A 137,931-nucleotide genomic window follows, 5' to 3' on the forward strand; every position below is an offset into this window, starting at 1 on the left:
GCTCCTCCCAGCCCAGGGCGCATTGCAAAGAGGGAAGGATAATCTCAACAGGAAAGAAACTGGAGAGCTCTTTCTGGCTCCCCTGAAAGGGAAAGTCACGAAATGGACGTCGGGACTGAGAGAGGAGGGTGGGCCTTCCCACCAGCCCCAGACCCGTCCCCAGACCCCCAGCCTATCTATGCAAGCCGCACCAGTCTTGCACTGGAACAAGCCCCTGCTACAGAGCACGGGATACCACTGCTGATGACCATGTCCTCTAGGCCACAGGAGACGGGGAACCCAGGTCCCCAGAGAACATGCCACTGCCCTTGGAAAGGCTCACACCTGTGGACAGAGACAAGAGATCAGAAATCTCTTGGTAACAGAAGCTGTGTGACCCAGGACTATGAAGGCCACTGATACTCTGAGGGCCCGGAGCACGGATCTTTTAAACCCACAGGCAAACCAAACCTGCTGCTGCCCCCTCCTTAGGGGAACACACCCATCAGTTTGGACATTTCACTCTGCCTGGACCAGACCAATGCTGAAAGGTGCTCACACAACAAATTAGCAAAACCCTGTTGGAACCTTCCAGAGGGATCAGCTGGAAATGCAGAAGGGAAGGGCGGGGGTGGCTGGGTCAGAAGCAGACACCTGCAAAGGGAGCACCAACAGTGAGACCCTGACGAGCAGAGTTCCCAGCTGCTGACAGGCCGGGAGCGCTAAGTCGAGCATTTCTCGTGATGCCAAACAAGGAACCTTCTGTGAGGAACAGAGAGCTCTTTTACAGGACTAGTTGTAAGGGGCAGGAAGCTCAGAATTTATTTTTGTTGGTTTGGTTTTTTGAGACAGGGTTTCTCTGTGTGGCTGTGACTGTCCTGGAATCACTCTGTAGACCAGGCTGGCCTCAAACTCACAGAGATCCACCTGCCTCTGCCTCCCCGAGTGCTGGGATTACAGGCCTGCACCACCGCGCCCGGCTCATTTGTCACATTTACTAACTTAAGCTTAGATATTGTAGACAGATCCATGTACGGGGCAATCTATCATTTCTCAGAGACTTCAAGCCTGTCTCCCTTCACAGTACTCCAGAGAAGGAGGCTCAGTTCCCAGTTAGATGTAGCCTAATAGACTGTGAACACAAATGGAGACAACACAACCTCTAGGTGTTGACTGGGCCCGCTTGTTGGCCTTCCTCAGTAGGTGGGAAGGTGTCCAGGAAGCCCACAACTACAAGGTCTGGGAGGGTACCCCAGTGAAAGGGCGTCCCGAGACACCGGCCCAGGCACCACCCAGCTGAGAGGAGGCCTCCTCGGCTCCCAGGGGAGGGTTATCCAGCTGCTGAGGAGCTGATGAGGTGCTTCCGAGCCTGAGCCCAGCTCCTTCTTCTTCGATTCTTCTCTTCTGGGTTTCCTGGTGTCTTCTGATGAGAGTCACACCAGGTAAATCTCTTAAAAGTGATTTATTGGAGGGATGAATCCAGAACAGGAGGAACGAATCAGGAGTGGAGCCTCTGCTCCCAGGTGCCCAGGTGCGGACAGCAGAGCCCTGGGCAAACACAGCCTTTATTCAGGGTTTTTTTTTAGGGGCCAGAGCTTTCTAGGGCAGAGATTTCCCGTGCGAGGATTGGTGGGATTTCAAGTCCTGAGCTTGGGAGAAGCTTGGGCATTGATGGGGTTTTGTTCAGCCTTTTCACATAAAATTAGCATAAATCTGGGAGGGATCCCACTGAAGAGATGGCTGTTGTGACTGAGGCTGAAACTGCCAGTTTGACAGTTAGAGAAGTGTGGGGGAGGGGCCTATTCACTCATGCCTCGAGGGGTTTACACAGACTTTAAACAAAACAACTTTCCTCAAACTAAGGGGTCAGATTTCCAGTTCTGGTCCCCTGCCTCAGAGGAAGGGCTACTTTATACATTGTTGCCACAGTGATGGCCCCAGAATTCCCTCCCACTGAGTTCTCTGTCTCCCCCCCTACAAACACACACACACACACACACACACACACACACACGCACACGCACGCGCACGCGCACGCGCACGCACACACGAACACATGCAGTCCTATCTGAGGCCTCCGGAGCTGCTGCTTTCTCTGTGGCTTCAGCTTCTCAGTTTCTCCACGGTCTGATCTCAGGTCCCCAGTGTTAGGAAACGCGCACGGCGGGTTCACAAATCACACCACGAGATCGGTTCCACATGGGAGGTTTACTAGGGGAAGGGGTCGCAGAGAGACGAGGTAGAAGAAAGAAAGAGAGAGCAAGAGAGGGAGAGAAAGCAAGAGAGAAAGAGAGAGAGGAGGGAGGGCTCCAGTTCTCTTATAGGGTGACCCAGAGCATGCGCAGGTAGTTCCAGGTGGTCAGCAGGTGGTCTAGGTGTCTTCACAGATGCCTGATAACCGGTTTGTCAGGTCCCTTGGGGCTGGCCGTAGAGGTGCCTGCTTACTGATCCCAACACCCAGGCTGTAGAGATTTAGCCTCAGCCGCCCTGCAGCCCGGAGCTGTAGAGAGGCCAGCAGCACAGCCTGAAGACCCGAGTGCTGCTTTCAGGGACCCACAGGGCGTGGCACCCAGGGAAGCAAGATGTAGGAGGGCCCAGAGACTGAAAGGGTCGGAATAACTCTGTAACCTGTCTGTCCTCTAAAGCCTCTTAGTACTGAAAGGGTTAGACTAACTCTGTAACCTGTATGTCTTCTAAAGCCTGTAGTTTTGAGTTTTAGGTTCAGGTTAAGCCAAAGCCTCTTACTACTGAAAGGGTTAGACTAACTCTGTAAAACCTGCATGTCTTCTAAAGCCTGTAGTTTGGAGTTTTAGGTCCAGGTTAAGCTAAAGCCTCTTAGTACTGAAAGGGTTAGACTAACTTTGTAACCTGCATGTCTTCTAAAGCCTGTAGTTTTGAGTTTTAGGTTCAGGTTAAGCTAAAGCCTCTTAGTACCTTTCCAGAGAATGGAGAAATGTGACCCTATCTATGAGGACAGATAGAAAAAAAAAAGGGGGGAGCAAGCAATGACCTTCACTCAGCAAAAAGAAGGACCAGACCCTTGTTTTCGAGATAGTGTTTCTTAGCAACCAACCCAGACTTCTTCTGAGTAGCTTCTGATCGCCAACCAAGAGCCCGCAGCCCTAATCTTCAAGGATGAGCTAACCACCCCACCTTCAAATGCAGCTGCATCCACACTTGGCAGGACTGGCCAAGCTTGAGCACCTAAGACTAACCAATTATCTTACTTTATAGCTTCCTCATCCAATCCTAAATTGCCAAGACTGCAACTTCAAATCCCCCGCAGTTTTTCTTTTAAAAACCTAAAGGCCTTTGTCTCCCGGTGCCACTCTTTGCTGACCGGCAGGGGTGACCCCATTGCGCAATGGTTAATAAACCTCTTGCTTTTGCAACGAGTCCCGTGGTCTGTGGGGGGTTCTGGGAAGGGCACGATCTTAAACTCCTGAACTCTGAGACCCCAGGTCTTACAAGACAAAACTTGAAGCAGCCCTGCCTGGCTGCTGGAGCTCCTCAGTAGGGGCCCCGGATGATTTCCTGCACAGGATGCAGTTTACACACTGTGCAAAGTAAACAAAGGACGTCTGGCAGGGAAGGAAGGCTTTTCCTGCCGTGAGCCGTGATCTTACAGAACCTGAGGGGTGAGGAGGGATGAGCCGGCAGAGCCAACTTCCACTGCTTTTGTAGTCTACTATCATTTAGCTTAACCAAGATGTGACAGGAACTGAGCAAGCCTCTCCACTTCCCTGGGCCTCAGTTTCCCTATCTATAAAATGGGTAAACAGTGAAGCCCCCCCCCACTTTGAATTTTCTCTGCCGGGAGGATTCTATCCCACCCAGGCACTACTCCATCCTGGAATGGACCTACGGGGACCACCCTGATCCCCGCCAGTGGCCCTGTCCTTGCCTCTGCTCCCCGCCCTCCACCAGGCACCTGTAGGTGGCGATCCTCATGTCCAGCCCCAGCTTGGAGTTCATCAGCTCCCAGTCCTCCTTGAGCAGGCAGGCCATGTCCTGCTTGGCCTTCTGCAGGGCGGCCTCCAGCCCCGCTGGCTTACAGCGGGCACCTCTGAGGACAGCCTCTCCCTGTTCTCTGCCTCAGCCACAGCTTGTGGGGAGAGAGGACAGGGTCTGAAGAGGTGCACCACTGGGGAGCCCTACAGCAGGCAGTGACCTTGGTCACACTGTCGCCTGCCGTTCAAAAGGGCCGCCTTTAGCCGTGTGGTAGTACATGCCTTTAATACTCGGGAGGCCAAGGACGGGGTTACAGGTGGACATCACCATGCCTAGGCCTCTCTCCCTTCCTTTAGTGCCACTTTATTACAAAGCTCACTTGATTTCACGTGTGAATCAGCAGAGGGGAAAACGTCGGCACTGTAATCACCCTGATAGCAATTAGTGGCGTTGCTGTGTGTCTGCACGCCAGTGTTCCTTTACAAGGCGCTTTCTCAGACGCTCTTATCCGCCTTCAGGCTACCTGCGGGCTTGTCAGAGCAAGTGCTGTTATTCCTCTCTGCAGATGAAGAGAGGGCTGCGCCTTGTCTAGTTATCCACTGGGAAGGGCCCAGCACAGATTCCAGAAGCTGCTGTGCGGGCTCTCAGCCTGTGGCCCATGGTATCCAGCACACTGACGAACGAGCCCGCTTGCCACAGCTTTTAATAAGACACTAGCTGGTGGTCTCTCCCCACTTCCTCCCTGAAAACTGCCAAACGCAAATGAGCCGTGCTACAGAGGGCCCATTCCCATATGCCTTCCTCCTCTGTGAGAGGTAATACATTGCCTGTGAGACATTTTGCATCGTGGATGAGAACAGCTACCCCAAAGGAGAGGGTGAAAACTGAGTCAAGAATGTATGCAAAGCCAGTACGGTAGCATCAGGAATCGGGAATTACAATCTTTTTCTTTTTGTGTGGGGGGGAGGAACCTTCTTCACTTTATGCACAAAAAATAAAGATCAGATGGCCCAACGGCACTCTCTAAGAGCGAGAGGCAGAGCTGTAAATCCGGCAGTGGTAACACAGGAGACATGTCTAACCCTGCAGGGCCCCGTGCAGAGGCCACTACAGGAAGAGCGGACAGACCTGGACGTTCAGGAGGAAGATTTCTGTTCAGTAACAGACATCAAGCAGAGAAAGCGGGCAGAAGAGACCAGGAGGAAATCAACACGTGGCAACATGAGAAACCGAAGGGCTACGGGTGAATGGAATGATGAAGCAAAGCTGTAGGTCCCAAGAAAAAAGACGGGATCTCAGTAGAAAAACCAGGCAGACTTAAAAGGAAAAGAAGAAGACAGAGAAGAAGAAGAAGGAGAAGGAGAAGGAGAAGAAGAAGAAGAAGAGGAAGAAGAAGGGAAAATACAAATGGCTAATGTAAGAGTACAAGCAGCCAGACTGCGTCATTGGGCAACCAGTTTTATGCCAGTGGACACCCATCAGATCCACAGAACTGGAGAACGACCACAGAATGTGCTGAAACCACACAGGAGTCTTGGCACAGTGGCAGTCCAAGCCATTCCAAAGGTGGCAGCCTCCCTGGAAGACAGGAAGGGAGCAGACCCCAGCTTTGTGGCAGCAGGGGCCCGCCTCCTTGGCGGCTCCACCTGGCAGGCGAGCATCTGGATGGCGTGACTCAACTCAGCCAGCTCCTCATGATGGGAGATCAGGGCAGAGCAAGGTGGATGTCAGAGCAGAGCAAGGTGGATGTCAGAGCAGAGCAAGGTGGATGTCAGAGCAGAGCAAGGTGGATGTCAGAGCAGAGCAAAGTGGATGTCAGAGCAGAGCAAGGTGGATGTCAGAGCAGAGCAAGGTGGATGTCAGAGCAGAGCAAGGTGGATGTCAGAGCAGAGCAAAGTGGATGTCAAAGCAGAGCATAGTGGATGTCAGAGCAGAGCATGGTGAATGTCAGAGCAGAGCATGATGGGATGTCAGAGTAGAGCATGGTGGATGTCAGAGCTGAGCATGGTGGATGTCAGAGCAGAGCATGGTGGATGTCAGGGCTGAGCTTGGCGGATGTCAAGGCAGTGAGTAGAGAAATCCACATGAGTATGTCTACGCAACAATTCAGGACCAGAACTGCCCAGATTTGCAGAAGCCCTCCGTGCAAACATAACCCAGCAGCCAGAGCTAGAGCCCCAGATCACTCAGCTGTGTTTGCTCACCACCCACTAGTGGTCAGTCTCCACCTTGTGCCCTGCTGGGTGAACAGGGAATACGTTAGTCTTCTGAACCACTGCAAAAGAGGACCATGGCTCACTTGTTTTATAAAGGAGCCCTAATATGAAAAAAATTCCCTCTGATCACAGAGGAGAGATGGAATCTTAGCAGAATAAGGAAGGTGATACTGTCCCCAGAACCCTGGTGCCAGGACAGGGCTGTTGGTGTTTCGTTTGTTTGTTTGTTTTTAAATCTATTTTATCGGGGTCTTATGCCTCTACCTCCCTTCCAACCCTTATTCCACCCTCATCCCTTCTAATTCCCCAGGAAGGAGAGAAAGAAGGTTAGAAGGGAAAGGGGCAGTAGACCTCCTGCTGCTTGGGGGACAGGATTCCTTGGGCAAGTCCAATCAATCTTGGTCATCTTCAGAATATTCAGCAGTCCGGCAATCCAGGAACAGCAAATGCAGCAGCAGGAGGAGCAGCAGCCTCCACGGGCCCTCTTGAGGCTCTCCCATTTATACCCTCTCCAGAGTCCCCAGAATTAGACTGTCTGCAGCTGTCAAGGACCACGCCCCCACTACTGCATGAATTATGATTTATGTTGACAAAATCTTAAGTGTCGTGTTTGCATTTTGAATATGATAAACCAAATATTAAATACAAAAGATCTGATGCTGGCTTGGTGAGAGTCAGCAAAGAAGAGAGCCAGAGTAAGAAAAGTAAATAGACTTTATCTCAAAGAGGAAAATAGAGGGAAATCTTTGGAAACTTAAAAGAAAAAATGTGGACTGCAAAAAGAGTAAGAGAAGCATAAGCTCAGCTGCCTGGTCTCCCTCCCCCACTCCAGCCTGCTCCCATCCCAATGGGGTGAGGAGACTCAAGCTTCCCCCCCCCAAAAAAAAAGGTAGGGAAATACCCTCAATCTACCCCCAGAAGCAGCAGAGCAAAAGTGGAGTGTGCCCATCAGGCAGTTACAAGCAGGGGCAGAGTCCAGCGGACACAGAAGAGGAGACCGCCACGCAAGAGACAGAACTAGGCAGATTCCCACACTCGGCAGGCTGGGAAAACAAGCCCGGCTTCTACGGAGGAGGAGATGCCATGCCGGAGACAGAATCCAGCATGTGCCGTGGGGTGCACAAGCGAAGGCCAAGGAAGAGACACTGTGCAAAGTCTGGAAGCCAAGCAACTGCCAACTTAAGCAGACGCAAAGAATCTGGAGCCCTGGAGGCTCCACGGAGCTGGGCGGAGTCCATCCCTGCATGGTGAGCTGACTGGAACTGTTCCCCACGGACATCAGAGCAAGAGAGACACCCAAACCCCAGGAAGAGTGTACACAGAGCACCGCCCTGGGTGAGACATGGGGACTGAGGCAACAGACCCCAGCACTCAGCCCCCAGAAACAGCAAGAGCTGAAGGTTCTCGGCCTCCACCAGGGAGACCTACAGCTCTCGGGAAGTTCAAGATCAGAACCAGGAAGACGGAATGACTGAGAACTTGCCACTTCTGTGTCATGGCATTGTGTATGTATGCTTATACACTTAATTTTTAATCTTTTATTTCCACTGTCAGATCTTTATAAGCCTTTAACTCCTCTTTTTTCCTTTTTAACTTTTGTTCCATGAATATGAATGCTTTGGTGCTTGAAGTGCTCAGGTGGTAGGTTGTGGCTTGTGTCCTGTTGGATGAACCATCTGTCCACATATCCTCCAAACCTAATATTTATACTAGGGGAAAATGTAGGAGCACCCACTCTCATAACGTAAAACAAATGTCAATGCAAAAACACACAGCTCTCACCTCAAAGAGAATGAGAGGTCGTTTATCCCGGAACCAAATCTGAGTGACCCTGCCATGAAAATAGAGCATGTCAGCAGGCCGGCAGGCATGACGCTGGAGCGGCTGCTGAGCACTAACATACTGACCCACAGACAAGAGACTGAAAGATGCCCCTGAGGCCCAGAACTACCCTGAGAGGTCCTGAGGAAAGCAGGCTAGGGGGGTCATAGCCGATGGCAAGTGGAGCCTCTTAAGGGATGAGGACAAGGCCAAGCTGTGACCCAAAGGATGTGGAGAACAACTGATGGGGTCAACGCAGGGGCTGGGGTGTGGGATCTTCCTGAGGCCAGCTTCCGGGCTACCCCCTTGACCAGGACTGTCCTGTCTGGGACCCTAAGGGACAGAGAGAGGGGCACTGGAACAGGATAGAGTCCGTGGCCCTCTTCCTGCCTCCCAGAGCTCCCTAGCTACGCTGCACCTTCACTCAACAGACCCAACACCCACCCGCACCCGCACCCACACTGCAACCCTTTCCTTCACCACCCCACCCCACACCCTCCCACAGCCTTGGGGAGGTGAGCGCAGGGAAGCTGTCTGGGTCACCAACGACCTTTGAAAAGGTGCAACAGCATTACTTCAATGTTCCCACTAGAGGACGCCCTCCTCCGGAGCCAGGTCTCCCAAGCCAGTTCCCAAGGACACCTTCAGGGGAACCCTGTTCCTACAAGAGGGCTCCCCAGGTTGAGGAACGTGGAAGGTGGCTTTTCTAGCTAGCCCCAGTGGTAGCCCTGCATGTGCCCAGCTCACGGGAGCAGCCTGGGCAGTAAGAAGCCCGTCACACCAGGCTCCAAACAGCTCAGGCTTCCTTCCTCCGGCCTACGACACTCTCAAAGTCCCCTTCCAAGCCACCCTGGGACTCTCTCACTGGCCTCTGAGGCTCCTCCCACCTGCTTTCCTGGTTTCCTTTGGAAAACGGCGGAGAGCCAAGTGGGCTGCTCTGCTCCTCCTCTGCTTAGGGTTGGAGATGTTGTCCTCCTTTGCCCTTCCTCTCTCTCCTCAGCCCCAGAGGAACCTGAGCAACACGTAGGATGCATTCGTGACTGGGAAGTAAGTGGTGATGGCTCTACAGTGTGCATATGGCATCACGTAAATGGTCTGGTTCCCAGCTCCTGCCCTGACCCAGCTGCTGCCCTGACCCAGCTGCTGCTCTGTCCCAGCTGCTGCCCTGTCCCAGCTCCTGTCCCAGCTCCGCCCTGACCCAGCTGCTGCCTTGTCCCAGCTCCTGTCCCAGCTCCTGTCCCAGCTCCTGCCCCAGCTCCTCTCCCAGCTCCTGCCCTGTCCCAGCTGCTGCCCTGTCCCAGCTCCTCTTCCAGCTCCTGTCCCAGCTCCTGTCCCAGCTTCTGTCCTGTCCCAGCTCCTGTCCCAGCTCCTGTCCTGTCCCCAGCTCCTGTCCTGTCCCAGCTCCTGCCCCAGCTCCTGCCCTGTCCCAGCTGTTGCCCTGTCCCAGCTCCTGTCCCAGCTCCTGTCCCAGCTCCTGTCCTGTCCCCAGCTCCTGTTCTGTCCCAGCTCCTGCCCTGCCCCAGCTCCTGTCCTGTCCCAGCTCCTCTCCCAGCTCCTGTCCCAGCTCCTCTCCCAGCTCCTGTCCTCTCCCAGCTCCTCTCCCAGCTTCTGTCCCAGCTCCTGTCCCAGCTCCTGACCCAGCTCCTGCCCTGTCCCAGCTGCTGCCCTGCCCCAGCTCCTGTCCCAGCTCCTGTCCTGTCCCAGCTCCTGTCCTGTGCCCAGCTCCTGTCCTGTGCCCAGCTCCTGCCCCAGCTCCTGTCCCAGCTCCTGTCCCAGCTCCTGTCCTGTCCCAGCTCCCGTTTTGCCTTTCAAACCTCAGCACCACGTGACATGTAAGTGCATCAACTTTGTCACATGACCTCTGGTCACCTTCTGCCATGTTGTGTATGTATTACCATGTACTCATCTGCGGCCAACCTATCTCCTGCAACCGGTCTCCTCCAAATTCCCTCTGCAGAAACGATGCCGCTGTGGACGACCTTGCCCTTGTGAGAGCTCTGTTCTCAGGTCCAGGGTTAGATCCTGTCAGGAGTGGGAGCGCTGGGTGTGTCAATCCACATTACATCGTTACATTACTGCAACAAAATGTCTGAGGCTAGGCAGGAAGGAAAGAAAGCAGAGTTTCCAGCTCAGGATTCCAAAGGCAGGAAGTCCAAACAGCCTGAGGCGCCTCTCCACAGGAGAACAGCGCCAGGGAAGGAACGCGCAGTAGTTTGCTGGCTGATCTAGGCTGAGTGGCCGTCACTCTGCGATGGCCACCTCTGCCCGTCCAGTGTGGAGGTGACAGGAGACACAGCCATTCTCAGCCTTTTACCCGGGCAGCGGCTGGGAATTTCAAGCGTGGAGCCTCCTGCTTGCACAACAAACACTCTCAGGCCGGGGAGCCATCTCCCAGCCCCAGTTTGTCTAGGAACTCCAGGGTGCTCCAGCACGACCTCGAAAGCGGGTGCTATGGTCTGAGTGGGAAGCGGCCCCCACATGCTGGTGTTTGGCAGGTTCAGCTCCCGGCTGGTAACGTCATTGCCGACACGGGCAGTGGTGGGCCGCAGGGACACTGGACATAACCTGGCCTGTTCTGTCCTGGTCTCGGTCCTGCCTGGACAGCTGTGCGTGAACAAGCAGAGCCCTGAGCTCCCGCTGCTGTGGGTGTGACTGGCACCTACACCACACCTCCGCCCCCAGAGCAGTGGTCAAAACAAATCCCTCCCTCCTTGGGCCGTCTCTGTGAGGCGCTGATTGACAGGAAAAGTAACTATGAGCACCCCTTAGTTAGCATGGACCCCAGGCTCACCCTTCCCATGTGACCCCCTCCGAGCCCCGCCCAGCGCGGCTCCTCACCTGTCACACACCTGGGCTTTTCTGAGATGCTCTTCTTCCATCCTTCCAAGCCTCCAAGCTGCTGAGTCAGGTGCATCCACCACACAGGCCTGGAGGATCTGCCTTGTCAGGGGCCGTTTAACTGGGGCTTGCCTGCACACTGGCCTGGTGACCGCCCGGCTCCTGGGGAAGCAAATCCCTCTCTGTCCTATGAGGGGCAGAGTGCTTTTCCAATGTGTGGCTGTCGAACCTGTCAGGGCCCACTGACCTCCCTGTGGGTTCTCACAGAAGGCAAAACTAGAGATGCCAAGGATGAAAGAAGAGAGGTCATAAAGGCCTGGAACAGAGCGCTCTGGCAAGGTGCACCTGTGTGCCAGCTTATCAGAGCCACCAACCATTTCACAGTCGAAGAAGGAAAGCTTACACAGATTAACAACCCTTTCATAACCGTGGCCAGCTCAGAACTTGTATCTGCATTTCCTGACTTCCCAGCAACAGCTTTCCCCAAAAAAAATATCGCTTCCACAACCAGCCAAAGAAATATGGCTTCTACAACCAGCCAGGCACCGAAGCAGACAGGCCGCAGCCCAGACAGCTCTTGGTCCCACAGGCCCATGTTGAACAATTTGTGTTAAGGAAATGAAAGGTGTGTTTGTCCTTCAAGCAGGGGTGTACTAACTAATGTTTGTCACAGTGGGTTTCTCAAAATTCAGTTAAGAAAGGACAGAAAACAAAAGCAAAGGCCCATGGGTACCGAGACAGAAGATAAGAACAAACAGCAAAGCCCAGGTATGCTGAGGAAGAAGCCAGGCCTTCGGGCAGATTACAACCAGAAAAACACAAGAGGAAAGCCAGGCAAAAGCCACCTGCCAGGAACAACAACAGGACTCAGGCGCTGGCGGAACAAGGCCAGCAGGCCACCCAGGAAGCCGGGACAGGTCAGTCCCAGGGAGACCCAGGCATCAAGCAGCAGCCCAGGGCAGGCACAGAGCACAAGCCTTATAACCGAGCCGTGGTCTCAGCCAGAGCATTTATAAGGCCTTGGTCAAGGCCAGAACCAACCAGAGCCAGAACCCTGGTGGGCCCTTTGTCGGTTCCCTGTCTATGTCTATTTTCAGGAGCAACCTGGTCCCCATTCTTTGTTCTTCAGCCTTTACACGTGTGAGCTTTAATTTAGGTTTTTTGAGGTAGCGATGGTCGCCTCATAAAACCACTGCTGTTTCTGACAAGCCGAGGTGTGGTACTTGGCATCTCACTGGCCCATGACACTGTCCCTTTACAAGGCCTTGCTGGTTGCCTGCAACCAAGATACAGTCACCCTGTAAGCATGGAGTTGGGATGGGGCGGCCCTTCCCATGGCGTGGGCTGGGACCCTTTAACCCTGTGCCGGCACAGCAGGTGCCAGCGGCCATTCCAATACTACACATAGGGACCCAGAGCAGCCTGGGCCTTGTGCAGAGCTGCTAAGAGGCTCTGGGTTGCCAACAGTCCCTTGAACATTGGGAGTCTGTGCCACAAGGCCAGACAGGAGTGAGCATCATTCCTCAAGCTGAGGAGGTGTATGTGGCTACACAGAGTCCCGAAGGACTCTGATTCCAGCCCCAGGACTGTGACAGATGAGCAAGCCAACAGTGACAACAGTGGTGCAGTGACTGGGCAGTGAGGAAGAAGAGCTTCAGGAAAGCCGTATACTCCTCCTTCAAGGATCCGTGTGACCCCTGAGCCAAGCCATTCCTGAGGCACTTCTTCTGGGGGGAGGTGGGAGATCTGGCTCTCTCTCCGGTTCTGGCAGCTGTGAACCGGCAGAGGCTTTAGCATGGCGAAAGCGGTCAGCCCCACCCTCCCTCAAGCAGCTGCCCCCAGCCTCAAGGCCAACACCAGGGTGGGTCTCTCACACCAGAAGTCCCTGTCCCACCACCCACACCTCGGCCCCATACTGTGGAGACCCGAGTGTAGGGAGCAGAGGAGCTCCTCTGCACCCCTGGAAGGCGTGATCCTGCTTCCTGACAAGTTCCCCACAACAGACAGGCTCCCCTTCATTCCAAAAGCTCCCCGAGGGGTGTGCCTGGCCCACACCCCACACTCCCCAACAAGGAGTGGAGGGCAAAAGGTGAGGTGCTGATAGGACGCGTGGAGGGTTATTTTTAGCTCAGGCTACGGCTTACTCAGGAAATTGTTCCATCAAAAGAGCCATTCTCAAAGGCCATCAAGAGAGGTGTGCCTGGGAGGGTTTATGAGCTCAGGCACCCAGGTTAGGGAACCCTCATGACCTAACCGTCACGTGACCTAAACTTAAGGACAAGGCCAAATTGAGAAGAAAGCATGGCTTTAAGGACAGCCCCCTGTGCCAGCCTGACCCCACTCAGTGAGTCCTCCGGGGGAGGGGATGGACCCTATTTGGGACCCCGTAGACCCCACAGCTTTCTCCTCTTTCACATGGGTGTAGCCACACCAAGATGGCCACTGAGCTTGCCACCTGCACCTTGCCAGACCCCAGTTTCTGAGACTAGCTGTGGAAGAGCACTCCTCCCGTCCACAGCTTCTCCCCCACCCGCTGCTCAAAAGCTGGTCACCACAACAGGAGGAGCTGTGTTAAAGGGCCGCAGCGTTAGGAAGGTTCAGAACCCCGGCCCCGGAGTCTATGCTGAGCATCCCAACCTGCCTTCCCCTACATGCCAGCTGCGCCCCCTGCACTGGGGAGACCCAAAGTACAAGCCAAGCCCTGCTCCCACTCCAGAGACCCACCCTGCCCTGGCCAGGTGCTGGGAAAGAAGGCGCTGGGAAAGGCAGTCTGCACAATGAAGACAGGACCTTATCTACCTGCAGATTAGAGAGAGAGAGGCGAGGAGGAGGTGGTAGGGACACGCTCCCTCATAGGTAGGGACAGGCCTGCCCATAGCCAGGTCCTCTCTCCAGGGTCCATAGGCCAGGGAGGCCCCTTCCAGAAAAGGGTTCTGAGAGCATGCTCCAAAAAATCCCCTTGTCCATCTCCACTAGAGGCCAAAGGAGGGGCGGAGCCCAGGAGGAAGCTCTTAAGAGCTTTGAAGATGAAACAGGCCTGTGGCCAAGGATTGTTGACACGGCCACACTAGGAGGCAAGCTGGAGCTTAAGAGGCCAGGCGCTGCCAAGCCAATAAAACACAGCTATTGTCTTCTCTTGGCCCCCTTTAATGCCAGGTGCTACAGACATATAAAAGGGCCTTCAGTGACGGAGGGGACACGGCCTCTGCTCCAAACGCTACCAACTTCTCTCTGCACGTGTCCTTTGGTTCGTCCACCATGACCTGTGGCTTTCCAACTGGAAACTTCAGCTGCGCCTCAGCCTGCGGGCCCCGGCCCGGCCACTGCTGCATCTCCGCAGCTCCATACAGGGGCATCTCCTGCTACCGCGGACTCTCCGGGGGCTTCGGCAGCCACAGCGTCTGCGGGGCCTACCGCGCCGGCTCCTGCGGACGCAGCTTCGGGTACCGCTCAGGGGGCATCTGCGGGCCCAGCCCCCCCTGCATCACCAGCGTCTCCGTCAACGAGAGCCTGCTCACGCCCCTCAACCTGGAGATCGACCCCAATGCTCAGTGCGTGAAGCATGAGGAGAAGGAGCAGATCAAGTGCCTCAACAGCAGGTTCGCGGCCTTCATCGACAAGGTGGGTGTCCTGGGTGAGCCCTTCCGGAGCCCACCATGTGCACGGCCAAGGCTGCAAGGCTGGGCACTGAGGGGAACCAGACATGCCCACAGAACCCCCAAGACCAAAGGGCACAGACAGAGAGACTTTCAGACCTTTCAGTCTGGTGTGGGGGAACAAACTGAAAGCACCCTCAGAACGGAACCTGGGCCCGGCCTCTCCGGTGTGCTCCCGGGGGGGAAGGTGGGTGTCCTCCCCATGACAAGGGCAGAAAGAGTAACTGGGAAGACTCCCTCGAAGCTTACCTCACGGCGCCGTTTTAACACGTGGCAGCTGGGCCACTGTGCTCTGCGCCAGCTACTGCACTGGAGAGTGGCTGTAGCCACAGCCCAGCCCTCAGGCCTTATGGGAAGTGCAGTCATGGGTAGTCTGGGCTCCGCAGACACCCCCTGCAGAGCCAGGGTGAGCTCCAGCCTGCATCCTCATGCAGCTGAGGCTTGAGCACTGGGAGAAAAGGCTCCTGGGAGAGCATAGCTCAGGGAGAGCCATGAGAGCTGGCACTCATGAGCCATTAAAACTAGCACAAGGAAGAACTTACCAAGGTTATTAGGCAAAGGCATCCCGGAGTGGCATGCCTGGTGACAGGGAGATGGGGTAACAGGCAGCCTGGGGGCCAAGAGTCGGTTCCTGCGGTGAGATAAGTCCCCCGCCGACCAGCGCTCTCTCTCTGCAGTCAGTCAAGCTCCTGCACCTTCAGCCCACTCTTGAGCACAGGGTGGGTGGAGCAGCAGGCACTTCGGCACGGGCACGGCTCCTGTTATTCTAATTGTACTGTTGGTGCAGGGTTCCAGGAATGGGCACACACTCGCTTCACTCTCCAGAGATTACAGGCTGCCTTTCTAAACGGGCCCACCCATCCATTCCCAGGCCTGCTGTCTCAGCTGCGCTGCTGTGTTATCTCCTGGGGTAGCATGGCTCTCCACACCTTACAAAAGTTGCCTTAGCCGCTCCACCCTGCAGAGGGCTGAGCACCCTGTCCAAGGCCATGAACTAAGAAGAGGCAGCTGAGTCTGGCCTGGTTTAAGCACTTGCAGTGACACCAGATGAATTAACTGATGTTAGCTCTGAGGAAGGAGTTCCAGGTTACCTCGAGAACACACACACACACACACACGCACACACACACACACACACACACACGCAGGAACTCCCACGCCTCTGCCCTCTGATCCTGCAAGAGTCAGTCCTCAGACTTTAATTCTGCGTGGCAGGTGCGCTTCCTGGAGCAGCAGAACAAGCTGCTGGAGACCAAGTTGCAGTTCTACCAGAACCGCAAGTGCTGCGAGAGCAACTTGGAGCCTCTGTTCGAGGGCTACATCGAGACGCTGAGGCGCGAGGCTGAGTGTGTGGAGGCTGATGGCGGGAGGCTGGCTGCTGAGCTCAACCACGTGCAGGAGGCCATGGAGGGCTACAAGAAGAGGTAGGGCCACTGGGGAGTCTGGGCAGGAGCGCCCTGAGTGCAGAAGAGCGTCTGTCTGCCTGTGGCTGGAGTCTGTGCCTGCCTTGGTCAGGAAGTCCAGCCCTGCCTTATCAACCAAGGAGCTCTCTCTCGGTGTCCTCTGAACACAGAGTCCTGTGCTCCAAATGGCAGGTGGTCATCAGCCTCCCTTAAGCTGTGCAAGGTCCCTCCCTCTCTCCACACACACACACTCTGGAAGAACCTTCATTTGCTGGTCTCCAGAACAAGCCCTTGAGTCCCTGGATGCTGTTTATGGAGTTTCCTCCTCCACTTTCCTCCAGAATGTCCACACACCAGGCAACACGGCAGGATGCTGCTGACACAGCCAGCAGTCTACATGGGCCCTGCCCTTGGGGGACTTCAGTGTGTTGGGATGCAAGCATGCTGTGGTAATGTTAGGAGACTTTCAGTTACCTGTGACACTGCCATGAAGCATGGACACTGGGTCTCAGAAAGCTTCTGCTCCTCAGAGGGACAAGCCCTTCTTCAGTGCCATGCTTTGCTCCGGCCCCTGGCCATTACTCCTGGCCCTGAACAGGCCTTCCCACAGAGTGTTTCCTTAGCTCAGTCCAGGAAGAGATAATAGGTAGGGTACTGACCAAGGCTCAGAACAAAGGATGAGAAAAAACAAAAAACAGTCATCTCCCTCTCTCCAACCTTACACACAATCAGACACGCGTGTGTGTGTGTGTGCGTGTGTACAAATGCACAGCTTTCAAATACCACTAATCTATCTGTACTGCAAAGACCCAATGTGCTCACAGGCCTGGAGCCTGGCCCCTCCCAGATCCTCTAAGGAGGCCTAGAGTTTGCACTGCTCTGTGGGCTGGCTTCTCTGCTGAGGCCTGCGGTGGTTGAACGAGGCCTCCTTCCCCTCCTACCTCAGGTATGAAGAAGAAGTTGCACTGCGGGCCACAGCAGAGAATGAGTTTGTGGCTCTAAAGAAGGTGAGTGAGTAAAGCTAGCCCCCACCCCTTCCTGCCCACCCCGTCCCCTCTGGCCGGCCACTCAGCAGCCAGATGCCCGAGTCCGAGGGAGACTGGCTTCATGGCTCTCTGCAAACCCCAACAGGATGTGGACTGTGCCTACCTGCGCAAGTCGGACCTGGAGGCCAACGTGGAAGCACTGACCCAGGAGATCGACTTCCTGAGGAGACTGTATGAGGAGGTGAGGGTGACTGTGGCCAGCACACATGAGGCTCAGAAGGAGCTCCCAAACCCACCAAGCTCCCCCCATAAGGGACCCAATGGGACATGTGACAGGTGGGAGGCTGGAGAGCCAGGCAGACTGACGCAACAGGAGCAAGAGGTGGATCTGGGACAAGCTGCCCACCCAGAGACCACCTAGTCCTTCTGGGAACCAGCAGCCCAGCCTGGCACAGCCCAGCCTGGCGGGCCCAGGGGCAGCAGATCTAAGAGAACATGAGGGCACAGTCTGCCCCCACGGAACCTTCCTATGCAGCCTGGATTCTCCTGGGCCAAGCAACTCCACAAGCAAGGATTTGGGGAATGCTTGTGGCTGCCTCAAAGGGAAGACTGTTGCTTCTCTAAGGGGTGGAGTCCATCTGCAAATAGGGCTGCAGCTCCCAGAGAGCCATGGGTTGTGCCTCCTAGGCTGGTGAGGAAAGCCCAGGCCACCTGACTCTCCTCCTTCCCCCTCCTCCTGCAGGAGATCCGCATCCTCCACGCCCACATCTCAGACACCTCGGTCATCGTCAAGATGGACAACAGCCGGGACTTGAACATGGACTGCATCGTGGCTGAGATCAAGGCTCAGTATGACGACATCGCCACCCGCAGCCGGGCAGAGGCTGAGTCCTGGTACCGCACCAAGGTGAGTGGGAGGGACCCCTGTCCCTAGATGCAACAGTGGGGAGGACTCAGGATCTGTCAGAAAAGGCTTGTGACTCCCTAAGAATCACAAGGAGATTGCAGGCAGCTCTCAGGTCAAGGACGCAGCCCTGGCTGAGCGCTGTGCCCACTCGGTGCCAGTGTGCTCACTGGGCTGATGTTGCATCCTGTGCCTCATGGGCATCTCTGCTTCCACCATCCCCAGTGTGAGGAGATGAAGGCCACAGTGATCCGGCACGGAGAGACCCTGCGCCGCACCAGGGAGGAGATCAATGAGCTGAACCGCGTGATCCAGAGGCTGACCGCTGAGATCGAGAATGCCAAGTGCCAGGTACATACATGTCAGCTGGGCTGAGACCAGAGGCTGGATGCCCACTCAGTGCCACACAGCCAGCATGTGTCCCTTTCTGATCTTACCATTTAGTCCCCTGCCTATTTGCACAGCTAGATTTCCTAATCACAATCCCTCAGGTTGGCCCATGTGACCAAGGCAAGAGGCTGCTTCTCGAATGTTCCCGACTGGTGGGAAAGACTGGGAACCTGCTGAAATAGACAGGGAGACCCAGGCTCCATCGGCTACCCCGTTCTCTTCTGTGTCCTCAGAACACCAAGCTAGAGGCCGCCGTGACCCAGTCTGAGCAGCAGGGAGAGGCCGCCCTCACTGATGCCCGCTGCAAGCTGGCTGAGCTGGAGGCTGCCCTACAGAAGGCCAAGCAGGACATGGCCTGCCTGCTCAAGGAGTATCAGGAGGTGATGAACTCCAAGCTGGGGCTGGACATCGAGATCGCCACCTACAGGCGCCTGCTGGAGGGCGAGGAGCAGAGGTGAGCTCTTCACCCATTCTACCATCTCAGAAACTGTCCCTGCTTACCCTGCCTGTCCCCCACAAGGCTCAGTTTCAGCCCCAAGAACCAACAGAAGGTAGAGCCATTTCTTACTGGAGCCCAGTGCTCCTGAACTGGCCTCAGGTGGCTTTGTTACTCAAGTCATTGTCACTACAGGGCCCGAGCTCCAGCCATCACAGGACCCTGCTAGGATTAGAGCCAAATGACCCATCTCCAGGTTGAACTCCCTTGGCTCTTCCAAAGTAGGCATCTTGCCTAGGCTCATGAGGTCTTGTCCTGGGTTAGAACTGCTGGCCAGCTTCTGCCCTTGGCCTGTGTGCCCAAGAGGACACATTTATTCTTTCTGTTGCTGTGACCACAGTGCTGAGCAGAACAGCACAAGTGGGGAAGTCTTTGCTTTGACTCACAGTCTCAGAGGGTCTGAGGCCATCATAGCAAGAAGAGTGTGGCCGCTCAGGTCACAGCGTTGCCATGGCAGCAGACCAGACAGGATAGAGAACCAGAGACCGGGGTTTGGATACAACATTTGAAGTCTCACTTCTGGTGGCCAGTTTTCCCCAGCTCAGACCCCCCCCACACACCTCCTAAGATTCCCCAAACTCCTGAAACAGCACCAGTGGTCCGAGACAAACCCGTCAAGCTGGGCCCATCCAAGCCCATCAGGGAGCTCTGCAGGCTACACATTGCAGAGTCAACTGAACGAAGTCTGCCCAGTATGGTGCACCCCGTATTGCCACAACCACCACAAAGACTCCTTTTTCCAAGTGACACAAAGATAGACGTGAATGGGAAAGTGGCACCTAAGGGAGCCTGACAGTCTGTCTCGCTCTGACTCTCTCTTCTCTGCCTTTGCTCCACTCAGGCTGTGCGAGGGTGTTGGGGCTGTGAATGTCTGTAAGTATAACAAACCCCGAAAAGGAACTGTGGGCTTGGGGGTCAGCAAAGATTTCCCAGGTGTGACCTTCAGGCACAGGGCAAATACAATAACTAATAACTCCAGTCAGAAGTAGATTGCTCATGCATAAAGAGACACTGAGGTTGGTACCCAGGATGACTGGGGTGAGAGAGAGGAAAGATGTCACAGCAGGGGCCCCCCTCAGTCACTTAGCACAGTGTCTGCCTTGCAGACAAAAGGAGTTACAGAGCAGAAGAAGCACTCTCATAACTCAGGCCTCCTGCTTCCCAAGAGGAGCCCCCCCTCCCCGCACAGCTTACAAACTAGAGCTGAGGGCTCTCTGTGGCCTTCCCTGAAGGGCTGAAGCAACCAAACAAACCAAGGGAAGGTGGCAGGCTGGGGTGGCCACCACCAGGTTTTCAGATCCTCCCTTGTCCTCACAGGCGTGAGCAGCTCCCGTGGAGGGGTCGTGTGTGGGGACCTGTGCGTGTCAGGCTCTCGGCCCGTGACAGGCAGCGTGTGCAACGCCCCATGCAGTGGGAATGTGGCGGTGAGCACTGGCATGTGTGCTCCTTGTGGAACCGGCTCCTGTTACCAGGGGAGGTGTTAGGGGTCACGAGAGAGCCAGGAAGTGGCCTGCTCCACAAGGCCGAGCACAGTAGCCTCAAGATCTGCTGCCCTTGTGTTCTGAGAATACATCCCTGCCCTCCATAGCTGGCCCTCTGTCCACCTACCTGCTGGCAAGGGGCTGACAGGTCATCCTCCTGCCTCAGCTGCAGCCCTGGAGGTGCCCAGCACTGTTTCCTGTGCCTCTGGCCTCTAGGCCCTGTGTGCAATAAACTTCGTGCCTACTGTCAGCGCTGTGTCGGGTGTGACGCTTTCTCGGGTTGAGCTCATGCTGCCACCTCAGGCTTGATGGTGTGGCCTGAGGCCTGGGCCAGCTGCGGCATGTCCTCTGGCAGGCATCTACAGGCTCTGTCCCGAAACAGAATTGCTTCCCCATCCCCTCGAGGCAGAGCTCAAAGCACAGGCTGCCTGTAGCATACATCCTAGACCATGTGACTTTGTGGGTGAGGCCTGGCATTTCTGTCTGTCTGTCTGTCTCTCTCTCTGTCTGCCCATCCATCAATTTGTGTGTGCCTATGTGTGTGTGTTTGTGTGTGTGTGTCTGTGTTTCCAACTCCCTTCTATACACATCCTACTTTCTTCTTCCACATATACATCATTGCAGCAAATATCACAAGTGTCACCAGGGCCACGCTGTGTTGCTCTGGACCCTACTCCTCCCGGCTTTTTCCTGTCCCTCTCTTCATCTTCTTCCTGCATCCTTTGCCAGAAGCAGCGTCCTTTGAGGCCATGGTCCTGCTCAGGACAGAAGCCAACATCCCTCCTGGCCGTCTTTCCTCCGGTTCATCTTCCTCCTAAGCAGCTTTCTGATATACTTTCTTCTCTCCCTCCTGCCACAAGACCATAGAACAATGTTTGTGTCTTTCAACAAGTTCAGAATTTATTGAAGAACATAATTTCATTAGTTATATCAGTATTCCTGACTGATGTTTACCTTGTAATTCTGATCTACCTAAATAGTGTAGCCACTGGCAATCACAATAGGTTGATTAGTTAGCTGCTTTTTTGAGACAGGGTCTCATGTCATCCAGACTGATCTTTAACTCAGTGTGAAGCCAAAGCTGGCCTTGAATTGGTGATCCTCCTGCCCCTACTTCCTGAGTGCTTGGATTGTATGTATATACCACCACCACCCCCAGCTTCCGGTTCTTTTTATTTCAACAATAGATACAATGTTACTCCTCAGATAACACTACACATTTACACAGTAACACATACGTAAGTAACAAAGTGGCTACAGCCACATTAAGGAGGCCACAGAGGGCCTGCTGAAGCTAGAGAGCTGACACAAATGCACGGATCTGTGGGCCTTTAGGTAAGACAGAAAGGGAGCCAGCTGGAGAGCCCCGGAGACGTAGGGCCAGCCCACCTGCCACAGTCTGCAAGGACAGAGCAGATTTCACTGTTCCTGGCATGTTGGATGAGCTCACAGTCCTGGCTCTTCTGACACAGTGCTAATCTGCGCATGTGTCCCTGTGTCCCCATCTACTCTGATAACTTCATGGGCAGCACTTTTAGGCACACGTGAATGAGTTGTTTGCCAGTGTATGGCTGGTGGCAGGTGCGAGAGAGCTGACGGTGTCTTCACACGCACATGAGAAGCAGAGTTAATGGGCCTGCTTTGTCATTTGCACTCAAACTGAGCTACTTTCTGCCTTGTAAAATGGAGTCACCCAGCATGAAGGCTCAGCATGAAAGCCACTGTTTGACAGAGCTCAGAGCTTGCTGATAGCACCCAGAAATCAGGGACCTCCACAGAAAGAGTCCCATCTTCTATGGCTCCCCCTGCCCTCCAAGGGACCTCAGGCCTCTAAGAGAGAATACCAGCCCCCCACTCTGGCTCTGACCCACTGCTCAGAGCCTCAGGTCCCCCAGCTCAGAGGATCCCCAGCTTCCCAGGCCCAGCCCATGCTTACAAAGATGAGCTGACAGAGTGGGGTGGGGAGCTCCATGGTGGCTCTCGCCTATGCACCTCAGATGTCCTCAACACCCGGCAACTGCAGGGACAGAAGCCCTTGGGGTCCGTGTAGTTCTTGGAAGCTTCTCTAGGACACTGTTACCTCTACCGCAGTATCTAAGGAAGAGGCCTTGAGGACAGGCAGCCTCCCGAGGTGTGTCACGGTGCCACACGGGAGAACCTACCTACCCAAGGCTGACAGTGTAGTCTTGTCTATTGGAGACTCCAGTGATGTCTCCAGGACCGAGTCCCTGCCACCACAGTCACCTGCTGTGAGGCTTTCCTGGAAGGACATGAGTAAATGTCTACACTGCGGCCAGATAAAGCACTGAGGAAAACAAGTAATGCTTCTAAGTGAGTGCACTCGGGAGCCAATGAGTTTGTGGAGCTGCACATATCCAGGAGTGTGGGTGGCACAAAGGCAGCTGCATCATGAAAGGGCCCACCCAGCATGCACCCTGACTCACACACAGAGCAGAGTTCTAGAGATCTGTGCCCAACTCCCTGTCAGTTCCACCTCTGTAATTTTGGCTAGGGCCTGGGGAGCCGCTGAGCCTGGGTCTTGTGGGTCTCCCTTCTCCTTCCTGGGGGAGTGTTAGAGTTTGGAGGAAACAGCCAAAGGTCTCTACAGAGAGCCCCGTGCCTCAGGGCTGAGAGAAAAGGGACCTGGCAGGAGGTCACTAGCCAGGGACAGATGGACGCCATGCTGAAGCTGGGACCTTAAGGAGAGGTCCCATTGGAGTCACCAAAGAATTATAGGCCCCAAGGTCACTCAGGGGAAGAGAAGACTTAAAGACGGTTGTCTCCTGCCAGGGGTGGTGGCATATGCTTGCAATCCCAGAACTCAGGAAGCTGAGGCAGAGGGATTGTCATGACCTTGAAACTAGTCTGAGCCATAGGCAAGTGAGACTCTGTCAAGAAGCAGAGAGAGAGAGAGATTGAGAGAGAGTTTGTTCCAGTCCCTGAAGCTTGTTTTAAAGAAAAAATTAGCATCTGTGAGGAACCGCCGGGGAGGACAGACATGCTGCTGGCATGGAGTAGCAGCGCTAAGAGGCGTCAGGCAATCCACAGGCCTGGGGAGGCTGGGGACCGATCTCCAGGATCCCCAGAAGCTTCAAGGGAGCCTGCTCTGCGTTCTGCTCCTGCCCCACTCCTCTCTCCACCTCCTAAAAGTGTCTTCCCCCACAGGAATTTCTCACTCTCTCATCTTTGCCATCGCCTTGCTGGGCCAGGGGCAGCCAGGCTTTCTAGCCTTTGGGATGGAGAACGGGAGCACTCCGACAAGCCCCACGTGAGACGCTCATGCAGCAAAGGTGCCAAACCCTTGGCTTCTGGCCTGTACATCAGACAGGGCTCCTGAGCATCCCACAGGCTGGTGACATCACACTGTTAGCCACATAGGTCAGCTTTTCTTCTTTTCATTTTTTTTTGGGGGGGAGTTGGTTTTTCGAGCCTTGTCTGTCCTAGGCTCACTTTGTAGATCAGGCTGGCTCACTCACAGAGACCTACCTGCCTCTGCCTCCCAAGCACTGGGATTACAGGCGTGCACCACCAAGCTGGCTAGGTCAGCATTTCTTAACCTATGGGTCATGACCCCTTTGGGGGTCAAACAACCCATCCACGTGGGTTCTAAAACCATTGAAAAGAACAGATATTTACATTACAATCCATAGCAGTAGTAAAATTACAGTTATGAAGTAGCAACAAAAATAATGTCATGGTTGGGGTCACCATAGCATGAGGCACTGTATTAAAGAGTTGCGGCATCAGGAAGGTTGAGGCCAACTGAACTCTGCTGGGTCTGGAAGTGAGGGCCCTCAGCTACATGTACTGACCGCCAAAGCCAGGACAAGAGCTTAAGCAGCCTGGCCTTTTCCTGCCACCTACTCTGCCTCTTCAATTGGAAGACTAGGGATGCTGAACCAGTGTGCTGTGAGGGTCAGAGCCTGCCCTGGGCTCTGACATGCCAAGCTTGTAGACCAGTTAAAGACAAGCAACAGTGAGAGACAGAGAAAAGAAAAGATTCACCCAGTCTAGCCACATTGGAAAGAGGGAAAGCAGTCTAGTGACAACCCAAGTCCAGCTCTGGGGTGCAGACATGAGGGCTAGGTTTAACTGGGCAGCAAGAGCGTGCATAAACAGTCATTGTGGCTAGGGTGCGGCCCTGCCTGTCAGACCATCTGTGCCTCAGCAGCAGCCTCTCCAGCAAGGTGGTCTCAAAGGTTGTCAGAATTCCCCAGGCTTGGCCCCAAGCTTTTTACTTGGTTCTTTTACTTCTCCAAGCATGAGGTTCCTGGAAATTCCTGTTCCTCCAGGAAAATTATTTCAGTAACCTGACAGCAAAAGGAGGGGCACGGGTCTCTATATAGCATCTCATGACTGCTAGGATGTCGTCAAGGCAACAGTAACAAAAAGGATGAAGACCGAGTTCCCAGCATCATTCAATGCTACATAATCTCCAGCATTTCATCTGTCTTTTCCTGGCATCATTTAATGCTACACGATCTCCAGCATTTCATCTGGCTTTTCCCAGTAATCCTCCTGAGGAAACTGTCTTTAAATATGGCCACCCATCAATTCTGCCCTTCTCTGAGCACAGACATTTGGGGCACAGAAAGGGCTCAAGACCCAATCTCTTGACTTGAGGCTGGTCCCATACTTCATTTGCCAGTGAGGGCCCCTTCAGGCTTCTGGGCCCAGGCCTTGTGAGAACCAAAAGCCATGAAGGAGAAGAGAAGGCCCCGACCCATCACCCCAGCTGAGCTCTGGTCAGCTGCCAGCACCAAATGTCACCCCCTCAGTAAAGGCATTGAGGACTACCCAGTCATGGGAAAACAGCCCCCTGCTACCCCATGAAGAACGGTGTTTTCAGGAAGTGCCCCTGGGAAGTTTGGTTATGATGTAAGAGTCACTCTCCTCCCCTCTTCCTCTCCCTAGCTTTTTCCCATACTCCCAGGCCCTTCCTCACACACTGCACCCCAGAAATGCCCTTCATGGAAAGGGAGCAGAGCAGCTGTGTCTGGGAAGCTCTGGGTGGCATTTCTCTTTGTCTGGAGATGTCTTTGCAGGGGACGTGGAATGTGATGGAGGCCAAGGATGCTACAAAACAAAGTGTCCTGGAAGGCCTCAGGGAGAGTCACCCAGCCCGCAGCACACTCTGAGACAGAACATCTCAGTTAGAATGCCGACCACCTCACAAGACTAGAGTTTGCCTTTGCTGACCCCAGGTCTGAGCCCTCCAGGCCACACAGGAGGTGCCTGATACTGTCTTTGCTTACTGAAAACACCCAGGTGGATGGTGGGACCCTGAGCCGGCAGGCAGAGGCGCCTGTCACGGGCAGCATTTTGGAGAGTTTGAGACGCAGGTTTGATTCGCTGCAATTAGTTTATTGGGAACGCAGAGTGAGGCAAAGGCAAATGTGAAGGCAGCTGAGTCCCTGGCTTGGGGGAGTTGCTGCCAGACAGACCCAGAAGAAAATGCTCTGGGTCACTTGGTCCCAGCAAGCATGTTGGTCCCTGTCTCCATGTCCAGGCAAAAGCATGCTAGGAACCCAGGGAAACTCAGACAAAGAGGGTCCTGGGCCAGTAGATCCTCCAAGATCCTAAGGTCAATGACTCCAGCAAAAACCAAAAAACAAATAAAAACAGAAGGGGAGAGAAAGGCAAGAATCCTCACAATGAGTTGCTAGGGAACGCTGCTGGGCCGCGCCGAGGCCACTGTCTCTCGGTGCGGCCCTGGGCCTGGACAGCGGCTGCAGCCCTGAGGCGTCCTAGCACCTCTTACAGCCTCCGCTGCAGGCACCTGCCCCGGCACAGGGGGCACAGGCATTCGGGGTGCCCACCACCACGTTGCCACCGCCGTGGGTGCTGCACACTCTGGTGTTGACAGCAGGGCCAGAACCGGAGACGCAGATATCGCCACAGACGACGCCACCGCGGGAGCTGCTCACACCTGAAAGCCAGGAGAGCAGAGGAGGCCGCGTCAGGCACCGCCACTGCCAAGCGGCTCCGTAGCTGCACGCCTGCTCCCGCCCCTAGAGGCCTGCAGCACCCAGCAGGAAAGGGGGAGACTGGAATTACTTACACACATTCACGGAGCCAACGCCCTTACACAACCTGTGGGAGAGGAAAGGGAGATGTTAGCACACAGAAAGCCTGTGACAGGTGCCATCATGGGCAACCTGGGCTCTGGCCCTAGGGAAAGGGTGCTTGAGAGAGGCTAGGAAACCGGGAGCTGGGGGTACCCCATGCCTTCCATCTCCCCACACTTATTCGCTGTGCACCCCAGCGGGGTCCAGGGCTTCAGTCAGAAGAATCCAGTTGCCCCTGTGGGGACTAAGAGAGCCTGCACACCTACACACGTGTGCTGTGGCACTGCCTGTTGCTGGCCTGTGGGTTCTGAGTTGTAAGTGGGTTCACGGAGAGAAGCAGGCATGACCTTCTAAATCCTCTCCTATTGCTATTGTGACAATACGTGCCTAAGGGACACTTTTTGCCCCTGTGCCTGAACACAATGCCTGCCCCGGCAAATGACTCCCAGTGTAGAAATGAGATACTAGAAACTCAGAGCCAGTTTGGGGGTACCGGCAGCTGTCCCCTCAGTGGGCAGCCACAGAGGAAGTGACAGCTAAGGGCTGAGACTCCAACTCTACCTGGCCAGTATGTCTTTCCCACTTGAAGTCATCTCCCAGAGGGGAACCAAGCAGAGCTGTCCTGAGCACACACGGGCCAGGGGACAGCAAACTTAGCCACCGGCCCTCTCCTGCAGTCTCTAGGTCACTGCCTCTCTACCCCTGCATGATGGAGATGCTGAGGGTCCTGTGATCTGTCAGTGTCTCTCCACCCTCCCAAGCACCATCACCAACGGCTGGGGATCTCTCGGTGAGTATACAGACTTCCGGGCACCAAGTCCCGGTCCCCATCTCCCCAGTCCACATGAGTCTCCATCTGCATGGCACCCTGGGGCTGGCTAGACACAAAGAGCAGCTCAGGACATGACCAGGTGACTGCCCGTGAAGCGGAAGGCAAGGGTACACAGTGAGGTCGTGGTTTACAATGGGGCCCTAAAGGACGTGAGGTATGAGGTGCCTTCCCCACAGTAACACTGGACCCCCTGGCTCCTCCGCCAGTGCCCAACTCTGAATCATGAAAACGTGCAACGTTCCAGAGGAAATCCTGCTGCTCTTCCCCAATCCCGACTGCACTGGGGGAGCACTTCAGGGCAGTATTGCCGTCACGGTAGTTAGGCAGGAGTTGGGGACTCCACTACCAGAAGCCACAGTTGTGAGAAAAGCCTGCATTTCAAGGTTAGGCCAGGGCAGGGTTAGCAAAGAAGATGAACTCCTGAGAACACATGTGGAAAGATGAAATAGCATCCTAGGTATGGCCTCTAGCTAGTCCTCAAGGGGGCAAAACTCAGCTCATCCCTGTAGGCAGCTTTAGAGACAAATCAGCATGAGAAAGTGAGATGGGGACAGATCAAGGTTAAAGAACTTACATGGATTTCTTATGGACGTGCAGGACGGTGAGATGAGGAAGCACTGGTTCACTGGTGCCCAAGGTGTGGGACTCAGTGCTGAGGACCCAAGAGGGGTTGGGAGAGTGAAAAGCTACAGGACCCACCTGTGCTCCTCGCCCTCCAGCAGGCGCCTGTAGGTGGCGATCTCGATGTCCAGCCCCAGCTTGGAGTTCATCACCTCCTGATACTCCTTGAGCAGGCAGGCCATGTCCTGCTTGGCCTTCTGTAGGGCAGCCTCCAGCTCAGCCAGCTTGCAGCGGGCATCAGTGAGGGCGGCCTCTCCCTGCTGCTCAGACTGGGTCACGGCGGCCTCCAGCTTGGTGTTCTGAGGACACAGAAGAGAACGGGGTAGCTGATGGAGCCTGGGTCTCCCTGTCTATTTCAGCAGGTTCCCAGTCTTTCCCACCAGTCGGGAACATTCGAGAAGCAGCCTCTTGCCTTGGTCACATGGGCCAACCTGAGGGATTGTGATTAGGAAATCTAGCTGTGCAAATAGGCAGGGGACTAAATGGTAAGATCAGAAAGGGACACATGCTGGCTGTGTGGCACTGAGTGGGCATCCAGCCTCTGGTCTCAGCCCGGCTGACATGTATGTACCTGGCACTTGGCATTCTCGATCTCAGCGGTCAGCCTCTGGATCACGCGGTTCAGCTCATTGATCTCCTCCCTGGTGCGGCGCAGGGTCTCTCCGTGCCGGATCACTGTGGCCTTCATCTCCTCACACTGGGGATGGTGGAAGCAGAGATGCCCATGAGGCACAGGATGCAACATCAGCCCAGTGAGCACACTGGCACCGAGTGGGCACAGCGCTCAGCCGGGGCTGCGTCCTCGACCTGAGAGCTGCCTGCAATCTCCTTGTGATTCTTGAGGAGTCACAAGCCTTTTCTGACAGATCCTGAGTCCTCCCCACTGTTACATCTAAGGACAGGGGTCCCTCCCACTCACCTTGGTGCGGTACCAGGACTCGGCCTCTGCCCGGCTGCGGGTGGCGATGTCGTCATACTGAGCCTTGATCTCAGCCACGATGCAGTCCATGTTCAGGTCCCGGCTGTTGTCCATCTGGACGACGACTGAAGTGTCTGAGATGTGGGCGTGGAGGATGCGGATCTCCTGCAGGAGGAGGGGAACAAGTTCAGTCTAACCCCTCATACCGGTGCCAGCCTCTCAGCCCCCTGGTCCACACAGGCCTCCACAGCCTGGAACGGCTGTCTCCAGGCTACTTGCCAGGCTTCCACCTGGCTGCTGCCCTCACCTCCTCATACAGTCGCCTCAGGAAGTCCAGCTCCTGGGTCAGTGCCTCCACGTTGGCCTCCTGGTCTGACTTGCGCAGGTAGGCACAGTCCACTTCCTGGGAAAGAGGGATGTGTGAGCCTGTGTCCCTCAGCTCATCATGTCTCAAACTCCACTGTCCCTTCATCCATCCCATGCAGCACAGGGGAGAAAGATTCCTGTCTGCAAGTCATCTCTGCCTCCACTTCCCAGCATGCACCTGGCCTCTCTGCCCCCAAGATATCTTCCTTCTTGTCACTCTTTGGCCCTGTTCTGCTCCAAGAAGCTTCCCAGTTGGTCCCCAGATCGGCCAGCGGACCCTTTCCTGAAGCAGCAGTGTCTCAGGAGGCCGCCTGGCCACACCTAGTGACCTTATCACCGCCCCACAGCAGCTTGGGCCCTAACTTTCCGGTAAGACTTGTAGAATGAGGAGTAGACCATTTTTTAACAAACAGGATGAGCAGCTTTGTGGCTGCTAGCATCCCAGCCACATACCCCAGAAGCAGGGAGAGGTACACCAAAGTCTTCAATCAGAACAGGAGGGAGTAGACGTTCCAAAATGATCCATGACTCTATGGTGGCGGTGGGCCCCTCAGGTGCCCCTGCTGCTCGGCCCTCTGCACCCCTGCTGCTCTGCACCCGCACTCCTGCTGCTCGGCCTCCCCCACACACATACACACACTCCTGCTACTTGCCTTCTTTAGAGCCACAAACTCATTCTCTGCTGTGGCTCTCAGAGAAACTTCCTCCTCGTACCTAAGACAGGAAGAGGGGAAGTGAGACGGGTTGAGGAAGCTCCACACAGGAAGGAAATGAGGATGCAAATCCAGCTCTATCTGTGAGTCGACACCAGGGGGTGGTGGGTAGTCCAGCGTCAACCTCCCCTCACTTGCCTGCCCAGACACTAAATAGACACAGATTCCCACGCTAAATACCCAAGAGACTGTAGCAGTCTGAGACTGGGTCCTAGGCCCCTACTTTCCTGGGCAAAACCTGTTCAGGGGCCAAAATCTGTACAGGGGATCAAAGTTAAAAAGGGAGGGTATGTGGAGGGTCCCATGACTGTCCTCCCCTAGAGAAGGCAGGGCTGTTGGCCTAGGTCTCCAGAGAGAAGGCTGAGGAAGAAAGAGCCCACCCTGACACTCGCCAGTCCTCTCCCAGGAGGATCAGTACAGATATTTCACAGACAGCAGAACCCCACAACGTCTTCAGTCTGGCTAACTAGATTGGTGCTGTCTGTGTCCTGGGTTTTGATATCAGGCCCATCTTATGCCAGCACCACACCAGGCCACCCTCACCTCTTCTTGTAGCCCTCCATGGCCTCCTGCACGTGGTTGAGCTCAGCAGCCAACCTCCCACCATCGGCCTCCACACACTCAGCCTCCCGCCTCAGCGTCTCGATGTAGCCCTCGAACAGAGGCTCCAAGTTGCTCTCACAGCACTTGCGGTTCTGGTAGAACTGCAACTTGGTCTCCAGCAGCTTGTTCTGCTGCTCCAGGAAGCGCACCTGTCATGGAAGGGAAAAGGGGTTCAGGCCCAGCTCTGGGGTGATGCTGGGGATGAGGTAGAGGGGCTCTGGGAAGGATCCCAACTTCCATTCCCTTATCTTGGCCCTGCCCCAGCTTTCCCTCTTGCACAGAGCACAAGAGACAGGGTCTGTGTCCACACTCACAATCCAGTGGCCACTTCAGTGTCCTGTGCTGGACTCAGCGTTCTCCTCCAAAGCTAGGAAGGCAGGAGCCCCCACAAGCACAACACCCACGTTCAGATCCCAGGATGAGGGACTGGCATGGAGCCATGGAGATGGTGCCACAGGCCATTCAGGGAAGCTCACTAGGAGGGCCCCTGCCCCTGTCTCCAATGCTCTGCACCCCTCCCCTCAGCTGCAGGGTGGCCATCATTCTTGGGCTGCCCACAGTCCCCTGGGACTCCCTGCAGTCAGTTTGTGCCCAGGGCAGCCATAAGCCCTGCTTGTCAGGACTGACAGATGAGCCCGGGGTCCTTAGTGTGCCCACCTGGGCACGCCTCTCCCTTGAGACTAGGTTTCAATATGAGAGGTCTTTCTGCCTCCTGCCCCCCTCAGTGCCCAGCCTCGCAGCCTTGGCCGTGCACATGGTGGGCTCCAGAAGGGCTCACCCAGGACACCCACCTTGTCGATGAAGGCCGCGAACCTGCTGTTGAGGCACTTGATCTGCTCCTTCTCCTCATGCTTCACGCACTGAGCATTGGGGTCGATCTCCAGGTTGAGGGGCGTGAGCAGGCTCTCGTTGACGGAGACGCTGGTGATGCAGGGGGGGCTGGGCCCGCAGATGCCCCCTGAGCGGTACCCGAAGCTGCGTCCGCAGGAGCCGGCACGGTAGGCCCCGCAGACGCTGTGGCTGCCGAAGCCCCCGGAGAGTCCGCGGTAGCAGGAGATGCCCCTGTATGGAGCTGCGGAGATGCAGCAGCGGCCGGGCCGGGGCCCGCAGGCTGAGGCGCAGCTGAAGGCGCGGCCACAGTAGGATCCACAGGTCATGGCTATGTGGGGAGGAAGGAGACGCCCAAGTGAAGGGTGCAGTGGACGTGGACTCAGGCGTTTACCTCTTTAGCTTTTGTGGGCCTCTTATATCCGCGGGGGCCCTGACTGCGACCACGTGGTCTGAAGCAATTAGAGGCTTTATGAGCTTGGCTTGTTTAGCTGCTGTGGCTCCTCCTTAAATGTGCTTAATTGGTGATCAGTGTTTATGATTTTTTACCCTAAACTGTACAATTTCCTTCTTCAAAGCGCCAGCTCACCTCCTCCATCCCTGCTCGTGTGCCCAAAACACAGAAAGGGAGGTGGAGAGACCGTAAAGGTGATTCACGCTGCAAGGAAAATGAGGAGGGGGCGGAGCTGTAGTTCCGATCAGCTGAGTTGGAAAATGGCGGCGTCGCTGTCCGTGGTCCTGATCCACCGGGCCAGGGCAGCAGATGGTGTGGACTGGTGTGCGAGGTGGGATGCCTCAGCCCCCCTGACCCTCCCTTCCCTCCCTCACCGGTTTGCCCTTCCACAGCTCCCACATGTTCTCAGGCTACATGTCTAGGTTTGCTTGCACAGACGCACACACACACACACACACATCTATGGACACAAACTGTCCTTTGCCCATCTTGGCTGGCCCGGACAAAGAGAGCGTCTTCCTTCAGTCTTCCCCAAGGCCTGTGGGCAGACACTGGCTCTCTGGCCCCAGGGAATCAGTCTAAAACAAGAACCTAATGTCCTCATTTCACCTCGGGCTCCTGTCATATGAGGCATTGGGGTAGCCTCACTGTCATGTATCTGAACATGGCTGTAAAACCCAGTAGGGGGACACGCAGGCCCCAAAGTCAGCTGAGTCCCTGGTGTTTTCCACATTGTGAGCCCCCATCGTGACCTTCTGCTCTGTGACGCCAGCCGGCCAGAGGCTTTGACAGGCATTAGACTGTAACTACCCCAGCCGGTGTTGCCCATCCTGTGTAGGCCTTGGCCTCACGAGAGCGGGGTAGGATGAGAGCACTGCCTAGACTAGCTCTGCTCGCCCCGGGAGCAGCTGCTCCACTGTTGGGGACAGGTCTGGGCTTTGTCCCCCTGGTTCTTTTGGAAGTCTGAAGGGGAGTGTGTAGGCTCTGTAAACTCCAGAGCACTGTGTGCTAGGCTGCACCCCAGTCCTTCCCAGCAGCTCTGGCCAGTGTTTGTCCAGGGCTCATGCTGTTGTCCACTGATGGGAAAAAGCATAATTTTTCAGTCACAGAACAGACTAGAACAAACCCAACCAGGGTAGAGCAGAGGACAGTGTTGTTTTGCTTACATTGCTGCTGTGCCCTGACCTTCTGGGTCAGCCATGCGTGGTTTGTGTTCCTTCTGTCCTTGTACACAAGTATTCCTTCTGGAGCTGCAATTTTTAAAAAGTAGAAAGACACGCTCTACCACTTGATGACACAGATCTGGATCCCATCGTGTCGAGTGTCAAACCCCAGCTCCACCACGCTGCTGGGTATCTGCAGGCAGCCACGTGGCTCCCCTGAGCCTCCATTATGACTTGCAAAGTGAGGATAATAGCAGCACCTGCCTTGCAAAGTTGTTGTAAGGATTAAAGAATTAATCTGCGCTAAGCCCTTAGGCCTGAGCCTGGGACAGTCTGAGCACAAACAGATGTGGGTGGTTGTTGTGCTGTTGCTGTTGGGCTTGAGTTGACAGACAGCTGTGAGGGGTGTACTCACTCACCCCCCCCAACCACGTATGCTCAGTTACCAATACTCGGCCTGTCTCGAGAGAGCAGTGGGAGAACTGAATAAAATAATACACTGCAGTAATACTTAACCTGGCAGCTGGCCCACAGAAAGTGCTCAGTTATTTTTGGGAGCACTATTACTTTACCATATGGGCCAGGAGAAGAAAGGACTGTGGCCTTCACCTTGAGAAAGAGCCTAAGTGTCCATGACCTCCCTGGTCCAGCCCAGCTGCCTCAGAAAAGGCCCACTCACAAACCCTCATTTTGGCCAATCCTCAGAAAAGGCCCACTCGCAGACCCTCCCCATGGCCAATCCGTGGGCTGCAGCTCTAACAGAAAAAAAAATTATCTGAAAAGTCATTAATTAAAAATAGCTTGAAATTTTGTATTTTTTATTTGATCTTAGAAGTTCTTGCTTACACAATCAACCAAAATGTAGAGTCATGGATCCTGGTCCCAACAGACACATCTCCGACATGCTCTGCCCTAAGGCCAGGAACCTTGTGGAAGAGGGCAAAGAAAGATGGGAGAGCTGGAAGAAGAGGAAGTGTGCTGGTCAATTGTGCCTCCTCAAGATGTCAGGCACTACGTAAGTTCTCACCAACATGGCTGCCTAAACATGAGCTGAAGGAGATGACACCAACAGACTGTTAGTGTACAGAGGAAATCTCACAGGGCCTCAACCCTAGACGAAGAAGGGCAGGCCAGTAAGCAAGGCTGAGAGTAAGATAAATGGTCTTCCCCAGGGAAGGGCCAACAATTGATCAGCCAATACCAAATGGTCAGCCCTGAAAACACACTGGAACATTACATGGACTGAGCAGGCCTTCCTTATGTATGTAGGAATGTAAATGTACGCTCACATACACATGTATTTGTAACAACAATTAAAGAAAAAGAGGCCATGAACTTTTAAGACAGCAAGGGGATGCTTGGGAGGAAAGGGGAGGGTTGGAGGAAATAAAAGGAAGAGGGGATGAATGACATAATACATTACCTCAAAAATTAAAATAGTATTTTGAAAAAAAGAAATTCTTGGTCATAAATTAAACAATGTCCAGCTTGTGTGTCTTGTTTTATCTAACACTCAAGCCTCCTGATTGGCTGGTATCCAGAAATCCCAAGGGGATGTTGGTGTGCCCTTGGTAATCTGTCCCAGCACAATAGAATTGCCAAGGAAGAGCAGGCCAGCCCTTGATGGCTGGCTGGAAGCTGGGTTAAGGAAGAACAAGTAGCCATGCTGCTGACAGAAGGGACGTTGGCTCTTTTATTCCAGGAAGCTTTGTATCAAAGAAAATGCCTCTGGACTGGCCACCTTGCAGGTGGAGACACAGCAGACCCAAGTGGTGTGGTCTAGACAGCGGTCTCTTCTTCCAGCCCCTGTGGACCAGTGGCCCTTGTGGTGATAGCAAAGCAGACCATTTCACCTTAGGAAGCCTGTACTCAAAGCTCACTTCAGTCTGTTCTGCTTCAGAGAAAGTATTGTGTGTGAGACAGATCTCCAAGGTGGACGGTAGCAGAGGCCAGATACACCTGGCAGATGGGGCATCCAGGGACTCTGGGGTTGAATAGCCCTATCAGGTAAACTCCAAATGTGTTCTCATTTGGGAAGGGGAGACTACACAGAGGAAGAAAACAGGACTCTGGAGCACTCACACGTAGGGGGAAACAGACAGTGAGATGAGGGGGGTCAGAATGCAGAAGGCTCTTTGCAGACACGTCAGGGGCAGAGGAACACCTGACTGCGGTGTCCTTCTAGGAAGGGCAAGGGAGGCTCTCCGGGAAAGGCAAGAATGGGCTCTCACAAGGCAGAAGCCTGGAGGTGACTCGGAGAGTTCACAGTATGGAGGAAGAGTCAAGGGTAGCAGCCCAGCAGCTGAGGGGCCTTGAAAGAAGAACATGAAACTCTATGGTAGGAGAGAGGTTGAGAGAAGAAGAGAGGGAGGGAGGAGAAGGGGAAAGAGAGACAGACAGAGAGAGGGAGAGTCATCCAGTAGAGGCCAAGACCATGGCAGCAGGCCAGTCATCCTGAAGACACTATGGGATTTTAGAGTGAACCACCTGTGGGGTCTGCAGCTAGAGGGCACCTGAGCTCACCAGCTGGGCGTGCCCTTCCCACCTGTGAGCAGAAAGAGAGGCCAGCGCCAGTGAGGACTCCAAGGTGGGGGGAGGGAGATAGGTACACCCTAACAGGACTCTTGTGAGGGATCTGAGCTCAGCTCTAACCTCTACGTATGTGAGGCATCAGAACCCTGCTTCTCCTGTCCTTGCCCAGGACACTGTCTAAGCATCCATCAGAATGCAAAAGATGAGTGTCTTTGGGCAGAGTCAGAAGAATGGAGCTCAGCTGCTGAGTCCCATTTCCTAACCCCTGCACCTGCCTGTGAGACCTCACCACAGGGCATCTGGGCTGAAGGGGGCCCACAGCAGACAGGTCAGGACCCTGACCTCATACTGTAGCCTTCCAGCACGGCAGCTGCCTCCTCCTCCTCCTCCTCATCATCATCACTATTACTGCTACCATTCCTTCTCTTCTTTCCCTTTCCTCTCCTCTTCCTCCCCACTGCTCTCCTCCTTCTCCTCTGCCTTTGTCTTCCTCATCATCATCATCATCCTACCATCACCACTACTCCTTCCTCTCCTCCTCCTCCCCTCTCCCCTCCACCTCTTTCCCTCATCCATTTCTGCCAAGGTCCAGGCACCACACCATTCTCCCTGGATCTCCACTCACTTGTCCTCCATCCTGCTCCACTCCTACTATCTCTCCATCCCCTTATTCTTCCAAGCCACACTCAGCCAGATTCCTTCCCTCCATGCTAGCAGCTCTCAGGAGTAATCATCTAAGACCAGACAGATACTTCTCCCCATAAAAATTCCTTCTCAACCTTACCCCCCCTTCCAACCCCAGCCTGGCACACATCCCATTGGCTCCGCCCCAGGCCTTCTGGGTCCTCGCCTTCACTGGCTGGCTCTCTTTGGCCAAGAACACATTTCTCTTACTTCATTTCTTCAGACCTCAACAAGGAGTGGCCCTCCTGGCCCAACCCCACCCCTAGAAATGGCCACTTCCTGGTCTGCTTCCTGTGGCCCCACCCTATTTGACCACAAAGCTTTGTACAACTGGCCACCAAGCTTTGATGGCCCCATTACTCAGCACTTAATGTGCAGCTGGTACTCACTGTATTCATCCAACAGACATTTATTGAGCACCTACTATGTGCCAAGCCCTTGGAATGTGTCCACCAACAACCTTTTTGTGTCTAGCAATGTGTTTCAGGCTGTGCCTCTCTGTCCATGATCTCTGTGTGTGTCCAGCTTTGCTCTTAAAGCTAGAGGTTCACCAAAGGCAAAGATGCTCTCCACGCTCCAGCCCAGAACCCTGAGAGCTCTGTGCACAGAAGACCTCGAAAAGGGTGCCGAGGAGGAGGCAAACGAGCATGTGTGTTAGCTGCCCCGCACAAACACGTCTACATCTGGGTCTGGTGCACCGGCCTCTGGGGTCAGCTGTCCCTGACTCGCTCCCTGGTCTCAGGGCTTCCGAGCCCAAGGGGAGGGCGGCTGGTATAAAGGCTCAGGAGCCAAGAGTGTGTGTTCTTGAAGAGGGTTCAGACCGCAGCCCTCCACAGCTCCTGGTCCGAGGACGCTGATGCCCTCCTCCAGCCTCCATAGGTGCCAGGCGTGAACATGATGCACAGACACACATGAGGTGAAACACGCGCATAAAGTTTACATTTTAATGAACAGGTCACACAGAAGCCAGCAAGATTTCCCAGTGAGGGAGAGCGCCCGCCGCCAAGGCTGACGGCCTGAGTTCAGTCCCCAGGGCTGACGGTGGAAGGAGAGACCTGATTCCCAGAAGGTGTTCTTTGACCTTCACATCACTCTATAGCACACACACACACGCACACACACACACACACACGCACACACACACACACACACACACACACGCACACGCAGGTTTTTTTTAAACTACACAGGTTCATTTGTATTGATCTGTTGGAATGGCCCCTTGTGTGAACGGAGGTTGGCATCAGGAGAGATCCTTTTCAAAGCTGGGGGAGTAGAAAATGCGCCCTGTGAGGCTGGCACGCAGCTACAGCTGCATCAGGTGGGGAGGAGTGTGTGGGGGCACTAGATCATGAGCCTAGCCGGGCAGAGGGGAGGTCTTCTCACACAGCGAGCACACTAAGGGAAAACAGCAGGAGACAGTTACAGAAGGCAACACAGGCCGCGAGAGACCACGCAAGAAAGAAAACATGCCATGTGAGTCCACGCACATAAAATTCAAATCCTGGAAAGTGGACAAACATGCCACAGGTAAAAAGAAACAAGGAACAAATAATTATAAGATCACCTAGGCCAGAGGGAGGGAGGTACTCTCTCTGAAGAAGTCACAGTCCATAGGAGCTCTGTTTTGTTTTGTTTTGCTTTGTTTTGGTTTGTTTTGGTTTATTTGTTTTGTTTTGTTTTTCAAGACAAGGTTTCTCTGTGTAGCCTTGGCTGTCCTAGAACTTCCTTTGTAGACCAGGCTGGCCTTGAACTCGGAGGGGTCAGCCTGCCTCTGCCTCCCCAAGTGCTGGGATCACAGGCGTGTGCCACCACGCCGGCCCACACGAGCTCTCACGGACTCCTGTTCATGTTTTATTTCTTAGTGCAGTGTCCAGGCATCTCAGTTACACAGCCTCGATCGATCTGATGATAAATTTCTCGATAAAAATGATTTTAATTCCCATAATTGCAATGTAGTGATTTTACGCTGCCAGAGCCAAGGTGTTAGAACGGCGTGGTTCGGCCAACCTCTGCTCCTCCCCTCCTCCCTCTCTCTTGCCCCTCTCTCACCTCGTTTCAGGTTTTCAGGTTTTCGCTGGAAGTAAACATATTAAATGTCTTAAAAGGGTTCGGGAATTAGCAGCGATTAACAGCCTTAGAAGCCCAGTGAGGCAGGGTCACACATGAGTGTCTTTGTGCCTTATTCTAAATTGCTTCTTGGGGGTTGAAAATTGCTTAGCAAGAGCTAGGCATTAGTAATGGCCTCATGCATTTTGGCAGGGAGTCCCCTGGCCAGAAAGGCCATCTGTGAGGTGTTGCCTGAATCAGCACACGCTCTGGAGACATCCGCAGAACTGGCTGGCTGGGAACCCTGCCCAGAATGGTTGCAAAGGGCTTCCGAGATGTTAGCAGGTGCCACACAGGCCTGGGTGACCAGATGACCCCCACAGCCTGTGGCCCTGTATCTGCCCTGTCAGTCTCTGAGCGCAGAGGCCAGAGCTCGGCGCTGAGGTCCCCTCCTTCCTACCCTTTCACCAAGCCCAGCCCTCCCACCTCCTTAACCAAAACAATCACAATTGCCCAAAGGATGCAAGTAGCTAAAACTGGTGTTTTCAACGGCTCGCCAGTGCTCACATCCATGAAGCCACCTCTCAGGCACATGCCAAATCCATACATCCCTGAGCCCACGTGCCGCACCGGCCCCTCCCATTAAACCTGTTCCAACCACTGACTCTGCCATCTTCCTCACAGATGCTCACCCCCCCCCCCACCAGTCTCTACCCTCCTGAACTTCCTCAGAGACAAGGACCTGGGGAGGTGGTCCTCATGCTTGTGAGGATGAAGGTCTGGCACATCCCAAGTTCATTGCTTGACAGCTGAGGGACTTTGGGCAAACAGCTCCACATGTCTGAGCCTCCATTTCCCTCTGTAAAACAAGAGGCACGGTGCTGCCGTGGGAGGGCTGAGGCAAGGGCTGGCGATTGTCTCCTGCTTAGACTGGTGAGCACACAGGCGGTAGCCCGTGCAGAGGGCCACACTCACAGCAAAGGAAGGTGTGTGCTCCCAAGAGTCCTCGCTCCTTGCAAAGGAGAGATGTTCTCAAGCAACCCAACCTCAGACCCACAATCGGACACACCGCGCCTGCTGACCCGAAGCAGTCGGAAGTTCACAGAATTTCTCATGACCTGCTCTGCCCTAGATGTTGACTCCCAAAGGAGCTAGGCCTCCAGCCCAGCATTATCTCACATAAATTTGTCAAGCCGTGGCTGTCCCTTATCGGTGTTGGGCAATAAATAGGAACCATTCACAGGTAGGTAGTGAGGGCTCATGTGTCCACAGCAAAACCAGAAAGCCCGAGAGTCAACTTGATGGAACCTTCAGTTGTCACACAGTGCTATGCTGTCCCACAGGGAGCAATGTGTCTAGAACCCTGGCCTCTCATACAGAGGGCCTGAGGATGAGAGCGACAAATTGAACGGTTAAAACTCACCTCAGAACAACCCAGGACAGCTGGGGAGACTGGACATGGAGCAGACTGTAAGTGCTTTTCTGGATTTGCTGCTGATTTTCTTGCATGCAGAAAAGAAAAAAAAAAAAAAAAAAAAAAAAAAGCTCCTGCCTGCATTTTTTTTCTTTTAAGGAAATGTGTGTTGAAGGGGGAGGGGTGTTGCTCAGGGGTAGAGCCCTTGCTAGTGAGCTCAAGACCCTGGATTTAACTGAGGAACCGGGTGGTGAAGCACCTAAGGACTGCATAACACACTTCCTGGGGACCCCAGTCGGGTTTAGAGGACTAAAGAGACAAATACTATCTATGCGCTGGGCAGCCTGCAACAGCAATTCTTGGCAGGCACAGCAGGGGACGGGGACCCTGCCTTACCTTGAAGGAGCTAAGGTGCCTGGGCCAAGCCTGTGGGGGCTGGGGCTGATACCCCAGCCTGGCTTGGGTGCCCTCCTCCCCACACTGCAGGCACCACGGACCTGCACCCGTTCCCAGCTCTCCTCTGTGCTCCTCCTTCCTGCCCTCCCTGATGCCACAGAGTGCGCATGCTCCAGGTCAAGCTCTTTGAAGATCCAACCTGCTGGGTGCCCCAGGCACAGGCTGGCGTGCTTACAAAGATGAGGGTGCAGGCCACACCACCATTAAAGCACATTCTAGAGAGGCTTGGACAGGGCTAACCGCCCAAGCCCATAAAGTCCAATTGCCTCAACCAGATTCTTAGCCAAGCCCCTGAGAACCTGCCATAAATAGGGCCCGGTGCCTGGACTGGCACATTGGAGCTTCCTCCAGGACTGCAGAGCCCCCACTCACGACACTGCCACACACCTTCAAAATCGCAATGACCTGTGGATCAGGATTCTGTGGCCGCGCCTTCAGCTGCGCCTCAGCCTGTGGGCCCCGGCCCGGCCGCTGCTGCATCTCCGCAGCTCCGTACAGGGGCATCTCCTGCTACCGCGGACTCTCCGGGGGCTTTGGCAGCCACAGCGTCTGCGGGGCCTACCGCGCCGGCTCCTGCGGACGCAGCTTCGGGTACCGCTCAGGGGGCATCTGCGGGCCCAGCCCCCCCTGCATCACCAGCGTCTCCGTCAACGAGAGCCTGCTCACACCCCTCAACCTGGAGATCGACCCCAATGCTCAGTGCGTGAAGCATGAGGAGAAGGAGCAGATCAAGTGCCTCAACAGCAGGTTCGCGGCCTTCATCGACAAGGTGGGTGTCCTGGGTGAGCCCTTCCTGGAGCACAACATGTGCACGGCCAAGGCTGCAAGGCTGGGCACTGAGGGGAACCAGACATGCCCACAGAACCCCCAAGACCAAAGGTCACAGACAGAGAGACTTTCAGACCTTTCAGTCTGGTGTGGGGGAACAAACTGAAAGCACCCTCAGAATGGAACCCGGGCCCGGCCTCTCCGGTGTGCTCCCGGGGAAAGGTGGGTGTCCTCCCCATGCCAAGGGCAGAAAGAGTAACTGGGAAGACTCCCTCGAAGCTTACCTCACAGCGCCATTTTAACACATGGCAGCTGGGCCACTGTGCTCTGTGCCAGCTACTGCACTGGAGAGTGGCTGTAGCCACAGCCCAGCCCTCAGGCCTTATGGGAAGTGCAGTCATGGGTAGTCTGGGCTCCGCAGACACCCCCTGCAGAGCCAGGGTGAGCTCCAGCCTGCAGCCCTCTTCATCGAAGCAGGCATCCTCATGCAGCTGAGGCTTGAGCACTGGGAGAAAAGGCTCCTAATAGAGCGTAGCTCAGGGAGAGCCATGAGAGCTGGCACTCATGAGCCACTAAAACTAGCACAAGGAAGAACTTACCAAGGTTATTAGGCAAAGGCATCCCGGAGTGGCATGCCTGGTGACAGGGAGATGGGGTAACAGGCAGCCTGGGGGCCAAGAGTCGGTTCCTGCGGTGAGATAAGTCCCCCGCCAACCAGTGCTCTCTCCCTGCAGTCAGTCAAGCTCCTGCACCTTCAGCCCACTCTTGAGCACAGGGTGGGTGGAGCAGCAGGCACTTCGGCACGGGCACGGCTCCTGTTATTCTAATTGTACTGTTGGTGCAGGGTTCCAGGAACAGGCACACACTCGCTTCACTCTCCAGAGATTACAGGCTGCCTTTCTAAACGGGCCCACCCGTCCATTCCCAGGCCTGCTGTCTCAGCTGCGCTGCTGTGTTATCTCCTGGGGTAGCATGGCTCTCTGCACCTTACAAAAATTGCCTTAGCCGCTCCACCCTACAGAGGGCTGAGCACCCTGTCCAAGGCCATTAACTAAGAAGAGGCAGCTGAGTCTGGCTTGGTTTAAGCACTTGCAGTGACACCAGATGAATTGACTGATGTTAGCTCTGAGGAAGGAGTTCCAGGTTACCTCGAGAACACACACACACACACATGCACACACACACACACACACACACACGCAGGAACTCCCACGCCTCTGCCCTCTGATCCTGCAAGAGTCAGTCCTCAGACTTTAATTCTGCGTGGCAGGTGCGCTTCCTGGAGCAGCAGAACAAGCTGCTGGAGACCAAGTTGCAGTTCTACCAGAACCGCAAGTGCTGCGAGAGCAACTTGGAGCCTCTGTTCGAGGGCTACATTGAGACGCTGAGGCGCGAGGCTGAGTGTGTGGAGGCTGATGGCGGGAGGCTGGCTGCTGAGCTCAACCACGTGCAGGAGGCCATGGAGGGCTACAAGAAGAGGTAGGGCCACTGGGGAGTCTGGGCAGGAGTGCCCTGAGTGCAGAAGAGCGTCTGCCTGTGGCTGGAGTCTGTGCCTGCCTAGGTCAGGACGCCCAGCCCTGCCTTATCAACTAAGGAGCCCTCTCTCGGTGTCCTCTGAACACAGAGTCCTGTGCTCCAAATGGCAGGTGGTCATCAGCCTCCCTTAAGCTGTGCAAGGTCCCTCCCTCTCTCCACACACACACACTCTGGAAGAACCTCCATTTGCTGGTCTCCAGAACAAGCCCTTGAGTCCCTGGATGCTGTTTATGGAGTTTCCTCCTCCACTTTCCTCCAGAAAGTCCACACACCAGGCAACACGGCAGGATGCTGCTGACACAGCCAGCAGTCTGCATGGGCCCTGCCCTTGGGGGACTTCAGTGTGTTGGGATGCAAGCATGCTGTGGTAATGTTAGGAGACTTTCAGTTACCTGTGACACAGCCACGAAGCATGGACACTGGGCCTCAGAAAACTTCTGCTCCTCAGAGGGACAAGCCCTTCTTCAGTGCCATGCTTTGCTCCGGCCCCTGGCCATTACTCCTGGCCCTGAACAGGCCTTCCCACAGAGTGTTTCCTTAGCTCAGTCGAGGAAGAGATAATAGGTAGGATACTGACCAAGGCTCAGAACAAAGGATGAGAAAAAACAAAAAACAGTCATCTCCCTCTCTCCAACCTTACACACAATCAGACACGTGTGTGTGTGTGTGTGTGTGTGTGCGTGTGTGTGTGTACAAATGCACAGCTTTCAAATATCACTAATCTATCTGTACTGCAAAGACCCAATGTGCTCACAGGCCAGGCCCTGGAGCCTGGCCCCTCCCAGATCCTCTAAGGAGGCCTAGAGTTTGCACTGCTCTGTGGGCTGGCTTCTCTGCTGAGGCCTGCGGTGGTTGAACGAGGCCTCCTTCCCCTCCTACCTCAGGTATGAAGAAGAAGTTGCACTGCGGGCCACAGCGGAGAATGAGTTTGTGGCTCTAAAGAAGGTGAGTGAGTAAAGCCAGCCCCCACCCCTTCCTGCCCACCCCGTCCCCTCTGGCCGGCCACTCAGCAGCCAGATGCCCGAGTCCGAGGGAGACTAGCTTCATGGCTCTCTGCAAACTCCAACAGGATGTGGACTGTGCCTACCTGCGCAAGTCGGACCTGGAGGCCAACGTGGAAGCACTGACCCAGGAGATCGACTTCCTGAGGAGACTGTATGAGGAGGTGAGGGTGACTGTGGCCAGCACACATGAGGCTCAGAAGGAGCTCCCAAACCCACCAAGCTCCCCCCATAAGGGACCCAATGGGACATGTGACAGGTGGGAGGCTGGAGAGCCAGGCAGACTGACGCAACAGGAGCAAGAGGTGGATCTGGGACAAGCTGCCCACCCAGAGACCACCTAGTCCTTCTGGGAACCAGCAGCCCAGCCTGGCACAGCCCAGCCTGGCTGGCCCAGGGGCAGCAGATCTAAGAGAACATGAGGGCACAGTCTGTCCCCACGGAACCTTCCTATGCAGCCTGGATTCTCCTGGGCCAAGCAACTCCACAAGCAAGGATTTGGGGAATGCTTGTGGCTGCCTCAAAGGGAAGACTGTTGCTTCTCTAAGGGGTGGAGTCCATCTGCAAATAGGGCTGCAGCTCCCAGAGAGCCATGGGTTGTGCCTCCTAGGCCAGTGAGGAAAGCCCAGGCCACCTGACTCTCCTCCTTCCCCCTCCTCCTGCAGGAGATCCGCATCCTCCACGCCCACATCTCAGACACCTCGGTCATCGTCAAGATGGACAACAGCCGGGACCTGAACATGGACTGCATCGTGGCTGAGATCAAGGCTCAGTATGACGACATCGCCACCCGCAGCCGGGCAGAGGCCGAGTCCTGGTACCGCACCAAGGTGAGTGGGAGGGACCCCTGTCCTTAGATGTAACAGTGGGGAGGACTCAGGATCTGTCAGAAAAGGCTTGTGACTCCCCAAGAATCACAAGGAGATTGCAAGCAGCTCTCAGGTCGAGGACGCAGCCCCGGCTGAGCGCTGTGCCCACTCGGTGCCAGTGTGCTCACTGGGCTGATGTTGCATCCTGTGCCTCATGGGCATCTCTGCTTCCACCATCCCCAGTGCGAGGAGATGAAGGCCACAGTGATCCGGCACGGAGAGACCCTGCGCCGCACCAGGGAGGAGATCAATGAGCTGAACCGCATGATCCAGAGGCTGACAGCTGAGATCGAGAATGCCAAGTGCCAGGTACATACGTGTCAGCTGGGCTGGGACCAGAGGCTGGATGCCCACTCAGTGCCACACAGCCAGCATGTGTCCCTTTCTGATCTTACCATTTAGTCCCCTGCCTATTTGCACAGCTAGATTTCCTAATCACAATCCCTCAGGTTGGCCCATGTGACCAAGGCAAGAGGCTGCTTCTCGAATGTTCCCGACTGGTGGGAAAGACTGGGAACCTGCTGAAATAGACAGGGAGACCCAGGCTCCATCGGCTACCCCGTTCTCTTCTGTGTCCTCAGAACACCAAGCTGGAGGCTGCCGTGACCCAGTCTGAGCAGCAGGGAGAGGCCGCCCTCACTGATGCCCGCTGCAAGCTGGCTGAGCTGGAGGCTGCCCTGCAGAAGGCCAAGCAGGACATGGCCTGCCTGCTCAAGGAGTACCAGGAGGTGATGAACTCCAAGCTGGGGCTGGACATCGAGATCGCCACCTACAGGCGCCTGCTGGATGGAGAGGAGCAGAGGTGGGTCCCTCCCAGAGGAATCAAACCCCATTGCCCTTAGCTTACCAATAGGCAGACTGCGGTGAGGGGTGGGAGGTGAAATCTTTCTTTGGGCCCTTTGAGGCTGTGTTTATGATGGGCTGTGTTTATTACAGGCCGTGCTCTGACTTTTTAGGGAAAAATCTGACATGTGGGTCACGGAAGGGGTGGGGTCTGTGCTTACCACTCTGTTGAGCGTCATAAGTCTTTCCTGTCTCCTCACAGACTGTGTGAAGGTGTAGGCGCTGTGAATGTCTGTAAGTATTGGAGGCTTTGGTGTAGTTTAACCACCTGTAGCCGCGGGCAGGGTGTGAAAGGTGGCGTTTAGATGGGAGTTAAATGCAAAGCAGGAACTGGCACAGTAGCAGGGAGGGGTTTGGGGTCAGAGGAAAAAACCAGACGCTTTGCAGGAAGGGGTCTGGCTCTTAACCCCGGAGTTCCGGGACAGGGAACAGGGTCCAACAGAAAACGGGAGGCCTCCACCACACCGCTCTGAGCCATTCTTCCTGATCCGCAGGCGTGAGCAGCTCCCGTGGAGGGGTCGTGTGTGGGGACCTGTGCGTGTCGGGCTCTCGGCCCGTGACAGGCAGCGTGTGCAGCGCCCCGTGCAGCGGGAATGTGGCGGTGAGCACTGGCCTGTGTGCGCCCTGTGGCCGTAAATGTTAGGAGCTGCATTCACCGGCCGCTGTAGCATCCCGCCCCTGAGCCACCCAGGCTGCCCAGTCCTGAGACCTGGAACAAGCACCCTCTCACTCTCGGCCTCTCCGGTCTCCCTGGACGACCCCCTGCTCTCAGAAGCAAATACGGGGTGGGGAGCCGAGGGGGCGGGGCTAGGGCAGCCCCTATCCTGCCTTACCCTCAGCTCCCCCTCCTCTCTAATCTCTGTCTCCATCTGTTTCTAATAAATTAATGTAGTCAATTCTGAGCCTTGTGTGTCTCTGTCGGCCTTCTAAGGTGTCTGCATCACACGGGAACCAAAATGGGGCTTCCCAGACGTCCTTTGTCCCTGGGCTCTCGTCAGCCTCAGGCCTTCTAAAGACCACTCTAGGCCCTCACATGGTGCAGTTTTACCTACACTCCGGCTCCCGGGAGAGAGGAAAGCAGGGCAGAGGTGAGCAGTGGCAGGGCAGGGCCTGTCTCTTGATCGAAGGCTGCACCTGCACTGCGCGTCTGCGCTTCACTGAGCCACCACTGCCTTCCAGGAAGCAGCCAGAGCGGCTTTTGTCAGCGCTGGGCCATATGCTTCACTTCTCCAGCGCCTAAAGCTTGAGGGGACGTCACTCGTGTCAGGTGAGGACCCTCGTACCTGAGTTAGTCAAGGACTCCTACAGGCAAACACATGAACGTGACAGAAAGCTTCCCAAATCCTCTGCCCCGGCTTTCTCTTCTTCGTGGAGACCCTTTGGAGGTTTAGGGCCCTGCCATAGCTGCTGCTTTGCTTCAGACACAGCAGACAACACACAGCAAGGTGATGGCGGCTGCTGCGTCTCTCCACAGCTGAGTGGAGTGTAGGCTGTGTGTTCCCTTGCACAAGTCTAAGACAGGGATGACAAAAGGGATCCCAACTCAAGGAACCCCGAACTTAAGAGACCCCTAAGTCAGGGGATCCCCACCTCAAGGGGCCCCCAACTCAAGCCAGGCCTTGAGCGACCATTGGGTTGCCCTACCGTCACTCTCTCACCTTGCTGAGCTCTGACCCTCACTTTCCTCCTTACTATTTGGCTACACGACCTCCACATCCTCCAGGCTTTGGGTTTGTGAGCACATGGTGAGTGCAATGTAGATCCCACAAGGACAAGTCAGTCGAGATTTTCAACGTAACTGGTTCTGGGATCAACTAAGAAACCCGTTTCTGCGTAGACCTGTCTTCCTGGGAAGACTGGCTGAGGGAAGGCCCTCCCCCGGAGTGGGCAGCGCTGCCCGGCAGTGGCCCAGCTAGGAAGGGGTCTGCAAGAAAGGCGACGCTGCTCCCGCCTGCCTGTCTCTGCTCCCTGTGGGTGAGAGGCCCTCCTTGGGGGCGGCTAGTCCGCTGTTTGCAGGGATGCTGGCGTCCTTGTTTCCTCAGCCTTGCCTCATAGGCTGAAGGTCAATGGTTCTCCAGAGCTGGGAGTCCAGTCTCATGGCTTCAGCGGCTACTTGGGTCTCAGCTTCACTGGCGAACAGGCAGCCGCCGTTGGGCTTCGCTGCATGTGCGTGTGTGTAATGTGTACAAGTTATTTGGGCTCCGTTCCTCTAGGAGCCCCTGGTTGAAGCAGCAGCTGTGCTGGTTGGGGGCGTGACACCAGGAGTCAAGGAGGAGCGGTGGTGGGCTGGAACAGCTGAGCAGCATTCTGGGAAGGGTTCCTACACTGCCCCTCCCCCTGGGCATGTCTGCCTGCTGCGGCTCTACCTGCGGCCGAGGGAGGCCAACCAGCCTTGCTCTCTGCACAGCGTGCTGGCTACACAGACTGGAATCGAGCACACGCTTGCATACACCAGGCCCTGGGCTCCCTCGCCGGCGCTGCAAGGAACATCTTTAAATCCCACAGGATGGGACGTACTAGTAGTGGGGAGGGACTCAAAATATTCCCGGATAGGTCAGCTTAGACTGCAAGCTCTCCATCTGTCCAAAGCTACCTATGCGAATGAGACAGCCACTGTCCTCGGGGGCTAAGCAGAGCCGTGAATCCAGCTCAGCACACAGCAGTCCGAGTGGGTGAGCGCTGTGAAGCGTGAGGCAGGTGGGTATGCTGCGGTGGGTGTGCTGAGCCAGCGGGAGGCCAGCAGAGGGATCAGTGGTGGGGGTTCCCAAGGAATCTTCCCCTTAGGGCCCTTCATGCAAGTGAGACCTTGACAATTCCGTGTGAGCAGAGTACAATTTCTTAAGGGGGAGAGAAGGGAGAGGGAGACAGGCCTAAGACTGTGTGTGTGTGTGTGTGTGTGTGTGTGTGTGTGTGTGTTTGTCTGTGTGTGTATTTTGTGGCTTTTTAACTCGGATTGCTCAAAGGATCTAATTTACAACCAGGCTACAAAGTTAAAGTGTAAAAGTAAAGTTTAAATTTTAAGGAAAAAACATACACACTGGCTTCCTCCTCCCATCTTACACACTTCCCTGTCGTGGGAGCAGAAGACCGGCCCAGCTGTAAGGAACATCTCTTGCTCTCTCTCCCACAGGACCTGAGTTCAGTTCTCAGCAACCATGGCCCGGGCTCACAACCGCTGCTAACTCCAGTTCTAGGGGATCTTCATGAATCTGCATGCACGCTGCAAATGCTCACACAGACGTACACACGTACACACAAAACTAAAGAAATAAATCTTTCAAAGATGTGAATGAAACTATAAGGTGATTTGTGAGTCTAGATTAAGAGATGAATGCCTGGAAGTTAACTTTCAAGTCCCGTGCTTGGTCCTTACCAAACGCGGCCCGCATGTTGCTCTAACGCTCATTTCCGATTTCCTCTGCCCGGGCTTCTTTCCTCTTTAGGAGGTCTTCCCTGATTCGGGCAGCGTGTTAAATTCAGCCATTTTCCCCCTTCCAATGACCCTAATTTCCCGTCTTCTTCTCATACCTCACCTTGTAAAGAGAAGAATGACCGAACTGGGGACAGCCCTGCTCCCTTCAGAAGTCACCCAAACTCGGAACCAGTGACTCCCCATAAGGCCACGTGGGGAGCCCCTTCCGTCCCAGGCTGGACCGTGGCTCACAGCTTGGGGAACATCTCCGAGAATGGGTCCCAAACCACAGATATTCTGGTGACTCAAATGGCCCTAGCCCAGAAAAGTAGTCCAACCTGGGCCCAGACTTGGGATCTCAGGACAGACAGCAGGCAAGCGCAAGCCATAGGGGTTGGGGGGCACTGAAGCCAGGAGGCAGGCAGCTGGCCGGAAGTCCTTCTGCCTGCCAGTCCCTGAGATATTCCTGACCTCACTTCCCTCAAGGCCCCCTTCCCTGACACACACGCTGGAACTGGAGCTAGAAAAACTGACCTTGAAAACCAAACTCACTAGCTACAAGGGACCTGGATCTGGACCCAGGGAGCTCACAGGTGGGGGGGGCGCACCCCCCCACCCGGACTCCTTGTGTTGAGAGAGTCGGTAAAAATGAGGATTTGGTTAGAGAAAACCGGAGATGACCTGCTGGGGCTGATGAGCTGTGTGTGGCTAGGCTACCAGCAAGCCAAGTTTCCATCCATTCCTTTTCCATGAGACTGTCATGTTTACCCAAGAAAGGAGTCTTTTGGATACCTGTCCCTCAGGTGCTGCAGCAGGAAAACTGCCTTAAAAGGCGATGCTGGGCCCCTGGCTAGTGACGCACCCGTGCCCCACCCAGAGACGTGGAGAGCAAGAACTGCTGTTCCCAAGACACACTGGTGACATAATCCTTTTCGCAAGGTAAAAGAATGTGAACTCTCCAAACAGACGCAGCTCTCCAGCCAACCTTCCTCAGGCCACGCCCACCCCCACCCGACCTTGTCCAAGTGCAGTCACCTTGGGAAAACTCACACCGAAATATCCCTCCGGTCTGGTTGCAGGCATGAGGTCACTTCCTGTGGCTCAGTGTGTTGCTCTCGGCCAGTTCCTGAAGGAGAACTCGGGCCGGGGCCACGCAGCTACAGCAGCGATGACTTTTCCCTTCCCCACCCCCCACATCCTTCTATATTCCTGTGGCCAGCTAAGAACTATCCTTCCACCGCCATTCGAGAAGAGCTGGGAGCTGTGCCTGCTGGTAACCCCAGCACTTGGGGTGCTGGGGCAGAAAAATTTGACTTCAGTCCGGGGCTGCACAGGAAGGTCCATGCCAGTCTGAGTGGCATAGTGGGACCCTGTCTCTAAAAAAACTGGGAAGGGCGTCTGGAATGTAGTTTCCCAGGCATGTTCAAGTCACTGGGTTTGAGCCTCAACTCCAAAGCCAGGATTGGGAGAGCGAAGGAGTGAGTGAGTCCCCTGTCCCTCTCTGTCCCTCTGCCGGAGAGTTGACTGTGGCCCCGGGCACACGGTCTGTGGAATTTACCCTGCCTCACTTTCGACACCCTCCAACTCACCCGCCCCATCATAAAGACCCCGTCGTACAATAACAAGTCACTCGAAACTAAGTCACCTTGCACCCACAGGCCATAATGTTCCTTCACGGTATTCCTGGTTGGAGCCATGGGGTGACCTGGAAGTCAGGGTCAGACAGGCTGGCTGCTTAGCCACCGCAGAACATTTTTATTAAAGGAGCAAGTTTGTATTAACGGGGGGGGGGAAGGAGGGGGGATGGGGGGATGGGGGGAGGGCAAGTCAGAGGGGCAGAGTGCAGGGTTCAGGTCAGCCACAGCCAAGTCTACGTCTAATTCTAGGTGAGGTGCCAAAGGGAGAGGGGAGGGGAGGGTCAGCTCTGTGGGCAAGGGAACTGAGACCCAAATCTTTGGGCAGAAGCCTGATTTTCTTAGTCTCCCTGGTAGGGAACGGGTCAACATTCATGGGAGCCAAGGGAGCCAAAGCCCCCGACACAACTGGTGGAGCTGCAGGGAACGAAGCCACCACTGGGGGCGCTCATGTCCAGGCTACGGGAACCGACTCTGTGTGCTTGCAGTGGGGCGGGGGTCAGGCCTGGGCCTCCAGTGACGTCACCGTCGGGGGCTGCGCCGAGAGACCAGAGGGAGGACTCAGGGAAGCCTTCAGGCCCAGAGAGGCTCCTCAGCACCAGACAGGACTCCCCGAGAGAGCAGACAGGTCGTCCTCGGACCCAGAGCACCCACAGAATCTCTCTCTGAGAAGAAACAGCCCACCACCGCCACCATCTGCACAGAGACAGAGGCCCCTCTCTGCCTTCTCCGGGACTGAGGGAACCAGGGAGGGATGACAGCCGATCTCACATCTTACCAAGTTACTTACCCGCACTCCCTGACCCAAGGCCCAGACCAAGCCTGTGGCAAAAAGAAGCAACAGCTCAGTCAACCCACCTCCCAGCTTTCCCAGGAAGGATGCCTCCCAGACCTGATAGAGTCTGCCAGCCCGCAGGCTCCTGGGCCCCGGCCTTGGCTCCTCCCACTGTCTCCTTGTTTGGTGGACAAATGGCTGTACTGTCTGACCCTGACTCGGCCCACACCCCATGCTGGGCCTTCTTGATCAAGGAGCCTTGAAGGTGTGGAAAGGCTGGCCGCAGGAGAGCCAAGGCCTGGCACCCTTTCCTCACCTCAGGATACCTCACCTCCGCTCCTCGCCCTCCAGGAGCCTGCGGTAGGTGGCGATCTCGAAGTCCAGACCCAGCTTGACAACCATGAGCTCCTGGTACTCTCGAAGCTGCCGAGCCATGTCCTGCTTGGCCCGCTGCAGAGCGGCCTCCAGCCAGGCCAGTTTGCCCTTAGCGCTGACTGAGGCCATGTCATGCAGGGCCTTCAAGTCCTTGGCTTTCTCTACTTCACAAGGCTGGGAACGAAGCAAAGAGCACAGACATCTTCAGCCTCATTCTTCCCGCCTCAGGGATCGAGGCAGTACTCAGCGCGGGTGTGAGGATGATCCCTGGGCAGGAGGAAGCAGGGTCTGGTCTCTCCGAGATCTGTGTGTTTGTTTGAACCTACCTGCACCACTGGTTCTCAGCCTTCGTAACACTGTGACCCTTTAATACGGTTCCTTAGGTTGTGGTGACCCCCAAGGTTATTCCATTGTTATTTCATAACCGTAGTTTTAATACTGCTGTGAACTGTAGTTAAATATGTGATATGTGACCCCCCCCCGAAGGGGCCATGACCCACAGGTTGAGAACCACTGGCTTAGACCATGAGCTTTCAAACAAACGTGCTTGCCCACCCCCTGCACTCAAGACTGACAGTGGAGACCACCACCTAGAATGGCCAAGAACCGTGTCTCAATGGTGGCAGTCTTCACGTGAGGGAAGATTAGGGACGTGTCAGATGTTCTTTGTCGAGAGAACTGGGATCAGTGTTTCTTAAGGCTTGTGCAGGGTCTGGAGGTGAAAGTCTACACTCCCAGCTGCTCAGGAGGCTGAGGCGGGGGAGTGAGAAATTCAAGGCCTTTCTGAGCTCCAGAGAATTCAAGGCCAGCTTGGGAAGCTCGTGGAGGCCTCACATCTCACTGAAGACAGATACAGGGTTGGGAAATCTCTCAGTAGCAAAGTGCTGACCTACTATGCTGGTGACTCTGCTTGCTACTCCCCCCCACCTGCCCTGCATCCCACCCAAATCTCCAACACATGAGAAACCCAGACTCCTCTCCCGTAGGATCTGGGGTGCACATCTCTGGAAACACTGCTGTAACACTGTCTTGGTGAGGTGCCTGCTGCTTGGGTAATCAGGGCAGCTGTGTGGCTAGGGGAGACTCACTGGGGCCTTCCCACACTTTCTGTGTCCACGGGGACCCCAAAGTCACCTGTTCCTGGACAAGGAGCCATAAACAGCGAATCAAGCCCAAGACACTTGTGTCTGCAGACAGCGAGACAAGACCCAGAACAGAGGCCCTGGGTAGAGGGCACAAAATGAGCCAGGCAGGCTTAGAGAAGGCTTGGGGGAGGGGTGGGGCTGGGGGGCAAGGGCCTGGGAGAAAGAAGATATCCATGAGCATTCCATGTGCCTGAGCCTGAGTCTCAAACCCCTTCAGGCCAGCCTAGAGGAAGTGAAAAAGATGAAGAGCAAGTGCCAAACACGTAACATCCTGTTCCCAGAGGGACTAGGCCTCTCCCTTCCCTGGAGTGGCCAGGACTTTCCCCATCCGCTTTCAGTCTTTCCTTTCTCCAGAAGCATGTCCCTCTAGACCAGTGGTCCTCAGGCCTGTGGGTCATGACCCCTTTGGGGGTCGAATGTCAGCTATGCTGCCTATCTGGTGTTTACATCACCATTCACGGCAATGGCAAAATTACAGTTGTGCCGAAGCAACAAAATAAGCATATGGTCAAGGTCCCCACACTACGAGGACCTGTGGTACTGGGTCGCAGCGTTAGGAAGGCTGAGAGTGTCTGCTGCAGGAGCAGGTGCTTGGGGCCTTTCCTCTCTTACAGGATGGAGCAGCTGAGGTGGAGCCAAAGCCAAAGGCTAGGCGGAGGGGCAGAGACGGCCCTGCGAGGACAGTCACCACGAGGAATCGTGCTTTGCTAAGGCTGGCTCTTCGTGGGTCTCTGGGGGGTGACGAGGGTTGTCTTTGTGGGTTTGCTTGCTTGTTTGGGGGCAATATGTCACTATTCTAGGCCTGTCTGGACCCCACTGTGCAGCCCAGACTGGCTTCAACCGGAAATCCTTCCGCTTAGGCCAAGCACTGGGACCAGTTTGCCTTGTGAGCAAAGGGCGTGAGCCCCAGGGCCTCGGGTACCACAGGCAAGCATTCTGCCGATGCATGCTCTAACAAGGCTCTTAACTCAGAACACCCGAGCCCACTCTATAGCACAGGGTGGCCTGGCGCTGCAGGTGTGTGTCAGCACACCCACCTGGGCTTTCGTGTGTTTGAGGTAAAACTTGTAATTTCTTATCCTGAGTTCAGAATTAACATTAAGGCAAAGCAAAAGACAAAAACAAACTCCAGGACATTAGAAAAATACACAAACATGTATAAAGGGAAGATCAAGCGTTTGGGTTGATACTTATTGTGTTTGTTAATTGTCTCTTCATGTAAAACAGAGCCCAGGCAGAGGGAGGCCTGAACTATACATGCAGCCAACACTGCTGTGTGCTCAGACACACACACACACACACACACACACACACACGGACGCACACACCTTCCAAAGGATGAGGGGATCTAGAGGTGTCACAGGGAATGGCGCACCCTCTGCCATGCCCCTCCCCTCACCCACCCCAATGCCTCACCTGACTCTGAGGACCACCCACCTCCATCCTCAGCTGCTGGACAGCCTGGTTCAGCCTGTTCAGGGCCTCCTTGCTGTGCCTCGGGGTCTGCACACACTTCTGCACGGAGGCCTTCATCTCCTCACACTGGGGTGGGCAGCAGAGCAGAGCAGAGGTCAGGGAAGAGGAGAAGGCAAGGCTAGAGCAGCCCCACCTGGACGCCTGCTCTCCCTGCCCAGTCCTCTCCTGGGGGAGCGTCAGGTCCCCACTGTGTAGCCGGTGAAGCCAGTGCACTCCACGGCCAGGCTTGCAGATGGCGAAGAGAGCCTGGGGCACACTCACGGATGGAGATCTGTCCAGGGCGCTTAGGGGCTGGACAACCTGGATTCACCCCAAGAACAGGGAGAGGTAAACCCTGCGGAACCAAGCCCTGAAACCGCCGCGTGGTAACTCTTAAAGTTAACGCCACTTCATATTTTTTACTAATTTGTGGTACGTGTGTGTGTGTGTGTGTGTGTGAGAGAGAGAGAGAGAGAGAGAGAGAGAGAGTGTGTGTGTGTGTGTGTGTGTGTGAGAGAGAGAGAGAGAGAGAAAGAGAGAGAGAGTGTGTGTGTGTGTGAGTGTGTGTGTGTGTGTGTGTGTGTGTGTGAGAGTCTGTGTGGAGGCCAGAGGTCAGTTTTGAGTGTTGCTCCCCCAGGACCTTAGATGTGTGTGTTTCACCTTGTTTTTTGAGACAGTCTCTCATTAGAGTCTAGGTCTTGTCCGTCAGGCTAGGCTGGCTGGCCAGAGACCCCCAGGGACCCTCCTGCCTCTGGCACACAAGCACACACCACCACACCCATGTGGCATGGGTTCTCGGGACCAGACTCGGGTTTCAGGCTATGCGAGGAGCATGGCCTCATGCACTGAGGTGTCTCCTCCAGCTTCCCAGACTGCACGTTAAGCCTTTGCTCTACACTGTGAGAGGCAGGCGGAACGGTACCTGCCTCCGTCTGGCCAGGACCTGCTCACACCAGCAGAGTGGGAACAGACAGGTTCTAAAACCGCGTCTCCCACAAGCGTCTCTGCCCCCTTCCTGCCGCATGTGTGCGCGGTAAGCAGGACACCACAGACAGCTTGTGGCTGGCCGCACTGGGAAGGTCTGGCTGAATACAGAACCCTCGTCCCATGCCGCTAACAAGCTGAGTGCAAGTCTCACCATGGTAAAGGACCTTCTCGCGCCTCCAGACCTCGCGGGCGCCACAGCCGGCTCCTGCCAAGACGCTCACAATGGCCTCAGGTCTGAGCGTACTCCTTCCGGAGCTTTGTGACCTCACTTGGTTACGGTTACAAGGTTCTGATTGGAGTCTTCAGATGCAGGAGATGGAAAGAGGCCCTGAGGGAGGGGCTTCCTCACGGGACCCAGTTTGCTGTGTGGTGTGACTCTCTCTTACTTGGTGTAATTCTATTTTTATTTTGTCACTTTTCCTTTCTCACAAAGATGGTGCGTGCATGGGCCTGAGGACACAGCTTGGTGATTAAAAGCATTCGCTGCTCTGGCAGAGAAGCTGGGTTCAGTTCCAAGCACCCACATGGCGGCTCACAACCATCACTAATTCCAGTTCCAGGGAGATCTGACACCACCCCCCCCTCGTCTTATGTCTCTGGGCACCAGGCACTCGGAATTACACACGGACAAATCACTCTGCACATAAATAACTCTGGAAGAAAAAGCCAGATGGTGTACACCCCGCCGTCCACATGTGTACAGCATGTGATGGGCAGATAGATATAGATATAGATATAGATATAGATATAGATATAGATATAGATATAGATATAGATATAGATATAGATATAGATAATCTGCATTAGCTACCTTCCTTGTGGCTGGGACAAATACCTGACTTAAGAAAGGGTTAGTGTTGGCTCACAGTTCCAGGGCACACAGTCCCTCATGGCAGGAAGGCAGCCTAAGGCTGATGCTCTGTGCCTGCATCGGGAGGTGAGAGGGAGAGAGAGGTCCATGCCAGGCCCACGCTCTTCCTTTTCATTCACGCCAAGGCTTCGGCCCTCGGAAATGACGCTGTCTGTATTTATGGTGGGTTTGGTTTGTTTTCGTGGTGATTCTCAGTCCCGTCAAGTTGAGGACAATCGAAATCAACCATCACAGCAATGAATCTCGGGTGCAGTCTTGCTCACTGGTGACGCGTGGCCTCTCTTCAGAGACTGGCTGTGGGTGTGTCTCCACCTGCCTGTTCCCCGCTGGGTGGTTTTCCTGATGCAACTGTGAGTGTTGTTTATTTCCCGGGATATAGCTTTACATCCACCATTCACAAGTCCTAGCTCCAAGGCTTTAGCTGGTCTTTGTTCTCTCTACGGCTTATTTGGATGAATGAAAGTCCTTAGTTTTAATGTTCAACATCAGCATCTTCTTTCGTTCATCTTCTGCGTTTTAAAATCCTAGATCTCGTTGTCCCTCTTCCTAATGTGATCACATAGAATGATTGTTTCACTATCACTTGTTTGTTTGCTGGGCTTATTAAAGATGAGTGGCTGAACCTGGCCCGTTGGGGCTGACGCTGAAGAACCCCAATAACAGACTTTTAGGCCAGAGCAATGCCATGGTACACATGAACTGGATACAAGTCAGAAAGCACCCCAAGGGCATCTGCCAAGGAAGGAGAAGCTGCTACAGCACCCTGCAGGAGATGCTCCGCTCCCTCCGTTCTCTAGTGTGCAGGATTCCACTTGCTCTCATAAGGGAAGCCTAATTTTCCTGGGCTTGATTTTTAGTATTTATTTTAGTGCTTATGTCTGTGTGTCTCTCTGTCTGTGTGCCAGTGTGTGTCCGACCATGTGTGTGTGTCTGTCTGTATTTGTGTATATGTGTGTCTATCTGCCTCTGTGTGAATGTGTGTGTCTATCTATGAGTGTGTGTATGTGTGTCTGTGTGTGTTCGTATGTGTCTGTGTGTCTCTGTGTGTGTCTGTCTGTGTGTTTTGTCTTTCTGTGTGAGGGTGTATATGTGTCCACACTTGAATGCTCAACACATGTAGGGTGTCTGTGGAGGTAGAAGCATGTGTCAGATGCCCGGAGCTGTAAGTAAAGGAGGTTGTGTGATGCTCACATGGATGCTCGCTGGGACTTGAACTCTGGTCCCCTGGAAGAGCAAAAGCGCTGTTAAGTGCTAAGCCCTCTCTGCCCCCCCCCCCCCCGTGAGCTCCTGATGTGCCCATCTCTGGCATCTGTGTCCAGCTGTTGGCACCATTTTTTGAATTTTTTATTTCAGTGATTGTAGTTTCCAATTCTAAAAATGTCCACTTTATTCTGTTCTATTTTCATTTCGTTCACTCGTTGAGAATAAGCAAGTGCTTTGAACGTATTTGTGTCCACTTTCCTAAAGTCTTCACTTGCTAAACTCAACATCTTGGTAACCTATTATACCAAGGTGGGTGGACCAGAGCCTGGCGGGCACACCCTCTCACCTTGATCCCGACCCGCAGGCCTCAAGGACCTCCTACAGAAGGAAAGGGAAACAATTCATCCCCAGCAGCATTTAATGAACTCTAATAACAGCTCTTATTCATCTTAGAGATTTCAATCTTGTTATTTTAACAGAATAAATTAAGTCTCTTGGGCTGGGGATAGCTCATTGGTAGAGTGATTGCCTGGCATGTTCAAAGTCCTGGGTTCAGTCCCTATGGGGGGGTGAAGCTTCCCTGAGCTTAGATCTAGGGAGTGGACAGCCTGAACCATGAAGCTGGAATGGTCTTTCGTCTCTGTGTTCCCAGGACAATCAGGCTACAGCCGCTACTCAGAAAAGGTTTACAGAATGCCTGCACGAACGGACAGAGGGACGGCGTCCTGGCTCCTTCCTGCTGTGGGGACAAACATCCTGACAAAAATAGCTGAGGGGGGAGGAAAATATTTACTTGTCTCACAGTATCAAATTATAGTCTGTCATTTCCGGGGAAGACCAGGCAGGATCTGGAGTAGCTAGTCACTGTCAAGAGCAAAGGGAAAATAAAGACTCCCTTGCCTGCTTGCTCCCTTGTGCCCTGCATCTTTTACATAGTGTGTGTGTGTGTGTGTGTGTGTGTGTGTGTGTGTGTGTGTGTGTATACATACTGCTCTACTGGGCTTAGTGGCACATGACTTTAATTCCAGAACTCAGGAGGCAGAGACAGGAGGATCTCTGTGAGTTCAAGGCTAGCCTGGTCTACATATCAAGTTCTAGGAGGCCAAGACTGCAGAGAGAGACTCTGTCTCAAGAAACAACAGCTCAAACCATACATTCTTAAAAACCCACTGCTCTAGCCTCATCTTTGTATTTCCTGGACATTTGTCCACCTCCTCTGTCACTCCCTTCTGTCCCTCATCCCCTTCCATGGAAATGAAGACTTGGAAGAGGTTCATCCCTGACAATTGCCCTGTCCCTTATTTTTTCATTATGGAGACTGAACCTAGAGCCTTGCAAATAGCCAACCTAGAAGCTGTCCCCACAGTGCTCCAGGACACCCAAACTGTTAATGAAGGCTGCCAACAGGCATGGCGTTGGAGCTGTGCAAGGGTTGGGCCCTTCAGTGCTGCCAGCAGTACCTAAAGCTGTGTCCGGGGGAGCCCACGGTGGGGTCAAAGGCCCCGCCGATGTTCTGCCTGCAAAATTCCCCCAGAGAAGCCGAAGATGCTGAGGTGGGGTGTACAGAAAATGCAGCTGAAGACACATCCAGACCCCAGTGCTAGCGGGCTCCGTTGCCAGAACCCAAAGCCAGCCAGTGGTGACTCTAGGCCCACAGGGCGGAACCACAGGAAGAAGAGCTTGGTCTGCTGTGTCCCTTGCTGCCACCCATTTATAAACCCAGATAGCAGGGGCCTCTGCCTCCCCAGGTCTAGGCCATTTGTCACTTACGGGCTTGAAGCATGTTGGCCATTTCTCCTTCCCCCTGGGCTCACATCATGAAGAGGGACCTTTGGCGAATCCTATGTTCTAGTCGATATGAAACCTCAGCAGGCTTCTTTCTCTGTTGAGGCCTGGGGGCATCCATCTGCCAAGTTCCACCAGGGCCCCTGAGGGCAGCAGGGGGCAGTAGCCTTGGATTACTAGCCAGACTCCAAACCTTGGCTTTTCAGTTGGGCCATGGGACAAGCTGTGGCCGCGGACAAAGGACAGGCCGTCCCCACTCCTCGCAGGGCACCTTGGCGGCTTTGAGACAGAGAGCCTACACAGTTACTCTATATTGACAGTTTGCTGTCCCCTGAGCACTGTGCTGACCCAGTGTGGACACCCCTCACTTTACCCTCTTGGCACTCTGGACAAGTCTGATTAGAGCAGTGCCAGCCGCAGAGGCAGCTGGGGCTCGGACACTATGTACAGTTTCTCTCCGGTGGGGATGGCGGAGCCGAGCTGCGTTTCATTTCAAGGACTTGACAAGTGTGCCACAGAGAAGAAAAGGGTATTTGCGCGTTACTGCATCGATGTTCACAACGTTTCACACTGAAGTTATCAGAAGTAGTGGGGGGCAAGTGAGCACGTGCACACACACACACACACAACACTCCCTCTGCTCTCTGATCTTTCCAGCTCCTCACATTCGCCAGATCCAACCAAAGAAGCATCTCCTCCAAGAACCTGCCCTAACCTGGTCCAAAACCCCAAGTTGAGGCTCACACAGTCAAACGTCCATTTGGCTTTTGGGGTTCTATGCTCATTCCTCTACTGCTCCTACACAGAACCTGTGTGTGCCGGCCCCGACCCAGCTGACCTCCCCGCTCACTCTCTGAGCCTGGTTGCTGCTGGGCATAATGACCAAGATGAAACAGCAGCTCCACCCAGATAGGTATGCCAGAGATGAAGGGCCAAGGCCGTGCTTTGCCGAGCTTCCCAGGGCTGAGGCGGGGACGCCCCCCTCACCCCTCAGCACTAAGCCTCTGATGCAGATGTCAGTCCTGGATTGCCTCCTGTATTTCTCATGATGCAGCCTACTTCTCTCCCGAGTGCCAAGAACAGTAAAGGGACCAGCAAGGAGCATCCAGCAAAAGGCTGGGCCAGGTGCTAGTGTGAGCGTTTGGAGGGCCACTGTGACCTGCCTGTCAAGCCACCCTTTTCAGGGAGCCGCAGTTCTCCCAGTCTGTGGGTTTCACGAGCACACAACTCTCTGTGCAGAGAGACTGGCTGCTGACACCTGCCTGACTGGGCTCTGAGCCAGAACTGTGCAAGCAGGGCTGGAGAGACAGCTCAGTGGTTAAGAGCACTGGCTGCTCTTCCAGAAGACCCGAGTTCAATGGGGTCCAGAGCCCTCTTCTGGTGTGCAGAATTATGTAAGCACTACTGCACATCCAATTTAAGTCCTCACCCTTCAGCGAAGTCTGACCCCTCAGAGAGGGAGGCCCTGAGGGAGGACTCCTCAATGCTACTACTCCTGAAAGAAAACTGGAATGGGGGATCACGGTTATCAGAATGCACAAGGTCCTGGTTTTCATCCCTAGCACAAATGGGGGGGGGAATAAAAAGTACAGTCTTGGGTCAGATACAGTAGCACATGCTTTCAGAAGGAGGATAGAGAGTTCAAAGCCAGCCTGAGCTGCAGAGTAAGACCTGGTCAAAAAGAAAGAGACTCTTACAGCCAAGACACTAGAGTTGGGATCAGCTTGTGCAGAGCTGGGCTAAAATGATGTGACGCAAACCCAGGCTGGACCAAACAACCCAACCCGAGAGACACTCTTGTAAAAGGCAGCCATAGGACACTCCTTGGAAATGAGAAGTCAGGCTGGCTGCGATGACCTTGGAGTTCCCACCTTTAATTACTGAGTGCACAGTAATAGCACAGCTTTAAAACAAAGGAGCCTGGGCTGACGTGCGCGCTTCTCTTTAATGCTGGCTGCTGAGCACACACTCCGGTTTCCGCTGCTAGTGACGGGGCATTTAATTAGCCTCCTTTGTGATGGTTCTAGCTGCCTGGAGCCAGCCACTGTGACCATGCTCCTGCCTCTGAGGCCCAGCCTCGTTCGGCCCCTAGCCACACGGGTGGTGGGGAGTACCCTGGACCCTCAGATCCCGGCTCCACTCCTTGGAGTCTCCCACACAGGTCTCTGGGCCACTAAACTCGTCCTCCCAAGCAGCTGAGTGGGAACAATGACACCAACCTCTGAAGAGAGCCTTAGGATTTGGGAGAAAAGAGCCCTCCAGAGTGGGTGTGGTAGCTCACACCTGCTGTGCCAGAATTTCGGGGGTGGAGGCAGGAGCATCATGAGCTCAAGGCTAGTGGTAGCTACCTGGTGATCTGGGGTCAGCGTGGACTGCAGGAAACCCTGTCTCCAAAAGCAATGAAAATCCCTCCACAGTGAGCGAGGCAGGTCGTTGGCACCCCCTCAGTGTTAGCGGGGGGGGGGCTCTCCAGGCTGCGTGGGGAAGGGTGGAAGAGAGAGAGGAGAAGGAGCTGAGCTGTGAGAGAGAGAAGAGAAAGTTCCTGCCTGAAGGGACAAAGGAAAAACAACAAATTAATAATAGAGGAGCAAGTAGATAAACAAGCAAACCTTGTTTGCTCTCAGTAAGTGCTGGTCTTGCCTGGAGGCTTGGGGGCCCATTATTCCTAGGTCCTCCCAGCAGCTCTCAGACCACCGCCACCCCACCACCACCATCATCATCCCTTTATCGCTACTCCCCAGGGACATCTAAGGCTCGGTAAGGTTATTCAGCCACCCAAGTCGTGATATGAATTTGCTCATAACTTCGAAGGCCTTGTCGCTCATCACACGAGCGTGCAAGCCCCCCATGAATGCAAAGGCTACCAGACACAGAAGTCCCGGGAATCCTAGCCTTCAGGGTGGGGGACCAGGTGGGCTGTGAGCCAGTCTGGGATGGAGCCTGTAACCCAGTGAGTCTCAGCAGCGGGGCAGAAGGGTCCCACTGGATGCTCAGTGTCCCATCCTGCCCCCCAGCCCCTCCCCCGTATTCCCCCCGCCACCTCGGAGCTGACCAGGCGCTTCTTGGCACCATAAAGCCCGAACGGGCGGGAGAAGAACGCCGTTTTATGGGGGCGGCCAGGCAGCCCTGGCTGCTTTGATTCCGACAGGCAAGCTCATAAACGCCAGGGCGGCAGGCACCCTCCCTCCTGCGGGATATAAGGCCCAGCTCAGGCTTCGGGGGCCAGCCTGACTCTGTGTTGCCTCCAACACCATGTCCTGCTTCTCCTCCCGCCTTGGTGCCTCCTGCGGCGTCCGCGCCTTCAGCTGCGCCTCAGCCTGCGGGCCCCGGCCCGGCCGCTGCTGCATCTCCGCAGCTCCATACAGGGGCATCTCCTGCTACCGAGGACTCTCCGGGGGCTTCGGCAGCCGCAGTGTCTGCGGGACCTACCGAGCCGGCTCCTGCGGACGCAGCTTTGGGTACCGCTCAGGGGGCGTCTGCGGGCCCAGCCCCCCCTGCATCACCAGCGTCTCCGTCAACGAGAGTCTGCTCACGCCCCTCAACCTGGAGATCGACCCCAATGCTCAGTGCGTGAAGCATGAGGAGAAGGAGCAGATCAAGTGCCTCAACAGCAGGTTCGCGGCCTTCATCGACAAGGTGGGTGTCCTGGGTCAGCCCCCTCCCAGAGCCTAAGGATCTGCTGGGAGCAGGAATCCCCAAGTTGGACTTCAAACTGGGAGCATCTAGGTGACTTTAGCCCTGGGGGACAGCCTCAACGAGAAGGTCAGGCTTTGTGCCTAGCGAGGCTGCTTCTCTGCCACTGAATCACCGCAGCCAACCTCAGAACAGAGGGCAAGTGAAGACCCCACCTCCAGCACAGACCTTTGTGCCCAGAGGAGAAAAGTGGCCGAGACAGAGTTGGCCTGCCACAGAGAGTCAGAATAGACCCAGGCACAGAGCCCCATTCCACAGGCCCAAGCCCAGCGCAGCAGCTCCCTCTAGCCAGGCTACACCCTGGGGACGGGGCCACACAGGAACCCGGTTGCTAGCCTTTCCTCTCCACCCACTCCCTCCTCCGGCTCACTGGGTGACGGGCACGGTGGCCTCCACGGTCTACTCGCAGCCTCCCACCGGTGGCACTGTGTGAAAGGAAAGGCAGAGTGGAGACAGACACGGGACCCTAGCAGCTGAGCCCACCAAAGCCACCCCCACCCAGAGGCCAGGCGGGCGGTGGGAGGCGGAGCAAGCCTGCAGGCGAGAGGCGCCCCCTGCCCCACCCCCCAGTCTCAGGGACTGGGAAACCAGAGGCCCAGTCTGGCTGGGCCAGCTATACCGTCCACGTGGTCCCCAGAGACTTGAGAGATCAGGCTCCCTGGGACTCCAGGCCTCTTGTGCTGCAGGAGCCCAGAACACTCACTCTGGCCTCTCTGACACACAATCCCAGGATACCCTACCCACCCTGTCCAGGCTCAGCTATCCACCCAGCTCCCTGACCACCGAGGACATCAGCTAAGGCACAGCCCACCCTGAGGAGGCAGACAGTGAAAGGCTCCCTTCTTTCCTTTCCCTTCACAGCCCCATGTTCTCTCCTCCAGGAAGCCATCCCTGATTGCCTGTGCCTTACTTGAAGCTGCTCAGTTACTCTGCATAGTTACTTGTCTCACAGTTCCCCCTTACCCCATCTAGGCACGCCTGGACAGACAATCACTTGCACGCCTCCTCAATGAGTTCAATCTGGCTCTTCCTGTGCCCTAAGGAGGGCTGGGCCTGTTGGCTCCTGCCACAGACCTTCTCCCTCTCCCATGGCAGGTGCGCTTCCTGGAGCAGCAGAACAAGCTGCTGGAGACCAAGTTGCAGTTCTACCAGAACCGCAAGTGCTGCGAGAGCAACTTGGAGCCGCTGTTCACCGGCTACATCGAGACGCTGAGGCGCGAGGCTGAGTGTGTGGAGGCTGATGGCGGGAGGCTGGCTGCTGAGCTCAACCACGTGCAGGAGGCCATGGAGGGCTACAAGAAGAGGTAGGGCCACTGGGGAGTCTGGGCAGGAGCGCCCTGAGTGCAGAAGAGCGTCTGTCTGCCTGTGGCTGGAGTCTGTGCCTGCCTAGGTCAGGACGCCCAGCCCTGCCTTATCAACTAAGGAGCCCTCTCTCGGTGTCCTCTGAACACAGAGTCCTGTGCTCCAAATGGCAGGTGGTCATCAGCCTCCCTTAAGCTGTGCAAGGTCCCTCCCTCTCTCCACACACACACACTCTGGAAGAACCTCCATTTGCTGGTCTCCAGAACAAGCCCTTGAGTCCCTGGATGCTGTTTATGGAGTTTCCTCCTCCACTTTCCTCCAGAAAGTCCACACACCAGGCAACACGGCAGGATGCTGCTGACACAGCCAGCAGTCTGCATGGGCCCTGCCCTTGGGGGACTTCAGTGTGTTGGGATGCAAGCATGCTGTGGTAATGTTTGGAGACTTTCAGTTACCTGTGACACAGCCATGAAGCATGGACACTGGGTCTCAGAAAGCTTCTGCTCCTCAGAGGGACAAGCCCTTCTTCAGTGCCATGCTTTGCTCCGGCCGGCCCCTGGCCATTACCCCTGGCCCTGAACAGGCCTTCCCACAGAGTGTTTCCTTAGCTCAGTCCAGGAACAGATAATAGGTAGGATACTGACCAAGGCTCAGAACAAAGGATGAGAAAAAACAAAAAACAGTCATCTCCCTCTCTCCAACCTTACACACAATCAGACACGTGTGTGTGTGTGTACAAATGCACAGCTTTCAAATACCACTAATCTATCTGTACTGCAAAGACCCAATGTGCTCACAGGCCAGGCCCTGGAGCCTGGCCCCTCCCAGATCCTCTAAGGAGGCCTAGAGTTTGCACTGCTCTGTGGGCTGGCTTCTCTGCTGAGGCCTGCGGTGGTTGAATGAGGCCTCCTTCCCCTCCCACCTCAGGTATGAAGAAGAAGTTGCACTGCGGGCCACAGCAGAGAATGAGTTTGTGGCTCTAAAGAAGGTGAGTGAGTAAAGCCAGTCCCCACCCCTTCCTGCCCACCCTGTCCCCTCTGGCCGGCCACTCAGCAGCCAGATGCCCGAGTCCGAGGGAGACTAGCTTCATGGCTCTCTGCAAACCCCAACAGGATGTGGACTGTGCCTACCTGCGCAAGTCGGACCTGGAGGCCAACGTGGAAGCACTGACCCAGGAGATCGACTTCCTGAGGAGACTGTACGAGGAGGTGAGGGTGACTGTGGCCAGCACACGTGAGGCTCAGAAGGAGCTCCCAAACCCACCAAGCTCCCCCCATAAGGGACCCAATGGGACATGTGACAGGTGGGAGGCTGGAGAGCCAGGCAGACTGATGCAACAGGAGCAAGAAGTGGATCTGGGACAAGCTGCCCACCCAGAGACCACCTAGTCCTTCCGGGAACCAGCAGCCCAGCCTGGCACAGCCCAGCCGGGCGGGCCCAGGGGCAGCAGATCTAAGAGAACGTGAGGGCACAGTCTGCCCCCACGGAACCTTCCTATGCAGCCTGGATTCTCCTGGGCCAAGCAACTCCACAAGCAAGGATTTGGGGAATGCTTGTGGCTGCCTCAAAGGGAAGACTGTTGCTTCTCTAAGGGGTGGAGTCCATCTGCAAATAGGGCTGCAGCTCCCAGAGAGCCATGGGGAGTGCAGCCATGGCAGGTGAGGAAAGCCCAGGCCACCTGACTCTCCTCCTTCCCCCTCTTCCTGCAGGAGATCCGCATCCTCCACGCCCACATCTCAGACACCTCGGTCATCGTCAAGATGGACAACAGCCGGGACCTGAACATGGACTGCATCGTGGCTGAGATCAAGGCTCAGTATGACGACATCGCCACCCGCAGCCGGGCAGAGGCTGAGTCCTGGTACCGCACCAAGGTGAGTGGACAGGACCTCGTCCTTAGCCAAGGCAACGAGGGGTTGAGGTGTCCATTAGGAAGGGCTCCTTTTGTCTGAGTACTCTGACAGGAGGCTTCCCGGGCTGAGCACTGAACCACCTGTATCCTCACTGGTGGTATGCTCAGTGGGTAGAAGCCCCCTCCTGAACTCATGGCATCTCTAACTCCCTTCAGTGCGAGGAGATGAAGGCCACAGTGATCCGGCACGGAGAGACCCTGCGCCGCACCAGGGAGGAGATAAATGAGCTGAACCGCATGATCCAGAGGCTGACAGCTGAGGTGGAAAATGCCAAGTGCCAGGTACAGAGCCCCACCCCCACCCCGCCCCCAGCATGGAGAGAGAGCAGCTGGGAAATGCCCCTGGTTTGTACAGGGATCTGGGTTTTGCAACCAAGCCTGGCCCCACAGGTTGTGGGATTTGGGTGAGCAGTTTAACCATCATTCTCATTCAGCGGTGAAGACTCAGGCAAATACGGAGGCTCGTGATTGTGGCTGGGTAGGTCCAGCCACAGCTCTGTGGCCAATTGAAATACACAAAGACCTGCGCTAGCCAGACCCTACAGAAACAGGCAGCAAGGACATGCGGAGGGGGGGGGCAGACCTCCCGACTCCTCAAGAAAAAGACTGAGATCTTCATCAGTGAGCTAATGTCCAGGTCTTAAGATGCACAGTGCCAATATTCACAGAGAACAGTAATTTTCATCACTGAATGCTGCGCCTTGGCCCTTGAACACAGAACAGGAGACTTTAACAGCACTCCCTGTCCCCCAGAACACCAAGCTGGAGGCCGCCGTGACCCAGTCTGAGCAGCAGGGAGAGGCCGCCCTCACTGATGCCCGCTGCAAGCTGGCTGAGCTGGAGGCTGCCCTGCAGAAGGCCAAGCAGGACATGGCCTGCCTGCTCAAGGAGTACCAGGAGGTGATGAACTCCAAGCTGGGGCTGGACATCGAGATCGCCACCTACAGGCGCCTGCTGGATGGCGAGGAGCAGAGGTGAGGGGGATTTGAGGGACCAAACTGTCTTCATCATGCAAGCTGGCTAGGGCCTGTCAGTGCTTGGATACGGGGGAGAGAGCCCGGTCCCCCCTGTGAACTGTGTGACACCAGGCCAGGCTTCAGCAATCACGGTTACCTATCACATATGCTCTATGTCAAGTGCCCATTTATAATCCTCCATCCTGTCAGGTAAGCACCATTTTCCTATCCAAAGACAGAGGTGAATGGATTGGCTCAATGTTCAGCACCTTTGCCCAGGGCCACAAAGTTACTAAGCTGCAGAGCTGGGACCTGATGCTAGGTGCTGGGCTTCTAAAGCCCCGTTGTAGCTTCCCTTGAGGCTGGGCTGCTGTGTAATAAGGATGATGTTCTCTGTGGACATGGAGCTCTGCCTCTACCTCACTGTGAGCTCTACTGCCATTCAGCAGGCCCAGGCACTCTGATTGCAGGCAGTGTGTGGAAGTCCCTGATTCTCTTAACCAGGAGGGCTGGTCTCCATGAGATGGGAACTCATCAAAAAAAGAAAGTGACCATTCCATGAGAATTTTGGGGAGCCCTTCAAGCCTCTCAGAAGATAAATTCTACATAGAACAAAGGCTGACCTTGTCTGTCCCCACGCAACATTCTCAAGAAATCCAGCTCACTGCTTAGAACTAATGACACTTTCTTTTCCCCCTAGGCTGTGCGAGGGTGTGGGCTCTGTGAATGTCTGTAAGTATCTGCTGGAAATGCCCCCTAGAAAAACAGCTTTGGGGGTGGGCAAAGCTGACCGTGGAACTACCCCCACCCAATTGCCAATGTTGCCCAACTTTCTCAGTCTTTCCTCTTCTATAAGGACTCCTGGGGGGAGAGGGCTGTTCCAAAAAAGTTGAGTGCCCCTTCCTGGTGGCCACCAGGAACGTCAATCCAGGGAAATGGGTCCAAGAATTCACATATCTCTCCAGATGGGCTGTGAGGTTGAAAGAACAGAGCCTGTCACGTTAACACTGATCCCCCGAGGAAGAGGCAGGCCCTGCATTTGAAGCCCTCAGGGACCTGTGGGTGTGTGATACCCCAGCCAGCCCCTCATCCTCCCTGCTTTCCTTCCCACAGGTGTCAGCAGCTCCCGTGGAGGAGTCACATGTGGGGGTCTCACATCTGGCACAACCCCAGGGCGCCAGATTGTCTCTGGCCCCTCAGCCACCGGGGGCAGCATCACAGTGATGGCCCCTGACTCCTGCTCTCCTTGCCAGCCACGCACCTCCAGCTTCAGCTGTGGGAGCAGCCGCTCAGTGCGCTTTGCTTAGTTAGACCCAGGACCTCCAGCTGAGCCACCTGTCTGCCCCAGAGTGAAGTGGTGTGTGAATGGAAAGAGTGTGCTTGCTTCCAGAATCTTCCGGACGTTCCTGTAGGGGGAGAGAGTTCAGGGCCACTCTCCTCCACCTTCTCCTTTTAGGGAGATGTTTCTCAGTTCTCCTCTGGCTTCACTTTAGAAGGTCGTTCCCAGCCCTTCCCTCAACCCCAATCTGTCTTCAAATACTTACAACTGATTTGTTTCATTCACAAAGCTCTCCAGGATACCACTGGTCACTCAGGAGAGCTGAACAATAAAGCTTGGCCTTCTTGGGTCAAGGCATGATCCTAACCATCCAGCCATGACCCCCAAAACCAAGAACCAGAGGGAACTCCAACCCCCAGCATCTCCCACTTCTGACCCCAGGTATAGGGCCTCAGAGGCAGCAAGCACCTGCCTACCATTGGTTGGGTTTGCTGTCCTTCCTGACTGGCTGCCTTCCTTGGGGCAGCCTGCTCTGGCCAGACTCCTTGGGTTAGCTCCCAGGGCATAGTCTGCTCTCTGGGGAGTCCTACAACCTACCTGGCTAGGGAGCTTTGAACAGATCCTGCTGTTCAGGATGCCTTTGCACATTTCAGACTCCATACTTGCTCCAGGCCTAGCCTGCCTGTGCAGAAGAGAACTGTCCATGCGAGAGCTGGTGGGGTGAGGACTGTTGTCACTTTCTGTCTATGGGTGCCTTGCCTTCTGGGTTGACCCATCTGTGTTTCAATAAATGCTGCTGCAATGCAAGTGTGTGTGATGGTTTGTGCCAGTGTCTCCCCTCCCTGGCTGTTTGCCTGCACCAGGCAACCTACCCCAGCTAGCCCCAAAGGCCTTATTCAGTCATCCCTGTGACTCCTCCTTTTCCTCTTCATTCCCCAGCCTGGTCCATTGTGCTCCTCTGTCTCTGCCAGCCTGGACACACCCCCAGCTCCCCTATAGCACCCTCTCCCAAGAACAGGAACTGTAACAGGGCAGGAACCTGGAGCAGGAGCTGAGGCAGAGGCCATGGAGGGTGCTGCTTACTGGCTTGCTCCTCATGGCTGCCTCAGCCTGCTTTTTTGTAGCACCAGGGACCACCAGCCCAGGGATGGCACAGCCATAGTGGACTGCACTCTTCCCCATCAATCACTAATTAAGAAAATGCCCTAAGGCTTGCCTACAGCCCAAACTTATGAGGGCATTTTCTCCCTTGAGCTGCCTCCTCTTTGTTGACTCTAGCGTGTCAAGAGGACATAAAAGTATCCAGCATTCCTGACCCACTGGCAGCTTGACACACAAAGATATCAGTGTTAAAGCCACAACCTTTTCTTTCTAGCTCCTCCCCCGAATCGCACATTAACATAAACATCACAATATAAAACATTCCGCACACTTAGAAAGTCCCACAGTTCTACAAATCCAAATACTCCTAAAATTCCCTTTTGAAAATCCAGTCTCCTTCAACATTGAATGTCTATCAACTACGGGCTCCTATAAAGGCAAAGGTAAGTTAATTTTTTTTCAAGAGGGAAGACCTAGCATGCAGTCACAACTCACTGCAAAGCCGAACTCCAACTGTGGAAATAACTCAATGTCCAATGTCTCCGATGTGCTCATGAGCTCTGGGCTCCTCCCAAGGTCCTAGCTGCTTCCCTGACCGGCTCCATGCCACCTTTGCTGCTATTCTTGGTGGTCATCCCATGGTACTGGCATATGCAAAATGCTGGGGTCTCTTGCTCCAGCTGGGCTGCACGTTCACCAACAGCCTCTCCACGGCTGTCGTCAGGGTCCCCAGGCCTGCCACACAGTGCCGAGCCTCAGCTGCTCTCCATGACCCCTTCATGCCTTCAAAACCAGAACCACCTGGGTGACTCTTACGTTACCAGGTTAGGCTCCCAGAATTAGGTACAGACAGAATTTGGACAGAAGTTGGTACCAGGAGTAGGAAACTGCTCTGGCAACCTGACCGTGTGTTTGGGGAGGATTGTGGAAGGTGTTTGGAACCTTGGGCTAGAAAAGCCATTGAGTGTTGAGAGCTCAGTGGGCTGGCTATTCCACAGGAGCTTGGAAGGCAAGATTGTTGAGAGCAGTGCGGAGAATGGAAGTGTGTCCAAATGACCAGTTTCCCCACCATTCTTGGCAAAGACCCAGTGCTGATTCAGGACGCCCTGGGCAGTCTTGGGCACTTTGGCTTCTGTGGGACAAATTGGCCCCAGAGCCCCTGTGCATCCTACCTCCTCATCCAACCTTAGCTGTGGTAAGGGGCCGAGTCCCAGCTTCCCAGGAGCCAACTTCCGGTGCCTGGGCCGCTCGGCTTCCGGTGCCTGGGCCGCTCGGCTTCCGGTGCGTGGGTCCCTCGGCTTCCGGTGCGTGGGCCGCTCGGCTTCATCGGAGCGAAGTTTTGTTAGTTCTTCCCTCCTAACAAAGCTCTCACCGGTGTGTGCCATGCTCTGACAATCACTTCTTCCACGCAGCCTTGCTGCCCAGCTCTCCTGTTTCAGGGCTGTGAGCCCGGCAGGCAGGAGGGCTTTCTCTTGGTACCTACCCACTCAGCATCGTGCTCAAGGCACAGCAGGGGAGCTGGTGGCCCCGAAACCCTAACCCGCAGAACCAAAGAAGCACTGAGAGACAGACTGTACCCTACAGGGGACGGGCCTGAGGCTCCTGACACGGACTTAGCAGGTACTGCTGAGAGCAGTGGGCCACTCCCGCCATGCCCTGCGCCCATCACGCCGAGTTCAACACGCCCTTCTTATGGGGTCAGACAGAGCCCCCTCCATGACCATCGCCCCCAGAGAATCTCAGTGCAGAGCACACCTCATAAGTGTGTGCATCCGAACACACAGTCCAAGCCGCAGGAAGAGCTGAGGGTGGGTGTCTTGGGGTTCACTGGGCCACCGAAGTCCAGGGCCCCCTGGGGGAGCTACTGTATGTGATCTCACTTCAACAAGTCCATAGGCTGGCAACGGAGGGTTTGGGGGTGCAAGCAGACACCCTCCCAGGGATGGACACCTCCTGATCCCGGTGGCCATATTAAGTGACCTCAGGAGAGGCACTGGAAGCAGCCCCAGCCTGGACAGGGACCAAGGGGGCTGGATAGGGGTCCAGCACCTTAAAGCCACACCCATGTCAGCCTCTGCTCCATGCACACACCACTCCTGGCTAACCAGGAAACTCGCTCAGAGAGGCTCTTTATTAAAGCCAACAGCCGTTTCAGACCATTTTCCAGACCTGGGACAGGGACATGAGGCAGGAGAGGCCTTCCTGGAGGTGAGCAAAGGGTTGTGGGGTCTCTCCGAGCCTCAGTTGTGGGGGCCCCTGCGGGTGGTCGATGTGGTCCTGATGGAATAGGCCTTGAGGGCTCCTGGTCCCACGCTGAAGCTCAGAGCATTGCTGCCCATGGCTCCCCCGAAGGTGAGCCTGCTGCCATTGGCCCCCGTGGAGTTCACGACAGCTGCAAAAGGAGAGGATCTAACTAATGCACGCTGGCCTACTCAGGAACCCGCCCTCCCCCACCCATCCTCCTGCCACCTCTGACGGGGGTGCAGGGGGCAAGGGGGCCCTCCACAGGGGCTCAAAGTCCTCCCTCAGCAGGCTCCCCCCCCACTCCCACCCTGCCTTCTTGCTCCGGGCCACGGAGCTGGGTGGATGTGAGTTCCACGGAACCTGCCAGAACCATGTACAGAAGAGGGGTAGAAGGGGGCTCCCATCCCCATAGGCCAAGCCCTTGGGCCAGTCTACCATGCTAGAGACCCAGCTGAGGCCACAGCTCAGGGGGCAGCCAGGAACTTACAGACATTCACAGGTCCCATTCCATCTCCAGACAACCTGGGAACAGAGGACAGGCCTGTCAGCGCAGCTCCTACCTCAGCGCTGAGCTAGTCCTGCCAGGAGCCAGCTTCCAGGCCAAGCAGAAGCTCCCTCCCTCCTGTTCCCAGCTTGTCTTTAGCCGTGTTTCCAAATGACTGAGGAATAGGAGTGGGAAGGCCGTCTTAGCCCCTCCATGACCTGCAGGGAAGTTCCAGAGCCCTAGTGCCCTGGCTCTAGACTGGGCCTCCCTGCAGAACCAAGGTGACAAGTCTGTCTGTGGAGATGGTGGAGATTGCTGCCTGCAATTTCCCCACAGGCCCGGGACACCGAGGGCTTGGAAAATGGCTGTCATGCTTATTCTTTGTGAGCGGGTCTGCCCTTCCTCACCAGAAGCTCTCACGTGGGCTGCTGCCTGCCTGCTTCTGTCTCCAGCCCCCAGCACAAGGCCTGGAACTCGCGGTTACTTAACAGGTGCTGAAGTGATTGATGACCTGCTGACTGACTGGCTTGAGCTTCACCGGGACCGCGAGGGTGGGGGCCGGTGGCGTGACTTTGAGCAGCCGGTGGGCCAGAAACAGGTCTCACAGCGGGGATTAAAAGTCTGTCTGCAGCAGCTGGGTGTGTCTGTCTGCTGACTCAGGGCCCCATTGTCACCAAGCTCTTGGCCTTGGGGTTCCCTTTGCTTGGTGGGGGAAGAGACGCCTTACTCTGGTGGGGAGGGGCAGTGAGGATCTGCCTCAGCAGCCTCAAACTGAGGAAGGAAGAGACAGACTTTTCCGGACAGTTTCCAGGATGCTCGATCAAACCGTGGGAATTGCTGGAGGTTGGGCAGTTGAGGACAGGGTCCCGAGAGCAGTAATTCCCCAGCAGCATTCCACACCAGCATCTGCAGTGTGCTGTCTAAAGGGCTCACTGGGAACAGGCCTAACTTCCAAGTCAAAGTAATGATCGGATTTTTTCCTCTTTAAATACAGGTTGAGTGTGAGACTATATTTGCAACATTGTATCTCAAAGACTGCACACTCACTGTCTGAAGGACTCACTGGGAACAGACCTAATTAGTTACAGCGGCTGATTGGATTTTTTTTTTCCTTTCTAATTTAGTACGGGTTGATTGTGTGACTATATTTGCAACATTGTATCTCAGAGAATACAAACCCAAAACAATTACAAGAGCTTCAGAGCTACAGTCCCTGGCATGTCCGGAAGAGCTGAGCGTGTCAAGGGACCTAGGCAGGCAAGAATCGGATTCCCTGATGGCTGGGAAGGCTCAGAGCCGTCTCGGAAGCAGCTGCCCAAAGAGGCCAACAAGGTAAACAAACATACTCATAAATAAGGTAATAAATGATACTATAGGGTACACAGACCCTTCCCCCAGGCTCTCTGCCCCAGCACGCCCCTACCTTCGTGTTCACGCCATTCATCGCCACCCCCACACAGCTCAGGAATGATGCTCAGGAAAGAAAGCCATCTCCAATGAACTTAGCATTTAAAAAGTGCAAGTTCCTGGGGCCAGAGAGATGGCTGTGCAAGCCTGAGAACCTGAGCCCAACCACATGGTGGAGGGAGAGACCCTAGTCCTGAAAGTTGGCCTCTGACACACACACACACACACACACACACACACACATTTTTTAATTATTTTTTAAGTGTAAACAAATTAATGATGATGATGATGATAGTAACAATAATAACGAAATGTTTGAGTGCATGTTCTTGGTCTCTGAGCACTCTCCCTTTGCAGGAGTTCTATCCCCATGGTGAATGCACTTCCTCCTTGAGAGCAGAAACATGGCCTAAACACTGACTCTATCACAAGCAAAGTCTAACCCGTCTACTTCCTTTGCCAATATGGCTGCTTCTCACCTCTCCAAACCCTAATCTTCCCCAGGGCCCACGTGTGTCAGTGGAAGCACTCAGCGCTGCAGTGCGAAGAACAAGAGCAGCCGCACAGGAGGCGCTGTGTCCTGCCCGCAGCCAGCCCAGCCCTTCCAACCTCCGCTGCTGCAGGGGGCTGGGCGAACAGCTGTGGGGACAGAGGAAATCCTCCGGGCACACGCAGTGCCCTGTGGTTAAAAGCCAGGGAAAGCAGCCTCGCCGCGTGGACGGTCATGGCCAGCCATCGGCAGGCCTCGGCGGCAGGCTGCCCTGTCCGTGGGTTAACTGAACTGCAGCTTGTCTGCCTGCAGGCCCTGGAGGCTGGCAATGCTCCCTGAAAACACGCTGAGAATCAAGTGGAGAAGCCTGCCGGAGGCCGGGGCTCGGTGAGCAGGAGCGCTTCCAGGACCTCAGCCTGAATCCACAGACACATAACAGCCAGGCGGGGCCTCACATGTGCCTGTAACCCCAGTTCAGGAGGAAGCAGGGGAGCTAGCCGCCAGGTTCACCAAGAGAGCCTCTCTCAAAACAAGGCAGACACGCAGCAGGACAGAGACCTCCTCCGGCCTCCGAGCATCAGCTTGGGTGTGGGGCCTGTGCACACATGTGCACACAGCAGATGCATGCACCAAACACAAAGTTCACGTGTGTATACCAAGAAGCAAACAATCTGTTAAAGCCCTGCTCATGGTCCCATTTAGGCAGGGACTTAACACGGGGCCTTTTCTTCCAGAACAGTGGTTCTTAACGTACGGGTCACGACCTTTTGGGGGCCGAATGGCCCTTCCCGGGAGTCACATGTATCCTGCATATCAGATATTTACATTACAATTCATAACAGTAGCAAAAAACAAATTTATGGTTAGGGGTCACCTAACCATGAGGAACTGCACTAAAGGTCACAGGTTTAGGAAGATAGAGAACCACTGTTCTAGGAGATTTTCCATAGGGCTAGGAAGCAGTCACGAGCTCCGCACAGCCTGTTCTTCCCACGTAGTGCCCCACAGAGGAGGGGCCCCGAGATGATGCCTGCAGGTGTGTGCACTCATACCGCGACCTCCCGACCCCGGGGCCTCCTGCCCAGCCTGCCCCTCTCACCGGCTCTCCTCGCCCTCCAGCAGCTTGCGGTAGGTGGCGATCTCGATGTCCAGTGCCAGCTTGACGTTCATGAGCTCCTGGTACTCGCGCAGCTGCCGCGCCATGTCCTGCTTGGCGTTCTGCAGGGCGGCCTCCAGCTCGGCCAGCTTGGCATGAGCGTCCTTCAGTGCTAGCTCCCCGCGATCCTCGGCCTCAGCAATGCTGGCCTCCAACTTGGCACGCTGTGGGCAATAGTAAGCCGTGAGCTGAGGGGACAGCTGACCTCTACCTCCCTACCAATCCATGAGCATCAGGCACCTGTCCATCCTGCTAAAGGTTGCCTCACTGGCCCTGCCTACTTCCCCAAACAGCAGGGAGTCCTGAAGGCTAGATACAGGATGTGGGGGTCCAATGCCTATCGCCTGATGATGCAGCTCTGCCACTTTCTAGTGGTCTAGCTGGCAAGACTTAACCCCTTCAAGCCAAAGCGTCCTCTTTCTAGAAGAGTAATCGTCACACCCTCTGTCATGAGGGCACTGTGAGGATGAGGTGAGACAAGACACACAGAGTCAGATTAGAGAGACAGTTCAGTGCTTAAGAGCAATTGCTCTTACAGAGGACCCAGGTTTAACTCCCGGCACCCACAGGGAAGGTCACAACTGTCCAAAAGGCCAGACCCAGGATCTGACGCATATGACACACAGACACGCCTGTGAACATCAAATAAAACAAATAAATACGAGCCAATTTTTAATTAAAAGTGTGAACGTCTTTTTTTTTTTAAGGCACACAAAGTCTTAACGTGATACCTAGCACACGCCAGGCTCCCAATCAATGGTACTATGATTTACAACCTCTAGCACCCACCCACCCACTGCTAGGCAGAGCTGCAAGGCCAAGGGGTCCCGGCTGGGTCACAAATGCCAGCAGACAAGAACCAGACGCCACCTTTATAACAGGAACCAGCAATCTGAAAGGGAGTGAGCCGAGGACATTGAGGGGAGGAAAAGGAAGTGATGCAATTATATTTTAGTCAAAAGATTTAAGAAAGAAGATCAAACAGGAGCCACGTGTGAATAGTCTGAAGAGAAGGCTTGGATCAGAGGCCATACTGCGTGGGGAGGGGCGGGTGACACAGTCCCCACGGGATGGTAGCTGCCATGAGCAGGGAAGGGCTTCCCCTGCTTTGGACGCCTCCTCCCATGGCCTTGTAGCACAAAGGCCGAAGGCTGATGCGTTGGATGTGTTGAAGGTTTAGTTCTCAGCTGACGGCGCGTTTACTGGGAGGAGGCAGCATCTTTAGGGGACCGGCCCCAACAGAAGGAAATGACGTCATGGAGCTGTGTCCATGAGGGGTGTGGGGAACCCTGGGCCTTCTTCTCTTTGCATTTTGGCTGAGGTGAGATGAGGAATTTTGTACCAACACACACACACACACACACACACACCAAGATGCTCTGCACACCCATCCACTTACGAGATTATGCTCAGTGAGTATGTTCACGAGCCAGAATTACTCTTTTTCTTCTATGTTGGTGCTCAGGGGAGACAGGTGCTAACACAGCCATAACCGCAGCTGTCTCTCCCCCACACCTACCCCCTCCCTGGCCCAGGGCTTCTCCATCCTTCGACAGGACCCTCTCTACCCTGGGGTCAACTTCCCTCCGCTGTAGTCTCCACTGCTTTACTCCATGGACTCCTCCCCGGGGCCAGGGCCAACCTGCTACCTCTGGAGACCCCTCCCAGCCCCATGAGGTCCTCAGTTGTTGCCACCATCTGCGAAATGGCACGTGGTTGTGGTAAAGGGTACAAGGTTTGGGAAAGTGCCTTCATTATTGAGCCTCCCATCCCAGCCAAGAGTCTGGGCTGCTTCAGGACCGGGTCACAGCTCTGCATCCAAGCCAGAAGGCAGCCACCACCCTTGTGTATAAACCAGCCCTCCCGGCTCGGGGACCCCCTCCTCCCCACCCCAGCTCAGGGACATACACCTGCTGAAGCTGCTGTGTGCATGGCCTGCTCACCCCCATCGCAGTACCTGCTCGGGCTGAACCGTCCAGTCCTCATCTGCACCTCAGCCAGGGCCTCAGGCACCGATCCAGAATCAAGACCCCCCCCCCAATTCCAAGTTCTAACCAAGCGTGTGTGCGCTCAGCCTCTGCTCTGAGACTTTCGTGCTAGAGGACACTGAGCTGGACAGATGGCCTTCACTCTCAAGGAGCGCGCCATTCCAGCCTGATGAAAACAGTCAGTCACTTAAAAATAGCCTGGAACCCTTCAGGGAGGAAAGGGGCTTCCAGGAACTTCAGGCAGATGCTGGTGGGGCACTGGGTGTTTGAAGAAGCCACCCTCCACCAGGGGACTCATCCTAAATCCCAGGGGTGAGAAAGCACCGGCCACAGACAGAGCTGGAGAGCCACAGTCTGAGAGGCCTTAGTAAATGCAAGATTCAGGAAGCAGGCCAGCATGGTCTGAGCAAAAGGAGGAAGGAGTGTTGTCCAAGTGCAGACAGGAATGGAAATGGGGGGGGGGGTTTCTGATGGATTTGCTGTGAGCCCCAGAGCTAGGAGCAAGCAGAGTGCTACCATCATGGTGTTTCCTCCTCGGTAGGCGGCCCAAGTTCCCTTCACAGGCTCCACGCCCAGCCCGAGCCAGGTTCTGCCCAAAGGCATTGCCCCCGCCGGTCTCACAAGGTGAGCTGCGCCCACCTGGGCACGGGCCTCCTCGGCTCACCCTGACCTTGACCTGACTAGCTGGCCCTCACTCCCAGTAGAGCAGGGACGAGGCACAGGAGGCCCAGCTGGTTCCCACCTGGTTCTTCATGGTGTCAATGTCAGCCTGCAGCTTCTGGATGGCTCGGTTCATCTCGGCAATTTCATTCCGGGCGTTTCGGAGGTCGTCGCTGTGCTTCCCAGCCTGGGCCTGGAGCGTCTCGAACTGAAAGGCCGCGAACACAGTCACTGCCAGCTGCTGGGCCTTCTCCCATCCGCAGAAAGGCCGTTGCCTACTGGTCACCACCACCACCCAACCCCCCACCGTGCCCCCAAAAGGCCAAACAGGGTAGTCTCCATCCCCTGCTAGCCAGGATCTGAGAGCATGAACCCAAGCCTGTGCCTTAGGGGTCCCTATCCTATGCACCCTTCAAACCCGGCTTCTGGCTTTCTTCAGTGAGCTGCTCTAGCCTGCAAACCTCCCGTTTCTCTTAGCTGTCCTGACTCCAGAACAGGCTGGACTCCAGGATCTAGTCCCCACTCTTCCACCTCCTCGCTGTGGAGAGCTGGAAAACTCACTTAGCCTCTCTGTGCCTGTCTCCTCGTGCTTAGAATGACAACCACAGTGGCTCACAGCTAAAAGGGCTGCTCTGCGGATCAAACGTGTGAAAAATGACAGACCGTTTAACACGCTGCGTCCCCGAGTGCATGTGGGCCCTGCCTGGTCAGCGCTACGAGGCTGAACTACATCAGTCCGTGTCTCGTTCCTCCTCCTGTGCCCCTCAGCCTGGGCTCCCGCTGCCCGGCCACCTCCTTCATCCTGAACTGCAGCACACACCCTGGCCTTAACCACCCGTGTCCTCCGGGAGAAAGGAAGCAGCCTAACCCTAACCCAGAGCCTAACCCTAACCCTAACCCAGAGCCTAGCAGGAGGAAAGACGCCCCACAGTCCACACACCTTGGTCTGGTACCAGGCCTCAGCCTCAGCCCGGCTGCGGTTGGCCATGTCCTCATACTGGGCCTTGACCTCGGTGATGATGCTGTCCAGGTCCAGGCTGCGGTTGTTGTCCATGGACAGGACCACAGAGGTGTCTGAGATCTGGGACTGCAGCTCTGCTAACTCCTGCAGGGAGCAGATAGGACATCAGGTGGCCTGCCTCGGACATGATCTATCCCTGTTCCCAGAGCACACTGGTGCCCACTCAGAAAAGAAGCTGGAGTGGGCGGGATTCCAGGCAGGGAGGGGCTCTGCCCACCCTGGCTGCCAGCATCTCAAACACCAGCGTGTGGTGGGGTTAAAAGAGATAAAGGGACAATGTGGTCCCCTCAGGGAACAAGGCTAGTGTGACAGGAGCCGATTGGGGTGAGGAGACAATCCTGTTCCACCATGAGCTGGCACACTCTGCACCTTTGAGACCAAGGTGCAGCCGTGTTTACAGGCAGGGAAGCATGTCTGGAGAACACTGTCGCCAAATAACATAGGATTGGTCTCCAGAGAGTGCTCATTTCCATCTGTCACGGTGGCCCACGCCTCCAGTCCCAGCACTGAGGAGGCTGAGGCCAGAGGGTCCCAAGTTTGAGGCCAGCCTAGGATAGTTAATGAGTTCAAGGCCAGTCTGGGTGAAATAATCAGGTTCTATCTCAAAATGTGTGTGCGTGGGTGTGTGCATGCATACAGGCACACAGTGGCCTAGAAAGGGAAATACAGACATGGTCACAGTCGGTTATCAGAAGTTTGTTTTCAGTTTTACGACTTGCCTCTCTGTGTTATTTGCAATGAGTATGAATTACTTTCACACTTAGACGAGACTGCCCGTTATACAGAAATGCAGTTTCATATTTATGTACATATAGTTACATGCACACAACACGTGACAAGCATGGGAAGGAGATCACCTGAACAGCTTCAAGACCACCGCTGACAGGAACATGCATGTAGCCACCAGCTCTGGGGACTTAAAGGAGGCTGATGATCCTGCAGAGGCTACAGTGGGTACCGAGCCCTGTCCGGGCCCAGCCAGGGATGCCACCGCCCCTCCTTCCCGAGGGGAAGGCGCCATGCCGCCCCCTGGAACTCACTGTCTCGTAAAGGGTCTTGAGAAAGCCGATCTCATCGTTCAGACTGTCCACCTTGGCCTCCAACTCCACCTTGTTTGTGTAGGCGGCATCCACATCCTGGGGTTGAGAGACAGGACAGGGTGATGCCATGTTCCCAAGACAGCAAAAAGTCGATAGAGGCGAGAGCAGGTTGGTCAGTGCTGCTCAAGTTTGCAGGACAAAACACCCCAGAAACTGCCCCCTGGCCCTTCATACTACATAGGTGACATTTCTGGGCATCCCCAGGACCAACACCCGAGGTACAGACAGCCTGAGCCCCACACCAAACATGTGACAGTTCCCAAAGGCTTCGTGATGTGGACAGTCCTGACTCGGCCGCAACTGGCTGTGTGACCTAGCGCAAGCCACTTCCACGCTGAAAGCCTCGACCCCTCAGCCTGTGTTAGTACAGTGTCAATCACTCGGTCCCCTTGGCGCTCCTAAAGATGAGCAGCCCCAGCTGGCCTGGGAGCGACTGGGTGACGCCAAGGCAGGCAGCAGCCTAGGGGGAACCAGGCGTCTCTGTGAGCGCTTTCATCACTGCGACCAAAATGCCCGGGAGAAGGGGCGCAAGGCAGGAAAGATTTGTTTAGGCTCCAGGTTCAGAAGTTCCAGCCCTCCACAGTACAGAGAGGCCAAAAGAGCCCGGCAGCTCACATCATGCTGACCAGAGCAGAGGAGGAAGGGAATTCTGCGTTCTCTCCCTCTGTCTCTCTGTCTCCCCCTCTCTCTTTCTCCGTCTGTCTCTCTGTCTCTCTCTCTCTCTTTCTGTCTCTGTCTCCCCCACCCGTCTCTGCCCAGGATCCTAGCCCATCCATCGAATGGTGCTGTTCATATTCCTCAGTTAGCCCAGAAGTGCGCCTCACCCATCTCACAGAGTGATTGATGATGATGGTGATGATAATAATAATAATAATAATTAAAAGGCAGGGTCTCACTTCGACCTGGCTGGCCTAGAATGCACTATGTAGCCCAGGTTAGCCTCAAGCGTGCAGCAATCCTCAGCCTCCACCTGCCACGTGAGGAGTAAAGGAGCGTACTGAGACACCCAGCTCCTGGGTGCTTCTAAATCCAGTCTAGTGGACAATAACGGCCAGCCATGGCACTCCCCCGCCTACGCTTCTGGCTGACCTCGTGAGTCTTCAGGGCCCCGTGACTCGGAGTTCTGGCAGGCAGGTGGCACAGCCCCCTCCATCGGCTTTCCAAAGGCCACTGGCAATCTCCAGGCACAGAGCTCCTCCGGCCTCAGAACACGTTATTGTCCAGTCTGCAAACGTCTGGGGCCACCCAGGAGCCTCGGGGTGCGGAGCAAAATGTTCTGACCCCTGGAGGACACTTCCTTACACGAGCTTAAGACCTCCCTCTCACGCGTCCATCTTCTGGCCTCAGTTCTAATCATAAAGGTCTAGGAACAACTCTGTTCACTCCCCAGAGATACGCATATGCACAGGCACACACGCACAGGCACACACGCACAGGCACACACTACACATACACACAAGAACAGGCACACACATACAACGCACAGGCTCACACACACACAGGCTCACACATGCACACGTGAGCACAGGGCATGTGAACACAGGTTGTGCTGCCTTGGTGTAGCTTTGGGACTTCCGCAAGCTCATCACTCCCTTCTGTTTGGTGCAAGGCAGGCCTTGAGCACAGACCTAGCCCTGCGGTAGCCCCAGGTCCCATCCCATGTGTGAGACAGCCCTCAGAGCCTCGAGCCCTCACCTTCTTCAGCAACACAAAGTCGTTCTCCGCAGCCGTGCGCCGGTTGATTTCCTCTTCGTACCTGCCGCAGGGAGGGGTGTGGTGGCAGCAGTTAGCCTCCAAACATTCACACGCAGCCTGCGATGCAGCCGAGAGGTCAGGGGCCACAGCCACAGACCTAACTCCCCTCACTCCCATGTCCCAAGGTTCTGAGTCTCAGCATGGAGGCGAGGGGGTTCAGGAAATTCGTGTTAATTAAACACCAAAGGCTGCAAGCACAGCCAGGAGTAGGGCTGTGTTACGGAGCCTGGGGTGGCGTGCACTTCCTGAGGGATAACCCACCCCTCCCCCCAGTAGCCGTACAACAGTTACTATAACTGTGAGAGCTGAAAACACACAGGCAGGTCACCTGGCCAGGCCACTGGGCTGCAAAGGAACAAACCCCTGGCTTAACTCCTGGCAGCTGGCACCGTTACAGTACTAGGTAGGCCCACCCCTGAGCTGTGAGGAGGAAGTTCAAAGGGGAAAAGCTTGTTGAATCAGGACAGAGCAGATGGAGTCCTGAGGAGCCAGGCCCAAGCTGGCGCCTGGCTTTGGGAGGAGCCTGCAAGCAGGGCAAAGAGAACTGTGATCTACTCTGAGGGGCTCAGGTGAGGGGGATGGGTGCCTGACAACAGGGCCTGGCTGGTTACCCAGAACCCTCCTGCCCTGCACCTGTCTGGCTCCAGCCGCTATGAAATGGTCTGTTGACTTTTGCCCAAGGGAAGCAGCTGGTGGGAGCACTCCCCAGAGGTCCTGTTTGTTCTCCTCCAGTCAGAGCTGGTATGCCTGGTCCCGCCTAGTCACAAAACCACACACAGCCCATTAGCTGTCCCCCCTGCACCTTCCCCCCCGCCCAGTGGTGGAGGGGGGGACAAGGTGACCAGGGTGTGGCCTGGCTCAAGCCTCAGGCTTTGCTTTCTGTTCTGTGAGAAGAAAGCTGTGGGGACATTCAAAGTCTGTCCACAAAGCCCAGGCTTCCTGTCTCCAGTGGCCTCTTCCCTGGCTTTGCCCTGAGCCCCGCCTGTCACTCAAAACCATCACCTGCTTCTGTTTCTTCTCCAATCAGCTCATTAGCCCTTCCTGGAAGTTAGGGCCCAAGTTTCCTGTGACCTACTAAGTGACCTCAACTAAGTCCCGTAGACTGTCTGGTTTCCAATTCTTCATCTGCACGGGGAAGAGCTGTTCTAGAATAATCCGTAAGGACTGCAAGTTCTGAAACACCCTTATCACAGAACAGCTTCTACCCACGGCATCTAGGGGCGTAGTCAGGCATCCGAAAGGGACCAGGCCTGTCAGGGTAGCCAGGGGGAAAACTGGCCAGGATGATCCAGCAACAACCTCGGGGAACACAAAGGAAAAGGAGGCAGGGACTGCTCCAGCAAAGGCCATCGCTCGGTCGTTCTAGAGCAGCTATGCACCCTGACCCCTGAACCACGGACACTCGCTGGGATCTCCCTGGTGGCACTGGGGACATTACTTATTCTTGAAATCTTCCACCGTGTCCTGCGTGCTCCGCAGCTCCACCTCCAGGCGGCCTCCGTCCAGCTGCAGGGCCTCGAGCTGCTGCCGCAACCCAGCAATCCGGGCCTCAAAGATGCGGGGAAGCTGGCTGCTCTGGGCTGACTTCTGCTCCTGCAGCAGCGCCCACTTGGTCTCCAGCATCTGGTTCTGCTGCTCCAGGAAGCGCACCTGCGGGGGTGTGGAAGGGCAGGCCTGAAGGGTAGGGACAGTCTGGAGCCACCCGCAGAGCCCGTGCAGCCACCAGGCGGTCTCCGGTGCACACTGCTGTCCTCCAGGACCCTCCTTCCAGTGTGAGCCACGGGGTCGGTGGATTCGGATTGGAGGGGCAGCAGTGTTTCTAGCCAATTTTGCTGCGTTGGTATTCTCCACATCTGCCCTTTAAACAGCCCCTTCCCTTCTCTGAAGCTGGAGGTGAGAGGATTTTAGAGGGGTGGCTGGACTCCCTCCTCCTTCCTCAGCCTAAAGGTGGGAGGCAGGAGGAGCTGCCTGGACACCAGCAGCCTGAGGAGCCTGGAGTTGGGCTAGCATGGTCCAGCTCAGCATCGAGGCAGGAACCGGGTCCAGGGCTCGAGGGCAGCCTGGGAGGCTTCCACTGAGGGCTTCTGGGGATGGATAGTACAGACAGGAGGATTGGAAGGAAGATGCTGAGGCAGAGGAGTGGGCGCTAGCCAGAAAATCAGGCAGGACTGCAGGCCTCAGCTCCCCCAGGGCCCCCTTCTCTGGGGGGGCTTCTCTCATCCCTCTCTCTCATCTCTCCCCAAATCTGCCTCTCTCATCCCAGGAGCCCAGGAATGGCAGGAATGGACAGCCAGGGAGCTTAGGTTCCCAGGGGCTCCTCAGGGTCCCTCAACCAAGTCCCTATCTCCTGCGGGGCCATCTGCAGAGGAGAGGTGACCTCACCAACAAAGGAAGGTAGAGGAAGAGGCAGGCAGCCCCTCTAGCGCCCCTCCCCTAGGCCTCTATTCTCAGCACCTACCTCAAAAACAGCATTCTCTCAGCGGGGAAGGAGAAAGTGATCCCACCCCTTCCCGACTCCCCACAACCTCCTCTCAGGGAAAGGGACCCAGACAGCAAAGAACTGACTGCTGGCCTTTGGCCTTCAAAGTGCCCAGCTCCCAGGTAACAAAGTGGCCCCAAAGCCTCAGAGATCTCACACAGTCAACCAAGGAAGCTGGACAGAACTCCCGGGGTCCTTGAGATTAGGGCAGTGCCACTTACTGGAGGAGAGGAGCTTGGAGATTGAAGGAAGGTGTAAGGAACGCTACCACAAAGAGCGCACCCAGACAACGGAGGAAAGAGCCATGCGGGCCTCCCAGGGCAAGGCGTGGCCCTAAGAACCGCTAGGGCCTGCCCGGGGCTGGGTCACCTTGTCGATGAAGGAGGCGAATCTGTCGTTGAGGGTCTTGATCTGGTCCCGCTCCTCCTGGCGCACTTGCTGGATGGTGGGGTCGATGTCCACCCTCAGCGGTGCCAGCAGGCTCTGATTGATGGTGACCTCCCGGATGCTGGCGCCCACCGGGCCCCCGTAAGCGGGGCACACGGCCACCCGAGGCCTCGAGGTGCCCAGGCCGTAGAGGCTGCTGCTGCCGAAGCCGCCGGCGCGGCCTGAGCTCAGGCGCACCTGAGCAGTGCGGCCCGGGACGGAGGTGGAGCGGGAGCTGAAGTGGATGGACATAGCAGCTGGACGCGGCTAGCTGGGCGAGGCTAGACAAGCGAACTCCCTGACCTCAGGCAGTCTGCGGCCTTTTATCCCTCCTCCTGAGGGCGGGCGGGAGCGCACAGGTGGGGACAGGGCGGGGCTGGCCGCTGGCCACCTTTCTCTGCCACCAGAGGCCTCCTGTCCTTCCGCCCCTGGCCGCCTCCAGGCTCCCCATCCACCCAGGAAGTGTCTCCAGGAGGCCAAGACGCCATCCTCAGACACCCACACCTCAGGCAGGTTGCCCCAGAGACCCACAGCCCAGAAATCTCCGGACCTCAGAGACCACCTGACAGCTGGCAGGGGAAGGCTTCCTGGAGCAGGCCTGGGGAGGGAAGACCTGTATTCCTGAGGCCAGCAGAGAAGCCAAGGCTACAAGAGGAAGTGAGGACAAACTGACTCCGGCTGAGAAAGTTGAAACCCCTCACCTACCAAGCCCAAGGCATCCCAGGATGCTCCATCCCCAGTCCAGCCGCTCCTGGAGAGACCAGCTCAGCTCCTGAGTCACTGAGCCTCCCCCTCCATCCGCAGCTCCTACTAAACTACAGTTCCTGAGCGTATGTCCATGTCTGTGTGCTCACACCCCGTGAGTCTGTGCACGGGGGTCTGGATAAACAACTGAACACATTTGTGTGCGTGTCTGTGTGTCCCGGCTCCACTCACACCCAAACACGCCTCCCTGCTCTGCACCATTTTCCTGCTTAAAGTTCACCAGGCTGGACCTGAGAAGGGAACCAACTCTCTAAGTCTGGCCTCTTTCTGCAGCAACCGGTGCCAGGGCTCAGCCCACTCCTGCAGTGCCCCTCAGAGTGAGTGCTCCCAGACTCCAGTGCACTCAGCAGAGCTTGGAGTGCTCCCAGACTCACTTGGTCAGCCTTTAACCCCCCTCTGGCCACCCATGTGAGCCTTTAGCCGTGTCCTGGGTGGAGGAGGGTGAGAATGAACGGTTCCTGCTTTGCCATTCCAGCTAGTAACCCCTGCCCTTTGGGGTGCTTCCAAAGCTCTCTGCCCCCCAACCCCACCCTCCATCCTTCTGCAGCCCCGATCCCCCTCCCCAGTCCATTCTCAACTTTGGAGATTGTACCCAGAGCTCCTTCTCTTTCTCTGGCTGGGCTGGGGAGAGTCCTGGCAGGGCAGAGCTAAGGCACCGGTGAGGGAGACTCAGCCTCCCTCAGCCGCAGCTACCTCAGCATGAGTGTGTAAAGACAGCTGGCCACACACTGAGGAGAAAGGCTTCAGGCCAGGCGGCAGCCCCCCATGCCATAATCACACCACACAGCCTTGGGAGACATTTCCTCATTCCAGAGCCTGCCCCACATCTGCCCTGGGCCTCTTACCCCTCCCTGGAACATTCTTTAAAACTCCAGTGCTAAGTAGATTCCTCCTGCCCCCACATTCCCAGGCCAACCTGAGAGGCCGCTCAGTGCCAGGTGAAGGCAGAGCACACGCACACTCACACGCACATACACACACACACACACACACACACGCACACACACGCGTACACGCACACGTCCTCTGAATGGTTTCACAGAGGGCTGCCAGTCCATGGACACTTTCCATCAAATTCCTGCCCCAAGGGAGGTCACAGTCTAGTGGTTCATCTGAACTCAGCCACACACACACACACACACACACACACACACACGCACGCACACACACACACACACACACACACACGCACACACACACACACACACACGCACACACACACACATACACACACACACACACACATACACACACACACACACACACACACACACAAATATTTCTGCTGGCGTCACAAGGGCCATCTTCCTAGATTCTGGCTTGGCCTCATTAACTCTTTTCTCCATTGTCTTCTAGACAACTCAGTGACAACATTCTGCTACACACACACACTAAATAAGTAAATCATATATAAATAAATTTAAGTATAAGAAGGAAAATTGGCTGCAAGTATGAAGGACTGATCAGCCACCAAACTGAGGTAGGAAGGAAAAATATATATATATAAGCACAAAGCTAGGCCAGGTGTGGTGGCACACACAGGGGATCTGAGAGCGATGGACGGTGGGGACTGTGGTTTGAATGGCAGTCTTTCCCAGCTATGTGACCCTCCAGCTGACCTCCATGGGACTCGTTTCTGTATCTAAAGAGCGGGGCTCAGAGTGGGGCTTACACACTGAGCAGAGTAACATACAGATGTGCTCAGCGCCCTGCACCCTCAGAAAGACCCAGTAACGAAGATGCCACCGTGGCAGCTGCTCAGGGCCACCCTGTCATGCTGGAGGACATTCCCAGCTCTCTTCTGGTGAGGGCACAGAGGTAGACATCATCTGTTCCCCATTTCACAAGACTGTGCTCTCACTGGTTATATGAGCCTGGCCTTTCCCATGTACTTGCTCTGAATGTTCTGGAACTCCCTATACAAAATACCGTCTCCCTCCTTCCTGGCCAGTTCACGGTGATGTACAATGAGCAGATGACGAGCAGAAAGCGTGAGCTCTTCAGCAATCTGCAGGAGTTCAAGGGCCCCTCGGGGGAGCCCACCTGCTGGAGGTGGGCTGTGGCTCTGGGGCCAACTTCAAGTTCTGTCCCCCTGGGTGCAGAGTGACCTGTGTCGACCCCAATCCCAACTTCGAGAAGTTCCTGTTCAAGAGCGTCGCAGAGAACCGGCAGCTGCAGTTCGAGCGCTTCGTGGTGGCGGCTGGGGAGGACATGCCCCGGGTGGATGAGGGCTCAGTGGACATGGTGGTGCTCCGTGCAGGGCCAGGAGGAGATCCTTGGGGCACACTCAGCATTAAGCTGCTCGGAGCCCCAGGCCGGCTCATGACGGCTGCAAGCTCCCTCTCAGTGCACACTGTCGAGGCCCACACTGAGGCCAGCCCTAACCACATCACCCAATAACCATTCATTCATCATCAGCAGACTCCTGGGGACCCGAGCTGTGCAGCAGCCCTGCATGCGAGCGATCAAACCAGACCACTTTACACAGTGATGCATAGCCCACAAAAATCGGCAGAGCCATGGGCTGGGCAGCACACGGGTGAGGCCCTCACTTCAGATTCCCAGCACACAGGTAAAAAGCTGGGCGCCTTGGCGCACGCCTGTAATCCCAGTGCTGTGGAGGCAAAGGCCAGGTGGGTCTGGCTGGCACAGAGCTCTGGGTTCAGTGAGAGATCCTGTCTCAAAAAATCGGCTGGACGCTGACCGAGGCAGACGCCCACCACCGACCTCAGCCACGCCAACTTCCCAATGGGGAGTCTCTCCCGAATCTGATGCTTCAGTACAGCCATTCTCAACCTGAGGGTCTCGACCCTTTGAGGGTCTCACAGCCTTTTCACGGGGGTCGCCTAAGACCATCATCAGAAAGCACGGATATTTGCGTTACAATCTTGACAGTAGCAAAACTGCAATCATGAAGTAGCAAGGAAATAATTGTTCGGTTAGGGTGACCACAACGTGAGGAACTGTACTAAGGGGCCGCAGCGTTAGGGAGGCTGAGGATGCTGCCCTGTGGCCTCCAGCCTGGCATCTTCTAAGTCCCATCACAGAGGCCAACTTTTTTCGGAAGATGAGAACAACAAATCCCCCACGGAACAAGCCAGAACAGCACCGCCGCCAACAAACAAGAACTTGTGTGTGCACAGGTAGCCATCTCGACTGGCACATGCTCTCTGGTTGTACTCTGGGGCACATCTACGGATCATGCCCTTTTCCCTAGTGACAAGCATTACTCATTGTTTCTGAAGAGAAGGGGGAAGCATGCTGGGGGCGGGGAGGATCGACGGTGGGAAGCAGCCTCCTGACAGGCGACTCACGGTGTCGATCTGACTCTTTGAACACACTGGCCTTCCAGGGTTGCTTACAGCTTTCCTTTTAATCGTAGAAGCTGAAAAATCAAAGGAGCTGGACATGGTGACGAACACTCGGGAGGCAGAGGTAGGCTGGTCTCTGAGTTCTAGGCCAGCTTAGTCTACATAATGATTCAGACCAGGCAGGGATACACACTCTTCCTGAAAGGGCATCTCATGTCTCCTGCCTCGTGTTTGGGAGTTTTCCTATCTGGGTTTATTAACACTTACTTTGCTTTCTACCTTGTATTGAACCCAGAACTCACTATTAAAAGAATATAGTATTACCCTTCCTAGCTCAGGCCAGAAGACTTCAGATTTCAGGGTCCCATCCCCTCCCCAACTCTTCTTTCAGCTCCACAAGCTCCCCGCTCCAATCCCCAGGCTTGGTAGAAATGACCTGACAGTCTGCTCCATTACCAAGGGTTCTCCTTGATTTTCATTCCTTTCAAAACTCTTTCCAATGCATGATCATTTAATCACCTATCATCACCCACTTATTTACACACAGCTCAGCAGCTTTGTTACTGTCTGCTGTTTCTTCCGCTGTTCGTCTCACTGTTGTTGGAAGTCTGGGATCATTTATTTTTCACAGTTAAGCTTTATTTGCCTAGACTATCTTACAAAACCATATGCTTAGAAATGGTTCCTGGGACATCTTTGTGCATCTGAAAATGTCTTCCCTTCTAGAATCTGCACAGTTAAATAATATTTTTGGCTGGGATTTTGAATCTGAGTCTTCCTTGGGAAGCTGTAAGGCTTTCTCCCATGGGCTTCAGGTATCTGCACTGCAGAGTTCACCTTTGATTCTCTTTGAAGATCAACTTTGATTCTCTTTCTTTTCCAGTTTGTTGTTTGTTTTGGTGTCTAGAGTATTAAGGATTACATGTGTCTTATTTTTATTATGTGCTTAGATCTTAGTATTTAAGTCTTTCTTTTGGAGGTTTGTTTGCTTGTTTGATACAAGGTGCCCCATAGCCCAGTTTGGCCTCAAATTCACTGTGTAGCCAAGGCTAGCCTCAAATGCCTGTTCCTCCTTTCCACCTCTCAAGTGCTGGAGTCACCAGCATATGCCACGAGGCTTCTGGGTCACCTAAATCTTTTTCTATTGTTTCTTTCTCTCTTGGTTCACTCTTTTCCTTCCTTCCAGAATACTCAGATACAAAATTTCCCAGCTTTAAGTTCTTATTCTTCTTACTTTTCAGTTGTAACTTCCATTTCCTAACACTTTCCTTCAAAGCAAGAGAGTTTGCACATTTGGTGGAGTCTACTTTTCACTCATTTAATTGGGTTTTAAATTTAGGGTTTTTGTAATTTGCCAGATCATTCTATATTTCCAAATCACTACTGATAAAGCCTCCTAGGGAAAGTTTTTTGTTGCTACAGATTTTTTTTTTTAATTCTATGTTTCTAAGTCCCATGATATTTTCTTCTGTTGCTTGCACCTGTTCTGATAGGTCCATTTGGGGTCCTCCCTCTGACTGGAGCAGACAGGCAGACGAGCAGGCCCCTCTCATCTGAAGAGCCAGGACAGCTTCCATGTCCTCTCCTCGTCAACAGAAACCAGCAACAGTGAGCCAGAGGCGTCCTCCCAGCCCTTTTGCAGAACAGCCTCTTTGGGGGGGTCTGAAGGAGGGGATTTGCCAGCCTATGTCACCCTCCTGGGGTCCCGAGAAAGCGTCTGCTCTGGTTTGCAGCTTCACCACCCGCTCTCACTCTGTCGGTTTAGTGTCAGCAAAGGAGAGCGCCTTCCCCACTTCACCCGCCATTTTTACAGTTTCCCCGATAAACATACATGGATGGATATTTTGCTATAAACGTTTGTCAGAGTAATGCGTAAACGAGTTAGAGGCAGACCAGAGAGCTCATCATGCCGACCACAGACATGGTGTGGTTGGGTTGGTAGAGTACGGCCTCATGAGCCTGGGGGTCTGAGTCCAATCCTCAGAACCTATGTGAAAACACGCAGGCAGGCGTGGCGGAGTGCCTGTAATCCCACAGTTGGGGGCAGCAACAGAAAGGACCTGGGACTCAGGGGCCAGCCATCGTAGCCTACTCAGCAAACTCCAGTGAGAGACCCTGTTTTAAAGAAAAATAATAATATCACCAAAGAATGATACCCAAGGCTTTCTCTGACACACACACACAAATCATAATTTCTGTTGAGAATTTCTATTCCCTAAAGACGACCACACTCTACTTCTAGCCCTTACGTTTGCAATGCATATCCATATTTCTGTATAATACCTTTGTGCCTCTGCTTCCTGCTTCGTGGATGAAGTAATCTCTCTGACAATATTAATGACAGAGGAAATTTTTTCTATCTGCTTACTAGCTGCTTCCTTCCAGTTTAATTTGGGGATTTTGTTTCTTGTGTTTTGATTTGTGGAGTCCATTGCTTGTCTTCCCATCTGTACTTTAAGTTTTTGTCTGAGCCTTCTCGGGGGACTGCTAACCAGTGACCAGTGACTGCCTCACGTTTCAGGGGTCGTCCCTAAAGGCTGGCTGGACAGGCTGGTGCAGAGGGGCAGAATGTCGGCCTAAGAGCCATCTGCCTGATTCCAGTACTGGAGGACTCCGCCTTCCGTCACCACTGTCACACACACCCCTTTCTCAGCAGTGCCTGCGGCAGGATCACTGCCCCCTTGTGATGGGGAGTCCGCTTAACTCCTTACAGACCTCTGCTCAGATGTGAAGGGACAGAACTTGGCTTCTCTGAGTGGGCTGGTTGGTCCCAAGACCCAGTGGCTTTCTAAGCAGGCTTTAACCAGTCATAACAGGTTGCAGACACCAACTGTTGAGATACACACAATCGCACCCAATTCAAGCACACGGTTGGACAAGTTCCAATAAATATGTTGCTATCACCAGAATAAAGATAAGTAACATATCCATCACCTCAAGATTGTCCTGTGCCTCTTTACAGTTGGTGCCTACAACCCTACATAACCTCACCCACTGTTACATATGAATTTGACTTTTCTAGAAGGTCATATCAACTGACCTATGCAGTAAGTGCCCCTTACTGTCTGGATTTTTATTCACGGTAAATATTTAGAGACTCATCTATAGTGTTGCTTCTTTCATTACTGTTATTGTTTACAGTTGCTGAAGAGCACTCATTGTACACACAGCACGCACTGTTCACAAATGGACCTTGTCCATAGACACTGGCAGTATTTTCCGGTTTTGTCTGCTATAACTAGAGTTCTCGGCTACACTTCAGTATAAGTACTTTTATGTATTAATGTTCATTTCTCCTGGTTAAGTAAAGGTATAATTTCTGGATTATAGAGTCTAACTTTAAAAAAAAACTCTGGCAAGGTGGTATACATCTGTAATCTCATTGTGTGGAGGCTGAGACAGAAGAAACCCAAACAGAGTCTGGCCGAGCTGCACAGCAAGTTCAAGGCTCTGGATGCAGGCAGCTTCCCTTCCCACACAGCAGGATAGGAACAGTCTATTGCTCAGCACAGTTACAGACTCTTGATATCACCAGCACTTCTAGTGGACATACAGTCACAGCTGGTGACAGCTGTAGTCTGATTTCCAAGTGATTGGGAGCAAGCGAACCTCCCGCATCACTGGCCATTTATATGTCCTACCCTACGATACACGTAATAAACATTTCACCCATTTTAAATGGAGCTATTTGTCTTCTTATTGGAGTGTGCCCTCTGTATGTTTTGCAGCTAAGTCCACATCATATATCTACATGCTATTCAACAGCCCTACCTAAGCTGTGTCCCGCATCTTTCCTTCTTCTGATGACACCTTTCAAAAACCAAACGGTTTTCAGGTCCAGTCCATCCAATGTTTCTATGCTCCATGTTTTTGCGTTTTACCTAAGACATTTCTCTCTACCCATGATTAGAAAGTTATTCTCTCATCCTATTCTAGAAGTTTCATAGTTTTAAGGATTGTTTTATTGGAATCTATGATCTACAATTGGGTAGTTTATATGGAATGTATTGAATTACTTTTCTATCTGAGTATCCACTTCGTCTTTCTAAATGCTGTTCCTTCTAAGTCACAAACGTCTTGTGACTCTGGACCATGGCTGCGTCCAGAGTCTAACTGTCCCAGTGGTCTGTGCTTGTCCTTCTGCAGTGCCAGACCACCTCCGTCTCTGCAGCTGTGTCCTGCTTGGCTAGGGGCCTCTGTCTCCCAGCTCTGAGTTCCGCTGGGGTACATTCAGATAAGCGTGTCGCCCAGGCTGCTCTGGGCCTCCTGTTGAAGCACAACCCTTCAGGAGTCTCTGCTGATGGCCCTGGCTAGTCAACAAGGACTCTCCCACAGCTGAGCGGTCTTGAAGCATCTTCTCTCCAGCCTGAGCTCTGAGGATTGTCAGGTTCCTCAGCAGCCATTCTCCTTTGCCTGGTGCAGGGGAGCCTTGAGCCTTGCACATCTTCTGCTCGTTACAGAGCTGGGAGGCCCCGGGCCTCCTGCTGGGCATGCTCAGTCCTCTCCCACGGATGTCTCCGAGTCAGCAATCGCAGGCCTAAGTTACAGCTTGTTCTGCGTTCTCCTTTCCAAGCACTCGGCAATCATCCCCTCTGTTGTTTTCTTTGCCTGTTGTACATGCTGACAGCTGAGAATGATGTTGCCATGTTCCGTCGGGGAAGCCATAAAATTACAGCAGTGCCATTACAGAGCCACAGACACGTTCCTAAAAAGCTGCACCAGCTCAGGCAGTGCCCGAAGCTTGGGGCTCAGAGAAGAAAAGTGAGGTCGGAGCATGAGCCTTCACAGACTTCCTCAGGTACACCCAAAACAGACAGGAGCCGACCTTACTAAGACAGCTGCCTTACTAATGATAAAGGACTCGCTACTCCAATTTTTTTCCTTGAAAAAAAAAAAAAAAAAAAAACAAAGTTCAAGATTTTGTGGCAGTGGCTGCAGTAAAGAGTGAGAAGGCATTTGAGGTGCTCACAGGCTGTGTCAGGGGGGTGCCCCGTAACCCAGCAACAGACAGTTAATACCCACGTGGACAGATGTGGGCAGTGAGCGGAGGACGCCGCTGACCGGTTCACAACGTGTGGTTGAGGTTCCTGCCTGACCCACTGGTATTAGGAACAGCTTCCGGAGCCACCTGGGTTCTCACGGACGAAACTGTGCATGAGCAAATATGAAACTCACATTATACCCACGTAGGTTGCTCAGTAAGTCGATCCCGTAAAACCAGGCCCCACTTTCAAGGCAACCAATTGCTGTGGAATTTGTGTGTGAACAAATAAATAAGCATCAGTGCCGTGTTTGCAGAAGTCAGAAGGGGGCGTGAGTGAGGTGTGTGCTCGGCCCACCGTATTTAACTGGAAGCTGTTTGCGTCTTTCTTGGTGAGACAGCGGGGTCTCCAGGTAACGGCTGACCCCTGGCTTCCCAGCGTACCACCTGGCTGGCCCTCAACTAAATGCTCACTAATTGCTGATGACTAGGGTGAAGCAACAGTCTTTCTGTGGCCATGCATCGAATCAACAAGATATTTGTGTGCGTTTATCCGGAGACTATTTGAAATCTCTCTTCTTTAGCACATACCCTTGGCTTTACGGAATGTGCAGCCGCGCAAACATCCTGGTTGGAATTTCTCGGGACAGCTGGATATTAGTTACAGCCTAGCTAGAGCAATCTAGAACGGTCTGGAACAAGCCACAGCCAACAAGGCAATGGCACAGGTCCTCTGGCATGTTGCTGTCATAGGAGGCATGTGCTGGTGATCAGTCCCATTGCTCTGGAGACAGAGGATGAGGCTAGGATCAAGAGTTCCAGGGAAAGCCAGGAGCGGTGGGGCATGCCTTCGATCCCAGCAGTTGGAGAGGCAGAGGTGGGTTGCTGTGAGTTTGAGGCCAGCCTGGTCTACCAGGCAATCCACATCTCAAAAAAAAAAAAAAAAAAAAAAAGAGAGAGTTTCAGGTAACCCTCAGCGATACAGTGAGGTTCCCAATCAATCTCAGGGCCTCCGGCAAGAGACAATAGCTACTTCACTTATTAGAACAGAGAGGTCAGTGTAAAGAATTAACCAGGCAAAGACCTGTGGGCATGAATGGAGAGAGGGCACTATGGCAGAACGCTAGGGAGAAGCAGCTGCAGCTGGGTTCAGACGAAAAGGTGAGGCCTGTGGGAGAAGCCATCACCCAGTGGGCCTGGTATGTCTGAGCAGACACTCTCAGGGTGACTCTCTTTGGGTACCAGAAGACTGCCAAGTGGGTACCAGACCAGGCAAGGGGCCCAGCAAGCTAGTGGCCAGAAGCCCACAGAGAGCCTCCCCTCTGGCATCAGCTGGCCTCGATGGAGGCCCCGGGAAGGCCAAGATTTGAATTTGCATTCTCTCAAGCACCTCCCAACGTATACCACATAGGCACTGGCCGCTCTCACCTCTAACCTCAGCTCTGGAGAGGCTGAGGCAGAATTGAAAGATCCACACCAGCCTGTGCTACAAAGTGAAGCCCTGTGTCAAACAAAGAGAAAATGTGAGTCAAAAGAATCGAGTGTGTATTTGGAGCTGAGGCGTGGAAACTTAGGATGTCATGGCCATCAGCCAGGAAGCGACGCTACCCACCCCACACCCCACTTCCCTGAGCTGACTGAACCAACCCTTCGTTTGGGCCTCAAGCCTCAGACTGGCTTTACCCAGCCCCTGAAATGTGGGTTTGTGTGATTGAGGTGCCCTGGTTCTGGCTTTCTCACCGAGCAATAAAACACAACACAGATCCGAAGCTCTTAGTTTCCACACGGCAGGACACCTGGTGCTGCTGCCATCACAACCGACCCTTAAACGGTCCTTAGATAATCATATTTTCAGATACACACTGGGCTTCCTACATTAAAGAAGGCACTGCCTGTTTTGTGAGACAATGATAAGCTGGTGTTTCTAATCTGGAAGTCAAATTATGGTAACTCTTCAGAGAAAAAAATCAGTTAAACAGCTTTTATGAAGATGTCCATTATCACAATACAGAGAGAGAGAGGGAGAGAGAGAAACATTATATAATAGTCACAGGGGTGCTTGGGTATGAGACAGCTCCTCACTGACTCCAATATGCCTGCATTTAGAATCAGTTATGAGAATAGAAAACTATTTCCACTTTGGAGAGGCTGGTCACCAAAATGGACAGAAAAGCTCGGGATCTAACCTGGGTCCCGGTCCCGGCTTCACACTCATGACGAGTGCAGCGGGAGGCCCAGACTCCTTACCTGCAAAGTCAAGAAAATGCCTACTGTGCACGATTATGTCAAGGATTAAGTGAGACCGAGAGAGCTGGCCGACAGCTCATACACCCGGGATGTTTTCTTGTCTCAGGTAAACACACACCTGGAAAAGGTGGCGCAAGAAACATCGCATGCGCAATCACGCTTCAGGGAGCAGACGCGTGGGGGAAAGCGCCTGCGTGCAGAGCCGCCCACTGCCCAGGTGAAACCCGGGGCCACTCTTCCTTTGCTTAAGCAGCTTGGGCTTCGCCCTGGCCCCAGACAGAGCTCCTAAGCCCCTCGGAGTCCCCAAACACTGATGGGAACATCTTCCACTCTCGTGAGACCGCGCCAGGGACAGCTTCAGGGTGTCAGTGGCAAGAAAGGCCACGCCAGGTTTACAAGCCCGGAGCTTCGAGCCCCGCTGGCCCTGAGCCCCCGGAGAAGCAAGCGGGCTGGAGATGAAACGACCCTTGACGCCCCTGAGTTAGGGAACAGGGAACTTCCAGGCTGGTGAAGATGCAGGTGTCAGAAGGATCGCACACCCCAAACACCCGACTTCTCAAACAAGTTAATCAGACACCCCAATTCTGAGTTACACCCCCGAACTGTCTTTTGTAACATTTTTTAATGAGCTGCTAACCAGAAGTAAACTGGTCCTCTGAGTTCTACACTGCATTCTAGCAAATGACCAGCCCTGAAGAAGGGTTCCAATACTGTGGCTCCAACAGTCTGTGCGACCAAGCAGGGTCTCCAGGAAACTGGAGAATTGCTTGGTGTAGAAAAATGCACAAACTTGATGTAAAAAGTATTACAGGTAGGTAAACAATTTCCCTTTACAAATATTAATCACGGAGTTTGGTATCTTAATAAGGACAATGCATATGCCACTTTTAACTTACCTATTTGGTTATGTCTGTGTACCACATTCATGCCAGGTGCCTGAAGAGGCCGGAAGAACACATCAGATCCGCTAGAAATGGCATTGTGAGCTGCCATGTGGGTGCTGAGAATTGAACCTGGGTCCTCAGGAAGAGCAGCAAGTGCTCATAACCACTGAGCCATTTCCCACGGTCTGCATTTTTAAGTATTTATTTTTTAACTTTGGGGTTGTTTGTTTATGATAAGTCCTGTGTAGCCCAGGCTAGCCCCAAACTCATGATCCTCCTGCCTCAGCCTCCTGAATGCTAGGATAATAGGAATGAGTCTCTGTACTTGGTTCATTTTCTCGACTTAAAAAAGTTCTTGTAATAAAATGTGTTGTTGTAAATACATTCACATTTTATGCAACCCAGCCATCAGCATCATCGCTGCCAGAACATTCCTCCTCTGCAAAGGAGAACTCCATGCCAGTTAAACAAGATCCTTGCTTGCTCCTTTCCCTGGCCCTTGGCAACCACCATTCACCCCTAAACTACTTCTGGGTTCTGTCTCCTTCACTTAAAAGGAGAGTCCATTGCTGGCTGACAGGGTTGTTTCTGTATATGCAAACTTGTTTTTGTTTTGACAGGGTCTTGGAACGTAACCCAGGTTGACCTAGCCCTCCCACCCCCTCAGGAGTGCTGGGATCACAGGCGCGAGCCTGGTTCTTTCCTATGCGGCTGGGTTCTCTGGAGCAGGGAAGAGACAGCCCTCTGGGTGTGCTGGGAGGGGATGCTAGTCCCAGAAGCTGGTCCCTTGAGCCATTTCCACGCCGTGACCCAGTGACCGGCTCTAGCTGCCCTTCTGTAACATGTGCCGAGGTTGTGCCAGCCGGGCCACAACTAGTGCCCTCAGTGAGTCCACGCAGGGTGTGCACACATGCCTCCTCCCTTCCTGCGCTCACATTCCCAGCAGTGAACCCCAGATGGTTCACGTGACCGTGGCCTGAAGTGCCCATTCTGCAGGACCCCAGCCAACCAGAAGCTGCTGCCCTGAGCAAAACATGTGAGACCTTAAGAAAGTAACAGTTCATTGGCCGACATCATATGTAGGATGAACACTCCTGGGGTTGGGGGCCTGGGGTGGGGGCCTGGGGTGGGGGCCAGGCCTTTTGGAACCAGGCCCCTTGGAGTAGTAAACAGTAACCATGTTCGCATAGTGTTTTTCCGTTAAATTTCCCAGTTTTCTCGTGTTGTCTTTCAACCGAACATCTTTCAGAACCACTTCTTTGAAAACGGTAAAGCTTGAAGCAGCATCTTTTTTTTTTTTTTTTCTGAGCCAAGGGTCCATCAGCAAAACCCCAAAGGCAACGAGCACAGCCAGTGTCCCCATCTGGCGCCTGTGCTGGCTTATTTTCTGTCACCTCAGCACCAGCAGAGGTCATCTGGGAAGAGGGAGTCTCAGCATAAAATATCCATCCATCACACTGGCCTGTGGGCAAGTCTGTGGGACATTTTCTTGATCCATGGTTGATGTGAAAGGCCCCAGGCCCCAGGGAGTCCTGGGTTGTATAAGAAAGCAGGCTGAGCCTGCGTGAAAAGCTCTCCAGTGAGCAGTGCTCCTCCATGGCCTCTGCTTCGGTTCCTGCCTTGAGGTCCTGCCCTGACCTCTCTTCATGATCGGCTCTGATGGAGACGTATAAGGGAAATAAACCCTCTCTTCCCCGGGTTGCTTTTGGTCATGGCGTTTATCACAGCAACAGAAAGCCAATCAAGACAGCATCTAAACACAGTCTCCACTCTATGAAGAAATGGCTCTTTCCAGGACTGGCACAGGGAAACCCAAGGTAAGCCAGAAACACCTTGTTCCAGAGAGTTAGGAAATGCTTAAAGGATGGAAACGGTGCATCAAAAGACACCAAAGCCAGCCTGAAGGCACCCCTTGCCCTGTGCTGAGGGGATTTGAACATCAAAGTAAGTAAGTAAAATAGATAATACATAAACCAAGAACCCCTTCAGCTACACTAAAATAAGTGAATACACAGAAGACAGGAGAGAGACTTTTCTCCACACAGAAGATGCCAACTAGCAAATGCCAGAATAATGGACTTGGCAGTTATTGCAGTCATTAAGCCCGGAAACATGGATGACGCTGAAAGCGGAGAGAGGAAGTTTGATGAGGATCAGGGTGCTTCCGTGGACAGAGTCTCTCCCCACAAAGTGCTTTCTAATTACACAGAAGAAAAAAGCAATTTGCCATGGAGGCACCTGGCAGACACCGTCTAACCAAGGGACAAAGGTTAACCTCTCCAGTAATGATAGAGCACCTGATGTGTGTCACTCAGTGCCTACCAGGCTGCCACGGGGAGGGCACAGCGCCGACTCCATGGCTTTCTACCCAAGTGCAGGAGCAGAACCAAAGCATGAGGAAATATCACACAAACCCAAACTGAGGAGCCACCCTGCAATCCTGGAGGAAGTGTCAGTCACGAATATCAAGGTGGAGAAACTTGCCCAGGTTAAAACAAAGTCTAACAAGATCCAGTAACTGAACCAGAAGTGTGGTTTATGGCAGAGCATCTTCCCAGTGTGCACAAGGCCCTTGATTCAATCCCCAGCACAAGAAAAAAGGAAGAAAGGAAGGAAAAAGGAAGAAGGGAGGGAGGGAGGGAGGGAGGGAGGGAAGAAGGAAAGAAAGGAAATATGGAGGGAAGAAGGGCGAAGAAAGGGCGAAGAAAGGGCTTATATGTAAATGACAGGGCATTTGCAATTGCCCTGTCATTTACTGACAGGGATATAGACAAGATTCTGGGTTTGGTCCCCAGCAGAGAGAAGTGTGGCGGGGAGGAGGAGAAGAAAGGGGCCATGGAGGAAGTAAAAGAAAAGAGAGGAGAGCAGCAAAAAGCAGAGGAGGGCAGAGGAGGGCAGAGGAGAGGAGGGTGGAGGAGAGCAGAGGAGAGGAGGGCAGAAGAGAGGAAAGCAGAGGAGAGGAGAGACAAAAGGAGAAGGGACAGCCAGACATAGTATGCATGACTGTGAGCCAGTTCCTCTTGTGTGTACAGGGTACTATTGGGCCAACTGGTAGAACTTGAATGAGGTCTGACAATTAGGTGGCGGTAACACATTAGTATTAAATTCCTGAGCTTAATGGCTGTGCTCTGACCAAGTGAGTGAGTGTGTGTCTGTAGGAACTGCACAGATTGTGCTCGGAGGTCAGGACTGCCGGGTCCCGCCTGCTCCACAGCCTACAAAGGCCTGCAAAAACAAGGTTCAAGAAGTTTTCATCAGCTGTCACCAAAAGCTGACTTCATTTATCTCACTAAAAGCAAAGGCCACAGCCAACTCAGGCAGCCAAACCTGCTCACCCTGACTGTCAGGGACAGGGTGCCAGGCGTGGGCTGGGCACACAGCTCTCTGTCCAGAGGTTCAGGCCCAAGGCTTGGCCAGGGAGGGCTGGACCGAGGCCACAGTCAAAGCTTAAGAGGGGAATTTCAGCATTAAGTACTCAAGAAGACTGTGGCCGCTGGGGCCCAGGGGAGGAGAAGCAAGCAGGTTCTTCCCTCTGTAACCACGACCTTGCCTTAGGCCCAGGGGCCCAACAGCTCAGAGAAGGTGAAGGTTGGGAGAAGAACTGCAGGAGGCAGAGCATTTACCCACCGGCATGGCCACATGAGGCTGAGAGTAATAATGAATACATATGTGTTGCTTTTATTAAGTCTCCAAACCTCATTGTCCTTGGACCTCTCTGTCATGCCCCTGCTGTCGCTGTCCAGACAAGCCCAGGCAGGGGTCAAATGCCGTAGTCATCGAAACCAAGTGTGCTCCTCTGGGGTGAATGCTGAATGGCTGGACACCAAGGGTTAGTGAACTGGGGGATCCCCTCCCCAGCCAGCCAAGCTGCCAGACCATATTTTGTAAAACTTAACAGGCTTGATTTTTTTTCTTACCCCTCTGGGATAGTTTTACAAAAGTCAGGAAAGGAAAAATGGCCTGGACTAGAGGTATGTACCCCAATCTCAGCACCCAGAAGGCTAAGACAGAAAGATCAAGGGTTCTAGGCCAGCCTGCGCTGCCCTACCCCAGACAAACCAACATGGATGGGAAGGAACTGCCTGTCGGTGCGTGTCTTCTCTGTCTGTGAGCTGCTGCCCCAGAGGCCTGTGCACTTTCAAGCCTCCCCACCTCACTGCCTCCCAGTGCCTGCCAGGGCTCATCCAGGGAGATGCCCAGTGGATGCCGTGTTTCTGTGTGGGTTTCTGTGTCTTTTGTTTTGTTAGGGGAGGATGTCTCCGCAGCTTCTGTTTGTTTGTCTTTTGTTTTCTGCCTGAGACTGGCGCAGCCTCAGCCCCTAACTGTAGCCTCTGCTGGCTTCAAACTCCTGCCTCAGCCTGTCTGGAGCTGTGATGACAGGAATGAATCACTCCCGCCATCTTGTTTCTCTGATGGTTTTGTTCTACCCTCTTCGGCTCTTTTTGTTTTGTTTTGAGACAGGGTCTTCCTGGATAACCCAAACTGACCCGGAACTCACAATCCTCCTGCCTCAGCTCGGGCCCTAGATTATAGGCGTGAGGCACCACACCCTAGGCGTGCTCAGTGCCTTTGTCTGCATGCCTGGGAGGCAAAGAGAGGCCTGTCAAAGAGACAAGGCCAGGTAGCACTGGAAGAGCTGATGAGCTCTTGGCCCCACAGAAACAATGGCTCCCGGGACAAGAAGCCAGGAACTGGACATACAGAACAGAGGCTAAAATGGTGACCTTCACCAAGGAGAGAGCTGGGGTCACCAGCTCAGCCTCACACAGCTGCAGCTATGGGTCCCTGTCGGAGGGAGGCGATGAGGAGGGTTAGCAGGAATTCCCTCCCTACAGATGTTCGACAAACCCTAGGGAATGTGTGACAGAATCCCAGGGAATCAGGCAAGGCTGTGCCCAGGCTAAGCTCTAGAGCTCCGACTCCAGTAAGAGGGTCTTCAGGCTGAGCCAGGCCAGGGATGGGAGAGCAGCTGACACAGGGCTCCCTTCAGGCCTGTCTGAAAGGCAGGCGCACACCACAGAGCCGCACTCCATCCTCAACTCACACCGAGGCGGTACTCGGAAATCCAGGAACTGGAGACAGGTGATGAGATGATAGTGTGTGTGTTCCAGCCTGGGTCCCAGCATCTGACCCCAGTGTGACCTCCTCCTCCCCAGCCTGGGCTGACTCATGCTTCCAGAATGGGAACCTGGGTGTTCTGGCTACCCAGCCGTAACTGACTCACGTCTCGTCTAGGGGGATGCTGTAGAAATGGATGCGGCCATCTCTCAAAAAAAGGCCACTTACCACCTCCTGAACATTCCTGTGCAGCAGGCAGCCCCGTGGCCACGTTTCCCAGGTATAACCACCCTGGAAGGAAACAGGGAGGACCACCTGCACGAGGCTCACCCAGCAATCCCTCGGGAGCAACACCTGGGTGCTGGAGGGGCGCCTGGCAGGGGACATCCTGCTGAGATCCTTAGAGCCCAGCTCGGCCACTGGGTGGGGCTGATGGCCAGGCTGCTCCCGGAAGCAGCTGCTGGGGAGGTGCCCTTCTCTGCCCGCCCGGCCCTGCTGGGTGGGTGTGGCGTGGGGGCAGCCTGGCCTCTTCTCATTCCTGTGGTTTTGGCTGGCCACTGACTCAGGTTTAAGTGACTGGGGACTCATGTCAACCTGGCATTTCTTTAAAAACTTACAAACACCTACACGCTTACCCTCTCTGCAGCCCCGCCCCACAACCACGAGGGCACACACCGATTTCCCCAGCCCGCCTCAAGCCTCACAGGGGCTTATCTCCCTCCTGAGCACTGTGAAACACAGGCGTGCACATCTGCCCGACTCAGTGCCTGACGGGTATCTGCATCCTCTTCAAGCCCTCACGACCCTCAGCTCTCCGGCACCCACGGGTCTCCGAGCTGCTCCAGTGTCCCAAGTCCCCAGGCTGCAGCGACACAGGAGCCTATGGTGTTGCACTCCAGAAGGACACACTCAGATCACATATGTACACGCACACGCAGACAGGTGCGCGTCCAAGAGTTCACACACTAGTGCATACTCAAGACTTGCGTGTGGCACCTTCAGAAGCCGGGGATGAGCCGATGAACAGAAGAGGCTGCAGCCGGCCACAAGCTGCAATCCCCAGCCTCACCTCGAGGGGTCACTGTCAAGCTCTCTGCCTCAGGCCTGGACTCCAGGGCAGGGAGAATGAAGGCCGAAAGCATAAGGAGCAAAGTCCCCCTCAGCCCCACCCCTGTCAGAGAAACCAGAGGGCACCAGGCAGCAGGCTCAGCTGCGGATTAGGACCCAGGAGCATTGAGACGGCAGGAGAGGGGCGTGCTGGCGGCCTGGGTCCATGCAGGATATGGGATAATCTACCGAGCAGGCAGTGTGACTCAGGAGACTGTGCTGCACTGGAGAAGGTGGGAAGGGGGGGGAGAGTGCAGAGAAGACAGAAAGAAGGACTGGGCAAGGGAGATGGGGAGGATGAAAGCAGGAGAGGACTGGGGGTGAGGAAGAAAAGAGGGACCCGACAGGGACAGAGCAGGGCAAAGACAAGATGGCCGTCACAGGGGCACGCAGCACCAGCAGCAGCAGGGACCCACTGCACGGGCAGGGAAGGGCTAATTTTGTCTCTCCTAGAACTGGCTCTTTCCACTGACCTCTGCTGGCTAGCGCGTTCCTGCCCAATGGTGAAAACCACCTCAACACTTTGGCATAGGCTAGCTACCAGCCTAATGCACAGACAGGGCCTACTTCCAGTAAGCCCTGGGTGGCAGGCAAGGGTGTCCCCAGCACAGGCAGATGGAGCTGGGGGGCGGGTGCTGGGGCAGGTGACCCCTCTGCCCTTGCTTCGAGTCACCATACCCCTGCCCAGAGGTCCCCTCTGTGCACTGCTTCGTTGCCTAAACCATGGAGCCTACACTGCCGGTGTGGACCACGATTTAGGCCGAAGCTCTTCCTGCTCATAGAGCCCTTCATGCTGCCCACTTCCTCCAGACAGAGAGCGCGCTCCTCTGCCTGGTCCTGCGCCCGTGCGGCTCTGTCAGGCACAGAGGCCCCTGCTGCTCCTGCACCACAGGACTGTTCTCAGATCTCTGTGCCAGCGTCTCCTCCATGCAACCACACCCCGCCATTTTGGGTGGGTCAGTTGTGCACCCCCGAGCCCACAGCCCCCTGGCAGCCCTTCCCGGAGCAGACCTCCCCTAAATATTTACCTGAATTTCTCCTCGTCTGCAACGCCTATGCTGGGAGGACTCGGGGTACCTCTGCCAAACTGGTGTCTTTAGCATTTCACACACCACTCAACACCTCAGAGGTGTTGATGGACATTGCCAATGATTATTAGACACCAGTAATTTCATCGGTGCTGTGTTTCTGGCTCCTCTTGCCCGGAGGGCAGCTGGGGTAGGCAGTTGGAAGCCAGTACCCACTGGAGGCTCTCTCTGGTAAGAGACCTGCCTTTGCCGTGGGGTTCACAGTATCACACACTGTGGCCCCTGAGGACTGTAGCAGGGACTGCTGGCTAGACACTGCCTAGGAAGACTGTTGCACTCGGTATCCACACCAGGCTCTGGGCTCTGAAATCACTTGGATATCACAAGACCTATGGATGTGTGCTGGAGGGCCCACAACTCCCCCACAACCCGCCCAAATCCCCGGGGCCTCTGCAGAGCTGCCCCGAGGCCCCGAGGAATGACATCATCCCTTCTCAACAGTAGCTAGAGCAAGACAATGACACCGCAAGCCCTGCCCTTGGGAGGCCTCCAGGTTGGGAAACAGGGAGCAACACCCTGGGCCCGGAAGACCCGGCTGCAGAGACAGGCCGCCCCTTGGCCGGCACGCACGGCAGAGAGGACAGCCACGGCAGCGGGAGTGGCAGTCCCCGCTCAGCCCGAGGCTCCAAGCTAAGCTACGGAGGAGTAGGCAGGGTGCTGTTCTCCTTGCAGACTGAAAGGGAAGACCCGGAGATCTTCACTCATCACCGTGGTGGAGCTAGGATCCACGTGGAAATCCACCAGGGGCCACACACCTGCCCTTTCTGCCCACTTCTTGGCACCCTAAGCTCTGGTTATGGGTTTGTCACTTCCCCCTCTGGAAAGCCTCAAGGGTCCCCCACTACAGCACGCCCCTCCCAGCGAGGCTCCCCTAAACCACAGGCAGCACTAGCCTCGACTATCTCCACCCACGCACACCACATCGAAGGTTCCCGTGTTCCCCACGGCCCATTTCACAGATAAGAAACCAGAGCACTGAGAATGTTAAGTAAGTAGCCCAAGGTCACACAGCTGCGAAGCAAATGAGCCTGGTTAGAACTCTGGTCATTACAGCTTTCATTTGTGTTACAATTAGGGAAGGGGAATTAACAAACTGCTACTAATGGTCCCGGGGAGAAAGGTTCCGGAGCTGATTAAAGCAACGGGGCCTTGAGAAAGGAACAGGGTCTGGATGGCAAACGTCAGAGCAGGAAGAGTGAGAAAACATGCAGAAGGGCAGAAAAATGAGGTGGTGAGGGGTTTGTCCAAACCACGGCAACATCCGGACACGGCGGGAAAAGTCTTGGAATGGGAGTCACGTCATACGTCCCCGTAACTTGCTGTGTGGCTTTTAGTGGGCCCCTACCCTCTCTTGATGCCTGTATACAAAGACCGAGCAAGCCAGGATGGCCTCTGGGGTCCCCCCTGACCCTGACATCCTGGACTGCCATGAGCCAGGAAATGAAGACTCTGATGCCAGACAGTTTGACACGGCGAGGGGTAGGATAGTACCGGCTGGCATGAACCACTGGCCAACACGGCATCTGAAAGGAGGCTGGGGGCTGAGCGGAGGCACATCCAACAGTGGCCCCGGAAGCCTCCCGGAACACAAAGGTCCAAACAGGATGTGGGCTCTCAGAGAAGGAGTGGAGCATGGTCACTGCCTGACAGCTGTGATGCCCGGTCACCCTCAGGGAAAGGAGAGGGTCCTTGGACAACGGTCAGAGAAAAATCCCTAGACAAATGGAGACATCAGAACAGAACCAAGTGGTCTACCGGATATCTGAAGATCAAGTTAGGCCCCAACCAAACCTTCATGAGGCCCAAATAGAAATGAATCCCAAACTATCCAAACTCTCCCTGGAGGGCCTGCAGTACAATAGCCCAGATGTTGTCAGCTCAGAGACAGTGGACGTGTGTGTGTGTGTGTGTGTGTGTGTGTGTGTGTGTGTGTGTGCACGCACGTGCATCACACTCCATCCTCTTGGAAGGTGAATGCGGCGCTTCTCTCTGCTCCCCCGTCTCCCTCACCACTGTCGGTGAACTGAAGGCAGGAGTGGACGTCAGGAGCCCTGTGGTCTGCTTCTGGTGTTGACCTCCCTCCCCCTTATCCCACCACCTCGTCTGTCCAGGGGGAAATGCTTTCTGAAGTTTATCTTAAGGCCTCACACCATCTCCTCTGGAGTCTGGGGTGGTGGAGGCGTAGCTAGCTAGTTGGAAGAGTTGCCTCCTTGCAGGGGAGAGGGCCAGAAGAGAGATTACTAAGGCGCCGGGCCCAGGGCTGTGACATGCACCTGCCACAGCTCCAGGGAGATCAGGGACCTGCCAACTTACCCCGCCCCATGAGCTCATGGTTGCATCTGCCAGGCACTGGCCTGGGGGAGCAGGTGCTGACAACAGGGCCTGGGCACTGGGCCAACGACAGGAAGGCGGGAAAGCTGCTGAGAGCCAGCAGGAAAACCAAATCCTACGAGACTCAGGCGTAGCCACCCTCGGGCCTCCACGCGTGACCTGTGACCTCTGACCCACCAGCTCTGCTCCTCCTCGGGCCCCTGACACTGGGCGCAGCCTCATTCTCATAGTCCTCTCTCTGGAGATCATGGACGGGAGTGGCATGCCACTCTCCTTCCCCAGTGCTGTTCTCCGTCATGTCCCCTTGGGGAGTCTGGGCAGTTGTCCTGTGATAAGAGGTAGAGGGTCTGCTGGGCGGGCGATGGTGGCCAAGTGCAGCCATTTCTGAAGTTGCTGTAGGCACACACCTAAGGCCGGTTACAGAGTGACTATAAATCCCCAGACAGATGCCCCTGTCCCGGGACCAGCACACCCCACAGGTAGAACAGAGTGGGAGTCAAGCCCAGCCCAGGCTCGCCTGAGCCACTGGGGTCAAGAACCTTCTTCACCAGTTCTCGGTAAGACAAGCTGCAGCCTAGGAAAGGTGACCTACCCAGCAATGCCAGGAGCCGAAGCACCCAGGGACAGCCTTCACATGCTGGTTTGCGTGCCCAGATCCAGAGAAAGCCCAAACACCAGCCGCAGAGAGGCCTCCAGCAGAGAGGCCCCCTCCACCCCCCTAAGTCCTGAATCCCCTGGCTGCCCAGCCCTGCCTCATCCTGCTGCTACCAGAGCTCTGCTCGCTCAGCTCCTTCTCCCTCTTCTCCAGTCCTCTGCTCCCACTTGGAATCCCATTTCAGACATGCAAATGCCTAGGCTGCTGCCAAGCATGGAGGAAGGCCACTGGGGATGGCAGGGACAGGCCACCGGCTCCTGAAAGACCCCTGAGCTCCTCCCAGACTCTCCCTCACCACAGGAAGCCACTATCCCTCCTTTCTCCCCCACGGAGAAGCCACTTAGGTGATCCATTTCCCAAAATTGCCAGAGAGGAGGACCTGGCTTGAGGCCACACCAGTGGCCATTTCCAAGCAGCACCTAGAGGGCAGGGCACCGGACACTCCCCACCTGTGAGGCTAGGTAAATTCCCGGGGCGGCCAGTCACTGAGTCTGCCTCGGGTGTGGGGTCCGTAGGGACGGGAGGGTTCCACAATGATGCTGTTGAGAAGCCAGCCGCCCGTCGCCTCCCACCACCCCGCCGGTCGCTCCCAGCTTATCCACGCTGCTCTGTCGGGAAGCCTTCCTCGGCAGACCCCACCTGGCGCCTACCATGGCCTACTCCTAGTCCCCTCAGCACATAGAAGCAGAGTTCACCGAGTGCCGCCTCACCTTGTTTATAGGTTACTTTGCAAATGTTCTCATAGGTCTCTGCTGCTCGAGTGCTAATTAAGTCCATTTTGGTAGAGGATTAGTCCCTGCCCTTAAGGAGTGCCGAGGAACACGCTGGAATCGAAGCTGCATCTCCCTTGCTGCAATTTTTTCCTCTTGATAATCAAGCAATCTCCCTGACGAAACTCCCCTCAGTAAGCAGCTTCTCCCCAGGGTCAAGCCCTTGCTCGGAGTCTCGGGGAGGCCCAGATAAGGTCGTAGGGGAGGGACTCTCTGGGTGCCTGGAAGAGGTCAGCTCCCCTCCGAAGGTGCCCTGCAAATCCTCCCGGGCCAAGGCCGCCCTTCCTAGCCTCAGGAACAAAGCCTCTGCAGGATCTGCATCTTTACAGAACCTAGAGGCCCCTGCAAGGCCACAGACAGTGATGGGGAGAGACTGAGCCGGGAAAGGGCCTTGGCTCTAGCCCGTGCTGGCTGTGAGAGCTTGACCACTGCACCTCATGTCACTGCCTCTAGGGTGAGCACAGTAACCAGAGCCCTGTAGGAGAAAGGGTGGCGAAGTCTGAAGCTGAAGACACACGCAGCTGTGTTGCCTGTAGCGCAGTGGAGTGCTGGACAGGCAGGGCACACGTGCAGGCACATCTGTCTCATCTGCCTGCACCGGTCAGGGCCTCTGCTTCTCCTTCAGCCCCAAGCCCTCGGCCAGCCTGGCTCCTGGGGGAGTGAGGCGTCAGAGATCGCTTTCTCTAAAAGCTCCGAGGGTAAGAGTGCCGTGTTAAGCCTGAGGGCTCGAGCTAAAGCCCCCAGCACCCGAGCAAAGCCTGGGTGTGAGCACAGGCTCCTGGAACCCCAGCACAGCTGGAGGTGGCTGGGAGGGTCACGGGGCGTGCTGGCTGCCAGCCTCGCTCCTGCTTCAGTGAGGCCTGCCTCCAGGGACCAGGGTGCGAAACGGCAAAGCCGGGCCCTCCAGGCCCTCCAGCCTCTGTGCGCCGGCACACGCACACCACACAAGTGTTCACACCCACCAGCTGGGTCATTGCGGGGGAACCGGCAGGAAGACACCGCGTCCCTGAAACCAGGGCAGGAAGTACTGTTTTCCTCCCCCAACATGCTCATGGGCCTTACAGGGGCCAGTGGCGGGCTGGAGGTAAGGGCTGCTAGGACCCTTACCCACGCAGCCAACTCCCCAGGCCCATTGATCTGCTTTTATAAAAGCATTCTCCTATCCTCCTGCCCTAGCCGTGAGCTGGGATGGCCAAGGGCTCAGAGCTGAAGGAGAAGGAGCAGGGTCTCCGGCCCAGCGCTGGTGCATGCGCCAGGCGTGCCGAAAGGCCCTCCTTTGACCCGCACTCCACCCTTCCAGCCACGCCTTGACGCCAAACCAGACTTTTTCTCCAGGAAAAAGCAGAGAGAAGACGCTTCCAAGAGTTGGGGTGGGAAGGGGTGAGCCTCTGCTGGAGGTCCTGCCAGGACGGGACTCGTGGGCCCTTGGTACAGGCTTCCTGGAGGCTCTGCAGGGAAGTCCCCACTGTCCTGGCCCTGCCCTCGAGGGGCTGGTATCCTTCACGGGTTATTTTGTGTCAGTCCACAGAACAGACTACACTTCACACAGAGGCCACAAGCACACGCTGCCATGAAGCAGTGCCTTGTAATGCATCGCAGTTCTCTGTCCTCGTGGCCCTCCAACCATCCGATAAATCCTGCTGTAGGGGACGTGAGCACGGCTCGGCTCAAGACAGTGAGTGCTCCTCTAGGACAGGGACACCGAGTCAGTGGGGAGTCATGGCCTCAGCTGAGGATACAGGGTCACCCCGTCAGGTGAGGAGCGGGGTCACCCCTCAGCTGAGGATTTGGAGTCACCCCAGCTGCCCCTCTGCTACAGGCCCTCAGCACAGCCTCCCTCCTCCCAGTACCTAGAGCACCAGAGGCCCTGCACAGTGGTCAAGACCTAAGGAGGCTTTGGACTGATGTGAGGTGAGTTTCCCACTCACTTCCAGGTCCACCTCTACATCCTGGTTTGCATCTCCTGGACCCGGAAAACTTTTAGTGAATCCCTGTGAGCCAGTCACGGTTCTGGGGTCCTCTGCCCATCCAAGTAGACCCGTAAGAAAGGACATGAAGACGATGGAGTCAGCTCAAAGGTGTGAGCGTTCAAACAAGAGGTCATGAGCTCACCAGAGGGGCGGCAAGCCCTCCTTCAGAATCCGGTGGCCATTTTAGAACGATCTCAGTCATAACAGAAATATTATGAAGAGGGTTTGTGAGGCTGCAACAAGGCCTTATGAGGAAACTTGCCCAGGGCCTCAGCACCTCCCTGGCAGTTCCAGACTCCCTTGCTCCTCTCCAGAGGCCATCCCAGAGCGCCCTGGAACCACAGAGGCCTGACGGACCTCTGGCACGCACTGTCTATGGTGACTGGAGAAGGTCGGGTTGTCCCCGAGGGTCAGGGCACCTTGTGGGGAGGGGCAAGCAAAGCAGCAGAGCTCGGCAGCAGACACCCAGCCCTGCCCAGAAAGAAGGCGGCCCACGCCCGGGGCTTACCGCCCAGGAATGCCACCCGCCAGCTGAAATCCTGGCCCACGCGAGCACCCAAGGGCCGCGGGAGGGGGTGGGATCGGTGCTACCCCCACCCCCACAGACACCCAGCAGGAAATGTGTCAAGCCACCAGGCCAGTGGCCCTATGGCTCCCAAATAATGGGGCAGGAGCCAGGTCATTAGGCAGGGAGACTGTCATTAGCACAGGTGATGCCACAGTGCACAGACAATGGCAAATAGTCATTAGTGGCTGTGTCACAGGATGAGGCAATGATGTCTGGGGGAGGGGACCTCGCTGGGACACACACACACACACACACAGAAGCGCACGCTCAAGCGCTTACAAGCAGAAGTGTGAGCGCACACACACTTCCACCCTCAAGTTCACAGAGGGACAGAGAGACACGCTTGTCTCTCTACACATTCGTTCAGACACAGGGACACACGTTGGTACACTCACATGTACCCATGATCACACACACACGTGTCAGGGGATCCGTGGACACTTGCTTGTGCGCTCACCACAGGCTGCACGGTGGCAGACACAGTGGCATGCTTAACCACAAACGAACACGAGCAGACATACAGCCAGACCGCAAGCTGGGCACCCGCTCATGTTCGCATGGGTTCATGTTCACACAGATTCTCACACACAGGCAAGTGAGGCACATGTTCCCACGGGATGTGAAATACAGTAACACCTCCCACGGGCATGTACTTTTTCCCTCGCAAGGAGTGTGTGCGTGATGCTCAAATAGACACACACATGAAAGCCATGATGCGTTCTCACACATGGGCTAACTAGACACATTGTCCAAGAGGTCCCCAGGGTCTGAAGACCAGAGGGGCCCCAAGCTCCTCCCACAACCAGGCACCCCAACACACAGGCACCCTCTTGCCCTGACACACACACACACACACACACACACACACACACACACGCATGCACATAAAGAGGCTCCCACGTGACCCATCCCACTATCCCTACCACAGATGGCTTAGAAACCAGAAAGGGGAAGCACACAAAGGAAGACACAGCCCTCCACACTGCAGCCTGACAGGCGAGCTCCTGCCCTTCCCCACGAAAACGCTCACAAAATCAAAGTGGGCCACCACAGCCAGGCTTCCGGGGCCTCCTGACCTCCGTGGCAGGAGGCTGGCAGGAAGAGGGGCTCAGGGGAGCTGCAGTTCTGCCCCAGATGGCCCATTTCGTGTCCTCTCCTCCCACGGCACTGCGCTGTCCCCTGAGGACTGCAGAGAGGACAAACAGACAGGACTAGGCAGAGCTTTTCTGGCAGAGTCCTAGAGTCCAGTTCTTGCTTTGCTACTTACACAGTCTGGGGGCCTCATTTCCTGTAAGAATCACCATGAGTTTCATGACTTTAATGTGCTGTACTTATGGTTTTACATAGATTCTATTCACTTCTGCAGCCCGGAAAGTCAGAAGTCTGACTTGGGTCTCCATGGGCTAAGGTCAGGAGCCAGCACACCAGGCTCTTTGCCACCCCTTCGAGATGCTTGCCACCCACAATCCTTAGCTCCCTCCAGCTTCAGAGCCGATTTCCATCACTTCGGTCTTCTGCATTTAAAGGCCCAGGAAATGGCCAGGGAATCCAGGTTAGTCTCCCCACTCTAAACCCCTCCCGTGGATCTGGCAAGCCCCTCCTCCCAGGCCCAGTTAGGATGCAGACACCCCTGGGGAGGGGTTGCTATTGCTCTGTCTACCAGATTGCCTAAACTCGGCAAGCGGTTTCAGATGCAGCTCCTTGGCATCTCCAGCGGCTGAGTGAAAACAGCACGCCCTTCCCTGTGGATGGTCCCAGGGACGAAGAGAACCTGGGGAATGCTCAGAGCCTTGCACACAGGCTGCCTTCACTCCTCCGCGTCCTAAGCCTGGAAGGGGCAGGCTACAGACAAAGGAACTAAGGGACCTCACAGACTAGAAAGGCGCACGCGGGCCTGGGCAGTGACCGACACTTGGTTAAGGACTGTGAGGAAGCGTGGGTGTCTCCAGGGCTGCCCCCGAGAGACTACACACACCTCACAGATCCGAGACAGAGCGGGCCTTGATGCTCCTGTGTATTCCTGCTTGCTCGCCTCATCTGCCACCATCAGTTTGCGGGGCCCTGGGGCCAGGAGGTGGGCAGGAGGCCCAGCCTGGGCTACTATTACGCGAGTAAGTACAGCCTGCAGAGCGATGGCCTGACAGGACAGACCCCGTGTAGAGGATCAGGCCACTGAAAACAGTCATTAGAGTCCAGCCTTACCCAGTGCTGTTTGTTCCCTCTGAACACAGCCAGAGGCACCTCAGAGAAGAGCTGGGGTCATCAGATTCTACTGGCCAGTCTTTCGGGACATTTCGGAAGCCCAGCTGCACCCATGGGCCATGCCGTCTGGCCTGCATTGTCCAAGGACCCTTTGGTGCTTCTCCCCAGCCCATGCCAAGTTCATCTCTTATCCCAACCTCCCAAATCCCAAATCCCTCCACTTTAACTAAGGGACTGGACCCCCAAACATGAGGGGAGGCTGGGCTGGGGGCAGAAGATCTGGGTGCAAAACTAAATCCTCTCCAAAATGGGATGCAGCAGTGCCATGCCTGCCTGGTTGAGGTGGGATGCCCGAACATTGGCACATCACCGTGGGACAGGAGGAAGGACACCTAACCTTCCTCCTGGGACACAGTGAACAGGCCATGCCCAGGCCAGCATGAAACATGCGAGCTGCCGAGCAGACGCCCACATTTCTCTGTATCAGGGGATCCCCAACAGATGTTGGTGGGAAGACGCTGGAGAATGAGGAGGCCACACAGCAGCAGGGCCCTGCAAACGGGTGTGAGGGGCGACCATGAAGCTCCCATAATCTGCAAGGCTCCCCCTGGGCACTGGCAGAGTCTGCAAGGCTCCCCCTGGACACCAGAAACCACTGCCCGTGTGTGAGCCACCTGGAGCCTAGTGGCTCCTGCCTGGCTGCTCCTTACCAGATCTGGCCAGTTCGGCAGCTGGAGCAGTGCCTGCTAGGCTTCTGCCACCTGGCAGGTGCACAGACCTCTCCACAGTGAGGAGAGGTTTCGGTCTATTATCAGGCCAGATAAAGGGCAGCTCGGAGCTCCGGGCTCACAAATAAGCATCTGCCCACCACTCCCCAGGTCCTTCGTCAGCTGCCCACCTGCCAGCGACTCCTTGTTTCTCTCTGAAAGAGCCTCGGGGAGAGGGACAGCTCCTCAACAGCTGTGTGCTGTGAAGGGGAGGGAAGAGCTAGACTGGAACCAGCCAGGCAGGGGCGGCTGGCAGCCGGGGCCAGACAGAAAGGGATTCTGGAACTCGGACAGTACTGGTCCTGGGGGGCAGGAGCAGGGTAAGCTCACTCCTGGGGTTAGGGGTGCACCCCAACCACAAACTCTGCCTGACTTGTCTGGTCCCTCTGCTTGGCACGGGGCTTGGACCAGTAAAGGAATCACAAAAGCATTTCCTGAGTGGGTGACCAAAGAACAGGGGAAGGCAACGTCACTGCTTTCCCCATTGGTCCAGATTCCATGAGTTCTGGCAGGAGGGAAACGAGGTCCGCAGAGAGGCAACGGAAGACCATTGCCTAAGAGAGTCACAGAAGCTGACACCAACCCCCAGCTCCTCGCCTACTCTCCCTGTGACTACAGAACCATGGCCAGAGAAGCCCCTGCTGCCGTGGAGGCTGCAGTGAGTCATCCCTCACAGGACAAGGGGAGAGGGGAGACTTTCCATAGGAAGGAACAGAGGAAACAAGCTGAAGGCCAGTGCGGAGGCCCTGAGGAGGTAGGAGCAAGCGCTGGGTGTGTCTGAGCCTGCAGGAGCTTCCTCGGAGCTGGAAGTGAGCGGGGTGCAGTGGGCAGCACACAGAGAAGATGGAGGAAACGCTGTGCCTTGCATTGCCATTTCCTCCTGGTTGGCAAGCAACCCCTCATCCGTCCCCCGAAGGCAGCAACAGCCGTCGGAAGCAGGGGCCCTCCGCCAGTTCCCCCTTGTGCAATCCTTCTTCCTGCTCCTCTCCACCCAGAGTCAGGCCTGACAACTCTGCCAAGTTGTCTGCATGAGCCCAGCACCTGCAGAACTGGCCACAGGCTGGTTTTCCCAAGGGAAGGCTGGGCAGCTGAAGCCTGGACCAGGGAGAGCTAAGTGTTCCATCCCGGGTCCTGTCTGCAAAAAGGAGGAGTCTGGCACCTCTGACTTGCCCTGTGGACCCACTGGGACTACTGCTCAGCTCTGATGCTTGAGGGAAACCCTCCCCTTCTCAATCACAAAGCTTTTCTTATTTTTAATTTATTACCTCTTTCTTTATTGAGACAGGACCTCACTATGTAACGTAAGCTGACCTGGAACTAAATGCACACAGACCACAGAGCGCGCTGAGATTAAAGGCATGAGCCACCACACTGAGCCAGCCACCAAGATTCCGTCTATGACAAGAAGATATCAGGGTCCCCGGATCATGGATGGGAAATACAAAGAGTAGATTATTTAGACACTCTGGGAGCTGCCTGCTTGTGGCTTGCATGAGACTCCAGGCAAGGACTCTGTGTGGACACGGGGAACAGACAACCAGATCCTGCACAGCAGAGCCCACAGGAGACCCTCTTGCCACATGTGTCTGTACAGTGACTCCTCCACGAGCCACTCAGGGCCTGTGACTCTGAGATATCCCACAGCTCTCGGTGACAAGCCTCTGCCCTAGTACGAACAGCAAATGCTCTGTGTGCAAGGAGACCTTCCACCTAGGAAGAGCTAGCACCACGACCTGCCGTGTGCCAGACTCTGTGAAGAAGTGTGGCGTCAAAGGAACCGAGCCCTCACCCACCCCTGCATTCACAGGACTCAGCTCAGCCGACAGGCAGACACAAACAGCCAACCATAAATACCTACAAATTGAGCTAAGTGGGCTGAGGACGGGAAAGCGCAATTAGCCTTGCGGCCTCCTCCAGCCCTTGAGGCCTGCCCTCATTACACACAGGCCTGCCTTCCCTGGCTGAGCGCCTGGATCACACTGCAGCCTGAGAGCCCAGCAGAGAAGGGGCATTGACAACTGGCCAAGGAACCCTTATTAAACCAAACTGGGGTGGGGGTGAATCAAGAAACAAAAACAATGATCGCTCAGGGTAGCCTGACTATGAACAGAGAGACCGGTCATTTGAGTAAATCACTCAGCTGCTGCGGAGAAGAGGCCCAGGCAGGAAGTCAGATGTCCCAGCTTTGGGCCATGGTCCCACGGCACCACCCACCCATCCACCTTTCTCGATCCACTCAGCCCATCTTGGACCAGGATGTAGGCTTCAGGGACCTGCGGCACCCCAACTCATCTCACAGGCCCTTTGCAGATGAGCAGTGTCTAGTCCAGCTGGGTGATGTCCATGTTTCAGGTCTGAGACGTCCACACTGACCATGACCCCACACCGTCCAGGTCTGGCTACAGAGGGTGGAGCTTCCATGGGACAGAAACTGTGAAGATTTAGGAGATGGAGGGGTACATGGGAGCCGCTGGAGGACTGTGGGTGCTGGGGTGGTCACGCGTCCTCCGAGCTCCACAGCACCCATGACACCCCAGTAAGACCAGCTCCCGCCACCACTGACACCAGCCCACACAGATCTGCACCTCCCAGCTGGGGCTGAAGCTCCCTTCCTCTACTCCACCCCCACAGCTCTCCCTCTTCCTCCAGGCCTCGGGCCCCTCCCCGTAAGGCTCCAGAGCTCCTTACCTGCACTGGCGCTGCTGCCAAGGCCGTGTGAAGCTTGCCCGGCACACGGAAAGGGGCCTCATCTTTCCACCCTTTCTACGTGCTGCGCCCTTCCCAAAGCCACACTTGGCTCCCCAGTCCGCACTCTGGAATCCTCAGTCAGAAATGGTCATTGCACAGCCGCCAGTGCTGAGGCCAGTCACACCCCCACATCCCTGCCCCCCACTCCCCCATAGTCTCAGGTGAACCCTGCTCCCAGAGAAAGGGAATAGACACCAAGTGGGTAATGCCCTCTCTCATGAGCAGCATGGGAACACAGTTGAAAGGAACCAAGATAAAGACAGAACCTGAGCAGGTCTGTGGAGGCCTTCCCACCCTGCCCCAAAGCAGGGCTCACACTCTCTGTGTATGTCTGTTTCTCTGTCTGTCTCTGCCTCTCTATCTGTCTCTCTCTCTCTGCCTCTCTGTCTGTCTGTCCCTGTCTCTCTTTCTGTGTGCTTCTGTCTCTCTGTGTCTCTGTCTCTGTCTCTGTCTCTCTCCTAATCTTCCTGATCTTCCCCAGACTTCCCAGGCTGGCCAGTACTCCTGCCAATGTTCACCCAGCAAGCACGTGCCACTGTCTTGCAGTGAGAGGCTGCCAGTCCACAGGCCTGCCTCAGGCCATCCCAAAGAGAGCAAGCAGAGAAGAGACACTGAAACTATGACACAGAGATGAATGCCATTCCTCTAAGACCATCCAGCCAGAAGCCTCTCCTCCCTAACCATGAAGGACAGGCTGGGAAAGGCCAGAGAGGGCCAGCTAACAATGAGAACACCTGGAAGAGAATCAGATAAGAGTAAGGAAGACAGGTCAGAGGTCACACGGGAGTGATAAGGAAGGTGTAGGGGATGGAGGGTCCCAGAGGGCCACAAAATCACCTCACATCCTCTCCAGCTGGCATTGCCAGACCCTGCCTGTCTGGAGCATGTCCAGGAAGAACCTGGGCATCTCCAAGGACGCTGAGCACCCCCCATCTCCTGCCCTCACTCCCACGGGCACTCAGTCCCTGGGGCCCTGGCTCCTCTCCTGGCCTGGAGCAGGGTCTATTTGAGTTCAGCAAAGGTAGATGCCTCCATGGCTGAGAAAGAAAACCTCTGGTCAGAGACAGCCTGATCAAATGGGCCTCAGGGTTGCCCCCTGGGGGTGGGGAGAGAGGCAGGTAGAGCCAGAGGAGGACAGGGTCATAGGAGGACTTACCCATGGGAGGACCATGGAGATAGGTAGGGCAGAGCTGCAGACTGTTTATTTTGTTTTGTTTTGTTTTTCTGCTGTTCCTGTTTGGCAATCACAGCTGTGACAGCCAAAAACACCTCTAGAGATAGCATCCAAAGAGAGTGGGAGGCTGAGAGGAGGCACGGGGTGCCCCCCATGTCCCACCCCATCACCACCGTGCCCTCCATTCTTCTAGGGAGGCAGGGACACCCCCAAGGAAAGCCCCATGGCCAAACCCCTCAATGTCAGCCGAGAGGGACAAGTGACTGTGGCCTGCCCCAGCTCAGAGGCTTCTCCAGAAGCTGTCAGAAAGGAAGTGACAGGCTGAAGTGGGTGTCAAGAGGGAACTGACCTGACTGAGACCAACAATAAGGAGACAAAACCAGTTTTGTGTTTGGTCCCCTGCCCTCCTGCGGCATTCAAAGTCACCCCGACAGCCAGTCCCCTGAGACCAGGCTCACCAGACACCCCACCCTTGGTGGATGGTGAGTTCATTTGAGGATGGTGTACCTCAAATGGAGGCTGTGGTGAGGAATGAGAGAGCATTCAGGCCATACCGAGACCAGATGCCATCGGTTGCGCCCTCAGAGCGCTCGGGGCTGACCAGGAAGGGTATGACACTAGATCTGACCACATGCCATTCAGATGCCAGGCCAGGGGAAGACGGTGGGAGGCTGGGGCGGCCATGCCAGGCACACCAGGCTGCTGAGTGGGGAACACAGCGTGGGGCAGAAGTAGGGCAAAGGCTGCCCTGGGGACCGTGTCAGGTACGGCAGATCCTGGAATCCAGGGTCAGGACTCGCGGTGCTGACCAGGAGGACCAGAAGTGCCCGTGAGTGGGAACCGGGCCTGGCCCCCAGGCAGCTGTGGTGGTGTGGTCCACTAAGCATGCCCCATCAAGACTTCTGCCTGCCTTGGTCTCCACAGGGGCTGAACACTTCTCTGTGTGCTCAAGAAGTTTGTGTCGGCCTGGCAGGGTGGGTAAGAGGAGGGCATCCCTGCACAGGAGAGCAGGCCCTGGCCGAGCCCTGGGCTGAGGTCCTCTGTAGTTTCTGGAAGCTCCTTGGGTCCCTTGATGCCTGTTTCTGCACCGACTTCCTGTGAGGATGGTAGAGGGTGTGTGAGCAGCCAGGGAGGAGGAAAGAGAATGGATGAAGAAGCTGAGGGAGAAGGCAGGCGAAGTGACACCCCAGGGGCAGAACTTTGCCCAATTAGAGACCACCTCAGCACCTCAGGGGACCCTGAACCGAGGCCAGCTCCTTGGAGTCCTCCACCATACTACTGGCAACTAAAACTTGTAGCTGTTTTCCAGATGAGGGTAAAAGTCTAGCCACATAGACGAGATTATCCCAGCGGGAGCGGCCAAGCTGACTTGTCCAACGTCACGGTTCCAGAACCAAGTGCTCTTGGCCTTGACCACCGGTTCCTGCAGCCTCTGAGTCAGTACGGTGCACTCGCAGGTCCTTGATAAGGGAGCGAAGCGAGGAGGAAGGGGGAAATGGGTAGGGGACACGCAGGTGGAAAATAAAGAAATAATACAGGGGCTGTTTTCCAATGCCCGCCTGGCACCGTGCCCAGTGCAGTCACCTTACCCTCGGAGCTCAGGGCCACACTTGCCTCATCTTTTCCAGAAGTATGCGAGCCCAGATACGTCAGCCCTCAGGTATGCGGCTGGCTGCCTGTCCTTCTCCCTACTCTTTCCTCTGGAACTCGACCTTCTTGGCACTGACCACCCTGCCCCAGGGAGTCAGCCCAGCCGAAGGGCCCCTCCTCAGTCAGGTTCCCTCTTGTAGGGGACTGTGACAAGCCCCTTGAGCAAGGCAGATGCCCTGTAGGGCAGGCAGAAAGCTGGGGTACGGGGGAGGGGCGGGACCACACTGTCTAACTAACAGGTTGGTCTGGCTTGAGGTTGAGTCCCGCCCTCCTGCAGCTAATGAACACCATGCAACAGGTGTTTGGGCCTCAGTCCCCAGCCGGCCCTGAAGGTGACAGGAGGCAGCGGCCAGCCACCAACTCAGAAGCTCCCTCGCTCGCTGGTGGGCCCTCCGGCTCCCAGGCCCAGGGGGGCCACCATGGCCTACCGCTCCTGCGTCGTTGGCTTCAGCAGCCTCAGCGGCTGTGAGGTGACCTGTGCAGGCAGTCCCCAGCCTGGGACCTCAGGATGGGGCAGCTGTGGGCTCCCTGGGCCTGGCTTCAGCTCCCGAAGCCTCACAAGCTGCAGGCCAGCGGGCGGCATCCCCAAGGTGACTGTGAACCCCAGCCTGCTGGTACCTCTGGACCTCAAGGTGGACCCAGCTGTCCAACAGCAGAAGAACCAAGAGAAGGAGGAGATGAAGGTCCTCAATGATAAATTTGCCTCCCTCATCGGCAAGGTGAGCTGAGTGGGACAGGGCTCCAAAACAGAAGGGCAGCCCCGCCCCTGCCGACGGCCAATGGGAGGTGGCACGGCTAAACCTGCAGGAGGCAGAATGGGAAATTCTGTGCCGCACTGGTGTCTTGGGAAAAAGGAACCCCAGGATGCACTCTGAGGGAAATCTGGATAAGGGCATGGCACCTGGCTTGGGGGTGGGGAGGTCAGTGTACCCCTGCAGCAGTCAAGGAAGTGCTTTGGGGGGGCATAGAGGTGTGGCCTACTGGCCTCTGCCCAGGCAGGTGGATGGAAGACTGCTAAAATGCCCTCCTGACCCCAAGCAGGCCAGCCCGGAAGCATCTCCCCCCAGGCTGCCCAGCTGGCCTTCCCCATTCATCCATAGAACCACTGTTGCCAGCAGGTCCAAAGGGGCGTGTGGGGCAGGATGAGGCTGCCGCGGAGGCTGGATGAGTAAAGAGCAGCTTTGGCTCGTCAAGAGAAAGGAATGCAGAGGACTATGTGAGAGTCCGGCCAGCAGCCAACAGCTGGGGTGCTCTGCACTCACCTAGGTGGAAGCACCAGGGCCCCAGCCACCTAGCCCCCACGCTTCCCAGACTCACTGCCTGCAGATAGCGAGGGCTTCAGGAAGTCCTGTCTGCCTGCCAAAGCTGTGCCCACTCAACCCTTCAGCTTCCTCCTGGGTCACAGCTGCACTGGCTGTACTGCATGCTGGCGGGCTGGACACCACAGGCACCTCAGGTCCCCTCCACTGGAAAGAGAGACGTTTCATGTCCATTGCGCAGGAAAGGGAAAGTGCCTGCCTCGCCTCTGAGGAAGCAGAGACCCAGCCTCATCTGCCTCTTGGTTTCTAACTCTGCATACCCTTGCACATTTCTGGGGGTGCTGAGAGGTGGGGCGTACAGAGAGGTAGAGAGAAGAGAGTGCCACACGGGGACCTGTGTGAACCCCACAGGAACTTAGCAAGCAGGCTGTGGGTCGGCACCAACATCACCACCGTTGTTTTCCGAGCCGTACAGATGGGGTAATAGGACCAGAGAGGCTAGGTGCCTGGCCCGCAGTCACACAGCCAACTGCCGACGCAGTTGAGGCGTGAACTCAAGTGTGCATGAGAGAAGGAGCTGTTTGCATCTCAGCAGAACCGTGTCTGTCTCCCCAGCCTCTGACTAGCTCAGCATCCCCTCGCTTACACCCAAAGTGCCCAGACTGGGGGAGGGGCAAGCAGCCCTTCCCCCAGCCCGGCTGCACCGGTGACTGGGGAGGTAAGCCCTGCAGAGGCGCCTCCTTGACAAGTCTGGCTAATCCCTTAAAAGGAGTGCTGCGCTGAACTATGTAATTTGGCTCCCATGGGTGGCTTTTCTCCGTCGAACAAATGCCAATGCTGATGTCACGCTGAGCCACTGCCCTGGGCACGGGGTGGGAATCGTGGGTGTGTGCCCAGGGAAGGAGCCGGCACAGCTGGGGTCTTGGGTTTAGGCCCATGAAGGGCCTTAGCAGGACTAGAGCCTCCAGCTCTCAGAGGTGGCCTTGAGATGGGGTGCGCTCACGTCGAGTGCAGGGAGCTCTGGGTCCAGGCCTCTGGAGACCCTGTGGCCCCGGGAGATGGGCAGCCGCTCAAAGAAGCCTCAGAAGCCTATGACTGAGTTTAAATCCTGGGCTCCCCACCTGTGTGACCTCAGGTGGGTTGCTGAGCCTCTCTGGGCCTGTCACTCGAATGGGATGGTTTTTTAAAAGCAGTGAGGACACATCTAGCAGATAGCACAGGCTTTCTGATCCTTTGCTAAGAATGGAGTAAACAGGCCTGGTGAACAGGCCTGGTGCGGGGAGCTCCCAGACCTCGATACCCTTCCAACCACACACACGCCCGAGGCCTGGAGAGCAAGGGGAAGGTGGGGAGGGGCTCGTGGGGAGAGGTGCAACCGAGGCTTCAGAGAGAGGTGCAGGCAGGGAAGGCTCGGGAGATGGATTCCAGGCCCCAGGCAAGGCTGGGACTCTGAGCAGAGAGCAGGGAGGAGTGCTCCACTCCTCTCCCCACTCAGGGCCCTCTGCTGCCCTGAGAGACAGTGTGTGTGGAAGGGAAGGGAAGGGAGCTGATCCCCCAGAGGCCAGAGCAGAGGCCTGCCACCATGGTGCTCCCTTCAGTGAAAGGAGCACTGTTTCCTTCAGTACCTGGCTTGCCCTCTCTGTGCCTCAGATTCTGGGGCTCTGCTCTACAGCCATCCTGTGTCCCTGGCAGGGGGAGACTGACAAGGCCACAGGCACAGGGAAGGACAGGGAAGGCTGGAGAGGGCCGCTGCAGGGGGATTTCCAACATGAAGACAGCCTAGGTGATGGGGCACTGAGGAAGGACAGCCCAAGGGCAGAGGACAGCTGGACATGAGGGCAGGTCACGCAGCTCTGAAGGTCTCGGCATCCCTGTCCTCAGGCCTGATGTCATCAGACACAGGCCCGGTCTCCTGTGGGTCTCTGCTCCTCCACTGGGGTTTGGCACCTTCCTGGCACAGTGGGGATCCCTGTCAAATGTCTACCTGCAGACAGTGGTCAGGCCCTCCACAAGGGGCACCCAGCTCCAGCCAAAAGGAGACTCGGCATCCTCTGTGGAAAAAATCTCACACTATAAGGCCTGTTCAGCCCGATCTGGCTCCCTGCAGCTCCCAGCCTGTTTCTTCTTTTGTACAGTGAGGAGACAGACAAACCAGGAATTTGCCCTGGAAAGGAGCCCCCCAATAGCTGCCACTGTGCCCCCATAGGGCAGGGACCTGCAGTGCTGCCACTGTGCCCCACAGGGCAGGGGGACTGGATGGAGGAGCTTGCACTGGCTCCTCTTGGGAGCTGGGATTACTGGCCCTCCCTAGGCCTTTGTTTCCATAGGGAGGAGCCTTTCTGCCTTCAGCAGGCCATGGCTAAAGATGACTTCTCATCCCCACCCACTGAGACGAGAGACTCCCCAAGGCTGGTGGGAGACAGAAGGTATGCCCTTGGCTCCCCCAAGGGCACAGTGCCCTCCAGCTGTGCTGGTTGGCCCGGTTCACAGCATCTCCCTGACAGAACAGTGCCGAAGCGCAGAGCACGGAGGGTAGACCGAGGGAACTTCCTGGTGAGAAGGCTTTCCTGTTGCCCATGGGTGGAGGTAGGAGCCTCATGTCTCTCCTCTCACCGCACCCTCAGTGTAAACATGGACTCCTGCTTGTCAAAATGCAGAGAAGGTGGGGTGAGCCAATACTCCCCCACAGCCTTCCTCACACACGCACACAAAGCAAGGCAGAACCCTCCTGACCTCCAGCCCGACGGAACCTGTTTGATTGTGGCCCAGGTTTAAGGCAGTGTCAAGCGGAACTTCCCAGAGAGATGGGTGTGAGGCAGGGGAATGCTGCTCACCAGCGTCATAGTCCGTGCCTCTACCCAATGCTCCTGCCCTCCTCCCTACCAGGAAAAAAAAAAAGGTGCCAAAGGCTTGTGCAGCTTTCGGGCTGTGGTCCTGGGAGTAAGGCCAGCACTTTCGGCATACGGGCATCCAGTTAGCACCACATCCTCAAGGTCAGAGCAGCCTCCTGCCGTCAGCCCTCACCACTGTGGCCACCCAGGGCCCCCGAGCTGACTGGGAGGGTGCGTGAGAAGCTGGCAGGGGAGGGGGCCTGACTCAGTCTGTGGACATCCTTCAGGGGTGACTGGGAGGAGACACGCAGCGGAGGAAGGCAAAGGATGCTCAGGAGGACAGGCAAGGGGAGGACAAACCAGGAAGTCTCCGTCGTGCTGGGGTGCAGTCCAGTGGGAACCGAGGTGAGAAGAGAACCAGGCAGCCTTCTGGGGCCGAGCTGTGGTCCAGGGGTTGTAGGTGCCTCCGTAGATCCAAGCAATGGGGAAAGGGGTCAGAGCTGCAGGGTTTAGAGCCCTCTCTGTCCCCATCCTCAAGGCCACTCTGACCCTGCCTGGAGGAAAAGCCCTCTTCCGAAGGGCCCCAGGCCACAGGCCACAGGAGGCACATTTCGGCAGTACATGACGTCAGTGCAGGGCTGGGGGCACAGTTCAGTGGGCAGAGTGCTTGCCTGGCATGCAGCAGGGCCCAGATCTGATCCCTAGCGCTGCATAAAGCAAGAGCTGTGGTCTTAGCTCTCGAGAGTAGACGTAGGAGAAACAGAAATCCCAGGTCGTCCTCAGCTACATAACGAGCTTGAGGCTAGCCTGTCCCAGAACAAGCAAACAAACAAAATCCCAGGTGCCAGGTCTGGCTCTGCTGCCTGCTATCGTTCTTACAGCTCTGTGGGCTGGGTGCTGGCCCCCTCTGGAAACTGTGCTGATAGCAATACCCACTCCACAGGGTGTTGCCTCAAAGGAGTTGGAACACGAAGCACTTGGAACCAGTCGGTGCACAGTTGGCACCTCACACGCATTGGCAGCTGCGCTCTCCCGAGCTCATTCCCACCTTTGCCCCTCCCCCACACACACAGCCGTTTCAGACAGGCGCTGTTATCCACCTCAGCTTCCAGCTGGGGAAACTGAGGCTCAAAGCCTCTGCAAGCCTGGGTCTGTCGGGAGGATTAATATTAAAATGCCAAGTAAGCCTGCCTGTCTGGGCTTCAAGGCCAGATTCGGTCAGGCTTGTGGTGGAGGAGAGGCAGGTAGGACCCCCTGTGTCTCCCGCGCTCCTATTTTGGGCTCTCCGGGTCCTGCATTAGCCTGCGACAGGCTGGAGTTCCACGCCCTGCTCCCCTAGCTCACCGAAGGCCCTGCCCAGGCCAGGAAGCCTCTGTCTCTTGTCTCCACCTCCATCCTGCCCTTATCGCAGCATCTCCAATGCAACTGCCAAGAGCCGGAGGTGGCTTTGCACAGCGCGCGGAGCGCGGGAACGCGTGCAGATGAGCTGCTCTGTCCCGGGGAGCCCCTCCTCGGGGTCCCCCAGCCTGCCCAGGGAACCCAGAGTGGCACCTGCCGACCTACTCAGCTCCCTCCTGCTCTTGCAGGTACAAGCTCTGGAGCAGCGCAACCAGCTGCTGGAAACCCGCTGGAGCTTCCTGCAGGGCCAGGGGTCGACTACCTTCGACCTCAGCCACCACTACGAGGCCTTCCAGGGCCAGCTGCAGGAGGAGCTGCGCAAAGTGGGCCAGGAGCGGGGACAGCTGGAGGCCAGCCTGTCGCAGGTGCTGGAGAAAGTAGAGGAGTTTCGAGTCAGGTAGGTCTCACCCGCCGAGAACCAGGGGCTGAGGCTGAACTCAGGAGGGGTGCACCCAAGCTGGAGGGCGAAGCATCGGTCTTCTTCTAGATGCAACTCTTGAGAGCATCACGTGTACACTGTAAATACTGCAGGTATGGGTGGACCTCCAGCAGTCACCCTGACGGTCCGCCAGCTTCGGTCACACAGGCTTAGAGCTAAGCCCTGCGTGCTGGCATGGCACAGGCCTGGCCGCGGCAGCCCTTCCTGAGCCCGCACACATGCCAGCGCCTGCGCTGCGTGTTGAGCTTGGCCTCGGCACTAAGAGGGAAACCCTAAGAGCAGGCAGGCGACAGTCAGGGCTTACCTTGGTAAAGCAGCAGACCCTGTTAGAGCGTGCGGCTAGGCCTCACAGTAGCAGGAAGATGAGGGGACATGATGCCCACATGATGCTTTTACACTTACTGGGACAGAGGGACAGACAGGCAGGTGGACAGAAAGTAGGCAAGTGCCACCCAGTAGTCACAGGCCCAGCCTAGGCCCTAGCTTTGTGGCTTCAGGCAAGCATAGCCCACTGACTGGTCTCTGCTCCCTCCTGAGTGTGAGGACAAGGTGACTGACAGTAACCTCAGTTGCCATGAGGAAAAACCTGAGAGTTCAGGTCGGTGCCTGCCAGTGACTTTCCTGTCCCCAAGAATGGTAGCGCTGCCCCAAACTGGTTAAACTGAGCTAGCCAGCCGAGGAAGGCAGAATAAGCACCTGGGAGGCCCCGGGGAGGGATGGCCCTCTCTAAGATCAAGCAGTGGACAAGCCCTCCCGGACAAGGCAGCTGAGGCTGAGCAGAGAAGTAGCTCATGCCCCTGGGTCCCTCCTCAGGCCCTCGTCCTGCAGTGTGGCCCACAGACAATTAGTCGGAGACAGGACCAGCCTTCCGGGGGCAGCCAGGCAGAGCAGAGCGTAGGCCCACTCCTGAGCTGAGGAACGCTGTGGAGGCCATCTCTCCCAGAGAGCTTCCCAAGTCCTCGGAAACCCATACGGCCGTGTGATCACGCGGGCCTGCCCAGCACGTGTTCCCCAGGAGCTGCAGCCCATTTCACTGGTCCCTGATAGGTCTGACAGCCTCAGAGGAGGCTCAAGGCAAGGCCTACTAAGCAAAAACGTCACCCTCAGTGGCCACGGAAGCATGGCAGGCCAGGGCACATGCAGCTGAATCCCTCTTAGGCCCGGCTGTTTGCTGTCACCTGGATGCTGACCCACTTCCTGTCTGCCTGGCCATTCAGGCTTCTCTCTCTTCTCTGGGGAGGGGAAGTTGATAGTCAGTCTTACAGAAGGGTGTCAGCAGTTGGGGTCTGCAGGCAAAGCTGGCAGGGTGGGGTGGAGCACTGGCAGGGAGGGGCCGGCCGTGCCTTGCCTCTGCAGGGTGATGAGCTCAGCCTTGCTCCCAGAAATAAACAAGTGGAGGGGGGCAGCTGTGACAGGTTCAGGAGCTGGTGGCTGGCAGGCTGGTAGCAGACTGGAGGTGGGACAGAAGATAGGCACTACCTGAGCTGCAGTGGGATGGAGGCTTCCAAGCACGGGGTACCCAAGAGCCCCACGTCTGCCTGGCCTAACTCTCCCACTTACTGAAAACAAAGCAGAGGCCCAGCGAGGGGAAGCAACACTCCCGAGCTCAGCCAGCCAACTCGGGCATGGCGGAGAGCCACACAAGCTGGCTGCCGAACAGAAGCATGTGGCTGAGGGGTGAGCGGGGGCCGAGTCTGGCTGAGCATCAGACAGCAGGCTGGGGCAGACCGAGGCAGGCTGCCCTTGAGGAAGGGGTTCTTCCACCTCACACAAAAGCTGGGAGCAATAGCAGGAGCTTCAGGGAAACTGGGCCAGCCCCAGACTGGAACCCAGCGCTAAGCCTCAGACCTCCTGATGGACCATCAGCCTAGGGCTCAGGCATTGGCCCACCTGGAGGCCACAATGAGGAGGGCCTCTGCCCCAAGTGTCCCGGTGCTCTTCCCTACTGGGGGGGGGAGCATTTGGCTGCCATCAAAGTCCTGATACACGTTTACTAGGTCCCTAGTGGGTCTCTACCTGGCGGATCTGCCTGAAACACCCAGGAGGCACAAGTTCCTCATCCACAGTGAAGGCCCCATTCACAGGGTAGGCAGCTCCATGGGCCTCAGCCAGGACCAGGATCTTTCTAAGCTTTCTCAGGGGACACAACCACCAAGGAGGTGTCTCTAAGCGATTAAGCGATTAGTAGGACAATGGCAGAGATGGGATGGCATGGTTATCCAAAGGGGAAGCAAACAAGGATGCCCAGAGGATGGAAAGGGCAGAAAGGGCCTGGCACCCAGGGGTCCCTCCAGATCCTCCCCAAGGTTGGCGGGTCCCGCTACCCGGAGGAAAGGGTGCTGACCAGCTACCTGCATTTAGAGGGCAGCAGGACGAGGGACTCATTGCCGTCAGCCCCAAGGCAGGGGAGTTTCACCAGGGCTCCCAGATTCCAGTGAGAGAGGCGTGCCCACGTCAGATGACCCTGATGGCTGGGAACGATGCTCAGAGAGCCAGCCCCACTCTCCAGAGGCATTGTGTGGTGTACCAGGGTTCATGCGGGCATGGGTGGCAGAACTACAGCACACTTTGAGTCCTCGTGACATTTCCCTTGTCACAGCAAAGTACACACATAAGTGATGTAATCAAGTGTGCGGCTACTCAGAAAGGCAGCTAGCACTTGCAGCACCTGTGCCTTTCACTGTCACATAAGACCCTAAGAGAGAGGGTGTTGGGGAGCGCGGAGAAGGAGGCCCATGATACCTGTTGCACACACATAAACACACACACATGTAGTCAGGACTTCTGACCCATTTTATTCTCCCTGATGCGTAGCCCCTGTCCAGCCCCACCACGACCCTCAGAGACCTTCACAGACACCCGGAAGATAAGGAATGGCCAAGTGCAGCTCAAACCCAGAGATTTAGAGAGCCTGGTCCCCCTGTGAACCCTGCCGTCCTTAGGTCCACTCCGCTGCAGATGTGGGTCCAGTCATGTGACAGGGCCACTGTGCCACTGTTCTGCTGGGAGGTCAGAGACTGGGGCAGGTAGGCACCTGTAATTAGAGCCCTGAGTCAGGCATTCCTGGATAGAAGAGAAGAAACTAACCCACTTCCATGCCCGTCCCCCGGGGCTGTCCTTGAGGGCAGATGCCAGCCACCCTTTGGAGCCAAGACCACTGTCTTAAAGAGAAGAGGATAAAGTGATGGAGCAAAGGGTCCTGCCCTCACCCAGCAGAGCCTGACTGAGGCAGCAAGCAACCGGGAAGAGTTAGGCTTTGTAGAGTGCCCTCCACAGGTCATGTATCTGTCCCCGCAGCAGGACAGGCTGCACGTACGGCCTTACACACAGGAGGTAAGAAAGGATGGGAGAAACAAGTTGCCATTAAGCACGCTGAGCTGAGCACATGGAGGGCCCTATCCCTGCCTCCCTTTGGAGGTCCCAGAATAAGATGGTGCCCCACTTTCTAGCAGAGCCAAGGAGCAAGAACTGGCTGCAGGGAAGAGAGTGTGAGACCAAAGTAGGAACAAAATGCCTTACAGGCTAAGTGTTCTGTTTGCAGTTAATTCCTTGCAAGTTAAGGTTTCTGCTTCTAATTAGGAATAGGTTCCTGTTCCTTAGATCTGACACAAACTGCTTTCCACCCCAGTCACATGATATAATCCTTACCCTTGCTCCTTCCCTTTCACTGTCTTTCTAACAACGAGTAACCGCCAGCTCTCTCACCCCTGTGAACACTTTCTCTCTCCCATAAAGGGGACTCCAAGAGGCCAGCACAGGCTGCTCTCTCTGACTTAGGGTGAGACTGCTGGCTGGCCAGTCCGAGGCACACTCCAATATACACCCCAAAATACAGTTTGTTTCAACTGGACAACCGTGGATTTGGTCTTTTCTCCCCCAGAGTCTCGGGTTTAACAAGAGGAATGAGCGGGATGCTAGGAGAGGGAAGACCACAGGCCTGGCCCACCCACACTTGTGATTCCAGGGGGGTGGGTAGGCGAAGGAGTCACCGTGAAAGGGGTGCAGTCAAGAAGGCTTCCAGATGACTATGCAGTAGAGCCAGGAAGTGGGCAGCCACTGCTGGGAGGTCCCAGGGGAGCGTGTGTCCACCAAAGGAAGAACCAAGGCTTCTTGTCCGATTTTGTTTTGGTTTTTGTTTTAAGACAGGGCCTCATTATGTAGCCCTGGATAGCCTAGAACTGACAGTCCAGGTTGGCCTCAAGCATGTAGACTCCTGTCTCTGCCTCCCACGTGCTAGAACTATAGGTGTGCGCCACCACATCCAGAAGGGCCACCCTCTCCAACTGCCAGAAAGCACGGAGAGGTCTAGCAGAGACTTGGACCCCTCACAGAACAGTTAGCCATGCCCCAAGCTCCACAACGTTGCTGAGGAATGCCTCTCCCCACAGGTACGAGGACGAGATCTCCAAGCGCACAGACCTAGAGTTCACCTTTGTCCAGCTGAAGAAGGTAACCACCAGCCCACCAACATGGCCCTCCACCATGGCTCTCTGCCACAGTCCTCCACCATGGCCCTCTGCCACAGTCCTCCACCATGGCCCTCTGCCACAGTCCCCCACCATGGCCCTCTGCCACAGTCCTCCACCATGGCCCTCTGCCACAGTCCTCCACCATGGCTCTCTGCCACAGTCCTCCATCATGGCCCTCTGCCACAGTCCTCCATCATGGCCCTCTGCCCCTCTGCCACAGTCCTCCACCATGGCTCTCTGCCATGGTCCTTCTGCCCTTGTCCCAGCATTATCCCACTTTCCCTGCCTAAGCAAAGCTCTCAGGCACCTGAGATTCAGCACCAACAGAGAGAAAGGCCAAGCGCCAGCCTTCCCCTTTCTCCAGGCTTGGGTATCGTCCCCTCCCCAGAAACTGTCCCACCCAACTCCTGCCCTGAGCCCTGGCCTTTTAGCTTCCATCTCCCACCTCCACTCCCAACTCCAGGACCTGGATGCTGAGTGTCTCCGACGAACTGAACTGGAAACCAAGCTAAAAGGCCTGCAGAGCTTCATGGAGCTGATGAGAACGGTCTATGAGCAGGTGAGAAAAGAAGGGCCTCACAGAGCTCACTCTTCAGAGGTGAGGGACACAAGCGGGGATGGTGGAATGTTTAACACTCACCGTTTCCAGCCGGTGACATCACGGCTTCCCAAGGGCTCTTCTCGCTGGGTGCCAACGATCCTTACACTTCCCTTAGCCACACAGTTCATGACACAGGGGCAGGGTCCCAAAAGTCACTCGATTTGAGAGAGCCACCTTTATGTGTGTTAGGGTGCTAGCAAACAGAACAAGTGCAAGGATCAGTACGACGGTCCTTGTGTGATACATCCCTACTTGGGCTGAGCTCCATCTGGGTCTACGGCACTTCTGCCTCTGATGGACAGTGCCGCACCCCCTCCCACTCTTGGCTAAGATGGGAAGACTCATGGTGGCTTCAGCCCAATCTTAAATGAGATGCTAAATGTAGACAGAGAAGCTTCCAGAACATAGGCCCATCTATCTCTGAGGTCCTCGGCTGAGCCTGGAGAACTCAAGGGCTCGGCTCTCCAGGAACACTGTACCCTCCTGGGCATCCTACCACAGCCTCTCTCACTCTCTTCATGTCACCTGTCTCGGGGGGGCGGGGGGTACAAGGGTAGCCTTTCACAAACAAGGAGTAAGAGGGCCATGGCTGGGGTTGACAGGCCCCAGAGCCCGTGTGCTGCCAAGCCCACGGAGAGCTGGTGCCAGAGCTGGTGCCAAGCCATAGCAATGACGTCAAGGCTGGAGCAGAGGCCAGTGTCACTGCCACCGTCCGTGCAGAGTTCTGGGACCCACAGACTTCTGAGCATGTCTAGGAGGGAGATCAGGCCTCTCTTCCAGCAGGCTCAGCATCCCAGGACCCCTCTGGGACTGACAGCCATTTGTGGCTGTGGGATGGAGCAGAGCAGAGAGAACTCCCACCCTCAGGGGCAGCAGGAAGGCGAGCTTACAGCTGGCCACACTGCCTGGCAGCCCTCCACAGCTGGCCACACCCTGTGCACTGCACTAGGCTCCACACTTGCAGGCTGGCTGCTCTGCCCAAGCTCCTCTTGGCTTCGTGTGTGCCAGAGGGGCATCAGAGGGGCAGTGCTTCAGATTCTCTGCTCCACTATGCTCACCAATGCCTGGCAAGCTCAGAGCTCTAAGCCAAGGTGAAGGCCCTGCAGCTGAGACCCAGGCAGAAGGAGGCCGGCCATCCCCAACAGACCCAAGCCTTGCCAAAGACTGTGTGCCTAAAGAGGCTTTTGGCCCCATCTCAATAGCCAGGCCCATGAGCTCCATTCACGTGGAGCCACAGCTCTTGGGGGCTCGGTTTTAACTCCTCCCCTTTTATCATCTCTGTAACTTTGACTGAGCTTTGTCTCCTCCCTGTGCCTCAGTTTCCACATCTGTAAGCTGAGGAGAGTAACATAACATGGTATGAGGAGACACCATGATCAAGGAAAGTCTTATAAAAGAAAGCATTTAACTAGGGGCTTGCTGACAGTTTGAGAGGTTAGCCCATGGCAGGGAGCATGGTGGCATGATGGTTCACATGGCGCTGGAGAAGCAGCTAAGAGCTTTACATCCTGACCGGCAGGCAGAGAAAAAGAGAGCTGGGCCTTGTATGAGCTTTTACCACCTCAAAGCCCATCCCCAGCGGCATACCTCCTCCAACAAGGCCACACCTACACCTAGGCCACCCCTCCTAATCCTTGTCAAATAGTGCCACTCCCTGATGACTAAGCCTTCAAATATGTGAGGCTGTGGGGACCACGTTTATTCACACCCCCACAGCATCCCCGGTCATCAGAGGCCAGACTCCAGCAGCTACCCAGATCACCGGATGCACCCTTTGTGTGACCTGGGCACCTCCCCCACACTGTAAAGGCTCTTACACCACCAAATGCAGTGTAAACAGCAGTCCCCCCCACACACTGTGGCTGGGGAAACTCTTACCCCGTCTGCGTCTGGCCGGACGCTCTGACAGACGGGTGGCCACAGCGGGCAGCTCAGACGGCTTCTGCCACTTTTGCAAGCGGCCAGGTGGACAGTGAGCTGGGCTTTACGATCCACTCCATGAACCCCTTGACCCTGAGAAGGGAACACTGACCTTTTGTCAAAAGGATGCCGGCGAGCCCCTAAGACAGCTCTGCCTACAGAAACAAAACCCAAGCCGTGCAGGCGTGTCCTAGAAGCCATGTTCAAAACAAGCAACTGGGCTGGGCTACAGCTTTCTGGTAGGCGTCTCCCCTCCATCAGGAGACCCTACACTTGACCTCCAGCCCTGCCCTCCCCAGAAAGGAGGAGGATTACCCCAGTACACCCAAAACATGAAGGGTTTGATTTGTAACCAGTGTAAATACTAGCGGACTATTTCACTTTTCTTTCTCTTTTTAAACATTCAGAGTCAGGTTTGGTAGGTCACACCTGCAGTCCCATCACTCAGGAGAGAAGAGCAAGACCAAGAGTTCAAGGCCCTCCTCCACACAGGCCAGACAGGGCTGTATAAAACAAAATGGACACTCAAAAAATTTCTAGTCTGGAGCACATTTTACACGCACAGTAGCTCACACCTCAGTCAGATGAGTCATAGCCCTGTGCTCCAAGGCCACTGGTGTGAGCGGCTCCCTTCCAGAACAGAGCAGGCCACAGCTCCCTCTGTGACAGGAAGACACACTGGACTGTGGGTAGGCCTCCTCCTCCCTGCCCCAGGAGGGATGGGTACTTGGTTTTCAACCTTGGGTCCGATCAGAAAAGCCTTGAAGTATATAGATCTATGCCCTATGGATGTCCCAGAAAACGGGGAGCCTTCCCCCCTCTTCAACACCAGGGAGCACATTGTGGGGCCACTCCAGACGGCTGGGTGGTACCCACTGGCCAGCATCCAGCCGCAATGCTGCCTGCCACACCAGGTTCCAGGAAGCTCTGGGCAGAGTCAGCCCACAGCCTCTGTGCTAACTGCTCTCCACGCTAACTCTCAGCCAGTGCTCACCATTCCAGTAACGATGAAAACCCTTAACTAAGATTTAAAATCTGGCTCAGTAGCTGTGGGAACCGGAGCAGGCTGCTTTAACCTCCCCGTGCCAAGCGCGAGCGTGAGCGCTGTGTGCCTGTGACAGTCAGATGACAGCCTCTGCTGTCAGTTCACCTTTCCTTGTTTGAGACAGGCTCTCTACTTTGTTGTTCACAGCAGAATGTGACCGTCTAGCCAGCCCTCAGTCTGCTGGGGATACCCTTGTCTCTGCCTCCCATCTCAAACGCTTTAGGGTTATAGACACCCACTAGGGAGCCCAGCTTTACATGGTCCTAGGGATTTGAGCCGGGGTCCTTGTGCTTGCCTAGCAACCCCCTTGCCCACTCGGCCACCGCTCCATCCCAGAGCTTATTTCTCCGCAAATGTAAAGCGCTTAGAATGATGCCTTCCGTGGAGCGAACACTTGCAAGCTCCATCCGGCACCCACTTTACAGATGGGACACAGAGGCTCAGAGGGTTGGAAACCGTGGTCCGTGTTGTCCAAGGTGGTCGCGTTTACAAGGCAGTGAGCAGACTTTCCAAGCGACCTCCATCACCCCCGGAGAGGCTCCTCAGGGCCCCGAGGGAAACACATGACTGACACACCGCAGCCTCCTCCAGCTGAGGCTCCCTAGGGAGCTGAACTGTTCTGTGGTGCGGCTCTCGCCAACTCCGGGTGTCAGGGGCCCGTCCCACGGTGGCACCGCACACATAGGGCGCATTGTTATCCCCTCACTCCCGGTGGGGCCAGCGAGTCTGGACAGGCGTGCAGCTGCTCTGCGCACCACCGCTGCTCTGCGCACCACCTCCTGCTTCTGCTCCTCTCACTCCCGCCCCCTGCTTCTTTTCAGAAAGGGTACAGGGTGGCTGGCCGTCCTCTGGCCCCAACAGGGAAGGCCTGTCCTTTGTGGCAGCTCGTGGCTGGGCCCTGGACTTTATTAGCCAGACGCCACGTCAGACCTGAGCTTGTGGAGTGTGGGGCTATAGCCTCATTCACTGATCTCCACACACTCCCACCAGGGGATCCCCAGAATCACACCTCTAAACCTGTCCTAGCAGGTGCCTGTTACAGCAGGCAATGTTGCTGGTGACAGTGTGGCCCGAGTCCAGTCAGAGCCGGCAGCCCAGAGACATATATTTATTCAATCCGTCTGAGGACCAGTCAAAGATCCCCACCGCTACTGGTCCCCGAGCTAGACAGGCAGGACCTGAGCTTCTTCCCCGAGCTTCCTTCCCTGAGCTAGACAGGGGCTCTGGAACACTTGCGGAACCCGAGCTTCCTTCCCTGAGCTAGACAGGGGCTCTGGAACACTTGCGGAACCCAAGCTTCCTTCCCAGGAGGTGCCGGTAGTCAAGGCTGTAGGCAAGCAGACGGGAAAGGCGTGGCCCACCTGACACCACCCTGGCTCTGAAGCTGCACTCCAGAATTCAAGACACCAGTAAGAAGTTCCAGGCCCTGTCAGGCACCACGGAGAGTTCCCTAGGCCTAACGATGAATTAGGGAGGGGATCCCCAAAAGTGAAGAAGGTCAAGGTATATGGCTGTGAGGGAACCAGCCGAGCCAGGGCCTGAGCAGTGTTCCAGCTCTGAGGGCCAGCTCACAGGGGGCCAGGGACAAACGGCAGGGTGCACTGTTCATCAGCGCAAGATAAAACTCAGATCCTGGGGGCTCTGCGTTTTCATGAAGTAGACAGCTGAAGACTTCTCTAGGTTCGAACCGACTCCCAGCCACTGTTGGGATCCTGCCTGACCATTGAGCTTTAAGAGGCAATGAAGTTGACAGCAACCAAAGACACCACTGGAAAGTGGTGCCTGAAACAGGAGACGGGGGTCTGTGGATGTCAGGCCAGGCAGCATCCAGGCCCAACCTCCAGAGTGAGCCTCAGCCACACACCGCCACCTCTGCTGGCTCCCTGCCTGGCCCCGTGGCCAGCTGACTCACCTCTCTGAGGCGTGCTGGCAGCCATCTTCTGTTGACACACTCTGGCTCCTCCACCCTGGAGGCCCCCCAAGGTCTGGGTTGTTGTTCAGCACCTCCAGAGGAAGCGGCCCAGGCTTGTGCAACTCTGCAGCCCCTGAGATCCCCTGTTCCCACCCGGAGCCTTCCCGTGGGAAAGCCGGCCGGGACAGTAGGAAGTTGGCCTGGCACTACAAAGACGCCAGCAAGCTCAGCTCCCCTGGCCCCCAGGGGAACAGCCTCACCCCATGATCAGAGAAGAGTAAACTGTCCTGTCCCAGCACACCAGGCCGCACTGCTGGGCCCAGAGCATGGCCTGGGGGAGGGGGCCGTTATACTTCCAGAGGGGTCTAGAAACAGATGACCATCAGCAGAGGCCATCTGGGACCACAGCAGTTTGTACCGTTCCCCAAGGATTCGCCAGCCTCCAGCCCCTTCCTGGCTAGCCTCATCCTTCATCCTCTCTGGTCACCAATGGGTGACCACGGGTGAAGGGGACCCTGCCAGGCCCAGTGAGAAGACGGAGGGCAACAGACGGCCGAGGAGGCTGCTGAGCCCCACCTCAGCACCAGCCAGGAGGGGGTGGGGGCCTGAGTATGAAAGCCACACAGACAGACAGACAGACAGACACATACACACACACACACATACACACACACACACACACACACACACACACACACACGCATGCACAAAGAGAGAACAGTCTCCACCTGAGGAGTCAAGGAGACGGTGTGTGCCTGAGGGAGTCCTCCTCAGCAGCCCTGAGCCTCCACCTCTGTGCTGCCCAGGAGCTGAAAGACCTTACAGCCCAAGTGAGGGACGTGTCGGTGAGCGTGGACCTGGACAACCGCTGCCGCATCGACCTGAGCGGCATCGTGGAGGAGGTGAAGGCCCAGTATGATGCCATCGCCGCCCGGAGCCTGGAGGAGGCGGAAGCCTACACTCGGAGCCAGGTCAGGGGCTGACACGCAGGAGGGTGCTGACAGGGCAGGTGGGGGCTGACAGGGCAGGTGGGGGCTGACAGGGCAGGTGGGGGCTGACAGGGCAGGTGGGGGCTGACAGGGCAGGTGGGGGCTGACAGGGCAGGTGGGGGCTGACATGCAGGAGGGCAGGTGGGGCTGACCTGCAGGGAGGGACATGGCGGCAGCTCTGGCCTGAGATTCTCTGAGGAGTGGTAGATGTAGGGAGGGTTGCAGCATTCGGCCACAGACAGCTTGGAAAGAGTGAGAGCCACTCCTGCAGGATCCTGGGAGCCATGGGCAGCTGTGGGGAGCCGTGGGCAGCCAAGGGGAGCCATGGGCAGCCATGGGAAGCAGTGGGCAGCCATGGGAAGCAGTGGGCAGCCGTGGGGAGCCGAGGGGAGTTGTGGGCAGTGGGCAGCCGCGGGCAGCCATGGGGAGCTGAGGGGAGGAAGCTGTGTGGCCCTTCCCACAGGGCACAGAGTTGCCAGCACCCCAGCAGGCGTGGGCGTGGCTTACCCAGGGCAGCTTGTGGGGCTGGAGGGGAGGTGGGAGCGGACTGCAGAGGTGAGGCTGGGGGTGTTGAGGGACTACAACACACCATCTTTCCGTCCCCTTCCCACCCTTTCAGCTTGAGGAGCGAGCTGCCCGCTCAGCGGAGTTCGGGAACAGCCTCCAAAGCAGCCGCTGCGAGATCGCCGACCTCAACGTGCACATCCAGAAGCTTCGTTCTCAGATCCTCTCCGTCAAGAGCCACGTGAGAAAACCTCTGAAGGGCCTGAGGGGCCATAGGGACCAGGAGACACTCAGACAGGCCGAGTACACGCAAGACCCGGCCAAGTGGCCCTGGGCGTGGCTACTAGTGCCTCTGGCCTCAGTTTCCTCATCCGCCAAATGGAGAGGAGCGTGGTTGTCCATGAGGGACGCGAGTTCTGCACAGGAACAGCCTCTGTAGAGTGCCCGGAGCTACCGGGACAGCAGAAAGGCCCCCACCACCATGCACGACGGGGCCCTGGGCCCTGCCCAAGCCCAATCACGTAGAAAGGGAGGAATGTGGGGCTGTGTGGGACTTCGCGCTCTGCTTGAGCACCCTCTAAGTCCATCGCTAGCCGTCGCCGCGCCTAGAAACGCCGTTGCTTAGCTACCTCTCCCAACCACGCCCCCTTCCCTTGGCTGCAGTGCCTGAAACTGGAGGAGAACATCAAGGTGGCGGAGGAGCAAGGCGAGCTGGCCTTCCAGGACGCCAAGGACAAGCTGGCCCAGCTGGAGGCCGCCCTGCAGAAAGCCAAGCAGGACATGGCGCGGCAGCTGCGCGAGTACCAGGAGCTCATGAACACCAAGCTGGCGCTGGACATTGAGATCGCCACCTACCACAAGCTGGTGGAGGGCGAGGAGAGCCGGTGAGTAAAGGGAAAGGGGCGGGGAGCAGGGTGGAGGGCGGGGTGGGGCGGGGCGAGGGGCGGGGCTAAAGCCAGCGCCTGTCCAATCCTGACTTGAGCTGGGAACTGAGACCTAGTTCCTACGGCCAGTTTGCCCAGCAGGAAAATGGGCTAATGATAAACATGGGCTAAAGATAAACTCGCCGGTGGTGGGGAAGCCAGCTGAATCTGCCCAGAGAGACTGCTCAATGCCGAGCTTCCCATCCCCACAATCCACATGGTAGAAGGGGAGAACCAGTTCCCACCTGTTACCTGAACCTCACATGCACTCTGTGACACACGGGCGCGCGCGCACGCACACACACAAGGTTTTTTTGTAAGTTCAAGGTGGCTATCTCGGGGCTGTTGTTTTTAAGTGCTCAGGCATGTTCAGTATGCATAGACTGAGTCTGTCTGGAGCAGACCCTGGGAGAAAAGCAGAACGGGCATCCTGGCTTATCTAAAGTCCAGGTTCGGGTCTCCCACACCGAGACTCTCCTCCCCTCCCACCCTCACACCATCTGAGGAGCCAGAATCAGGACAGCCAGCTTCCTCAGCAAACTACCCCCTAGGAACTCCAGAGACAAGGACGGCTGGCTAGCCAGGGTCACATGACAGGGCAATCACAGACTGCAGCCCCCATCCTAACGGGGTTCAAATCCCAGGTTCCCATCACACCCTGCCTCCCCTCCCGCAGGATGGACCTACCTTCAGCCACCGTGGTCAGCACCGTGCAATCCCGAAGCAGGACCAGTAAGTCCACACGCCCAGAGACCCACGGCAGGGGTGTGGGGGCGGGAGCCCCGAAGGCATACTTACCTGGCTTCCGTTGCTCCAACCCCTTCCATCCCTCACCCTTTGTGTCCCCTATAGCCGCCTCCAAGTCTAGCCTCTCCAAGACCCCCTCCCGGAAGAAAAAGACCCGCAGAGGTCCCGTGATCAAAATCACCGAAATGTCAGAGAAGTACCTCTCCCAGGAATCTGAGGCCTCAGAGTAAGGCCCCGGAGCCTCAGGCCACTGCCGCGGCAGCCAGAGGGACTTAAGCTAAACTCGAGAATGCGGCCTGGAGCCTCCAGGTTGGGAGGAGAGACACTGAAAAGAGAGAGGTGGGCTCCAGCTGAGACTGTTTCTCTGGATGGTCAGCGACGGCAGGGGCATGGCCAGCTTCGTTCTGCATCTGTGTCTCACTCGCCGCTTCCAGCCTCCTGGCCACAGGCTGTCCTGGTGTGTAAGGGGAACCTTGGGTCCGTCACCTCCTCGCCCCTCTGAAGCTGCCCTTCCCACAGCCCTGACAAGGTACTTGACTTCTGCCCATCGCTTGCCCTGACTTCTGCCTCAGCCTCGCCTCTACCTCAGAGCCGAGACTGGCATCCTCTCTAGCCGTAGGCTGAGCTGAGGACACACGTGGGTTCTGTCCCACACCCGGAGCTCCTGGGGACTGGGGCTCCCT

At 55.6% G+C, this 137,931-nt stretch overlaps 7 protein-coding genes across 7 annotated transcripts in view; 4 read left to right on the forward strand and 3 right to left on the reverse strand.

Moving 5' to 3' along the window:
- Positions 1–14,014: 14,014 nt before the first annotated feature.
- On the forward strand, positions 14,015–20,305 carry LOC110543081 (keratin, type II cuticular Hb1-like). Its single transcript, XM_060390542.1, has 9 exons — positions 14,015–14,426; positions 15,677–15,885; positions 16,811–16,871; positions 16,996–17,091; positions 17,593–17,757; positions 17,980–18,105; positions 18,378–18,598; positions 19,482–19,513; positions 19,958–20,305. Exons 1-9 carry the CDS (start codon positions 14,064–14,066, stop codon positions 20,122–20,124), a joined length of 1,440 nt encoding a protein of 479 aa, XP_060246525.1. The 5' UTR covers positions 14,015–14,063; the 3' UTR covers positions 20,125–20,305.
- A 5,159-nt stretch (positions 20,306–25,464) lies between these two features.
- On the reverse strand, positions 25,465–31,635 carry LOC110543079 (keratin, type II cuticular Hb6). Its single transcript, XM_060388568.1, has 9 exons — positions 31,035–31,635; positions 30,184–30,392; positions 29,581–29,641; positions 28,869–28,964; positions 28,562–28,726; positions 28,214–28,339; positions 27,721–27,941; positions 26,183–26,214; positions 25,465–26,050 (listed from the first exon to the last, which is right to left on the reverse strand). The coding sequence occupies exons 1-9, from the start codon at positions 31,398–31,400 to the stop codon at positions 25,869–25,871; spliced, it is 1,458 nt and encodes a 485-aa protein (XP_060244551.1). The 5' UTR covers positions 31,401–31,635; the 3' UTR covers positions 25,465–25,868.
- Positions 31,636–40,223: 8,588 nt separating this feature from the next.
- LOC132655733 (keratin, type II cuticular Hb1) lies at positions 40,224–45,590 on the forward strand. The gene is made up of 9 exons (XM_060388569.1): positions 40,224–40,592; positions 41,862–42,070; positions 43,012–43,072; positions 43,197–43,292; positions 43,794–43,958; positions 44,181–44,306; positions 44,579–44,799; positions 45,043–45,074; positions 45,335–45,590. The coding sequence occupies exons 1-9, from the start codon at positions 40,224–40,226 to the stop codon at positions 45,481–45,483; spliced, it is 1,428 nt and encodes a 475-aa protein (XP_060244552.1). The 3' UTR covers positions 45,484–45,590.
- Positions 45,591–50,065: 4,475 nt separating this feature from the next.
- Positions 50,066–54,955, reverse strand: LOC110559134 (keratin, type II cuticular Hb1-like). The gene is made up of 5 exons (XM_021654409.2): positions 54,775–54,955; positions 53,619–53,723; positions 50,993–51,210; positions 50,677–50,708; positions 50,066–50,421 (listed from the first exon to the last, which is right to left on the reverse strand). The coding sequence occupies exons 1-5, from the start codon at positions 54,775–54,777 to the stop codon at positions 50,252–50,254; spliced, it is 528 nt and encodes a 175-aa protein (XP_021510084.1). The 5' UTR covers positions 54,778–54,955; the 3' UTR covers positions 50,066–50,251.
- A 6,735-nt stretch (positions 54,956–61,690) lies between these two features.
- LOC132655734 (keratin, type II cuticular 87) lies at positions 61,691–68,436 on the forward strand. Its single transcript, XM_060388570.1, has 9 exons — positions 61,691–62,118; positions 63,271–63,479; positions 64,405–64,465; positions 64,590–64,685; positions 65,187–65,351; positions 65,546–65,671; positions 66,143–66,363; positions 67,046–67,077; positions 67,459–68,436. Exons 1-9 carry the CDS (start codon positions 61,735–61,737, stop codon positions 67,650–67,652), a joined length of 1,488 nt encoding a protein of 495 aa, XP_060244553.1. The 5' UTR covers positions 61,691–61,734; the 3' UTR covers positions 67,653–68,436.
- Positions 68,437–70,826: 2,390 nt separating this feature from the next.
- Krt7 (keratin 7) lies at positions 70,827–84,254 on the reverse strand. The gene is made up of 9 exons (XM_021654419.2): positions 83,879–84,254; positions 82,469–82,680; positions 80,971–81,031; positions 79,216–79,311; positions 78,095–78,259; positions 77,237–77,362; positions 74,450–74,670; positions 71,457–71,491; positions 70,827–71,117 (listed from the first exon to the last, which is right to left on the reverse strand). The coding sequence occupies exons 1-9, from the start codon at positions 84,185–84,187 to the stop codon at positions 70,966–70,968; spliced, it is 1,377 nt and encodes a 458-aa protein (XP_021510094.1). The 5' UTR covers positions 84,188–84,254; the 3' UTR covers positions 70,827–70,965.
- Positions 84,255–118,324: 34,070 nt separating this feature from the next.
- Krt80 (keratin 80) overlaps positions 118,325–137,931 on the forward strand; it is a 20,758-nt gene continuing 1,151 nt past the window's right edge. The window contains exons 1-9 of the mRNA XM_021654436.2: positions 118,325–118,930; positions 123,888–124,096; positions 128,527–128,587; positions 129,071–129,166; positions 134,892–135,056; positions 135,694–135,819; positions 136,242–136,462; positions 137,178–137,233; positions 137,354–137,931. The exon at positions 137,354–137,931 is cut by the window's right edge and continues 1,151 nt beyond it. Coding sequence (XP_021510111.1) covers positions 118,631–118,930; positions 123,888–124,096; positions 128,527–128,587; positions 129,071–129,166; positions 134,892–135,056; positions 135,694–135,819; positions 136,242–136,462; positions 137,178–137,233; positions 137,354–137,478 — 1,359 coding nt within the window. The 5' untranslated portion in view covers positions 118,325–118,630 and the 3' untranslated portion in view covers positions 137,479–137,931. The remainder of the gene's footprint in view (positions 118,931–123,887; positions 124,097–128,526; positions 128,588–129,070; positions 129,167–134,891; positions 135,057–135,693; positions 135,820–136,241; positions 136,463–137,177; positions 137,234–137,353) is intronic.

Source organism: Meriones unguiculatus, chromosome 8 (assembly GCF_030254825.1).
Source record: "Meriones unguiculatus strain TT.TT164.6M chromosome 8, Bangor_MerUng_6.1, whole genome shotgun sequence".
In the NCBI taxonomy this organism is placed as follows: Eukaryota; Metazoa; Chordata; class Mammalia; order Rodentia; family Muridae; genus Meriones; species Meriones unguiculatus.

Coding starts and splice junctions, on each gene's coding strand:
- LOC110543081 (XM_060390542.1), top strand. CDS start 14,064: ATGACCTGTGGCTTTCCAACTGGAAACTTCAGCTGCGCCTCAGCCTGC. Junction 17,092..17,592: donor TGAGGAGACTGTATGAGGAG/GTGAGGGTGACT, acceptor CTCCTCCTGCAG/GAGATCCGCATCCTCCACGC. Junction 18,106..18,377: donor TCGAGAATGCCAAGTGCCAG/GTACATACATGT, acceptor CTGTGTCCTCAG/AACACCAAGCTAGAGGCCGC.
- LOC110543079 (XM_060388568.1), bottom strand. CDS start 31,400: ATGACCTGTGGATCCTACTGTGGCCGCGCCTTCAGCTGCGCCTCAGCC. Junction 28,965..29,580: donor AGTTTGTGGCTCTAAAGAAG/GCAAGTAGCAGG, acceptor CCTCTTTCCCAG/GAAGTGGACTGTGCCTACCT. Junction 28,727..28,868: donor TGAGGCGACTGTATGAGGAG/GTGAGGGCAGCA, acceptor CTCCTCCTGCAG/GAGATCCGCATCCTCCACGC.
- LOC132655733 (XM_060388569.1), top strand. CDS start 40,224: ATGACCTGTGGATCAGGATTCTGTGGCCGCGCCTTCAGCTGCGCCTCA. Junction 42,071..43,011: donor ATGGAGGGCTACAAGAAGAG/GTAGGGCCACTG, acceptor CTCCTACCTCAG/GTATGAAGAAGAAGTTGCAC. Junction 43,073..43,196: donor AGTTTGTGGCTCTAAAGAAG/GTGAGTGAGTAA, acceptor AAACTCCAACAG/GATGTGGACTGTGCCTACCT.
- LOC110559134 (XM_021654409.2), bottom strand. Junction 50,709..50,992: donor CTGGAGGGCGAGGAGCGGAG/GTGAGGTATCCT, acceptor TTTTTGCCACAG/GCTTGGTCTGGGCCTTGGGT. Junction 50,422..50,676: donor CCTTGGGTCAGGGAGTGCGG/GTAAGTAACTTG, acceptor CTCTCGGCGCAG/CCCCCGACGGTGACGTCACT.
- LOC132655734 (XM_060388570.1), top strand. CDS start 61,735: ATGTCCTGCTTCTCCTCCCGCCTTGGTGCCTCCTGCGGCGTCCGCGCC. Junction 66,364..67,045: donor CTGGATGGCGAGGAGCAGAG/GTGAGGGGGATT, acceptor TTTTCCCCCTAG/GCTGTGCGAGGGTGTGGGCT. Junction 67,078..67,458: donor TGTGGGCTCTGTGAATGTCT/GTAAGTATCTGC, acceptor TCCTTCCCACAG/GTGTCAGCAGCTCCCGTGGA.
- Krt7 (XM_021654419.2), bottom strand. CDS start 84,187: ATGTCCATCCACTTCAGCTCCCGCTCCACCTCCGTCCCGGGCCGCACT. Junction 82,681..83,878: donor TCGCCTCCTTCATCGACAAG/GTGACCCAGCCC, acceptor ACACCCCCGCAG/GTGCGCTTCCTGGAGCAGCA. Junction 74,671..77,236: donor TTGACACCATGAAGAACCAG/GTGGGAACCAGC, acceptor TATTGCCCACAG/CGTGCCAAGTTGGAGGCCAG.